The sequence below is a fragment of the Podarcis vaucheri genome (genome assembly GCF_965113315.1).
Source record: "Podarcis vaucheri genome assembly, chromosome: 6".
NCBI classification, from domain to species: Eukaryota; Metazoa; Chordata; class Lepidosauria; order Squamata; family Lacertidae; genus Podarcis; species Podarcis vaucheri.
Window position 1 is genome coordinate 6,173,327 of NC_138764.1, and position 144,179 is coordinate 6,317,505.

Here is a 144,179-nt window from a genome sequence, read left to right on the forward strand (position 1 = left end):
CAGCAAAACAACTACATGTTTCCTTTTAAATGGGCCTCCCTGCTGAGTGTAAAGCATAGATCCTCATTTTTTAAGGGAAAAGGGAGAGAAGGCTTCTCCCAAAGTGTTAGAAGGCCACAAATAATGTAACAATAGAACAAAACAAATGTGCCGTTTCATGTGATACAGAATCCTATGTGCAAATCTGTTAGATTGAGAAATTTGTACTAAATAAGAAAAAATAAATAAAGGTGTGTGCTTGCAGGTAAACAGATTGGAGATTTTCTGCAAGATCTTGTGAGATCTCATTGAAGTCTTGCAAGATGTCTAGGAGAGCAAAATATGTATTGAGATTTGGGAGAGATCTTGCATGCTCTTTCAGGGACCAAAGCCATCACTGCTGCAGCGCCAAAGGCAGGTGGCTAAGGGGTGGTGAGTGTCCCACGGGGCGAAATGGGATGTACCCCCCCTCAAGCTCAGGATTCCAGAACTAACAACTGTCAGTTGGGAGGGACGGAAGGCAAGGACCCACAGCCCAGGTGGGGCTCGCTAGCTTGGGGAGGAGGTGTGTGATTCCTCAGCTGGAGTAGATGCAGGACAGTTGAGGCTCACATGCCTCATCACCGCAAAAGCTATAACTGGAAAGCTGTCCTGGCCAGGCCTGTGTCCTTTGGCTCCAGTTGGGAGTGAGACGGATGACGTCTGATTTTTGGCGAAATATTTTTTTTTAAAAAATTATGATTTTCAAGTTTACACATTTCAATAATTTTGCAGTCATTTTAGCATTTCAAAACTTGACTTCCTTCCCCCTCTTTCTGCAGTTCTTTAAATTGATTCTCCATATCTTATGCATATCCAAATTACCTCAATTTCTTCATTTATGCATCTGCTTTAAATAGATAATCTTATTAAACTGCAGGTTATTCCAATAATCCTGCCAATGTTCTTATCTGTTTACAGTTTGTAACTATTCATTCAACCATTTCCATTCTTTAATAAAACGTTTGTTCTCTTGCTCCTAGAAACGGTCAGCATGTGACAGAGGCCACATCCTGGGAACGGTTTGACTGGCCACCTAAACCAGGTGAGAGCAGCCAAAGAGTCTCAAATGCACAGGAACTTCCCCTGTGTGCCAAGACAGGCTCCAGAAGATTGAGCGGACAAGACCAAGCGTGGGCCCAGTGGTCAAGAAGGTGGTTTCTGCAATGCTGTGGAGGGAAGTGAGGGGCAGATGGGGCTCATCCACCTATAAAGATAGCCCATCGAGGAGAAGGAAAACTCTGATCCTAATTTGCCTTGTGGGATATCTTTGGGAGCTGAAAAGGCTAAGGAGTAAAGCCTACACAAATCTGGAGTGGAGTCCCTCAGGCGGTTGGATGGCGCCGTTTACAACCCCTTCTGACAACTCCTGCAGCCCAACTGGTGCCTAACTCTGCTTTCCTTGGAGACACATCTGCAAAGCCAAGAGAGGGAGTCTTGTCATCTGGGAAGCCCAGGACCTCCAGACACACTGCCCAGTTTTGCTCCCTGGAGAGGTCACTTTGGGACTGCTGACACTGTTGCTTGACTTTTGACCTCACCCCTGGAGGCGCACTCCATTGCTTCTCAAGACAGACAAATGCCAACATTAAAAAACTATTTGAAAGAATTTTATTTCATTCACAAAAGACAATCTGGCATGTGATTAGGACAGTGGTTTTCAGACAACGGGTGACACGTTTATTGATCCAGTTTGGAAGGCTCTGTCTTGTCTTCGCACATGCGCAGTTCCATCTAGGAGCAACAACAAGGGAAGGAGCCAAACTGTCGACTCCTGCAGCGAGACTCAGGATTTCCACTCATGCTCACAAACGTAGGAAAAAGCACCGCCTAGGATAAAAGGATGATCACAGAATAGCATGTTTGTAAAGGAACTTGATTAGAATAATAATGATGATGATGATTTTTTATTTTTTATTTTCTATTTGGGTTTGTGGGGATGGGGGGGACTGGGTCTTGGTGGGGAGGGAGATCTGTGCTGGAGTTGCTGGCCTCACTGCTGTCGCTGCCGGGAAGAGAGAAGAAGAGAAAATATTTTTAATCTTTCCATTTCTTATTATGTTGACAACCCATCTTTCCTTCAAGGATCTCCAGGTGGCTTACGCTATTCTCCCTTTCTTTAATTACATTTACTTCCTCATTCCATTTCTCTTCCAATATCTCTTCCTCCTCCTCCTTGCAGACCAGGGGGTGGATTTTAGGGGCACGACAGCAGGAGGCCAGCAGCTCGCACAGCCTGCCACACTGGCCATTCTCTCTTTCAACAGCCTTGGAGAACAACTGAGTAGGCATCTAGAGCGTCAACTGAACAGGCATGTGGATCAGCTAGTCACTGGACACAGTCTATTCTTTTGGAGGGGGCTTTCCCCAGTTTCCATTTATAAGAAGTTTGAAAGGTTGCCTCTTTATAAAGTCTGTTTCCTTGTGACGAGAGACCACACTGGAGACTCTGTGTTTTTGAAATATATCAAGGTAAAGGGACTCCTGACCATTAGGTCCAGTCGTGGCCGACTCTGGGGTTGCAGCGCTCATCTCGCTTTATTGGCAGACCGGTCATGAACAGCTTCCGGGTCATGTGGCCAGCATGACTAAGCTGCTTCTGAACCAGAGCAGCGCACGGAAACGCCCTTTACCTTCCCGCCGTAGCGGTACCTATTTATCTACTTGCACTTTGACGTGCTTTTGAACTGCTAGGTTGGCAGGAGCAGGGACCGAGCAACGGGAGTTCAGTCCATCATGGGGATTCGAACCGCCAGCCTTCTGATAGGCAAGTCCTAGGCTCTGTGGTTTAACCCACAGCGCCACCCGCATCCCTATTATTTATTTATTTAGATACTTGGGTTTGGAGCGAAGGGAGAACTGGGTCTTGGAGTGGGGTGGAGCTGTACTGGAGCTGCTGGCCTCAGTGCAATTGCTGCCTGGAAGAGAAATGAAGGGAAAAAATTCTTAATTTTTTCATTGATTACTACTACATTGATGACCCATCTTTCCTACAAGGATCTCCAGGTGGCTTGCGTTATTCTCCCTTCCTCCCTTCCTCATCCCATCCCTGAACTCTTCTTGAATCAGGGAGCTGCCTACCCCCATCCCAGTGATCCAGATTCTCTCTGGCCTCCCTGTTCCTCAAGAACAAAGATCAACACTCCCCATCTATATATCGGTGGCATCCATCCCCTGGTCGCTTGGTCTTACATAAATTGTTTTCACCTTCACTAAAGATTCCTTCTGATCTTCATAACCATCACTTCATCCTCCCATTTCTCTTCCAATATCTCTTCCTCCTCCTCCTCACAGACCAGGGGATGGATCTTTGGCACATGACAGCAGGAGACCAGCAGCTCACGCAGCCAATCTTTATAAACTAATCTAACCATGACTTGGTTCCCTATGTTTCTGAATCTTGAGGGATAGTAAAAGAAACAGAATGCAGAAGGAATTAGGAATTAGGAATCCTACTTATACTTTATATGAAGAAAGTCTCTTCATTACACCAGAAAACATATTTCCTTTCTCACAAACTACCTCCTCAAACTAAAGAGGCTCATCTTTAATTTTATAGTCCCTTTCCTCTTTTGTGCAGTTCTGCCCCTCCTTTCGCCACTTTTCTTCTCTTCCCGATTCTCCAATTAGTCCAGCCGTTTCTCCTAGACAACGCTATGCCATCTTTGCCATCTTTATAGGTTAGTGTTTAATATAAGTTCAATATTACAAGTGTTGCCTTCTTTTTTACCTTTGTTTTCCAGTAACTTCCACTCTTTTACCCCAAACAGCGCTGACAATCCAAGTCTTTTAACTCAGTCTCTTTCGCTGGGCTCACGCCACTTCAAAGTAAAAAACAAGTTAAGTCCTTGAATTCAGCTTCTTTTAATGGGCTACTGCTGCTGCTGCAGAGTGAAATTTGAATCTGTCTTCCTTTTCTTACTGGTACTTGTTAGAGAAATCTTTGCTTATGGTTACGTATAATGAGAAAGATTTCCAATATGTTTAAGATAAAATCTCCCGTTCTTTACTCTTTATGTGCTAGTCTTTTGGGTCTGTTTCTGAGCAGTTCAGTTTGTATAAATAAGTCTCACAGACCCTCTTCTCCTCAAGCTCTCCTAGTTAGCTGCCGTTCTTACCCTTTGGGATTTTGAGGCTTGCTGCTGAGGATTGCTCGTGTCCTTGCGTCTAGGTACTCTCTGTCGACTCACCTCCTGGTTAGGACGTGGGCTTCGAAGGGTTCCTTTTTTGACGCTGCCGGACAATGTCAGCCCTGGGCCACGCCCAGAGCCTTTTTGGGGATCGTGTAGCCTCCGCGTTGCCCCCCAAAGTTCCCTCTAACAGCTGCTAGGCGCGGAGAACCCGCGAAGCACATCCACAACGGAGGGCGGAAAACCCGGAAGCCCTTACATACCAGGTTTGGGAGGGGGATTTGGTCTGCGATAGGCTTTTTCCGTAGGGACACGGGTGGCCACAGAGCCTAGGGCTTGCTGATCAGAAGGTCGGCAGTTCGAATCCCCGCGACGGGGTGAGCTCCCGCTGCTCGGTCCCAGCACCTGCCAACCTAGCAGTTCGAAAGCACAAAGTGGAAGTAGATAAATACCGTATTTTTCGCTCTATAAGACGCAATTTCCCCCCTCCAAAAATTAAGGGGAAATGATCAAAGCAGCAGAAATAAGAGATGATTGGATCCCTTTAAGAGCTCAAAGCATGGGTACCCCCAACAAAAATTTAAAATTCGGTTTCGTAATTTGGAACTAATGTGATTTGATTGGTTTGCTAATAAAAAATATATTTTAAAAAAACAAAAATTAAGGGAAAATTTGTGTGCGCCCTATGGAGTGAATGCAGGCTGCGCAGCTAAGCCCAAAGCCAGAGCAGGCAGAAGGAGCGCTGCACAGCGCTCCGTCTCGCTGTTCTAGCTTGGGGTTAGCTGCGCAAAGCCTCCGCAGGGCAGCAGAGTGAAGGCACCCTGCTGCCCTGCAAAGGCTTCAAAGGCCGTCCCCGAAGCCAGAACAGTGAGGCGGAGCGCTGCACAGCGCTCCGTCTCACTGTTCTAGCTTGGGGATGGCTGCGCAAAGCCTCCGCAGGACAGCGGGGTGCCTTCACCCCGCTGCTCTGCAGAGGCTTCAAAGGCTGCACTCCGTTGGCTTCAGGCAGCTATCCGCAAGCTTTCGGAGTGCAGCAGGAGTTCCCGCTGTACTTCGAAAGCTTGCGGATAGCCACCTGAAGTCACGTAGCAGTTCGAAAGTGGAAGTAGATAAATACCGTATTTTTCACTCTATAGGACACACTTTTCCCCCTCCAAAAATTAAGGGAAAATGATCAAAGCAGCAGAAATAACAGATGATTGGATCCCTTTCTGAGCTCGAAGCATGGGTACCCCCAACCAAAATTTAAAATTCGGTTTTGTAATTTGGAACTATTGTGATTTGATTGGTTTGCTAATAAAAAATATATTATAAAAAAAAACAAAAATTAAGGGAAAATTTGTGTGCGCCCTATGGAGTGAATGCAGGCTGCGCAGCTAAGCCCAAAGCCAGAGCAGGCAGAAGGAGCGCTGCGCGGTGCTCCGGCTCACTGTTCTAGCTTGGGGATGGCTGCACAAAGCCTCCGCAGGGCAGCGGGGTGCCTTCACCCCGCTGCTCTGTGGAGGCTTCAAAGGCTGCACTCTGGGGGCTTCAGGCAGCTATCCGCAAGCCTTCCAAGCGCAGCAGGAGTTCCCGCTGCACTCAGAAGGCTTGCGGATAGCCGTCTGAAGCCTGGAGAGCGAGAGGGGTCGGTGCACAGTTTTCCCTCTCTGCGCAGCGCCCCTTCAGCGAAGCGGGAGGAGAAATGGAAGGGGCTCCACTGAGCAGAGAGGGAGAGAATTCCCCCCCGTTCTCCCCCTCCTATTATCCTGTGCGTCTTATGGTCCGGTGCATCCTATAGAGCCAAAAATACGGTAGGTGCCGTTCTGTCGGGAAGGTAAACAGCCTTTCCGTGCACTGCTCTGCTTTTGCCAGAAGCGGCTTCGTCATCCTGGCCACATGACCCGGAAGCTGTACGCCGGCTCCCTCAGCCTATAGAGCGAGATGACCGCGCAACCCTAGAGTCGTCCGCGACTGGACCTAACGGTCAGGGGTCCCTGTACCTTTACCTAGGCTTTTTCCAGATCTGCCTTACTGCCCTATGTTTCTAAATCTTGAGGGAGAGCAAAAGAAGCAGAATGCAGAAAGAATTAGACATCCTACTTACGCTCAAGAAGAAGAAATCTTTATTTTGCCGGAAAACATCATTACTTCTCACAAACCACCTCCTTTCTCCTGAACTATCCTCAAGTAGTTGCTCTTCCCAAAGTCCTCAGCCAAGTCACTCAGCAGGGGGACGTGTCACAATGGAGGCCCTGACCCTGTTGCTTTAGCTACCTTGCTTAACAATGTGAATTGTTCCCCTTAACATTAATTTTTCAAATATATCTTCCCGTGGGTTTTTATTTTATTTATTTAGGAAGGATCTAGAGCTGGCTTCATCCAGCACAGTGCATTTCTGGACAGGACAGGAAACACCTTGCAAACACACACTTTTCAACATGGCGGTGTCACCAAGGAAAAACACTCCTGGCCTAGACTATGGCTGCTGTTTCTCAATTCATAGTAAAAAATGACCCTTCTCAACATTCTGTAATAATCTGTCCAGTATTAGGATGGACAGGAGCAGGACTTCACCCTTAGACCCCCTCATCCCCCTGTTTCTTTCTGTTTCTGCCCAGTGTCTTCTGCCAATCAACAGCTTTCCTTAGCTTGCAAGGAAGTGAAATGTTATGAGTTACTTGGTGCCAGACTCCCATTTGCCATGAGTTTCTGGGTGCCAGGCACTGAACCATTGGACCCTGAACATCAGGGGAATTGATCTAAGCTGTACCCCAAGCACTACATTTGATTGTTTCATTCACAATAGAAATTTTGACATGTGATTATGATAACAGTTTATATAATAAAGGTGACACGTTTATTGATCCTTTTTGTAAGTTATTATTTGTCTACTTTAATGTATAATATATATATATATATAAAATTATATATATTAATCAGTAAGGGGGTGGGGTGGGAAGCAGTTTTGCATATGAAACTGGTGGATGGCTGTCATTAATCCAGATCAATTTCATAGAATCATAGAAACTTATAGCTGGAAGGGACACCAAGGGTCATCTAGTCCAACCCCCTGTGATGAAGCAATCTCAGCAAAAGCATCCATGGCAGACGGCCAGCCAACCTCTGCTTAGTAACCTCCAAGGAAGGAGAGTCCACCACCTCTCCTGGGAATCTGTTCCAATGCCAAACAGCCCTTACTGCCAGAAAGTTTTTATGAATGTTTAGTTGGAATCTCCTTTCTTATAACTTGAATCCATGGGTTCGAGTCCTACCATCTAGAGCAGGAGAAAACAAGCTTGTTCCCTCTTCCATGTGACAGCCCTTAAGATATTGGAAGATGGCTGTCAGATCTCCTCTCAGTTTCCCCTTTTCCAGGCCAAACCTCCCCAGCTCCTTCCAGTGTTTCTCTTCAAGCTTAGTTTCCAGACCCTTGGTTGTCTTGGTTGCCCTCCTCTGCACACATTCCAGCTTGTCAACATCCTTCTTAAATGATGGTGCCCAGAACTGGACACAGGACTCCAGGTGTGGCCTGACCAAGGTAGGAGAGTGTAGGACTTGGACTTCCTTTCATCAGGACCCTGGACTTCCATAGATGCAATCTAGAACAGCGTTACCATTTTCTGCTGCTGCACATTCCTTGTGGCTGAGGCTCAGGGTAACGCCCCCGGGACCTTTCAGTTCATGGTGTCCATGGAGGCGCAGGTCAATTCTGTGTCCAGGGCAGCTGTTGACCAGCTTCATCTAGTACGCAGGCTGAGACCCTATCTGCCTGCGGATTGCCTCGCCAGAGTGGTGCATGCTCTGGTTATCTCCCGCTTGGACTACTGCAATGCGCTCTACGTGGGGCTACCTTTGAAGGTGACCCGGAAACTACAACTAATCCAGAATGCGGCAGCTAGACTGGTGACTGGGAGTGGCCCCCAAGACCTACATTGTCTCTCAGTATGTTTCCGGGCACAATTCAAAGTGTTGGTGCTGACCTTTAAAGCCCTAAACAGCCTCAAAGGCCCAGTATACCTGAAGGAGCGCCTCCACCCCCATCATTCTGCCTGGACACTGAGGTCCAGCGCTGAGGGCCTTTTGGCGGTTCCCTCCCTACGAGAAGCCAAGTTACAGGGTAGTGGTGCCTGCCCTGTGGAACCCCCTCCCACCAGATGTCAAAGAGATCAACAGCTACCTGACATTTAGAAGACATCTGAAGGCAGCCCTGTTCTGGGAAGCTTTGAATGTTTGACAGACTATTTTATTTTAATATTTTGTTGGAAGCCGCCCAGAGTGGCTGGGTAGAAATATTAAATTATTATTATTATTATTATTATTATTATTATTATTATTATTATTATTATTATTATTATTATTTTATGATGATGACTGTAAGGTGTTACAAGTCATTAACTTCAAGCCACACTGCCATGCCTTTGAAGACACAAACCATCCCAGCTTTTCAGAGCTGGCTATCATGGCTTCTTTAATCTTTGTGTATTGCTCCACCATGTGGCTGAATCATATAAAGCACTGACTCTTACATATCTCTTGACCTCTAATTGCAAGAAGATCTCGTTAACTTGGATTATAATCTTTATAAATTGGAGTTGTGGAGCAGGTCCTCGAGAGTGGGGGGGGGGGCTCCCACCATTCCTCCTCAGTGCAGCCCCTGACAACCATGTGGGTTACGGCGTCGAGGGCTCATTTTGTGGGGCGATGTGAAACGTAGTGTTTTCACCCCCAAACCTTGCAGGGGGCATTCTCTGGGTGTTTGGCGCCACTTTGGAGTGAATTGGACAACGTCTGACTTTTGGAGAAATTGGGATCCCGTGAGTTAGGGCGCCAAAGGCTCATTTTTTGGGGTGCCATGAAATGTGGGGTTTTCACCGCCAAACATTTCAGGGGGTCTTTAGCAGGTGTTTGCCGTTGCTTTGTTGTGAATCCTAAGACATCGGGTTTTCAGCGAAATCGTGGCCACCATATCTATCCTGACAGATGATTTGGCCTGTCACCCTTGTGTGGAAGTAAAGGATGAGATTCCCCTACTACTCCGCCTGGGGTCTCCAATGTGGTGCACCCAGCCTCCACTCACACTATTCCTATGCTGGGGAATTTGGGGGTGGTTTGTGGGGATGTTATGTACTGAGTTGAATAGGATCCAAAATGCTACAGTCTGATTGGTCCTAGAACAATAGGATCCAACATGCAGCAGTCTGATTGGTCCTAGAACAATGCAGCAGTCTGATTGGTCCGCAGGAGCCACCCAATCCAGCTCCAGGTGGAAGTGAATCCACAACCTGATTGGCCTACAGGAGAATCCCAGAATTAGCCGATCACGTGCAGCCCATTGTGTAAATAATGTATATAAAGCAGATATTGTGGGGGAACTTTCATTCCTCGCTACTATGAGCTGAATATAGAGCCTGAAATCCACTCTCGACTCCGAGTATATTTCAGGGGAAGAGCTGTTTGGGATATTTCCTGCTTGTGAATTATTGTATCTCTCTCTCTGTGTGTGTGTGTGTGTGTGTGTGTGTGTGTAAAACACATGCCTAAAGCTTTAAATCTGGGATGGGCATGGAGGTTCCGAGGTGGGCCACCAGGTGGCACTGCAGGCCATGCTCCAGCTGCTGCTGCTGCTGCTCCAGGTGCCAGTAAGTCTCCCATTTTCAACCTCTTCCTCCTCCATTGCACTGGCTAAATGATTCCTTGCTGGACTCCCATCGCTGAGGCCAAATGTACCTTTACCGAGCAAAATATCCTTTCGAATTATACACCCAGCACATGGAACCTCACAAAGGGGCAATACAAGTGGACTCTCTGTGCCCTTACCACAGTAAAAAGACTGATACTGGTGAGCTGGAAAAATAAAAATGTGTCTCCCTTCTATGATTGGATTGAAGACTTCTACAAACTCACCACATATGAATAGATTTTTTTTATTAGGAATTTTTATAACAACAAAGACAAAACAAAACAATACCATAAACACAACAAACATATAACAAGTACAATTTCAAAATCTTATTTTCTTATACCTTACTTCCCCGACTTCCTCATACCTCCCCTTTCTGTATTCCAATTTCTAATCAGCTATTCAGCAAGTCCTTCCCTTATTTTGACTTAAATTTTGATTTTACTCTCTTTAACTTATCCAATACCGCTGATAACCACTTATTTTCAAATCCAACGTCATTTTAACATTCATTAATTTTACAAAATCTCTTTAAATAGTCCTTAAATTTCTTCCAATCTTCTTCCGCCGTTTCTCTTCCCTGGTTTCGGATTCTGCTCGTCATCTCTGCCAGACCCATGTAGTCAATCGCCTTCATCTGCCATTCTTCCAAGGTGGGTAGATCTTGTGTCTTCCAGTACTTTGCGATGAGTATTCTTGCTGCTGTTGTAGCATACATAAAGAAAGTCATATCCTTCTTTAACACCCCCTGGCTGACAATACCCAAGAGAAAGGCCTCTGGTTTCTTCGGGAAGGTATATTTAAACACCTTTTTCAACTCATTATATATCATTTCCCAGAAAGCCTTAATCTTAGGGCATGTCCACCAAAGGTGAAAGAATGCACCTTCATTTTCTTTACATTTCCAACACTTGTTATCAGGCAAATGGTAGATTTTTGCAAGCTTCATAACATTTTCTCTTAAGGCATTACATGCCGTAAATTTCATCCTGGTGGTCCACAACTTTTCCCAGTCAGCAAACATAATGTTATGACCAATGTCCTGAGCCCACTTAATCATTGCCGATTTAACCGTTTCATCCTGAGTATTCCATTTCAGCAGCAAGTTATACATTTTTGATAAATTTTTAGTACTGGATTCTAACAACTCAAACTCCAATTTTGATTTTTTCACCTGAAAGCCAATTTTCCTGTCCATCTTAAAGACCTCTATTATTTGGTAATAGTGAAGCCAATCTCTCACTTTCCCTTTTAGTTTCTCAAAACTCTGCAATTTTGATCTGTCCCCTTCATGTTCTAAAATTTCACAGTATCTCGGCCATCTAGATTCCATATTAAGCTTCTTAACAGCCTTAGCTTCCATTGGTGACAACCATCTTGGGGTTCTATTTTCCAACAAATCTTTGTATCTAGTCCAAACATTAAATAGTGCTTTCCTGACAATATGATTTTTAAAACCTTTATGAGCTTTAACCTTGTCATACCACAGATATGCATGCCACCCAAAAATGTTATTAAAACCTTCCAAATCCAAAATGTCTGTATTCTCAAGAAGTAGCCAGTCCTTCAGCCAGCAGAATGCTGCCGCTTCATAGTAAAGTTTGAAGTCTGGCAGGGCAAACCCCCCCCCCCTTTCCTTAGCATCAGTTAAAATCTTAAACTTAATTCTGGGCTTCTTGCCCTGCCAGACAAACCTAGATATATCTTTCTGCCACTTCTTGAAACAGTCCATCTTGTCAATAATCTGCAATGTTTGAAAAAAAACAACAACATTCTTGGCAATACATTCATCTTTATAACCGCAATTCGACCCAACAAGGAAAGCTTCAAGTTCGACCAGATTTCTAGATCTTTTTTCACTTCTGTCCAAACTTTCTCATAGTTATCTTTAAATAAATTCACATTCTTAGCTGTCATGTTTATGCCCAAATACTTCACTTTCTTAACCACATTTAACCCTGTCTCATTCTGAAACCTTTCTTTTTCAAAAGGTGTTAAATTTTTCTCCAATACCTTAGTTTTTAATTTGTTCAATTTAAATCCTGCGACATGGCCAAATTCTTGTATTAATTCCAATACCCTTTTCGTACTAGCGTCCGGTTCTTGTAATGTAAGTACCAGGTCATCTGCAAACGCTCTCAATTTGTATTGTTTAGCTCCGACCTGAATCCCTTTTACCAACTGGTCCCTTCTAATCCTGTTAAGCAAAACCTCCAGGACTGATATAAAAAGTAATGGAGAGATTGGGCACCCCTGACGTGTTCCTTTTTCTATCTTGAACTCTTCTGTAAGCACATTATTTACAATTAATTTTGCTTTCTGTTCAGAGTATATTGCACCTATACCATTTTCAAACCCTTGGCCTACCCCCATCCCCCGGAGATTCTTCATCATAAAATTCCAAGAAATGTTGTCAAAGGCTTTCTCGGCATCCACAAATATCAAAACCGCCTTAGTGTTAATGTCCACTTCCAACTTTTCCAAAATGTCAATTATATTCCTTACATTGCCCGACAAGTGTCTTTTCGGGAGAAAGCTTGATCTCCATGAATCTCCTCCATCAAAACTCTTTTCAATCTCTTTGCTAAAATGTCAGCAAAAATTTTATAATCCACATTTAATAACGAGATGGGTCGGTATAAACTCACCACATATGAACAACCTGCAGATAAACGCAGACTTGCCATGGACAAATTCAATGATACAGTGGTACCTCGGGTTAACATACACTTCAGGTTACAGACTCTGCTTGTAGCCTTTTTAGCCTCGGGTGAGAAGAGCTTTGCGCCCGGGACGGGGAAATGGGAGTCAACAGACACTCAAGGAATAGTTTCAGAGAAAAGCTTTATTCTGCCATCCGGGGTGGCAGAAGGAGCAAGTGTGATAGATTCACAAGACAAGCATGAGTTCACAGCCATTTGCGCAGAGCATATATTCCCCTTCCAGTTCCCTCCCCTTTCTCCTCCTCCTCAAGAGCCCTGCCCCATTGTGATGAAATTCCAGTGCCTGTCTTCGGAGAACTTCCAGACATTAGTGACGAAGATGCCTCCAGTGCTGAAGGACACGAAGAAGAAGTGGTTCTTGAAGATGATGCTCCACATCCATTTTCCCAAAAGGAGTTGAATGATCTAGTTCGCGACCTCAGCTTGTCAAAGGACTCTGCCGAACTGTTGGCATCCAGATTGAAGGGGAAAAAAACTCCTCTCTGACATCAGCTTCTTCCGCAACAGGCATCAAGAGTACCTCCATTTTTTCTCAGAAGACAAGGACTTGGTGTACTGTGCAGATATTGCGCAGCTTCTGCTCAAGCTTGGAGTGCCACAGTAAACCCAAAGATTGGAGACTGTTCATTGACAGCAGCAAGCGATCACTGAAATGTGTTCTGCTACACAACGGCAACCAGTTTGCCTCTATACCCCTGGCTCACTCGACTACAGTGAAGGAGAACTATGAAGCAGTGAAGTATGTGCTGGAGAAAATTGGTTATGGTCAGCATAAGTGGTTTATTTGTGTTGACCTGAAGATGGTGAACTTTTTGTTGGGACAACAGTCTGGCTTCAACAAGTACCCATGTTTTCTGTGCATGTGGGATAGTAGGGACCGTGCTCAGCATTACACGAAGAAGGACTGGCCTCTGCGGGAGGAATTGGTGCCTTGCAAAGAAAGGAACATCATCAACGACCCTCTGGTGGACAGAGACAGAATACTCTTCCCACCGCTGCACATCAAGCTCGGCTTAATCAAGCAGTTCACCAAAGGCTCTGGACAAGGATGGTGACTGCTTCACTTGTGGCAGGATTGACCATGGAGAAGTTGAAAGCTGGCATCTTTGACGGTCCTCAGATCCGTCAGCTCATCAGAGATCCAGAGTTCCGAAACTCAATGAACGAAATGGAACTGGAAGCGTGGAAGGCATTTGTTCTGGTAGTGAAGAACTTTCTAAGCAACAATAAGGTCAGAAACTATGCAGAACTTGTCAACAACATGCTGACTGCTTTCAGAAACCTGGGCTGCAACATGAGCGTCAAGATGCACTGCCTATTTTCACATATGGACCGGTTTCCTGAGAACCTGGGTTCAATGAGTGACGAGCAGGGGGAGAGATTCCATCAGGACATGAAAGAGATGGAGACCAGGTATCAGGGTCGCTGGGACGCAGTCATGATGGCTGACTACTGTTGGACTCTGAAGAGAGACCTCCCTGCCGCTGAGCATTCCAGGAGTTCCAAGAAACAGAAGTTCAAGCCCTGAAGTTTGAAAAATGGTGAAGCAACGTGCAATTTATGTGTTCTTACCTTTATCAATGCCCACCATTCAGTTTAAAGTAATCGATGTTTCTATCAGGTAATCAATAGATGTTGTTGGAAAAACATTATTTTCTCTTAAAAACATATTTAGGATGATATGTGTTGACAAAAATCAGCTGATAATGCCACAAAATGTAATCGGTTTTGTCACAAGATCTGATTTTTTACAAATCAACATAGCACAACAACCTGACCTGATGGAGAGAAACGGATGCCATTTCCTGATTCAGCAGTGCAAAAAGACCCTAAATCAATTGTAGAAATCTAGACAACATTCAAAAGGTAAAAAATTGTTGCCCAGTGTATAATTTAACATCTTTTGGGGGCAATTCCAAACCTGTTATTCCAAGAAGAAAGGCCTCTGGTTTCTTTATAAATGTATATTTCAACATTTTTTTCAATTCATTATAAATCTTTTCCCAGAAGTCTTTCACCTTGGGGCAGGTCCACCACATATGATAGAAGGTACCTTCTTTTTCTTTACCTTTCCAGCAATGGTTATCACAGTTATGATAAATCTTTGATAATTTCACAGGGGTCAGATACCATCTATACATCATTTTCATTGTGTTTTCCTTTAGTACAGTACATGCAGTGAACTTGACCCCTTTCTTCCACAATCTTTCCCAATCCTCAAACATTATGTTATGTCCTACATGTCTTGCCCAATCTATCACCACTGATTTAACTTGTTCATCCTTCGTATGCCACTCTAACAATGGGAAATGTAGTGTTTTCAAAGCCCCCCCCCCCAATGTTTCAGGGGGCATTCTCTGGGTGTTTGGTGCTGCTTTGGAGTGAATCAGATGACATTGGACCTTTGGAGAAATCGTGACCCTGTGGGTTAGGGCACTGAAGCCTCATTTTTGGGGGGGCGCCATAAAACGTGGGGTTTTCACTGCCATGGATCACAAAACGGCTGCTGTTTTGTGCAAAGCTGGTAGATTGAGAAACTTGTATTTTATTTTTATTTTTAAAAAGATAAACTAAAGGTGTGTGCTTACAGGTAAACAGATACCAGTGTGCATGCCCATTATGACCTCAGGCAAGAATCAAGAAAATACAGTTGGTCCCTCTTAACTGACATTCTGAACTGAACAGAACTGAAGGGAGGGGCTGGTTCTGGAGCCAAGCTGTTTAGATTGGGTTTGGGTGGATGCGAAGAGGATGCCTCCAACTTCTTGGGCTTTGCTTCTCAACTTATTCTGCCTTCTGGGACCCCCCAGCCAACCACCTCTTGGATAGGTGAGCATGCAGATATTTTGGAATGTGAGTGTGGGGCAGGATGACCGCGTATGAAAGCTCCTTTGAGCACAAGTGCTGGCCCCTCTTTTCTCTCCCATGGAGGCCCTGAACTGGCCAGCTCCTTGTTCAGGGCCTCCAAGGGAGAGAAAAGGGAACCTCAGTTACTCTTTGCCTTCTGAGGACACTGTCTCACTCCCAGAGCCCCAAGGCTTACGGCTGCTGCTCTAACAGCCTCAGGACATCCAAGGGATCATGAGCAAAGCACACAAGCCCTGCCCGCCAGATGTGAAGCACTGTACAGAGAGAATTTGGGTTTTTTAACTGGCTGAACAGAGTTTCAGCCCTTGGGGAATTTGATTTCTTAAACATACACCTTCCCCTTCCTTGTGTCCCTGGGGAGAAAAGCCAATCCTGCTTTCTTCCTTTGGTAATTTAATCAGAGGAAATAACTCTTTCAATGGGGCATTTCTCTCCACCTGGCTCCACCGGATATTGCTGATGGCCAATGAAAGCCCAAGTAGGGATTCCTAGTGGGGGATGTTGCTGTGGTATAGTGGAGGAGCAGGGCCAGGAGGCTAACTTGGACACCTGAGAACACAAAAAAGCAGCAGCAAAACAACTACATGTTTCCTTTTAAATGGGCCTTCCTGCTGAGTGTAAAGCATAGATCCTCATTTTTTAAGGGAAAGGGGAGAGAAGGCTTCTCCCAAAGTGTTAGAAGGCCACAAATAATGTAACAATAGAACAAAACAAATGTGCCGTTTCATGTGATACAGAATCCTATGTGCAAATCTGTTAGATTGAGAAATTTGTACTAAATAAGAAAAAAAAATTAAAGGTGTGTGCTTGCAGGTAAACAGATTGGAGATTTTCTGCAAGATCTTGTGAGATCTCATTGAAGTCTTGCAAGATGTCTAGGAGAGCAAAATATGTATTGAGATTTGGGAGAGATCTTGCATGCTCTTTCAGGGACCAAAGCCATCACTGCTGCAGCGCCAAAGGCAGGTGGCTAAGGGGTGGTGAGTGTCCCACGGGGCGAAATGGGATGTACCCCCCCTCAAGCTCAGGATTCCAGAACTAACAACTGTCAGTTGGGAGGGACGGAAGGCAAGGACCCACAGCCCAGGTGGGGCTCGCTAGCTTGGGGAGGAGGTGTGTGATTCCTCAGCTGGAGTAGATGCAGGACAGTTGAGGCTCACATGCCTCATCACCGCAAAAGCTATAACTGGAAAGCTGAATTATGATTTTCAAGTTTATACATTTCAATAATTTTGCAGTCATTTTAGCATTTCAAAACTTGACTTCCTTCCCCCTCTTTCTGCAGTTCTTTAAATTGATTCTCCATATCTTATGCATATCCAAATTACCTCAATTTCTTCATTTATGCATCTGCTATAAATAGATAATCTTATTCAACTGCAGGTTATTCCAATAATCCTGCCAATGTTCTTATCTGTTTACAGTTTGTTACAGTTTGTAACTATTCATTCAACCATTTCCATTCTTTAATAAAAAGTTTGTTCTCTTGCTCCTAGAAACGGTCAGCATGTGACAGAGGCCACATCCTGGGAACGGTTTGACTGGCCACCTAAACCAGGTGAGAGCAGCCAAAGAGTCTCAAATGCTCAGGAATTTCCCCTGTGTGCCAAGACAGGCTCCAGAAGATTGAGCGGACAAGACCAAGCGTGGGCCCAGTGGTCAAGAAGGTGGTTTCTGCAATGCTGTGGAGGGAAGTGAGGGGCAGATGGGGCTCATCCACCTATAAAGATAGCCCATCGAAGAGAAGGAAAACTCTGATCCTAATTTGCCTTGTGGGATATCTTTGGGAGCTGAAAAGGCTAAGGAGTAAAGCCTACACAAATCTGGAGTGGAGTCCCTCAGGCGGTTGGATGGCGCCGTTTACAACCCCTTCTGACAACTCCTGCAGCCCAACTGGTGCCTAACTCTGCTTTCCTTGGAGACACATCTGCAAAGCCAAGAGAGGGAGTCTTGTCATCTGGGAAGCCCAGGACCTGCAGACACACTGCCCAGTCTTGCTCCCTGGAGAGGTCACTTTGGGACTGCTGACACCGTTGCTTGACTTTTGACCTCACCCCCAGAGGCACACTCCATTGCTTCTCAAGACAGACAAAAGACAGCATTAAAAAACTATTTGAAAGAATTTTATTTCATTCAAAAAAGACAATCTGGCATGTGATTAGGACAGTGGTTTTCAGACAACGGGTGACACGTTTATTGATCCAGTTTGGAAGTCTCTGTCTTGTCTTCGCACATGCGCAGTTCCATCTAGGAGCAACAACAAGGGAAGGAGCCAAACTGTCAACTCCTGCAGCGAGACTCAGGATTTCCACTCATGCTCACAAACGTAGGAAAAAGCACCGCCTAGGATAAAAGGATGATCACAGAATAGCATGTTTGTAAAGGAACTTGATTAGAATAATAATGATGATGATGATTTTTATTTTATTTTTCTATTTGGGTTTGTGGGGAAGGGGGGAACTGGGTCTTGGTGGGGAGGGAGATCTGTGCTGGAGTTGCTGGCCTCATTGCTGTCGCTGCCCGGAAGAGAGAAGAAGAGAAAATATTTTTAATCTTTCCATTTCTTATTCTGTTGACAACCCATCTTTCCTTCAAGGATCTCCAGGTGGCTTACGCTATTCTCCCTTTCTTTAATTACATTTACTTCCTCATTCCATTTCTCTTCCAATATCTCTTCCTCCTCCTCCTCGCAGACCAGGGGGTGGATTTTAGGGGCACGACAGCAGGAGGCCAGCAGCTCGCACAGCCTGCCACACTGGCCATTCTCTCTTTCAACAGCCTTGGAGAACAACTGAGTAGGCATCTAGAGCGTCAACTGAACAGGCATGTGGATCAGCTAGTCACTGGGCACAGTCTATTCTTTTGGAGGGGGCTTTCCCCAGTTTCCATTTATAAGAAGTTTGAAAGGTTGCCTCTTTATAAAGTCTGTTTCCTTGTGACGAGAGACCACACTGGAGACTCAGTGTTTTTGAAATATATCAAGGTAAAGGGACTCCTGACCATTAGGTCCAGTCGTGGCCGACTCTGGGGTTGCAGCGCTCATCTCGCTTTATTGGTGGACCGGTCATGAACAGCTTCCGGGTCATGTGGCCAGCATGACTAAGCTGCTTCTGAACCAGAGCAGCGCACGGAAACGCCCTTTACCTTCCCGCCGTAGTGGTACCTATTTATCTACTTGCACTTTGATGTGCTTTTGAACTGCTAGGTTGGCAGGAGCAGGGACCGAGCAACGGGAGTTCACTCTGTCGTGGGGATTCGAACCGCCAGCCTTCTGATAGGCAAGTCCTAGGCTCTGTGGTTTAACCCACAGCGCCACCCGCATCCCTATTATTTATTTATTTAGATACTTGGGTTTGGAGCGAAGGGAGAACTGGGTCTTGGAGAGGCGTAGAGCTGTACTGGAGCTGCTGGCCTCACTGATATCGCTGCCTGGAAGAGAAATGAAGAGAAATGAAGAGAAATGAAGAGAAATGAAGAGAAAAAATTCTTAATTTTTTCATTGATTACTACATTGATGGCCCATCTTTCCTGCAAGGATCACCAGGTGGCTTGCGTTATTCTCCCTTCCTCCCTTCCTCATCCCATCCCTGAACTCTTCTTAAATCAGGGAGCTGCCTCCCCCCATCCCAGTGATCCAGATTCTCTCTGGCCTCCCTGTTCCTCAAGAACAAAGATCAACACTCCCCATCTATAGATCGGTGGCATCCATCCCCTGGTCGCTTGGTCTTACATAAATTGTTTTCACCTTCACTAAAGATTCCTTCTGATCTTCATAACCATCACTTCATCCTCCCATTTCTCTTCCAATATCTCTTCCTCCTCCTCCTCACAGACCAGGGGATGGATCTTTGGCACGTGACAGCAGGAGACCAGCAGCTCACGCAGCCAATCTTTATAAACTAATCTAACCATGACTAGGTTCCCTATGTTTCTGAATCTTGAGGGATAGTAAAAGAAACAGAATGCAGAAGGAATTAGGAATCCTACTTATACTTTATATGAAGAAAGTCTCTTCATTACACCAGAAAACGTATTTCCTTTCTCACAAACTACCTCCTCAAGCTAAAGATGCTCATCTTTAATTTTATAGTCCCTTTCCTCTTTTGTGCAGTTCTGCCCCTCCTTTCGCCACTTTTCTTCTCTTCCCGATTCTCCAATTAGTCCAGCCATTTCTCCTAGACCACGCTATTCCATCTTTGCCATCTTTATACGTTAGTGTTTAATATAAGTTCAATATTAAAAGTGTTGCCTTCTCTTTTACCTTTGTTTTCCAGTAACTTCCACTCTTTTACCGCAAACAGCGCTGACAATCCAAGTCTTTTAACTCAGTCTCTTTTGCTGGGCTCATGCCACTTCAAAGTAAAAAACAAGTTAAGTCCTTGAATTCCGCTTCTTTTAATGGGCTAGTACTGCTGCTGCAGAGTGAAATTTGAATCTGTCTTCCTTTTCTTACTGGTACTTGTTAGAGAAATCTTTGCTTATGCTTACTTATAATGAGAAAGATTTCCAATATGTTTGAGATAAAATCTCCCGTTCTTTACTCTTTATGTGCTAGTCTTTTGGGTCTGTTTCTGAGCAGTTCAGTTTGTATAAATAAGTCTCACAGACCCTCTTCTCCTCAAGCTCTCCTTGTTAGCTGCCGTTCTTACCGTTTGGGACTTTGAGGCTTGCTGCTGAGGATTGCTCGTGTCCTTGCGTCTAGGTACTCTCTGTCGACTCACCTCCTGGTTAGGACGTGGGCTTTGAAGGGTTCCTTTTTTGACGCTGCCGGACAATGTCAGCCCTGGGCCACGCCCAGAGCCTTTTTGGGGGTCGTGTAGCCTCCGCGTTGCCCCCCAAAGTTCCCTCTAACAGCTGCTAGGCGCGGAGAACCCGCGAAGCACATCCACAACGGAGGGCGGAAAAACCGGAAGCCCTTCCATACCAGGTTTGGGAGGGGGATTTGGTCTGCGATAGGCTTTTTCCGTAGGGACACGGGTGGCCACAGAGCCTAGGGCTTGCTGATCAGAAGGTCGGCAGTTCGAATCCCCGCGACGGGGTGAGCTCCCTCTGCTCGGTCCCAGCACCTGCCAACCTAGCAGTTCGAAAGCACAAAGTGGAAGTAGATAAATACCGTATTTTTCGCTCTATAAGACGCAATTTCCCCCCTCCAAAAATTAAGGGGAAATGATCAAAGCAGCAGAAATAAGAGATGATTGCATCCCTTTAAGAGCTCAAAGCATGGGTACCCCCAACAAAAATTTAAAATTCGGTTTTGTAATTTGGAACTAATGTGATTTGATTGGTTTGCTAATAAAAAATATATTATAAAAAAAACAAAAATTAAGGGAAAATTTGTGTGCACCCTATGGAGTGAATGCAGGCTGCGCAGCTAAGCCCAAAGCCAGAGCAGGCAGAAGGAGCGCGGCACAGCGCTCCGTCTCGCTGTTCTAGCTTGGGGTTAGCTGCGCAAAGCCTCCGCAGGGCAGCAGAGTGAAGTTCCCCTGCTGCCCTGCGAAGGCTTCAAAGGCCGTCCCTGAAGCCAGAACAGTGAGGCGGAGCGCTGCACAGCGCTCGGTCTCACTGTTCTAGCTTGGGGATGGCTGCGCAAAGCCTCCGCAGGACAGCGGGGTGCCTTCACCCCACTCCTCTGCAGAGGCTTCAAAGGCTGCACTCCGTTGGCTTCAGGCAGCTATCCGCAAGCTTTCGGAGCGCAGCAGGAGTTCCCGCTGTACTTCGAAGGCTTGCGGATAGCCACCTGAAGTCACCTAGCAGTTCGAAAGTGGAAGTAGATAAATACCGTATTTTTCACTCTATAGGACACACTTTTCCCCCTCCAAAAATTAAGGGAAAATGATCAAAGCAGCAGAAATAAGAGATGATTGGATCTCTTTCTGAGCTCGAAGCATGCGTACCCCCAACCAAAATTTAAAATTCGGTTTTGTAATTTGGAACTATTGTGATTTGATTGGTTTGCTAATAAAAAATATATTATAAAAAAAACAAAAATTAAGGGAAAATTTGTGTGCGCCCTATGGAGTGAATGCAGGCTGCGCAGCTAAGCCCAAAGCCAGAGCAGGCAGAAGGAGCGCTGCGCGGTGCTCCGGCTCACTGTTCTAGCTTGGGGATGGCTGCACAAAGCCTCCGCAGGGCAGCGGGGTGCCTTCACCCCGCTGCTCTGTGGAGGCTTCAAAGGCTGCACTCTGGGGGCTTCAGGCAGCTATCCGCAAGCCTTCCAAGCGCAGCAGGAGTTCCCGCTGCACTCAGAAGGCTTGCGGATAGCCGTCTGAAGCCTGGAGAGCGAGAGGGGTCGGTGCACAGTTTTCCCTCTCTGCGCAGCGCCCCTTCAGCGAAGCGGGAGGAGAAATGGAAGGGGCTCCATTTCTCCTGCCACTTCGCTGAAGGGACACTGAGCAGAGAGGGAGAGAATCCCCCCCCTGTTCTCCCCCTCCTATAATCCGGTACGTCTTATGGTCCGGTGCGTCCTATAGAGCCAAAAATACTGTAGGTGCCGTTCTGTCGGGAAGGTAAACAGCCTTTCCGTGCACTGCTCTGCTTTTGCCAGAAGCGGCTTCGTCATCCTGGCCACATGACCCGGAAGCTGTACGCCGGCTCCCTCAGCCTATAGGGCGAGATGAGCGCGCAACCCTAGAGTCGTCCGCGACTGGACCTAACGGTCAGGGGTCCCTGTACCTTTACCTAGGCTTTTTCCAGATCTGCCTTACTGCCCTATGTTTCTAAATCTTGAGGGAGAGCAAAAGAAGCAGAACGCAGAAAGAATTAGACATCCTACTTACACTCAAGAAGAAGAAATCTTTATTTTGCCGGAAAACATCATTACTTCTCACAAACCACCTCCTTTCTCCTGAACTATCCTCAAGTAGTTGCTCTTCCCAAAGTCCTCAGCCAAGTCACTCAGCAGGGGGACGTGTCACAATGGAGGCCCTGACCCTGTTGCTTTAGCTACCTTGCTTAACAATGTGAATTGTTCCCCTTAACATTAATTTTTCAAATATATCTTCCCGTGGGTTTTTATTTTATTTATTTAGGAAGGATCTAGAGCTGGCTTCATCCAGTACGGTGCATTTCTGGACAGGACAGGAAACACCTTGCAAACACACACTTTTCAACATGGCGGTGTCACCAAGGAAAAACACTCCTGGCCTAGACTATGGCTGCTGTTTCTCAATTCATAGTAAAAAATGACCCTTCTCAACATCCTGTAATAATCTGTCCAGTATTAGGATGGACAGGAGCAGGACTTCACCCTTAGACCCCCTCATCCCCCTGTTTCTTTCTGTTTTTGCCCAGTGTCTTCTGCCAATCAAAAGCTTTCCTTAGCTTGCAAGGAAGTGAAATGTTATGAGTTACTTGGTGCCAGACTCCCCTTTGCCATGAGTTTCTGGGTGCCAGGCACTGAACCCCTGGACACTGAACATCGGGGGAATTTATCTAAGCTGTACCCCAAGCACTACATTTGATTGTTGGTTATTAGAAACTGATTGAAGCCATTTTATTTCATTCACAAAAGAAATTTTGACATGTGATTATGATAACAGATTATATAATAAAGGTGACACGTTTATTGATCCTTTTTGTAAGTTATTATTTGTCTACTTTAATGTATTTTTTATATATATTAATCAGTAAGGGGGTGGGGTGGGAAGCAGTTTTGCATATGAAACTGGTGGATGGCTGTCATTAATCCAGATCAATTTCATAGAATCATAGAAACTTATAACTGGAAGGGACACCAAGGGTCATCTAGTCCAAGCCCCTGGGATGCAGCAATCTCAGCAAAAGCATCCATGGCAGACGGCCAGCCAACCTCTGCTTAGTAACCTCCAAGGAAGGAGAGTCCACCACCTCTCGTGGGAATCTGTTCCAATGCCAAACAGCCCTTACTGTCAGAAAGTTTTTATGAATGTTTAGTTGGAATCTCCTTTCTTATAACTTGAATCCATGGGTTCGAGTCCTACCATCTAGAGCAGGAGAAAAGAAGCTTGTTCCCTCTTCCATGTGACAGCCCTTAAGATATTGGAAGATGGCTGTCAGATCTCCTCTCAGTTTCCTCTTTTCCAGGCCCAACCTCCCCAGCTCCTTCAAGTGTTTCTCTTCCATCTTAGTTTCCAGACCCTTGGTTGTCTTGGTTGCCCTCCTCTGCACACATTCCAGCTTGTCAACATCCTTCTTGTATGATGATGCCCAGAATTGGACACAGGACTCCAGGTGTGGCCTGACCAAGGTAGGAGAGAGTAGGACTTGGACTTCGTTTCATCAGGACCCTGGACAGCCCTGTTCTGGGAAGTTTTGAATGTTTGAGAGACTTTTTTATTTTAATATTTTGTTGGAAGCCGCCCAGAGTGGCTGGGTATAAATAATAAATTATTATTATTATATTATGATGATGACTGTGAGGTGTTACAAGTCATTAACTTCAAGCCACACTGCCATGCCTTTGAAGACACAAACCACCCCAGCTTTTCAGAGCTGGCTATCATGGCTTCTTTAATCTTTGTGTATTGCTCCACCATGTGGCTGAATCATATAAAGCACTGACTTTTACATATCTTTTGACCTCTAATTGCAAGAAGATCTCGTTAACTTGGATTATAATCTTTATAAATTGGAGTTGTGGAGCAGGTCCTCGAGAGGGGGGGGGGCTCCCACCATTCCTCCTCAGTCCAGCCCCTGACAACCATGTGGGTTACGGCGTCGAGGGCTCATTTTGTGGGGCGATGTGAAACGTAGTGTTTTCACCCCCAAACCTTGCAGGGGGCATTCTCTGGGTGTTTGGCGCCACGTTGGAGTGAATCGGACAACGTCTGACTTTTGGAGAAATTGGGATCCCGTGAGTTAGGGCGCCAAAGGCTCATTTTTGGGGGTACCATGAAATGTGGGGTTTTCACCGCCAAACATTTCAGGGGGTCTTTAGTAGGTGTTTGCCGTTGCTTTGTTGTGAATCCTAAGACATCGGTTTTTCAGCGAAATCGTGGCCGCCATATCTATCCTGATAGATGATTTGGCCTGTCACCCTTGTGTGGAAGTAAAGGATGAGATTCCCCTACTACTTTGCCTGGGGTCTCCAATGTGGTGCACCCAGCCTCCTCTCACATTATTCCTATGCTGGGGGATTTGGGGGTGGTTTGTGGGGATGTTATGTACTGAGTTGAATAGGATCCAAAATGCTACAGTCTGATTGGTCCTAGAACAATAGGATCCAACATGCAGCAGTCTGATTGTTCCGCAGGAGCCACTCAATCCAGCTCCAGGTGGAAGTGAATCCACAACCTGATTGGGCTACAGGAGAATCCCAGAATTAGCCAATCACGTGCAGCCCATTGTGTAAATAATGTATATAAAGCAGATATTGTGGGGGAACTTTCATTCCTCGCTACTATGAGCTGAATATAGAGCATGAAATCCACTCTCGACTCCGAGTATATTTCAGGGGAAGAGCTGTTTGGGATATTTCCTGCTTGTGAATTATTATTTGTGTGTGTGTGTGTGTGTGTGTGTGTGTGTGTGTGTGTGTAAAACACATGCCTAAAGCTTTAAATCTGGGATGGGCATGGAAGTTCCGAGGTGGGCCACCAGGTGGCACTGCCGGCCATGCTCCAGCTGCTGCTGCTGCTGCTACAGGTGCCAGTAAGTCTCGCATTTTCAACCTCTTCCTCCTCCATTGCACTAGCTAAATGATTCCTTGCTGGACTCCCATCGCTGAGGCCAAATGTACCTTTACCGAGCAAAATATCCTTTCAAATTATACACCCAGCACATGGAACCTGACAAAGGGGCAATACAAGTGGACTCTCTGTGCCCTTACCACAGTAAAAAGACTGATACTGGTGAGCTGGAAAAATAAAAATGCGTCTCCCTTCTATGATTGGATTGAGGACTTCTACAAACTCACCACATATGAACAACCTGCAGATAAACGCAGACTTGCCATGGACAAATTCAATGATACAGTGGTACCTCGGGTTAACATACACTTCAGGTTACAGACTCTGCTGGTAGCCTTTTTAGCCTCGGGTGAGAAGAGCTTTGCGCCCGGGACGGGGAAATGGGAGTCAACAGACACTCAAGGAATAGTTTCAGAGAAAAGCTTTATTCTGCCATCCGGGGTGGCAGAAGGAGCAAGTGTGATAGATTCACAAAAGAAGCATGAGTTCACAGCCATTTGCGCAGAGCATATATTCCCCTCCCAGTTCCCTCCCCTTTCTCCTCCTCCTCAAGAGCCCTGCCCCATTGTGATGAAATTCCAGTGCCTGTCTTCGGAGAACTTCCTGACATTAGTGACGAAGATGCCTCCAGTGCTGAAGGACACGAAGAAGAAGTGGTTCTTGAAGATGATGCTCCACATCCATTTTCCCAAAAGGAGTTGAATGATCTAGTTCGCGACCTCAGCTTGTCAAAGGACTCTGCCGAACTGTTGGCATCCAGATTGGTTTTTTTTAATATTTTTATTGAATTTTTAAGAGAAGAAGATAGCAAAACATATATCAGACACAAAACACATAGCTATCAACAATATATAAAGAAGAAAAGAAAAAACTCACAGTTTTCCATACATATTTTCCATAACCAACTGGACTTCCTCACATTTCCCTTTCCTGCGTTCTCCATAGAAAAGTTATGTTTAGCAAATTATTACCTTCTTTCCAATTTTATGTTCTAATTCTAATGTATTATGCCTCTAGTAAGTATTTCCATCAAATATTTAAGTGCTTAGTTTTGGCATAACTTTACTTCAAATCTCATCTTTGTATTTCAACTTATTCTCATCCATATCTCATTTAAACTTCTGATGCCATAGTCTTTCCTTTCATGCACCTTCTTAACATTCATGCAATTTATATAATTTTTGTAAATAGTCTTTAAACTTCTTCCAGTCCTCTTCCACCTCCTCTTTTCCCAGGTCTCGAATTCTGCCAGTCATCTCAGCCAGCTCCATGTAGTCTATCAGCTGCGTTTGCCATTCTTCCAGTGTGGGTAAATCTTGTAACTTCCAGTATTTTGCAATGAGTATTCTTGCTGTTGTTGCATACATTAAAAAAACTCTGTCTTTTTTTAACACCTTCTGGTCGACAATACCCAAAAGGAAGGCCTCTGGCTTCTTAGGGAAGGTATACTTAAATACCTTTTTTAACTCATTGTAAATCACTTCCCAGAAGGCCTTCACTTTCGGGCAGGTCCACCACAGGTGAAAAAACGTTCCTTCAGTCTCCTTACATTTCCAACATTTGTTATCATGCAGGTGATATATTTTTGCAAGCTTGACTGGGGTCATGTACCACCTGTATATCATTTTCATAATATTTTCTTTCAAAGCATTACATGCCGTAAACTTCACACCGGTGGTCCATAACCTTTCCCAGTCAGCAAACATGATGTTATATCCAATATCCTGTGCCCATTTTATCATAGCTGATTTAACTGTTTCATCTTGTGTGTTCCATTTCAACAGCAGATTATACATTCTTGAAATTACCTTGGTCTTAGGTTCTAACAATTCTGTTTCTAATTTCGATTTTTCCACCTGGAATCCTATCTTTTTATCCATATTGAAAACCTCCTTAACCTGGGCATAATGTAACCAATCTCGCACTTTACCCTCCAGTTTCTCCAAGCTCCGCAACCTCCAGGTTTCTCCGACCTTTTCAATTATTTCCCAATATTTCGGCCATTCAGCCTCCATATTGAGTCTTTTCCGAGCCTTAGCCTCCATAGGTGACAACCACCTTGGAGTCTTGTTTTCTAACAAATCCTTGTATTTTGACCAGACATTAAATATTGCTTTCCTGACAATATGGTTCTTGAAAGTTTTATGAATCTTTACCTTGTCGTACCACAAATAAGCATGCCAACCAAAAGCATTATTAACCCCCTCCAGATCCAGGACATCAGTGTTCTCAAGGAGTAACCAATCTTTCATCCAGCAGAAAGCTGCAGCTTCATAATACAACCTTAAATCCGGCAGGGCAAACCCCCCTCTTTCCTTTGCATCGGTCAAAATTTTAAATTTTATTCTGGGCTTTTTGCGCTGCCAGATAAACTTAGAAATATCTTTCTGCCACTTTCCAAAACATTCCACTCTGTCCACGATCTGTAGGGCCTGAAACAAGAACAACATTTTTGGCAACACATTCATCTTTATAGCGGCTATTCGGCCCAACAAGGAAAGTTTCAATCTTGTCCAAATTTCTAAGTCTTTTTTAATTTCTGACCAACATTTTTCATAGTTATCTTTAAACAAATTCAAATTTTTCGCAGACAAGTTGACCCCTAGGTATTTCACTTTTTTAACCACATTTAAATCAGTCTCCTTCTGAAACCTCTCTGTTTCCATGGATGTCAATTTTTTTCCCAACACCTTAGTTTTCTGCTTGTTTAATTTAAATCCCGCCAACCGACCAAATTCATGAATCAATTCTAAAGCTCTTTTCGTACTAGATTCTGGCTCCTGTAATGTTAAAACCAAGTCATCTGCAAACGCCTTTAATTTGCACTGTTTGGCTCCGACCTGTATCCCTTCCACCAACCGGTCCCCTCTAATCATGTTCAAAAGAACCTCCAGAACCGAGATAAATAACAGAGGGGAGATAGGGCAACCTTGTCGTGTTCCTTTTTCAATCATAAACTCTTCTGTCACCACATTGTTAACTATCAGTTTAGCTTTTTGCTCTGAATAAATTGCCTCTATTCCATTTTCGAACCCCCGTCCCACTCCCATCCCTTCCAAATTTTTCTTCATAAACTTCCATGAAGTATTATCAAATGCTTTCTCCGCATCTATAAAAATTAACACTGCTTTAGTATTGATATTCGTCTGTAAAAGTTCCAAAATGTCAATAATGTTCCTCGTGTTATCAAACAAATGTCTACCTGGGAGAAAGCCTGCCTGATCTTTATGAATTACTTCGTTTAGCACTTTTTTAAATCTACTTGCCAAAATGCCAGCAAAAATTTTGTAATCCACATTCAGGAGCGGAATGGGACGGTAGTTCTTAAGTTGGGTCTTTTCAGCTTCCGATTTAGGTATCAATGTGATGAAAGCTTCTTTCCACGATTCCGGTGCCTTCTTCCCCTCCAAGATCTCATTACAAACCTCCAAAAGTGGTTGTGTCAGATAGTCTTTCAATGTCTTATAATATTTTGAGGTAAGTCCATCTGGCCCTGGAGACTTGCCAAGTTGCATATTCTGAATGGCACCTTCAATTTCTTGTTGTGTTATTTTGCAATTTAGGATTGACCTCTTTTCCTGAGTTAATTTTGGTAGTCCATTCTTCTTTAGAAATTGATCAATCTCTGTTTCTTTTTGTGGCCCTTGCGTATAGAGTTGTTTAAAGTATCTCTGGAAACACTTTCTAATCTCTTCGGGGTTTTGTATATTTCTCCCTTCATTTTCTAAATTTGTCACCGTGTTCAGTTTTTGTCTCTTCTTCAGCTGCCATGCTAGCAGCTTCCCACATTTATTTGCTGACTCAAATGTCTTTTGTTTCATTAATTTGATTTTCCACTCCACTTCTTGATTTACCAATTTGGTATATTGAGCTTGATGAAATTTAATTTCTCTCAAAATCTCCTGCGACTTTGGTTTCAGTCTCAACTTTTTTTCTCCTTCTCTTATTTTCTCCAAAATCTTATCTTTTCTCTCATTCTGTGCTTTTTTCTTAATGGAGTTCTGTTGTATCAAAAACCCCCTCATAACAGCTTTGCTTGCGTCCCAGATTACTCTTTTTTCCACTGTAGTGTTCAGATTTATTTCAAAATAGTCTCTTAATGTCTTTTGGGCCTTCTTAATAACTTCCTGATCTCTAAACAAGGTGTCATTCATTCTCCATCTGAAGGAGCCGGTTGGAGTTAGTCTCATTTCCATTTTCATAGCGTTATGGTCGGAGCAAGTTTTTGGGCAGATTTCCACTTTTCTAGTCTTCGGTGCCAGTCCTCGAGTTATCCATATTTGGTCGATTCTTGTCCAGGACAGATGAGCTTCAGAGAAGAATGTTCCTTCTCTTCCTAGGGGGTTCTTTGTCCTCCAAATGTCAATCAAGTCCAGATTGTCAGTTAGCTCAAAAAAAGTTTTAGGTAGTCTGCTGTCTTTTGTCAAGTTTTGGTTTTGTGATTTGTCCATGTTGGTAGATACCACCCCATTCATATCTCCCATCATGATGATGTTATTGTAATCCAAAAAATCCAGCAATGTCTCATGCAGCTTCTTATAAAATTCTGACTTCCCCTCATTTGGAGCATAAATTCCCAATATCAAAACCTTTTCGCCTTGTGCTTGTATCTCAATTGCCAAGATTCTTCCTTGCTCATCTTTAAATAAAAATTTTGGTGCTAGGCTCTCCTTTGCGTAAATCACCACTCCTCTTTTCTTGACTCTGTCCGATGATATAAACTCTTGGCCTCATCTCTGGTTGACTAACACTTTCCTGTGGAGCCTAGTCACATGCATTTCCTGCAAGCAGATAATGTCCCGTTGCTCTTTCCTTCATATGGGAAATATTCTTCTCCTTTTTTCCGGGGAGTTACCACCGTTGATGTTCCAACTAAGAACCCAAAGATTGGAGACTGTTCATTGACAGCAGCAAGCGATCACTGAAATGTGTTCTGCTACACAACGGCAACCAGTTTGCCTCTATACCCCTGGCTCACTCGACTACACTGAAGGAGAACTATGAAGCAGTGGAGTATGTGCTGGAGAAAATTGGTTATGGTCAGCATAAGTGGTTTATTTGTGTTGACCTGAAGATGGTGAACTTTTTGTTGGGACAACAGTCTGGCTTCAACAAGTACCCATGTTTTCTGTGCATGTGGGATAGTAGGGACCGTGCTCAGCATTACACGAAGAAGGACTGGCCTGTGCGGGAGGAATTGGTGCCTTGCAAAGAAAGGAACGTCATCAACGACCCTCTGGTGGACAGAGACAGAATACTCTTCCCACCGCTGCACATCAAGCTCGGCTTAATCAAGCAGTTCACCAAAGGCTCTGGACAAGGATGGTGACTGCTTCACTTGTGGCAGGATTGACCATGGAGAAGTTGAAAGCTGGCATCTTTGACGGTCCTCAGATCCGTCAGCTCATCAGAGATCCAGAGTTCCGAAACTCAATGAACGAAATGGAACTGGAAGCGTGGAAGGCATTTGTTCTGGTAGTGAAGAACTTTCTAAGCAACAATAAGGTCAGAAACTATGCAGAACTTGTCAACAACATGCTGACTGCTTTCAGAAACCTGGGCTGCAACATGAGCGTCAAGATGCACTACCTATTTTCACATATGGACCAGTTTCCTGAGAACCTGGGTTCAATGAGTGACGAGCAGGGGGAGAGATTCCATCAGGACATGAAAGAGATGGAGACCAGGTATCAGGGTCGCTGGGACGCAGTCATGATGGCTGACTACTGTTGGACTCTGAAGAGAGACCTCCCTGCCGCTGAGCATTCCAGGAGTCCCAAGAAACGGAAGTTCAAGCCCTGAAGTTTGAAAAATGGTGAAGCAACATGCAATTTATGTGTACTTACCTTTATCAATGCCCACCATTCAGTTTACAGTAATCGATGTTTCTATCAGGTAATCAATAGATGTTGTTGGAAAAACATTATTTTCTCTTAAAAACATATTTAGGATGATATGTGTTGACAAAAATCAGCTGATAATGCCACAAAATGTAATCGATTTTGTCACAAGATCTGATTTTTTACAAATCAACAAAGCACAACAACCTGACCTGATGGAGAGAAACGGGTGCCATTTCCTGATTCAGCAGTGCAAAAAGACCCTAAATCAATTGTAGAAATCTAGACAACATTCAAAAGGTAAAAAATTGTTGCCCAGTGTATAATTTAACATCTTTTGGGGGCAATTCCAAACCTGTTATTCCAAGAAGAAAGGCCTCTGGTTTCTTTATAAATGTATATTTCAACATTTTTTTCAATTCATTATAAATCTTTTCCCAGAAGTCTTTCACCTTGGGGCAGGTCCACCACATATGATAGAAAGTACCTTCGTTTTCTTTACCTTTCCAGCAATGGTTATCACAGTTATGATAAATCTTTGATAATTTAACAGGGGTCAGATACCATCTATACATCATTTTCATTATGTTTTCCTTTAGTACAGTACATGCAGTGAACTTGACCCCTTTCTTCCACAATCTTTCCCATTCCTCAAACATTATGTTATGTACTACATGTCTTGCCCAATCTATCACCACTGATTTAACTTGTTCATCCTTCGCATGCCACTCTAACAATGGGAAATGTAGTGTTTTCAAAGCCCCCCCCCCCCAATGTTTCAGGGGGCATTCTCTGCGTGTTTGGTGCTGCTTTGGAGTGAATCAGATGACATTGGACCTTTCAGAAATCGTGACCCTGTGGGTTAGGGCACTGACGCCTCATTTGGGGGGGGCGCCATAAAACGTGGGGTTTTCACTGCCGTGGATCACAAAACAGCTGCTGTTTTGTGCAAAGCTGGTAGACTGAGAAACTAGTATTTTATTCTTATTTTTAAAAAGATAAACTAAAGGTGTGTGCTTACAGGTAAACAGATACCAGTGTGCATGCCCATTATGACCTCAGGCAAGAATCAAGAAAATACAGGTGGTCCCTCTTAACTGACATTCTGAACTGAACAGAACTGAAGGGAGGGGCTGGTTCTGGAGCAAAGCTGTTTAGATTGGGTTTGGGTGGATGCGAAGAGGATGCCTCCAACTTCTTGGGCTTTGCTTCTCAACTTATTCTGCCTTCTGGGACCCCCCAGCCCAAGACCAACCACCTCTTGGATAGGTGAGCATGCAGATATTTTGGAATGTGAGTGTGGGGCAGGATGACCGCGTATGAAAGCTCATTTGAGCACAAGTGCTGGCCCCCCTTTTCTCTCCCATGGAGGCCCTGAACTGGCCAGCTCCTGGTTCAGGGCCTCCAAGGGAGAGAAAAGGGAACCTCAGTTACTCTTTGCCTTCTGAGGAAAATGTCTCCCTCCCAGAGCCCCAAGACTTACGGCTGCTGCTCTAACAGCCTCAGGACATCCAAGGGATCATGAGCAAAGCACACAAGCCCTGCCCGCCAGATGTGAAGCACTGTACAGAGAGAATTTGGGTTTTTTAACTGGCTGAACAGAGTTTCAGCCCTTGGGGAATTTGATTTCTTAAACATACACCTTCCCCTTCCTTGTGTCCCTGGGGAGAAAAGCCAATCCTGCTTTCTTCCTTTGGTAATTTAATCAGAGGAAAGAACTCTTTCCATGGTCTAATAGATTTGCTGAATCATGAATTCTGTACATGCACAGAGGCTATACCTCTTGAAACCCCAAAGATGGGCAAGATGGGGCATTTCTCTCCACCTGGCTCCACCGGATATTGCTGATGGCCAATGAAAGCCCAAGTAGGGATTCCTAGTGGGGGATGTTGCTGTGGTATAGTGGAGGAGCAGGGCCAGGAGGCTAACTTGGACACCTGAGAACACAAAAAAGCAGCAGCAAAACAACTACATGTTTCCTTTTAAATGGGCCTCCCTGCTGAGTGTAAAGCATAGATCCTTATTTTTTAAGGGAAAAGGGAGAGAAGGCTTCTCCCAAAGTGTTAGAAGGCCACAAATAATGTAACAATAGAACAAAACAAAGGTGCCGTTTCATGTGATACAGAATCCTATGTGCAAATCTGTTAGATTGAGAAATTTGTACTAAATAAGAAAAAATAAATAAAGGTGTGTGCTTGCAGGTAAACAGATTGGAGATTTTCTGTAAGATCTTGTGAGATCTCATTGAAGTCTTGCAAGATGTCTAGGAGAGCAAAATATGTATTGAGATTTGGGAGAGATCTTGCATGCTCTTTCAGGGACCAAAGCCATCACTGCTGCAGCGCCAAAGGCAGGTGGCTAAGGGGTGGTGAGTGTCCCACGGGGCGAAATGGGATGTACCCCCCCCCTCAAGCTCAGGATTCCAGAACTAACAACTGTCAGTTGGGAGGGACGGAAGGCAAGGACCCACAGCCCAGGTGGGGCTCGCTAGCTTGGGGAGGAGGTGTGTTATTCCTCAGCTGGAGTAGATGCAGGACAGTTGAGGCTTACATACCTCATCACTGCAAAAGCTATAACTGGAAAGCTGTCCTGGCCAGGCCTGTGTCCTTTGGCTCCAGTTGGGAGTGAGACGGATGACGTCTGATTTTTGGCGAAATATTTTTTTTTAAAAAAATTATGATTTTCAAGTTTATACATTTCAATAATTTTGCAGTCATTTTAACATTTCAAAACTTGACTTCCTTCCCCCTCTTTCTGCAGTTCTTTAAATTGATTCTTCATATCTTATGCATATCCAAATTACCTCAATTTCTTCATTTATGCATCTGCTTTAATAGATAATCTTATTAAACTGCAGGTTATTCCAATAATCCTGCCAATGTTCTTATCTGTTTACAGTTTGTAACTATTCATTCAACCATTTCCATTCTTTAATAAAAAGTTTGTTCTCTTGCTCCTAGAAATGGTCAGCATGTGACAGAGGCCACATCCTGGGAACGGTTTGACTGGCCACCTAAACCAGGTGAGAGCAGCCAAAGAGTCTCAAATGCTCAGGAACTTCCCCTGTGTGCCAAGACAGGCTCCAGAAGATTGAGCGGACAAGACCAAGCGTGGGCCCAGTGGTCAAGAAGGTGGTTTCTGCAATGCTGTGGAGGGAAGTGAGGGGCAGATGGGGCTCATCCACCTATAAAGATAGCCCATCGAGGAGAAGGAAAACTCTGATCCTAATTTGCCTTGTGGGATATCTTTGGGAGCTGAAAAGGCTAAGGAGTAAAGCCTACACAAATCTGGAGTGGAGTCCCTCAGGCGGGTGGATGGCGCCGTTTACAACCCCTTCTGACATCTCCTGCAGCCCAACTGGTGCCTAACTCTGCTTTCCTTGGAGACACTTCTGCAAGGCCAAGAGAGGGAGTCTTGTCATCTGGGAAGCCCAGGACCTCCAGACACACTGCCCAGTCTTGCTCCCTGGAGAGGTCACTTTGGGACTGCTGACACCGTTGCTTGACTTTTGACCTCACCCCTGGAGGCGCACTCCATTGCTTCTCAAGACAGACAAATGCCAACATTAAAAAACTATTTGAAAGAATTTTATTTCATTCACAAAAGACAATCTGGCATGTGATTAGGACAGTGGTTTTCAGACAACGGGTGACACGTTTATTGATCCAGTTTGGAAGTCTGTCTTGTCTTCGCACATGCGCAGTTCCATCTAGGAGCAACAACAAGGGAAGGAGCCAAACTGTCGACTCCTGCAGCGAGACTCAGGATTTCCACTCATGCTCACAAACGTAGGAAAAAGCACCACCTAGGATAAAAGGATGATCACAGAATAGCATGTTTGTAAAGGAACTTGATTAGAATAATGATGATGATGATGATGATTTTTATTTTATTTTTCTATTTGGGTTTGTGGGGAAGGGGGGGACTGGGTCTTGGTGGGGAGGGAGATCTGTCCTGGAGTTGCTGGCCTCACTGCTGTCGCTGCCCGGAAGAGAGAAGAAGAGAAAATATTTTTAATCTTTCCATTTATTATTATGTTGACAACCCATCTTTCCTTCAAGGATCTCCAGGTGGCTTACGCTATTCTCCCTTTCTTTAATTACATTTACTTCCTCATTCCATTTCTCTTCCAATATCTCTTCCTCCTCCTCCTCGCAGACCAGGGGGTGGATTTTAGGGGCACAACAGCAGGAGGCCAGCAGCTCGCACAGCCTGCCACACTGGCCATTCTCTCTTTCAACAGCCTTGGAGAACAACTGAGTAGGCATCTAGAGCGTCAACTGAACAGGCATGTGGATCAGCTAGTCACTGGGCACAGTCTATTCTTTTGGAGGGGGCTTTCCCCAGTTTCCATTTATAAGAAGTTTGAAAGGTTGCCTCTTTATAAAGTGTGGTCTCCTTGTGACGAGAGACCACACTGAAATATATAAAGGTAAAGGGACCCCTGACCATTAGGTCCAGTCGTGGCCGACTCTGGGGTTGCAGCGCTTTATTGGCGGACCGGTCATGAACAGCTTCCGGGTCATGTGGCCAGCATGACTAAGCTGCTTCTGAATCAGAGCAGCGCACGGAAACGCCCTTTACCTTCCCGCCAGAGCATTACCTTTTTATGTACTTGCCCTTTGACGTGCTTTCGAACTGCTAGGTTGGCAGGAGCAGGGACCGAGCAACGGGAGTTCACTCCGTCGTGGGGATTCGAACCGCCGACCTTCTGATAGGCAAGTCCCAGGCTCTGTGGTTTAACCCACAGCGCCACCCGCACCCCTATTATTTATTTATTTAGATACTTGGATTTTGGGCGAAGGGAGAACTGAGTCTTGGAGCGGGGTAGAGCTGTACTGGAGCTGCTGGCCTCACTGCTATCACTGCCTGAAGAGAAATGAAGAGAAAAGATTCTTAATTTTTTCATTAATTATTACATTGATGACCCATCTTTCCTGCAAGGATCTCCAGGTGGCTTGCGTTATTCTCCCTTCCTCCCTTCCTCATCCCATCCCTGAACTCTTCTTGAATGAGGGAGCTGCCTCCCCCCACCCTCAGTGATCCAGATTCTCTCTGGCCTCCCTGTTCCTCCTGAACAAAGATCAACACTCACCATTGGTAGTAGCATCTGTGGTATCCATCCTCTGGTCCCTTGGCCTTACGTAGATCGTTCTCACCTTTACCCTTCTTTCCTTTCCATCCTTCATTACACTCACTGTGTCCTCCTCCTCACAGACCAGGGGATGGATTTTTGTGGCACGACAGCAGGAGACCAGCAGCTCACCCAGCCTTCTCAGACTGCAGAATCTAGGGAAGAAGAGGGAAAATAGTCAGGAAATGGGTTCTAGATGCTTCCTTGATCCTCTTTATCTGGCAGATAAACCTACTTTCCGAAACCTCTCATGGCGATTGCAGCAAGCAGCTGAAACCAGAGAGGAGGGCATCTTGTCAAGAGACCCTCCAGAACTGGGAGATCCCTTTCTTGTGGTGATGCCCGCAAGGGAGAAGGCAAGCCATTTCCCTCAAAGGATCTAAGAGGGTCCTGAGGTCAATCTTTAAAAATTAATCTAACCATGATATGGTTCCTTATATATCTGAATCTTGAGGGATAGCAAATGAAGCAAAATGCAGGAAGAATAAGAGATCCTACGTATACACGAGATGAATAAATTTTCATTTTTCAGAAAACACAATTCACACCAACAACCTATTTTATTTGAACTATCCTCAAATAGTTGCTCTTCCCAAAGTTGTCAGCCAAGTCATTCAGCCGGAGAACGTGTCACAATGGAGGACATGACACCGTCACTTTAGCTACCTGGCTTTACAAGGGACATGGCTCCCTTTAATGTTCATTTTTAAAAATATATATTTTAGTGGGTTAAGCAGTTTTGCTTTGTTTATTTTAAAAAGTTCGATACCTCTTCCTTTTCATGTAGCACAGTGATTTGGGCATTCTACTTACGCTTTAGATGAAGAAAGTCAATTCGTTGCGCTAAAAAACATGTTTGCTTCCTCAAAATCTTCCTCCTCTCGTCTGAACTATCCTCAAATAGTTTCTCATCCCAAAGTCCTCATCCCATCCCTGAATTCTTCTTGAATGAGGGAGCTGCCTCCCCGCTCCCCAGCGAGCGGGATTTTCTCTGGCCTCCCTGTTCCTGATGAACAAAGATCAACACTCACCATCTAAATTGGTATCAGTGGCATCCATCCCCTGGTCGCTTGGTCTTACATAAATTATTTTCACCTTCACTAAAGATTCCTTCTGATCTTCATAACCATCACTTCATCCTCCCATTTCTCTTCCAATATCTCTTCCTCCTCCTCCTCACAGACCAGGGGATGGATCTTTGGCACATGACAGCAGGAGACCAGCAGCTCACGCAGCCAATCTTTATAAACTAATCTAACCATGACATGGTTCCCTATGTTTCTGAATCTTGAGGGATAGTAAAAGAAACAGAATGCAGAAGGAATTAGGAATCCTACTTATACTTTAGATGAAGAAAGTCTCTTCATTACACCAGAAAACGTATTTCCTTTCTCACAAACCACCTCCTCCTTCTCCTAGACCACGCTACGCCATCTTTGCCATCTTTATAGGTTAGTGTTTAATATAAGTTCAATATTAAAAGTGTTGCCTTCTCTTTTACCTTTGTTTTCCAGTAACTTCCACTCTTTTACCCCAAACAGCGCTGACAATCCAAGTCTTTTAACTCAGTCTCTTTCGCTGGGCTCACGCCACTTCAAAGTAAAAAACAAGTTAAGTCCTTGAATTCCGCTTCTTTTAATGGGCTAGTACTGCAGCTGCAGAGTGAAATTTGAATCTGTCTTCCTTTTCTTACTGGTACTTGTTAGAGAAATCTTTGCTTATGGTTACGTATAATGAGAAAGATTTCCAATATGTTTAAGATAAAATCTCCCGTTCTTTACTCTTTATGTGCTAGTCTTTTGGGTCTGTTTCTGAGCAGTTCAGTTTGTATAAATAAGTCTCACAGACCCTCTTCTCCTCAAGCTCTCCTTGTTAGCTGCCGTTCTTACCCTTTGGGACTTGGAGGCTTGCTGCTGAGGATTGCTCGTGTCCTTGCGTCTAGGTACTCTCTGTCGACTCACCTCCTGGTTAGGACGTGGGCTTCGAAGGGTTCCTTTTTTGACGCTGCCGGACAATGTCAGCCCTGGGCCACGCCCAGAGCCTTTTTGGGGGTCGTGTAGCCTCCGCGTTGCCCTCCAAAGTTCCCTCTAACAGCTGCTAGGCACGGAGAACCCGCGAAGCACATCCACAACGGAGGACGGAAAAACCGGAAGCCCTTACATACCAGGTTTGGAAGGGGGATTTGGTCTGCAATCGGCTTTTTCCGTAGGGACACGGGTGGCCACAGAGCCTAGGGCTTGCTGATCAGAAGGTCGGCAGTTCGAATCCCCATGACGGGGTGAGCTCCTGCTGCTCGGTCCCAGCACCTGCCAACCTAGAAGTTCGAAAGCACAAAGTGGAAGTAGATAAATACCGTATTTTTCACTCTATAGGAAGCAATTTCCCCCCTCCAAAAATTAAGGGGAAATGATCAAAGAGGCAGAAATAGGAGATGATTGGATCCCTTTAAGAGCTCAAAGCATGGGTACCCCCAACAAAAATTTAAAATTCGGTTTTGTAATTTGGAACTAATGTGATTTGATTGGTTTGCTAATAAAAAATACATTATAAAAAAAACAAAAATTAAGGGAAAATTTGTGTGCGCCCTATGGAGTGAATGCAGGCTGCGCAGCTAAGCCCAAAGCCAGAGCAGGCAGAAGGAGCGCTGCGCAGCGCTCCGTCTCGCTGTTCTAGCTTGGGGTTAGCTGCGCAAAGCCTCCGCAGGGCAGCAGGGTGAAGGCCCCCTGCTGCCCTGCGAAGGCTTCAAAGGCCGTCCCCGAAGCCAGTACAGTGAGGCGGAGCGCTACGCAGCGCTCCGTCTCACTGTTCTAGCTTGGGGATGGCTGCGCAAAGCCTCTGCAGGACAGCGGGGTGCCTTCACCCCGCTGCTCTGCAGAGGCTTCAAAGGCTGCACCCGTTGGCTTCAGGCAGCTATCCGCAAGCTTTCGGAGCGCAGCAGGAGTTCCCGCTGTACTTCGAAGGCTTGCGGATAGCCACCTGAAGTCACCTAGCAGTTCAAAAGTGGAAGTAGATAAATACCGTATTTTTCACTCTATAGGACGCACTTTTCCCCCTCCAAAAATTAAGGGGAAATGATCAAAGCAGCAGAAATAAGAGATGATTGGATCCCTTTAAGAGCTCGAAGCATGGGTACCCCCAACCAAAATTTAAAATTCGGTTTTGTAATTTGGAACTATTTTGATTTGATTGGTTTGCTAATAAAAAATATATTATAAAAAAAACAAAAATTAAGGGAAAAATTGTTTTGCGCCCTATGGAGTGAATGCAGGCTGCGCAGCTAAGCCCAAAGCCAGAGCAGGCAGAAGAAGCGCTGCACAGTGCTCCGTCTCGCTGTTCTAGCTTGGGGTTAGCTGCGCAAAGCCTCCGCAGGGCAGCCGGGTGAAGGCCCCCTGCTGCCCTGCGAAGGCTTCAAAGGCCGTCCCCGAAGCCAGAACAGTGAGGCGGAGCTCACTGCACGGTGCTCCGTCTCACTGTTCTAGCTTGGGGATGGCTGCACAAAGCCTCCGCAGGGCAGCAGGGTGGAGAGCGATGCTCCGTCTCACTGCGCGGTGCTCCGTCTCACTGTTCTAGCTTGGGGATGGCTGCACAAAGCCTCCGCAGGGCAGCGGGGTGGAGAGCCTGGAGAGCGAGAGAGGTCGGTGCACAGTTTTCCCTCTCTGCGCAGCGCCCCTTCAGTGAAGCGGGAGGAGAAATCGAAGGGGCTCCGTTTCTCCTGCCGCTTCGCTGAAGGGACACTGAGCAGAGAGGGAGAGAATTCCCCCCCCCCCCGTTCTCCCCCTCCTATGATCCGGTGCGTCTTATGGTCCGGTGCGTCCTATAGAGCGAAAAATACGGTAGGTGCCGTTCTGTCGGGAAGGTAAACAGCCTTTCCGTGCACTGCTCTGCTTTTGCCAGAAGCGGCTTCGTCATCCTGGCCACATGACCCGGAAGCTGTACGCCGGCTCCCTCAGCCTATAGAGCGAGATGAGCGCGCAACCCTAGAGTCGTCCGTGACTGGACCTAACGGTCAGGGGTCCCTGTACCTTTACCTAGGCTTTTTCCAGATCTGCCTTACTGCCCTATGTTTCTAAATCTTGAGGGAGAGCAAAAGAAGCAGAACGCAGAAAGAATTAGACATCCTACTTACACTCAAGAAGAAGAAATCTTTATTTTGCCGGAAAACATCATTACTTCTCACAAACCACCTCCTTTCTCCTGAACTATCCTCAAGTAGTTGCTCTTCCCAAAGTCCTCAGCCAAGTCACTCAGCAGGGGGACGTGTCACAATGGAGGACATGACCCTGTTGCTTTAGCTACCTTGCTTAACAATGTGAATTGTTCCCCTTAACATTAATTTTTCAAATATATCATCCAGTGGGTTTTTATTTTATTTATTTAGGAAGGATCTAGAGCTGGCTTCATCCAGCACGGTGCATTTCTGGACAGGACAGGAAACACCTTGCAAACACACACTTTTCAACATGGCGGTGTCACCAAGGAAAAACACTCCTGGCCGAGACTATGGCTGCTGTTTCTCAATTCATAGTAAAAAATGACCCTTCTCAACATCCTGTAATAATCTGTCCAGTATTAGGATGGACAGGAGCAGGACTTCACCCTTAGACCCCCTCATCCCCCTGTTTCTTTCTGTTTCTGCCCAGTGTCTTCTGCCAATCAACAGCTTTCCTTAGCTTGCAAGGAAGTGAAATGTTATGAGTTACTTGGTGCCAGACTCCCCTTTGCCATGAGTTTCTGGGTGCCAGGCACTGAACCCCTGGACACTGAACATCGGGGGAATTGATCTAAGCTGTACCCCAAGCACTACATTTGATTGTTGGTTATTAAAAACTGATTGAAACCATTTTATTTCATTCACAAAAGAAATTTTGACATGTGGTTATGATAACAGTTTATATAATAAAGGTGACACGTTTATTGATCCTTTTTGTAAGTTATTATTTGTCTACTTTAATGTATTTTATATATATATATTAATCAGTAAGGGGGTGGGGTGGGAAGCAGTTTTGCATATGAAACTGGTGGATGGCTGTCATTAATCCAGATCAATTTCATAGAATCATAGAAACTTATAGCTGGAAGGGACACCAAGGGTCATCTAGTCCAACCCCCTGTGATGCAGCAATCTCAGCAAAAGCATCCATGGCAGACGGCCATCCAACCTCTGCTTAGTAACCTCCAAGGAAGGAGAGTCCACCACCTCTCGTGGGAATCTGTTCCAATGCCAAACAGCCCTTACTGTCAGAAAGTTTTTATGAATGTTTAGTTGGAATCTCCTTTCTTATAACTTGAATCCATGGGTTCGAGTCCTACCATCTAGAGCAGGAGAAAAGAAGCTTGTTCCCTCTTCCATGTGACAGCCCTTAAGATATTTGAAGATGGCTGTCAGATCTCCTCTCAGTTTCCTCTTTTCCAGGCCAAACCTCCCCAGCTCCTTCCAGTGTTTCTCTTCAATCTTAGTTTCCAGACCCTTGGTTGTCTTGGTTGCCCTCCTCTGCACACATTCCAGCTTGTCAACATCCTTCTTGTATGATGATGCCCAGAACTGGACACAGGACTCCAGGTGTGGCCTGACCAAGGTAGGAGAGAGTAGGACTTGGACTTCCTTTCATCGGGACCCTGGACTTCCATAGATGCAATCTAGAACAGCGTTACCATTTTCTGCTGCTGCACATTCCTTGTGGCTGAGGCTCAGGGTAACGCCCCCGGGACCTTTCAGTTCATGGTGTCCATGGAGGCGCAGGTCAATTCTGTGTCCAGGGCAGCTGTTGAGCAGCTTCATCTAGTACGCAGGCTGAGACCCTATCTGCCTGCGGATTGCCTCGCCAGAGTGGTGCATGCTCTGGTTATCTCCCGCTTGGACTACTGCAATGCGCTCTACGTGGGGCTACCTTTGAAGGTGACCCGGAAACTACAACTAATCCAGAATGCGGCAGCTAGACTGGTGACTGGGAGTGGCCCCCGAGACCTACATTGGCTCCCAGTATGTTTCCGGGCACAATTCAAAGTGTTGGTGCTGACCTTTAAAGCCCTAAACGGCCTCAAAGGCCCAGTATACCTGAAGGAGCGCCTCCACCCCCATCATTCTGCCTGGACACTGAGGTCCAGCGCTGAGGGCCTTTTGGCGGTTCCCTCCCTACGAGAAGCCAAGTTACAGGGTAGTGGTGCCTGCCCTGTGGAACCCCCTCCCACCAGATGTCAAAGAGATAAACAGCTACCTGACATTTAGAAGACATCTGAAGGCAGCCCTGTTCTGGGAAGCTTTGAATGTTTGACAGACTTTTTTATTTTAATATTTTGTTGGAAGCCGCCCAGAGTGGCTGGGTATAAATAATAAATTATTATTATTATATTATGATGATGACTGTGAGCTGTTACAAGTCATTAACTTCAAGCCACACTGCCATGCCTTTGAAGACACAAACCATCCCAGCTTTTCAGAGCTGGCTATCATGGCTTCCTTAATCTTTGTGTATTGCTCTACCATGTGGCTGAATCATATAAAGCACTGACTTTTACATATCTCTTGACCTCTAATTGCAAGAAGATCTCGTTAACTTGGATTATAATCTTTATAAATTGGAGTTGTGGAGCAGGTCCTCGAGGGGGGGGGGTTCCCACCATTCCTCCTCAGTCCAGCCCCTGACAACCATGTGGGTTACGGCGTCGAGGGCTCGTTTTGTTTTTGCTGCTGCTGCTACAGGTGCCAGTAAGTCTCGCATTTTCAACCTCTTCCTCCTCCTTTGCACTAGCTAAATGATTCCTTGCTGGACTCCCATCGCTGAGGCCAAATGTACCTTTACCGAGCAAAATATCCTTTCGAATTATACACCCAGCACATGGAACCTGACAAAGGGGCAATACAAGTGGACTCTCTGTGCCCTTACCACAGTAAAAAGACTGATACTGGTGAGCTGGAAAAATAAAAATGTGTCTCCCTTCTATGATTGGATTGAAGACTTCTACAAACTCACCACATATGAACAACCTGCAGATAAACGCAGACTTGCCATGGACAAATTCAATGATACAGTGTTACCTCGGGTTAACATACACTTCAGGTTACAGACTCTGCTGGTAGCCTTTTTAGCCTCGGGTGAGAAGAGCTTTGCGCCCGGGACGGGGAAATGGGAGTCAACAGACACTCAAGGAATAGTTTCAGAGAAAAGCTTTATTCTGCCATCCAGGGTGGCAGAAGGAGCAACTGTGATAGATTCACAAAAGAAGCATGAGTTCACAGCCATTTGCGCAGAGCATATATTCCCCTCCCAGTTCCCTCCCCTTTCTCCTCCTCCTCAAGAGCCCTGCCCCATTGTGATGAAATTCCAGTGCCTGTCTTCGGAGAACTTCCTGACATTAGTGACAAAGATGCCTCCAGTGCTGAAGGACACGAAGAAGAAGTGGTTCTTGAAGATGATGCTCCACATCCATTTTCCCAAAAGGAGTTGAATGATCTAGTTCGCGACCTCAGCTTGTCAAAGGACTCTGCCGAACTGTTGGCATCCAGATTGTTTTTTTTTAAAAAATATTTTTATTGAATTTTTAAGAGAAGAAGATAGCAAAACATATATCAGACACAAAACACATAGCTATCAACAATATATAAAGAAGAAAAGAAAAAACTCACAGTTTTCCATACATATTTTCCATAACCAACTAGACTTCCTCACATTTCCCTTTCCTGCGTTCTCCATAGAAAAGTTATGTTTAGCAAATTATTACCTTCTTTCCAATTTTATGTTCTAATTCTAATGTATTATGCCTCTAGTAAGTATTTCCATCAAATATTTAAGTGCTTAGTTTTGGCATAACTTTACTTCAAATCTCATCTTTGTATTTCAACTTATTCTCATTCATATCTCATTTAAACTTCTGATGCCATAGTCTTTCCTTTCATGCACCTTCTTAACATTCATGCAATTTATATAATTTTTGTAAATAGTCTTTAAACTTCTTCCAGTCCTCTTCCACCTCCTCTTTTCCCAGGTCTCGAATTCTGCCAGTCATCTCAGCCAGCTCCATGTAGTCTCTCAGTTGCGTTTGCCATTCTTCCAGTGTGGGTAAATCTTGTAACTTCCAGTATTTTGCAATGAGTATTCTTGCTGCTGTTGTTGCATACATTAAAAAAACTCTGTCTTTTTTTAACACCTTCTGGTCGACAATACCCAAAAGGAAGGCCTCTGGCTTCTTAGGGAAGGTATACTTAAATACCTTTTTTAACTCATTGTAAATCACTTCCCAGAAGGCCTTCACTTTCGGGCAGGTCCACCACAGGTGAAAAAACGTTCCTTCAGTCTCCTTACATTTCCAACATTTGTTATCATGCAGGTGATATATTTTTGCAAGCTTGACTGGGGTCATGTACCACCTGTATATCATTTTCATAATATTTTCTTTCAAAGCATTACATGCCGTAAACTTCACACCGGTGGTCCATAACCTTTCCCAGTCAGCAAACATGATGTTATATCCAATATCCTGTGCCCATTTTATCATAGCTGATTTAACTGTTTCATCTTGTGTGTTCCATTTCAACAGCAGATTATACATTCTTGAAATTACCTTGGTCTTAGGTTCTAACAATTCTGTTTCTAATTTCGATTTTTCCACCTGGAATCCTATCTTTTTATCCATATTGAAAACCTCCTTAACCTGGGCATAATGTAACCAATCTCGCACTTTACCCTCCAGTTTCTCCAAGCTCCGCAACCTCTAGGTTTCTCCGACCTTTTCAATTATTTCCCAATATTTCGGCCATTCAGCCTCCATATTGAGTCTTTTCCGAGCCTTAGCCTCCATAGGTGACAACCACCTTGGAGTCTTGTTTTCTAACAAATCCTTGTATTTTGACCAGACATTAAATATTGCTTTCCTGACAATATGGTTCTTGAAAGTTTTATGAATCTTTACCTTGTCGTACCACAAATAAGCATGCCAACCAAAAGCATTATTAACCCCCTCCAGATCCAGGACATCAGTGTTCTCAAGGAGTAACCAATCTTTCATCCAGCAGAAAGCTGCAGCTTCATAATACAACCTTAAATCCGGCAGGGCAAACCCCCCTCTTTCCTTTGCATCGGTCAAAATTTTAAATTTTATTCTGGGCTTTTTGCCCTGCCAGATAAACTTAGAAATATCTTTCTGCCACTTTCCAAAACATTCCACTCTGTCCATGATCTGTAGGGCCTGAAACAAGAACAACATTTTTGGCAACACATTCATCTTTATAGCGGCTATTCGGCCCAACAAGGAAAGTTTCAATCTTGTCCAAATTTCTAAGTCTTTTTTAATTTCTGACCAACATTTTTCGCAGACAAGTTGACCCCTAGGTATTTCACTTTTTTAACCACATTTAAATCAGTCTCCTTCTGAAACCTCTCTGTTTCCATGGATGTCAAATTTTTTTCCAACACTTTAGTTTTCTGCTTGTTTAATTTAAATCCCGCCAACCGACCAAATTCATGAATCAATTCTAAAGCTCTTTTCGTACTAGATTCTGGCTCCTGTAATGTTAAAACCAAGTCATCTGCAAACGCCTTTAATTTGTACTGTTTGGCTCCGACCTGTATCCCTTCCACCAACCGGTCCCCTCTAATCATGTTCAAAAGAACCTCCAGAACGGAGATAAATAACAGAGGGGAGATAGGGCAACCTTGTCGTGTTCCTTTTTCAATCATAAACTCTTCTGTCACCACATTGTTAACTATCAGTTTAGCTTTTTGCTCTGAATAAATTGCCTCTATTCCATTTTCGAACCCCCGTCCCACTCCCATCCCTTCCAAATTTTTCTTCATAAACTTCCATGAAATATTATCAAATGCTTTCTCCGCATCTATAAAAATTAACACTGCTTTAGTATTGATATTCGTCTGTAAAAGTTCCAAAATGTCAATAATGTTCCTCGTGTTATCAAACAAATGTCTACCTGGGAGAAAGCCTGCCTGATCTTTATGAATTACTTCGTTTAGCACTTTTTTAAATCTACTTGCCAAAATGCCAGCAAAAATTTTGTAATCCACATTCAGGAGCGAAATGGTACGGTAGTTCTTAAGTTGGGTCTTTTCAGCTTCCAATTTAGGTATCAATGTGATGAAAGCTTCTTTCCACGATTCCGGTGCCTTCTTCCCCTCCAAGATCTCATTACAAACCTCCAAAAGTGGTTGTGTCAGATAGTCTTTCAATGTCTTATAATATTTTGAGGTAAGTCCATCTGGCCCTGGAGACTTGCCAAGTTGCATATTCTGAATGGCACCTTCAATTTCTTGTTGTGTTATTTTGCAATTTAGGATTGACCTCTTTTCCTGAGTTAATTTTGGTAGTCCATTCTTCTTTAGAAATTGATCAATCTCTGTTTCTTTTTGTGGCCCTTGCGTATAGAGTTGTTTAAAGTATCTCTGGAAACACTTTCTAATCTCTTCGGGGTTTTGTATATTTCTCCCTTCATTTTCTAAATTTGTCACCGTGTTCAGTTTTTGTCTCTTCTTCAGCTGCCATGCTAGCAGCTTCCCACATTTATCTGCTGACTCAAATGTCTTTTGTTTCATTAATTTGATTTTCCACTCCACTTCTTGATTTACCAATTTGGTATATTGAGCTTGATGAAATTTAATTTCTCTCAAAATCTCCTGCGACTTTGGTTTCAGTCTCAACTTTTTTTCTCCTTCTCTTATTTTCTCCAAAATCTTATCTTTTCTCTCATTCTGTGCTTTTTTCTTAATGGAGTTCTGTTGTATCAAAAACCCCCTCATAACAGCTTTGCTTGCGTCCCAGATTACTCTTTTTTCCACTGTAGTGTTCAGATTTATTTCAAAATAGTCTCTTAATGTCTTTTGGGCCTTCTTAATAACTTCCTGATCTCTAAACAAGGTGTCATTCATTCTCCATCTGAAGGAGCCGGTTGGAGTTAGTCTCATTTCCATTTTCATAGCGTTATGGTCGGAGCAAGTTTTTGGGCAGATTTCCACTTTTCTAGTCTTCGGTGCCAGTCCTCGAGTTATCCATATTTGGTCGATTCTTGTCCAGGACAGATGAGCTTCAGAGAAGAATGTTCCTTCTCTTCCTAGGGGGTTCTTTGTCCTCCAAATGTCAATCAAGTCCAGATTGTCAGTTAGCTCAAAAAAAGTTTTAGGTAGTCTGCTGTCTTTTGTCAAGTTTTGGTTTTGTGATTTGTCCATGTTGGTAGATACCACCCCATTCATATCTCCCATCATGATGATGTTATTGTAATCCAAAAAATCCAGCAATGTCTCATGCAGCTTCTTATAAAATTCTGACTTCCCCTCATTTGGAGCATAAATTCCCAATATCAAAACCTTTTCGCCTTGTGCTTGTATCTCAATTGCCAAGATTCTTCCTTGCTCATCTTTAAATAAAAATTTTGGTGCTAGGCTCTCCTTTGCGTAAATCACCACTCCTCTTTTCTTGACTCTGTCCGATGATATAAACTCTTGGCCTCATCTCTTGTTGACGAACACTTTCCTGTGGAGCCTAGTCACATGCGTTTTCTGCAAGCAGATAATGTCCCGTTGCTCTTTCCTTCATATGTGAAATATTCTTCTCCTTTTTTCCGGGGAGTTACCACCGTTGATGTTCCAACTAAGAACCCAAAGATTGCAGACTGTTCATTGACAGCAGCAAGCGATCACTGAAATGTGTTCTGCTACACAACGGCAACCAGTTTGCCTCTATACCCCTGGCTCACTCGACTACACTGAAGGAGAACTATGAAGCAGTGGAGTATGTGCTGGAGAAAATTGGTTATGGTCAGCATAAGTGGTTTATTTGTGTTGACCTGAAGATGCTGAACTTTTTGTTGGGACAACAGTCTGGCTTCAACAAGTACCCATGTTTTCTGTGCATGTGGGATAGTAGGGACAGTGCTCAGCATTACACGAAGAAGGACTGGCCTCTGCGGGAGGAATTGGTGCCTTGCAAAGAAAGGAACATCATCAACGACCCTCTGGTGGACAGAGACAGAATACTCTTCCCACCGCTGCACATCAAGCTCGGCTTAATCAAGCAGTTCACCAAAGGCTCTGGACAAGGATGGTGACTGCTTCACTTGTGCCAGGATTGACCTTGGAGAAGTTGAAAGCTGGCATCTTTGACAGTCCTCAGATCCGTCAGCTCATCAGAGATCCAGAGTTCCGAAACTCAATGAACGAAATGGAACTGGAAGCGTGGAAGGCATTTGTTCTGGTAGTGAAGAACTTTCTAAGCAACAATAAGGTCAGAAACTATGCAGAACTTGTCAACAACATGCTGACTGCTTTCAGAAACCTGGGCTGCAACATGAGCGTCGAAATGCACTACCTATTTTCACATATGGACCGGTTTCCTGAGAACCTGGGTTCAATGAGTGACGAGCAGGGGGAGAGATTCCATCAGGACATGAAAGAGATGGAGACCAGGTATCAGGGTCGCTGGGACGCAGTCATGATGGCTGACTACTGTTGGACTCTGAAGAGAGACCTCCCTGCCGCTGAGCATTCCAGGAGTTCCAAGAAACGGAAGTTCAAGCCCTGAAGTTTGAAAAATGGTGAAGCAACGTGCAATTTATGTGTTCTTACCTTTATCAATGCCCACCATTCAGTTTACAGTAATCGATGTTTCTATCAGGTAATCAATAGATGTTGTTGGAAAAACATTATTTTCTCTTAAAAACATATTTAGGATGATATGTGTTGACAAAAATCAGCTGATAATGCCACAAAATGTAATCGGTTTTGTCACAAGATCTGATTTTTTACAAATCAACAAAGCACAACAACCTGACCTGATGGAGAGAAACGGATGCCATTTCCTGATTCAGCAGTGCAAAAAGACCCTAAATCAATTGTAGAAATCTAGACAACATTCAAAAGGTAAAAAATTGTTGCCCAGTGTATAATTGAACATCTTTTGGGGGCAATTCCAAACCTGTTATTCCAAGAAGAAAGGCCTCTGGTTTCTTTATAAATGTATATTTCAACATTTTTTTTCAATTCATTATAAATCTTTTCCCAGAAGTCTTTCACCTTGGGGCAGGTCCACCACATATGATAGAAAGTACCTTCGTTTTCTTTACATTTCCAGCAATGGTTATCACAGTTATGATAAATCTTTGCTAATTTAACTGGGGTCGGATACCATCTATACATCATTTTCATTATGTTTTCCTTTAGTACAGTACATGCAGTGAACTTGACCCCTTTCTTCCACAATCTTTCCCAATCCTCAAACATTATATTATGTCCTACATGTCTTGCCCAATCTATCATCACTGATTTAACTTGTTCATCCTTCGTATGCCACTCTAACAATGGGAAATGTAGTGTTTTCAAAGCCCCCCCCCAATGTTTCAGGGGGCATTCTCTGGGTGTTTGGTGCTGAATCAGATGACATTGGACCTTTGGAAAATAGTGACCTGTGGGTTAGGGCACTGACGCCTCATTTGGGGGGGGGGCGCCATAAAACGTGGGGTTTTCACTGCCGTGGATCACAAAACGGCTGCTGTTTTGTGCAAAGCTGGTAGACTGAGAAACTAGTATTTTATTCTTATTTTTTAAAAGATAAACTAAAGGTGTGTGCTTACAGGTAAACAGATACCAGTGTGCATGCCCATTATGACCTCAGGCAAGAATCAAGAAAATACAGGTGGTCCCTCTTAACTGACATTCTGAACTGAACAGAACTGAAGGGAGGGGCTGGTTCTGGAGCAAAGCTGTTTAGATTGGGTTTGGGTGGATGCGAAGAGGATGCCTCCAACTTCTTGGGCTTTGCTTCTCAACCTATTCTGCCTTCTGGGACCCCCCAGCCCAAGACCAACCACCTCTTGGATAGGTGAGCATGCAGATATTTTGGAATGTGAGTGTGGGGCAGGATGACCGTGTATGAAAGCTCATTTGAGCACAAGTGCTGGCCCCCCTTTTCTCTCCCATGGAGGCCCTGAACTGGCCAGCTCCTGGTTCAGGGCCTCCAAGGGAGAGAAAAGGGAACCTCAGTTACTCTTTGCCTTCTGAGGACAATTTCTCACTCCCAGAGCCCCAATACTTATGGCTGCTGCTCTAACAGCCTCAGGACATCCAAGGGATCATGAGCAAAGCACACAAGCCCTGCCCGCCAGATGTGAAGCACTGTACAGAGAGAATTTGGGTTTTTTAACTGGCTGAACAGAGTTTCAGCCCTTGGGGAATTTGATTTCTTCCCCTTCCTTGTGTCCCTGGGGAGAAAAGCCAATCCTGCTTTCTTCCTTTGGTAATTTAATCAGAGGAAATAACTCTTTCAATGGTCTAATAGATTTGCTGAATCATGAATTCTGTACATGCACAGAGGCTATACCTCTTGAAACCCCAAAGATGGGCAAGATGGGGCATTTCTCTCCACCTGGCTCCACCGGATATTGCTGATGGCCAATGAAAGCCCAAGTAGGGATTCCTAGTGGGGGATGTTGCTGTGGTATAGTGGAGGAGCAGGGCCAGGAGGCTAACTTGGACACCTGAGAACACAAAAAAGCAGCAGCAAAACAACTACATGTTTCCTTTTAAATGGGCCTCCCTGCTGAGTGTAAAGCATAGATCCTCCTTTTTTAAGGGAAAAGGGAGAGAAGGCTTCTCCCAAAGTGTTAGAAGGCCACAAATAATGTAACAATAGAACAAAACAAATGTGCCGTTTCATGTGATACAGAATCCTATGTGCAAATCTGTTAGATTGAGAAATTTGTACTAAATAAGAAAAAAAAAATTAAAGGTGTGTGCTTGCAGGTAAACAGATTGGAGATTTTCTGCAAGATCTTGTGAGATCTCATTGAAGTCTTGCAAGATGTCCAGGAGAGCAAAATATGTATTGAGATTTGGGAGAGATCTTGCATGCTCTTTCAGGGACCAAAGCCATCACTGCTGCAGCGCCAAAGGCAGGTGGCTAAGGGGTGGTGAGTGTCCCACGGGGCGAAATGGGATGTACCCCCCCTCAAGCTCAGGATTCCAGAACTAACAACTGTCAGTTGGGAGGGACGGAAGGCAAGGACCCACAGCCCAGGTGGGGCTCGCTAGCTTGGGGAGGAGGTGTGTGATTCCTCAGCTGGAGTAGATGCAGGACAGTTGAGGCTCACATGCCTCATCACCGCAAAAGCTATAACTGGAAAGCTGTCCTGGCCAGGCCTGTGTCCTTTGGCTCCAGTTGGGAGCGAGACGGATGACGTCTGATTTTTGGCGAAATATTTTTTTTTTTAAAAAAAGGAGGAGGCCAAGGCTCGAAAAAGACCCAATATGGAGGCCTACTGGCCGAAATATTGGGAAATAATTGAAAGAATTGGAGACAAATGGAAATTGCAGAGCCAAGATAAATTAAAAAATAAGGTGCGAGATTGGTTACATTATGCTCAAATTCAAGAGGTTTTTAAAATGGATAAAAAAGTTGGTTTCCAGGTGGAAAAATCGAAATTGGAGACAGAATTGTTAGAACCAAAGACTAAGATACTATCGAGAATGTATAACTTGCTGCTTAAGTGGAATACACAGGATGAGACAGTTAAATCTGCCATGATAAAATGGGCACAGGATGTTGGACATAACATTATGTTTGAAGACTGGGAAAGGTTATGGAACACCGGAATGAAATTCACGGCATGTAGTGCCTTGAAGGAAAATATTATGAAAATGATATACCGGTGGTACATGACCCCAGTCAAGTTAGCTAAGATATATCATCTGTCTGACAACAAATGTTGGAAATGTAAGGAGGCAGAAGGGACTTTTTTTCACCTCTGGTGGACCTGTCCAAAAGTGAAGGCCTTCTGGGAAATGATATATAATGAATTGAAAAAGGTATTTAGGTATACCTTCCCCAAGAAACCAGAGGCCTTCCTGCTGGGCATGGTGGACCAGAAGGTGTTAAAGAAGGACAGAACTTTGTTTATGTATGCTAGTACAGCAGCAAGAATACTCATCGCAAAGCATTTGAAGACACAAGATTTACCCACGCTGGAGGAATGGCAGACGCAGTTGATGGACTATATGGAATTAGCCGAAATGACTGGCAGAATCCGAGATTTGGACGAAGAAACAATTGAGGTGGATTGGAAAAAATTTAAAGATTATTTGCAAAAATACTATAAGTTGTATGAATCTTGAGATAGTGCACGATTAGAAAATGTTATGCTATAGCAATATGATTAAGTAAACGGTAAAATAAGTTATAAAAGAGAAAAAGAGACAATGTGAATCAAACATACTATGTTTATTTTAAAGGTATTAAAACTGAGTTACAACATAATGAATTTGGAAACATAATAATTGAAAGTTACAATAAGGTATGAAACAAGGTAACAAATTGCTGACATTGTTTAATATAAAGAACGCAGATCTGGAAGGTGTGGGGAAGTCCAACAGGGATTTATGGACAGTTGAATTATTACATATTCATAATCTTTTTTGTATCTTTTTGTTAAAAAAAAAATTGTTTCTTGCTTTGTTTTTTTTTTGTATTTTCTGGAATGTATAAAAAACATTATAAAAAAAAATAAAAAATATGATTTTCAAGTTTATACATTTCAATAATTTTGCAGTCATTTTAACATTTCAAAACTTGACTTCCTTCCCCCTCTTTCTGCAGTTCTTTAAATTGATTCTTCATATCTTATGCATATCCAAATTACCTCAATTTCTTCATTTATGCATCTGCTTTAAATAGATAATCTTATTAAACTGCAGGTTATTCCAATAATCCTGCCAATGTTCTTATCTGTTTACAGTTTGTAACTATTCATTCAACCATTTCCATTCTTTAATAAAAAGTTTGTTCTCTTGCTCCTAGAAACGGTCAGCATGTGACAGAGGCCACATCCTGGGAACGGTTTGACTGGCCACCTAAACCAGGTGAGAGCAGCCAAAGAGTCTCAAATGCACAGGAACTTCCCCTGTGTGCAAAGACAGGCTCCAGAAGATTGAGCGGACAAGACCAAGCGTGGGCCCAGTGGTCAAGAAGGTGGTTTCTGCAATGCTGTGGAGGGAAGTGAGGGGCAGATGGGGCTCATCCACCTATAAAGATAGCCCATCGAGGAGAAGGAAAACTCTGATCCTAATTTGCCTTGTGGGATATCTTTGGGAGCTGAAAAGGCTAAGGAGTAAAGCCTACACAAATCTGGAGTGGAGTCCCTCAGGCGGTTGGATGGCGCCGTTTACAACCCCTTCTGACAACTCCTGCAGCCCAACTGGTGCCTAACTCTGCTTTCCTTGGAGACACATCTGCAAAGCCAAGAGAGGGAGTCTTGTCATCTGGGAAGCCCAGGACCTCCAGACACACTGCCCAGTCTTGCTCCCTGGAGAGGTCACTTTGGGACTGCTGACACCGTTGCTTGACTTTTGACCTCACCCCTGGAGGCTCACTCCATTGCTTCTCAAGACAGACAAATGCCAACATTAAAAAACTATTTGAAAGAATTTTATTTCATTCACAAAAGACAATCTGGCATGTGATTAGGACAGTGGTTTTCAGACAACGGGTGACACGTTTATTGATCCAGTTTGGAAGTCTCTGTCTTGTCTTCGCACATGCGCAGTTCCATCTAGGAGCAACAACAAGGGAAGGAGCCAAACTGTCAACTCCTGCAGCGAGACTCAGGATTTCCACTCATGCTCACAAACGTAGGAAAAAGCACCACCTAGGATAAAAGGATGATCACAGAATAGCATGTTTGTAAAGGAACTTGATTAGAATAATAATGATGATGATGATTTTTATTTTATTTTTCTATTTGGGTTTGTGGGGAAGGGGGGAACTGGGTCTTGGTGGGGAGGGAGATCTGTGCTGGAGTTGCTGGCCTCACTGCTGTCGCTGCCCGGAAGAGAGAAGAAGAGAAAATACTTTTAATCTTTCCATTTATTATTATGTTGACAACCCATCTTTCCTTCAAGGATCTCCAGGTGGCTTACGCTATTCTCCCTTTCTTTAATTACATTTACTTCCTCATTCCATTTCTCTTCCAATATCTCTTTCTCCTCCTCCTCGCAGACCAGGGGGTGGATTTTAGGGGCACGACAGCAGGAGGCCAGCAGCTCGCACAGCCTGCCACACTGGCCATTCTCTCTTTCAACAGCCTTGGAGAACAACTGAGTAGGCATCTAGAGTGTCAACTGAACAGGCATGTGGATCAGCTAGTCACTGGGCACAGTCTATTCTTTTGGAGGGGGCTTTCCCCAGTTTCCATTTATAAGAAGTTTGAAAGGTTGCCTCTTTATCAAGTCTGTTTCCTTGTGACGAGAGACCACACTGGAGACTCAGTGTTTTTGAAATATATCAAGGTAAAGGGACTCCTGACCATTAGGTCCAGTCGTGGCCGACTCTGGGGTTGCAGCGCTCATCTCGCTTTATTGGCGGACCGGTCATGAACAGCTTCCGGGTCATGTGGCCAGCATGACTAAGCTGCTTCTGAACCGGAGCAGCGCATGGAAACGCCCTTTACCTTCCCGCCGTAGCGGTACCTATTTATCTACTTGCACATTGACATGCTTTCGAACTGCTAGGTTGGCAGGAGCAGGTACCGAGCAACGGGAGTTCACTCCGTCATGGGGATTCGAACTGCCAGCCTTCTGATAGGCAAGTCCTAGGCTCTGTGGTTTAACCCACAGCGCCACCCGCATCCCTATTATTTATTTATTTAGATACTTGGGTTTTGGGCGAAGGGAGAACTGGGTCTTGGAGTGGGGTAGAGCTGTACTGGAGCTGCTGGTCTCACTGCTATCGCTGCCTGAAGAGAAATGAAGAGAAATGAAGAGAAAGAATTCTTAATTTTTTCATTGATTACTACATTGATGACCCATCTTTCCTGCAAGGATCTCCAGGTGGCTTGCGTTATTCTCCCTTCCTCCCTTCCTCATCCCATCCCTGAACTCTTCTTGAATCAGGGAGCTGCCTCCCCCCATCCCAGTGATCCAGATTCTCTCTGGCCTCCCTGTTCCTCAAGAACAAAGATCAACACTCCCCATCTATATATCGGTGGCATCCATCCCCTGGTCGCTTGGTCTTACATAAATTGTTTTCACCTTCACTAAAGATTCCTTCTGATCTTCATAACCATCACTTCATCCTCCCATTTCTCTTCCAATATCGCTTCCTCCTCCTCCTCACAGACCAGGGGATGGATCTTTGGCACGTGACAGCAGGAGACCAGCAGCTCACGCAGCCAATCTTTATAAACTAATCTAACCATGACTTGGTTCCCTATGTTTCTGAATCTTGAGGGATAGTAAAAGAAACAGAATGCAGAAGGAATTAGGAATCCTACTTATACTTTATATGAAGAAAGTCTCTTCATTACACCAGAAAACGTATTTCCTTTCTCACAAACTACCTCCTCAAGCTAAAGATGCTCATCTTTAATTTTATAGTCCCTTTCCTCTTTTGTGCAGTTCTGCCACTCCTTTCGCCACTTTTCTTCTCTTCCCGATTCTCCAATTAGTCCAGCCGTTTCTCCTAGACCACGCTATGCCATCTTTGCCATCTTTATAGGTTAGTGTTTAATATAAGTTCAATATTAAAAGTGTTGCCTTCTCTTTTACCTTTGTTTTCCAGTAACTTCCACTCTTTTACCACAAATAGCGCTGACAATCCAAGTCTTTTAACTCAGTCTCTTTTGCTGGGCTCATGCCACTTCAAAGTAAAAAACAAGTTAAGTCCTTGAATTCCGCTTCTTTTAATAGGCTAGTACTGCTGCTGCAGAGTGAAATTTGAATCTGTCTTCCTTTTCTTACTGATACTTGTTAGAGAAATCTTTGCTTATGCTTACGTATAATGAGAAAGATTTCCAATATGTTTAAGATAAAATCTCCCGTTCTTTACTCTTTATGTGCTAGTCTTTTGGGTCTGTTTCTGAGCAGTTCAGTTTGTATAAATAAGTCTCACAGACCCTCTTCTCCTCAAGCTCTCCTTGTTAGCTGCCGTTCTTACCCTTTGGGACTTGGAGGCTTGCTGCTGAGGATTGCTCGTGTCCTTGCGTCTAGGTACTCTCTGTTGACTCACCTCCTGGTTAGGATGTGGGCTTCGAAGGGTTCCTTTTTTGACACTGCCGGACAATGTCAGCCCTGGGCCACGCCCAGAGCCTTTTTGGGGGTCGTGTAGCCTCCGCGTTGCCCCCCAAAGTTCCCTCTAACAGCTGCTAGGCGCGGAGAACCCGCGAAGCACATCCACAACGGAGGGCGGAAAAACTGGAAGCCCTTACATACCAGGTTTGGGAGGTGGATTTGGTCTGCGATAGGCTTTTTCCGTAGGGACACGGGTGGCCACAGAGCCTAGGGCTTGCTGATCAGAAGGTCGGCAGTTCGAATCCCCGCGACGGGGTGAGCTCTCGCTGCTCGGTCCCAGCACCTGCCAACCTAGCAGTTCGAAAGCACAAAGTGGAAGTAGATAAATACCGTATTTTTCGCTCTATAAGACGCAATTTCCCCCCTCCAAAAATTAAGGGGAAATGATCAAAGCAGCAGAAATAAGAGATGATTGGATCCCTTTAAGAGCTCAAAGCATGGGTACCCCCAACAAAAATTTAAAATTCGGTTTTGTAATTTGGAACTAATGTGATTTGATTGGTTTGCTAATAAAAAATATATTATAAAAAAACAAAAATTAAGGGAAAATTTGTGTGCGCCCTATGGAGTGAATGCAGGCTGCGCAGCTAAGCCCAAAGCCAGAGCAGGCAGAAGGAGCGCTGCACAGCTCTCCGTCTCGTTGTTCTAGCTTGGGGTTAGCTGCGCAAAGCCACCGCAGGGCAGCAGGGTGAAGGCCCCCTGCTGCCCTGCGAAGGCTTCAAAGGCCGTCCCCGAAGCCAGAACAGTGAGGCGGAGCGCTGCACAGCGCTCCGTCTAACTGTTCTAGCTTGGGGATGGCTGCGCAAAGCCTCCGCAGGACACCGGGGTGCCTGCAGAGGCTTCAAAGGCTGCACCCGTTGGCTTCAGGCAGCTATCCGCAAGCTTTCGGAGCGCAGCAGGAGTTCCCGCTGTACTTCAAAGGCTTGCGGATATCCACCTGAAGTCACCTAGCAGTTCAAAAGTGGAAGTAGATAAATACCGTATTTTTCACTCTATAGGACGCACTTTTCCCCCTCCAAAAATTAAGGGGAAATGATCAAAGCAGCAGAAATAAGAGATGATTGGATCCCTTTCTGACCTCGAAGCATGGGTACCCCCAACCAAAATTTAAAATTCGGTTTTGTAATTTGGAACTATTGTGATTTGATTGGTTTGCTAATAAAAAATATATTATAAAAAAAACAAAAATTAAGGGAAAAATTGTTTTGCGCCCTATGGAGTGAATGCAGGCTGCGCAGCTAAGCCCAAAGCCAGAGCAGGCAGAAGGAGCGCTGCGCGGTGCTCCGGCTCACTGTTCTAGCTTGGGGTTAGCTGCGCAAAGCCTCCGCAGGGAAGCAGGGTGAAGGCCCCCTGCTGCCCTGCGAAGGCTTCAGAGGCCGTCCCCGAAGCCAGAACAGTGAGGCGGAGCTCACTGCGCGGTGCTCCGTCTCACTGTTCTAGCTTGGGGATGGCTGCACAAAGCCTCCGCAGGGCAGCGGGGTGCCTTCAGCCCGCTGCTCTGCGGAGGCTTCAAAGGCTGCGCTCTGGGGGCTTCAGGCAGCTATCCGCAAGCCATCCAAGCGCAGCAGGAGTTCCCGCTGTACTTCAAAGGCTTGCGGATAGCCGCCTGAAGCCTGGAGAGCGAGAGGGGTCGGTGCACAGTTTTCCCTCTCTGCGCAGCGCCCCTTCAGCGAAGCGGGAGGAGAAATGGAAGGGGCTCCATTTCTCCTGCCGCTTCGCTGAAGGGACACTGAGCAGAGAGGGAGAGAATCCCCCCCCCCGTTCTCCCCCTCCTATAATCCGGTGCGTCTTATGGTCCGGTGCGTCCTATAGAGCCAAAAATACGGTAGGTGCCGTTCTGTCGGGAAGGTAAACAGCCTTTCCGTGCACTGCTCTGCTTTTGCCAGAAGCGGCTTCGTCATCCTGGCCACATGACCCGGAAGCTGTACGCCGGCTCCCTCAGCCTATAGAGCGAGATGAGCGCGCAACCCTAGAGTCGTCCGCGACTGGACCTAACGGTCAGGGGTCCCTGTACCTTTACCTAGGCTTTTTCCAGATCTGCCTTACTGCCCTATGTTTCTAAATCTTGAGGGAGAGCAAAAGAAGCAGAATGCAGAAAGAATTAAGACATCCTACTTACACTCAAGAAGAAGAAATCTTTATTTTGCCGGAAAACATCATTACTTCTCACAAACCACCTCCTTTCTCCTGAACTATCCTCAAGTAGTTGCTCTTCCCAAAGTCCTCAGCCAAGTCACTCAGCAGGGGGACGTGTCACAATGGAGGCCCTGACCCTGTTGCTTTAGCTACCTTGCTTAACAATGTGAATTGTTCCCCTTAACATTAATTTTTCAAATATATCTTCCAGTGGGTTTTTATTTTTTTTATTTAGGAAGGATCTAGAGCTGGCTTCATCCAGCACGGTGCATTTCTGGACAGGACAGGAAACACCTTGCAAACACACACTTTTCAACATGGCGGTGTCACCAAGGAAAAACACTCCTGGCCTAGACTATGGCTGCTGTTTCTCAATTCATAGTAAAAAATGACCCTTCTCAACATCCTGTAATAATCTGCCCAGTATTAGGATGGACAGGAGCAGGACTTCACCCTTAGACCCCCTCATCCCCCTGTTTCTTTCTGTTTCTGCCCAGTGTCTTCTGCCAATCAACAGCTTTCCTTAGCTTGCAAGGAAGTGAAATGTTATGAGTTACTTGGTGCCAGACTCCCCTTTGCCATGAGTTTCTGGGTGCCAGGCACTGAACCCCTGGACACTGAACATCGGGGGAATTGATCTAAGCTGTACCCCAAGCACTACATTTGATTGTTGGTTATTAAAAACTGATTGAAACCATTTTATTTCATTCACAAAAGAAATTTTGACATGTGATTATGATAACAGTTTATATAATAAAGGTGACACGTTTATTGATCCTTTTTGTAAGTTATTATTTGTCTACTTTAATGTATTTTTTATATATATTAATCAGTAAGGGGGTGGGGTGGGAAGCAGTTTTGCATATGAAACTGGTGGATGGCTGTCATTAATCCAGATCAATTTCATAGAATCATAGAAACTTATAGCTGGAAGGGACACAAAGGGTCATCTAGTCCAACCCCCTGTGATGCAGCAATCTCAGCAAAAGCACCCATGGCAGACGGCCATCCAACCTCTGCTTAGTAACCTCCAAGGAAGGAGAGTCCACCACCTCTCCTGGGAATCTGTTCCAATGCCAAACAGCCCTTACTGTCAGAAAGGTTTTATCAATGTTTAGTTGGAATCTCCTTCCTTATAACTTGAATCCATGGGTTCGAGTCCTACCATCTAGAGCAGGAGAAAACAAGCTTGTTCCCTCTTCCATGTGACAGCCCTTAAGATATTGGAAGATGGCTGTCAGATCTCCTCTCAGTTTCCTCTTTTCCAGGCCAAACCTCCCCAGCTCCTTCAAGTGTTTCTCTTCAATCTTAGTTTCCAGACCCTTGGTTGTCTTGGTTGCCCTCCTCTGCACACATTCCAGCTTGTCAACATCCTTCTTAAAGGATGGTGCCCAGAACTGGACACAGGACTCCAGGTGTGGCCTGACCAAGGTAGGAGAGAGTAGGACTTGGACTTCCTTTCATCAGGACCCTGGACAGCCCTGTTCTGGGAAGTTTTGAATGTTTGACAGACTTTTTTATTTTAATATTTTGTTGGAAGCCGCCCAGAGTGGCTGGGTATAAATAATAAATTATTATTATTATATTATGATGATGACTGTGAGGTGTTACAAGTCATTAACTTCAAGCCACACTGCCATGCCTTTGAAGACACAAACCACCCCAGCTTTTCAGAGCTGGCTATCATGGCTTCTTTAATCTTTGTGTATTGCTCCACCATGTGGCTGAATCATATAAAGCACTCACTTTTACATATCTCTTGACCTCTAATTGCAAGAAGATCTCGTTAACTTGGATTATAATCTTTATAAATTGAAGTTGTGGAGCAGGTCCTTGGGGTGGGGGCTCCCACCATTCCTCCTCAGTCCAGCCCCTGACAACCATATGGGTTACGGCGTCGAGGGCTCATTTTGTGGGGCGATGTGAAACGTAGTGCTTTCACCCCCAAACCTTGCAGGGGGCATTCTCTGGGTGTTTGGTGCCACTTTGGAGTGAATCGGACAACGTCTGACTTTTGGAGAAATTGGGATTCCGTGAGTTAGGGCGCCAAAGGCTCATTTTTGGGGGTGCCATGAAATGTGGGGTTTTCACTGCCAAATATTTCAGGGGGTCTTTAGCAGGTGTTTGCTGTTGCTTTGTTGTGAATCCTAAGACATCGGGTTTTCAGCGAAATCGTGGCCGCCATATCTATCCTGACAGATGATTTGGCCTGTCACCCTTGTGTGGAAGTAAAGGATGAGATTCCCCTACTATTCCGCCTGGGGTCTCCAATGTGGTGCACCCAGCCTCCACTCACACTATTCCTATGCTGGGGGATTTGGGGGTGGTTTGTGGGGATGTTATGTACTGAGTTGAATAGGATCCAAAATGCTACAGTCTGATTGGTCCTAGAACAATAGGATCCAACAAGCAGCAGTCTGATTGGTCCGCAGGAGCCACTCAATCCAGTTCCAGGTGGAAGTGAATCCACAACCTGATTGGGCTACAGGAGAATCCCAGAATTAGCCAATCACGTGCAGCCCATTGTGTAAATAATGTATATAAAGCAGATATTGTGGGGGAACTTTCATTCCTCGCTACTATGAGCTGAATATAGAGCATGAAATCCACTCTCGACTCCGAGTATATTTCAGGGGAAGAGCTGTTTGGGATATTTCCTGCTTGTGAATTATTATTTGTGTCTGTGTGTGTGTGTGTGTGTGTGTGTGTGTGTGTGTGTAAAACACATGCCTAAAGCTTTAAATCTGGGATGGGCATGGAAGTTCCGAGGTGGGCCACCAGGTGGCACTGCAGGCCATGCTCCAGCTGCTGCTGCTGCTGCTCCAGGTGCCAGTAAGTCTCCCATTTTCAACCTCTTCCTCCTCCATTGCACTGGCTAAATGATTCCTTGCTGGACTCCCATCGCTGAGGCCAAATGTACCTTTTCCGAGCAAAATATCCTTTCGAATTATACACCCAGCACATGGAACCTGACAAAGGGGCAATACAAGTGGACTCTCTGTGCCCTTACCACAGTAAAAAGACTGATACTGGTGAGCTGGAAAAATAAAAATGCGTCTCCCTTCTATGATTGGATTGAGGACTTCTACAAACTCACCACATCTGAACAACCTGCAGATAAATGCAGACTTGCCATGGACAAATTCAATGATACAGTGGTACCTCGGGTTAACATACACTTCAGGTTACAGACTCTGCTGGTAGCCTTTTTAGCCTCGGGTGAGAAGAGCTTTGCGCCCGGGACGGGGAAATGGGAGTCAACAGACACTCAAGGAATAGTTTCAGAGAAAAGCTTTATTCTGCCATCCGGGGTGGCAGAAGGAGCAAGTGTGATAGATTCACAAGACAAGCATGAGTTCACAGCCATTTGCGCAGAGCATATATTCCCCACCCAGTTCCCTCCCCTTTCTCCTCCTCCTCAAGAGCCCTGCCCCATTGTGATGAAATTCCAGTGCCTGTCTTCGGAGAACTTCCTGACATTAGTGACGAAGATGCCTCCAGTGCTGAAGGACACGAAGAAGAAGTGGTTCTTGAAGATGATGCTCCACATCCATTTTCCCAAAAGGAGTTGAATGATCTAGTTCGCGACCTCAGCTTGTCAAAGGACTCTGCCAAACTGTTGGCATTCAGATTGAAGGGGAAAAAACTCCTCTCTGACATCAGCTTCTTCCGCAACAGGCATCAAGAGTACCTCCGTTTTTTCTCAGAAGAGAAGGACTTGGTGTACTGTGCAGATATTGCGCAGCTTCTGCTCAAGCTTGGAGTGCCACAGTACGAACCCAAAGATTGGAGACTGTTCATTGACAGCAGCAAGCGATCACTGAAATGTGTTCTGCTACACAACGGCAACCAGTTTGCCTCTATACCCCTGGCTCACTCGACTACACTGAAGGAGAACTATGAAGCAGTGAAGTATGTGCTGGAGAAAATTGGTTATGGTCAGCATAAGTGGTTTATTTGTGTTGACCTGAAGATGGTGAACTTTTTGTTGGGACAACAGTCTGGCTTCAACAAGTACCCATGTTTTCTGTGCATGTGGGATAGTAGGGACCGTGCTCAGCATTACACGAAGAAGGACTGGCCTGTGCGGGAGGAATTGGTGCCTTGCAAAGAAAGTAACATCATCAACGACCCTCTGGTGGACAGAGACAGAATACTCTTCCCACCGCTGCACATCAAGCTCGGCTTAATCAAGCAGTTCACCAAAGGCTCTGGACAAGGATGGTGACTGCTTCACTTGTGGCAGGATTGACCATGGAGAAGTTGAAAGCTGGCATCTTTGACGGTCCTCAGATCCGTCAGCTCATCAGAGATCCAGAGTTCCGAAACTCAATGAACGAAATGGAACTGGAAGCGTGGAAGGCATTTGTTCTGGTAGTGAAGAACTTTCTAAGCAACAATAAGGTCAGAAACTATGCAGAACTTGTCAACAACATGCTGGCTGCTTTCAGAAACCTGGGCTGCAACATGAGCATCGAGATGCACTACCTATTTTCACATATGGACCGGTTTCCTGAGAACCTGGGTTCAATGAGTGACGAGCAGGGGGAGAGATTCCATCAGGACATGAAAGAGATGGAGACCAGGTATCAGGGTCGCTGGGACGCAGTCATGATGGCTGACTACTGTTGGACTCTGAAGAGAGACCTCCCTGCCGCTGAGCATTCCAGGAGTTCCAAAAAAACGGAAGTTCAAGCCCTGAAGTTTGAAAAATGGTGAAGCAACATGCAACTTATGTGTACTTACCTTTATCAATGCCCACCATTCAGTTTACGGTAATCGATGTTTCTATCAGGTAATCAATAGATGTTGTTGGAAAAACATTATTTTCTCTTAAAAACATATTTAGGATGATATGTGTTGACAAAAATCAGCTGACAATGCCACAAAATGTAATCGATTTTGTCACAAGATCTGATTTTTTACAAATCAACAAAGCACAACAACCTGACCTGATGGAGAGAAACGGATGCCATTTCCTGATTCAGCAGTGCTAAAAGACCCTAAATCAATTGTAGAAATCTAGGCAACATTCAAAAGGTAAAAAATTGTTGCCCAGTGTATAATTTAACATCTTTTGGGGGCAATTCCAAACCTGTTATTCCAAGAAGAAAGGCCTCTGGTTTCTTTATAAATGTATATTTCAACATTTTTTTCAATTCATTATAAATCTTTTCCCAGAAGTCTTTCACCTTGGGGCAGGTCCACCACATATGATAGAAAGTACCTTCGTTTTCTTTACCTTTCCAGCAATGGTTATCACAGTTATGATAAATCTTTGCTAATTTAACTGGGGTCGGATACCATCTATACATCATTTTCATTATGTTTTCCTTTAGTACAGTACATGCAGTGAACTTGACCCCTTTCTTCCACAATCTTTCCCAATCCTCAAACATTATGTTATGTCCTACATGTCTTGCCCAATCTATCACCACTGATTTAACTTGTTCATCCTTCGTATGCCACTCTAACAATGGGAAATGTAGTGTTTTCAAAGCCCCCCCCCCAATGTTTCAGGGGGCATTCTCTGGGTGTTTGGTGCTGCTTTGGAGTGAATCAGATGACATTGGACCTTTGGAGAAATCGTGACCCTGTGGGTTAGGGCACTGAAGCCTCATTTTGGGGGGGGCGCCATAAAACGTGGGGTTTTCACTGCCATGGATCACAAAACGGCTGCTGTTTTGTGCAAAGCTGGTAGATTGAGAAACTTGTATTTTATTTTTATTTTTAAAAAGATAAACTAAAGGTGTGTGCTTACAGGTAAACAGATACCAGTGTGCATGCCCATTATGACCTCAGGCAAGAATCAAGAAAATACAGTTGGTCCCTCTTAACTGACATTCTGAACTGAACAGAACTGAAGGGAGGGGCTGGTTCTGGAGCCAAGCTGTTTAGATTGGGTTTGGGTGGATGCGAAGAGGATGCCTCCAACTTCTTGGGCTTTGCTTCTCAACTTATTCTGCCTTCTGGGACCCCCCAGCCCAAGACCAACCACCTCTTGGATAGGTGAGCATGCAGATATTTTGGAATGTGAGTGTGGGGCAGGATGACCGCGTATGAAAGCTCCTTTGAGCACAAGTGCTGGCCCCCCTTTTCTCTCCCATGGAGGCCCTGAACTGGCCAGCTCCTTGTTCAGGGCCTCCAAGGGAGAGAAAAGGGAACCTCAGTTACTCTTTGCCTTCTGAGGACACTGTCTCACTCCCAGAGCCCCAAGGCTTACGGCTGCTGCTCTAACAGCCTCAGGACATCCAAGGGATCATGAGCAAAGCACACAAGCCCTGCCCGCCAGATGTGAAGCACTGTACAGAGAGAATTTGGGTTTTTTAACTGGCTGAACAGAGTTTCAGCCCTTGGGGAATTTGATTTCTTAAACATACACCTTCCCCTTCCTTGTGTCCCTGGGGAGAAAAGCCAATCCTGCTTTCTTCCTTTGGTAATTTAATCAGAGGAAATAACTCTTTCAATGGGGCATTTCTCTCCACCTGGCTCCACCGGATATTGCTGATGGCCAATGAAAGCCCAAGTAGGGATTCCTAGTGGGGGATGTTGCTGTGGTATAGTGGAGGAGCAGGGCCAGGAGGCTAACTTGGACACCTGAGAACACAAAAAAGCAGCAGCAAAACAACTACATGTTTCCTTTTAAATGGGCCTTCCTGCTGAGTGTAAAGCATAGATCCTCATTTTTTAAGGGAAAGGGGAGAGAAGGCTTCTCCCAAAGTGTTAGAAGGCCACAAATAATGTAACAATAGAACAAAACAAATGTGCCGTTTCATGTGATACAGAATCCTATGTGCAAATCTGTTAGATTGAGAAATTTGTACTAAATAAGAAAAAAAAATTAAAGGTGTGTGCTTGCAGGTAAACAGATTGGAGATTTTCTGCAAGATCTTGTGAGATCTCATTGAAGTCTTGCAAGATGTCTAGGAGAGCAAAATATGTATTGAGATTTGGGAGAGATCTTGCATGCTCTTTCAGGGACCAAAGCCATCACTGCTGCAGCGCCAAAGGCAGGTGGCTAAGGGGTGGTGAGTGTCCCACGGGGCGAAATGGGATGTACCCCCCCCCCTCAAGCTCAGGATTCCAGAACTAACAACTGTCAGTTGGGAGGGACGGAAGGCAAGGACCCACAGCCCAGGTGGGGCTCGCTAGCTTGGGGAGGAGGTGTGTGATTCCTCAGCTGGAGTAGATGCAGGACAGTTGAGGCTCACATGCCTCATCACCGCAAAAGCTATAACTGGAAAGCTGAATTATGATTTTCAAGTTTATACATTTCAATAATTTTGCAGTCATTTTAGCATTTCAAAACTTGACTTCCTTCCCCCTCTTTCTGCAGTTCTTTAAATTGATTCTCCATATCTTATGCATATCCAAATTACCTCAATTTCTTCAATTATGCATCTGCTTTAAATAGATAATCTTATTCAACTGCAGGTTATTCCAATAATCCTGCCAATGTTCTTATCTGTTTACAGTTTGTAACTATTCATTCAACCATTTCCATTCTTTAATAAAAAGTTTGTTCTCTTGCTCCTAGAAACGGTCAGCATGTGAGAGAGGCCACATCCTGGGAACGGTTTGACTGGCCACCTAAACCAGGTGAGAGCAGCCAAAGAGTCTCAAATGCTCAGGAATTTCCCCTGTGTGCCAAGACAGGCTCCAGAAGATTGAGCGGACAAGACCAAGCGTGGGCCCAGTGGTCAAGAAGGTGGTTTCTGCAATGCTGTGGAGGGAAGTGAGGGGCAGATGGGGCTCATCCACCTATAAAGATAGCCCATCGAAGAGAAGGAAAACTCTGATCCTAATTTGCCTTGTGGGATATCTTTGGGAGCTGAAAAGGCTAAGGAGTAAAGCCTACACAAATCTGGAGTGGAGTCCCTCAGGCGGTTGGATGGCGCCGTTTACAACCCCTTCTGACAACTCCTGCAGCCCAACTGGTGCCTAACTCTGCTTTCCTTGGAGACACATCTTCAAAGCCAAGAGAGGGAGTCTTGTCATCTGGGAAGCCCAGGACCTGCAGACACACTGCCCAGTCTTGCTCCCTGGAGAGGTCACTTTGGGACTGCTGACACCGTTGCTTGACTTTTGACCTCACCCCCAGAGGCGCACTCCATTGCTTCTCAAGACAGACAAAAGACAGCATTAAAAAACTATTTGAAAGAATTTTATTTCATTCAAAAAAGACAATCTGGCATGTGATTAGGACAGTGGTTTTCAGACAACGGGTGACACGTTTATTGATCCAGTTTGGAAGTCTCTGTCTTGTCTTCGCACATGCGCAGTTCCATCTAGGAGCAACAACAAGGGAAGGAGCCAAACTGTCAACTCCTGCAGCGAGACTCAGGATTTCCACTCATGCTCACAAACGTAGGAAAAAGCACCGCCTAGGATAAAAGGATGATCACAGAATAGCATGTTTGTAAAGGAACTTGATTAGAATAATAATAATGCTGATGATGATTTTTATTTTATTTTTCTATTTGGGTTTGTGGGGAAGGGGGGAACTGGGTCTTGGTGGGGAGGGAGATCTGTGCTGGAGTTGCTGGCCTCATTGCTGTCGCTGCCCGGAAGAGAGAAGAAGAGAAAATATTTTTAATCTTTCCATTTCTTATTCTGTTGACAACCCATCTTTCCTTCAAGGATCTCCAGGTGGCTTACGCTATTCTCCCTTTCTTTAATTACATTTACTTCCTCATTCCATTTCTCTTCCAATATCTCTTCCTCCTCCTCCTCGCAGACCAGGGGGTGGATTTTAGGGGCACGACAGCAGGAGGCCAGCAGCTCGCACAGCCTGCCACACTGGCCATTCTCTCTTTCAACAGCCTTGGAGAACAACTGAGTAGGCATCTAGAGCGTCAACTGAACAGGCATGTGGATCAGCTAGTCACTGGGCACAGTCTATTCTTTTGGAGGGGGCTTTCCCCAGTTTCCATTTATAAGAGGTTTGAAAGGTTGCCTCTTTATAAAGTCTGTTTCCTTGTGACGAGAGACCACACTGGAGACTCAGTGTTTTTGAAATATATCAAGGTAAAGGGACTCCTGACCATTAGGTCCAGTCGTGGCCGACTCTGGGGTTGCAGCGCTCATCTCGCTTTATTGGTGGACCGGTCATGAACAGCTTCCGGGTCATGTGGCCAGCATGACTAAGCTGCTTCTGAACCAGAGCAGCGCACGGAAACGCCCTTTACCTTCCCGCCGTAGTGGTACCTATTTATCTACTTGCACTTTGATGTGCTTTTGAACTGCTAGGTTGGCAGGAGCAGGGACCGAGCAACGGGAGTTCACTCTGTCGTGGGGATTCGAACCGCCATCCTTCTGATAGGCAAGTCCTAGGCTCTGTGGTTTAACCCACAGCGCCACCCGCATCCCTATTATTTATTTATTTAGATACTTGGGTTTGGAGCGAAGGGAGAACTGGGTCTTGGAGAGGCGTAGAGCTGTACTGGAGCTGCTGGCCTCACTGCTATCGCTGCCTGGAAGAGAAATGAAGAGAAATGAAGAGAAATGAAGAGAAAAAATTCTTAATTTTTTCATTGATTACTACATTGATGGCCCATCTTTCCTGCAAGGATCTCCAGGTGGCTTGCGTTATTCTCCCTTCCTCCCTTCCTCATCCCATCCCTGAACTCTTCTTGAATCAGGGAGCTGCCTCCCCCCATCCCAGTGATCCAGATTCTCTCTGGCCTCCCTGTTCCTCAAGAACAAAGATCAACACTCCCCATCTATAGATCGGTGGCATCCATCCCCTGGTCGCTTGGTCTTACATAAATTGTTTTCACCTTCACTAAAGATTCCTTCTGATCTTCATAACCATCACTTCATCCTCCCATTTCTCTTCCAATATCTCTTCCTCCTCCTCCTCACAGACCAGGGGATGGATCTTTGGCACGTGACAGCAGGAGACCAGCAGCTCACGCAGCCAATCTTTATAAACTAATCTAACCATGACTTGGTTCCCTATGTTTCTGAATCTTGAGGGATAGTAAAAGAAACAGAATGCAGAAGGAATTAGGAATCCTACTTATACTTTATATGAAGAAAGTCTCTTCATTACACCAGAAAACGTATTTCCTTTCTCACAAACTACCTCCTCAAACTAAAGATGTTGTTGTTTAGTTGTTTAGTCGTGTCCGACTCTTCGTGACCCCATGGACCAGAGCATGCCAGGCACCTCTGTCCTCCACTACCTCCCGCAGTTTGGTCAAACTCATGCTGGTAACCTCGAAAACACTATCCAACCATCTCGTCCTCTGTCGCCCCCTTCTCCTTGTGCCCTCCATCTTTCCCAACATCAGTGTCTTCTCCAGGGAGTCTTCTCTTCTCATGAGGTGGCCAAAGTACGGGAGCCTCAGCTTCACGATCTGTCCTTCCAGTGAGCACTCAGGGCTGATTTCCTTAAGAATGGATGCGTTTGATCTTCTTGCAGTCCATGGGACTCTCAAGAGTCTTCTCCAGCACCATAATTCAAAAGCATCAATTCTTCGGCGATCAGCCTTCTTTATGGTCCAGCTCTCACTTCCATACATCACTACTGGGAAAACCATGGCTTTAACTATACGGACCTTTGTTGGCAAGGTGACGTCACTACTTCTCAAGATGCTGTCTAGGCCTGTCATTGCCCTTCTCCCAAGAAGCAGGCGTCTTTTAATTTCGTGGCTGCTGTCACCATCTGCAGTGATCATGGAGCCCAAGAAAGTAAAATCTCTCACTGCCTCCATTTCTTCCCCTTCTATTTGCCAGGAGGTGATGGGACCAGTGGCCATGATCTTCGTTTTTTTGATGTTGAGCTTCAGACCATATTTTGCGCTCTCCTCTTTCACCCTCATTAAAAGGTTCTTTAATTCCTCCTCACTTTCTGCCATCAAGGTTGTGTCATCTGCATATCTGAGGTTGTTGATATTTCTTCCGGCAATCTTAATTCCAGTTTGGGATTCATCCAGCCCAGCCTTTCGCATGATGTATTCTGCATATAAATTAAATAAGCAGGGAGACAAAATACAGCCTTGTCGTACTCCTTTCCCAATTTTGAACCAATCAGTTGTTCCATATCCAGTTCTAACTGTAGCTTCTTGTCCCACATAGAGATTTCTCAGGAGACAGATGAGGTGATCAGAAACTCCCATTTCTTTAAGAACTTGCCATAGTTTGCTGTGGTCGACACAGTCAAAGGCTTTTGCATAGTCAATGAAGCAGAAGTAGATGTCTTTCTGGAACTCTCTAGCTTTCTCCATAATCCAGCGCATGTTTGCAATTTGGTCTCTGGTTCCTCTGCCTCTTCTAAATCCAGCTTGCACTTCTGGGAGTTCTCGATCCACATACTGCTTGAGCCTTCCTTGTAGAATTTTAAGCATAACCTTGCTAGCGTGTGAAATGAGTGCAATTGTGCGGTAGTTGGAGCATTCTTTGGCACTGCCCTTCTTTGGGATTGGGATGTAGACTGATCTTCTCCAATCTTCTGGCCACTGCTGAGTTTTCCAAATTTGCTGGCATATTGAGTGTAGCACGTTAACAGCATCATCTTTTAAAATTTTAAATAGTTCAACTGGAATACCATCACTTCCACTGGCCTTGTTATTTGCAGTGCTTTCTAAGGCCCATTTGACTTCACTTTCCAGGATGTCTGGCTCAAGGTCAACCACACTACCTGGGGTGTACGAGACATCCATATCTTTCTGGTATAATTCCTCTGTGTATTCTTGCCACCTCTTCTTGATGTCTTCTGCTTCTGTTAGGTCCTTACCACTTTGGTCCTTTATTATGGTAATCTTTGTACGAAACCAACTAAAGATGCTCATCTTTAATTTTATAGTCCCTTTCCTCTTTTGTGCAGTTCTGCCCCTCCTTTCGCCACTTTTCTTCTCTTCCCGATTCTCCAATTAGTCCAGCCGTTTCTCCTAGACCACGCTATGCCATCTTTGCCATCTTTATAGGTTAGTGTTTAATATAAGTTCAATATTAAAAGTGTTGCCTTCTCTTTTACCTTTGTTTTCCAGTAACTTCCACACTTTTACCACAAACAGCGCTGACAATCCAAGTCTTTTAACTCAATCTCTTTCGCTGGGCTCACGCCACTTCAAAGTAAAAAACAAGTTAAGTCCTTGAATTCCGCTTCTTTTTTTTTATAATAATTTTTATTACATTTTTCCAAATTACAAAAAGAACAGAAAGAAAAAGCAGAATAGAAGAAAAAAAGAAAAAAGAACAGAAAATCACATCCATTTCAACAGCTTATTTCAAATTTCCATTGGACTTCCCCACATCTCCCGCATAATGCATTCTTGATAATAAAGTCATCAGCAAATTATACCCTTATTTCGTGTGTTTCTTTATATTTTCAGTTGCAATTTAAGTTTAGATCTCTTATTCTCCATTTACTCTAAAAATATCATTTTTACCCATTTAAACTTTGATTCTTTCACAAATGTTAGCAATTTCATAGATAATTAAATTTCATTGCTGGGGCTAACGTTCCAAATCATACGACGTCTTATGTTTCATACAGCTTATAATACTTTTGCAAATAGTCTTTAAATTTTTTCCAGTCCTCCTCCATTGCCTCTTCTCCCAGGTCTCGGATTCTTGCAGTCATCTCGGCCAGTTCCATGTAGTTCATCAATTGCGTCTGCCACTCCTCCAGTGTGGGCAAATCTTGGGTCTTCCAATGCTTGGCGATTAAGAATTCTTGCTGCAGTTGTAGCATACATAAAAAAAGTTCTATCCTTTTTTAACACCTTCTGGCCGACAATGCCCAGAAGGAAGGCCTCTGGTTTCTTGGGAAAGGTGTACTTAAACACCTTTTTTAACTCGTTATAGATCATTTCCCAAAAGGCCTTCAATCTTGGACAAGTCCACCAGAGGTGAAAGAATGTCCCTTCAGCCTCCTTGCATTTCCAACATTTATTATCAGACAAATGGTATATCTTAGCAAGCTTGACTGGGGTCATGTACCACCTGTATACCATTTTCATAATGTTTTCTTTCAAGGCATTACATGCCGTAAACTTCATACCGGTGGTCCATAACCTTTCCCAGTCCTCAGACATAATATTGTAACCAATGTCTTGAGCCCATTTTATCATGGCTGATTTAACTGTCTCATCCTGAGTGTTCCATTTAAGCAGCAAGTTGTACATTCTCGATATTACCTTGGTCTTTGGTTCTAACAACTCTGTCTCAAGTTTCGATTTTTCCACCTGGAATCCTATTTTTTTATCTAGCTTAAAAACCTCATTAATTTGGGCATAATGTAGCCAATTTTGCACCTTATCCTTTAATTTTTCAAAGCTCTGCAACCTCCAATTACCTCCAATGTTTTCTATTATTTCCCAATATTTCGGCCAATATGCCTCCATATTGGATGTTTTCCGAGCTTTGGCCTCTATTGGTGAAATCCACCTCGGGGTTTTACTTTCCAATAAGTCTTTGTATTTTTTCCAGACCATAAATATTGCTTTTCTGACAATATGGTTTTTAAACATTCCATGTGTTTTCCCCTTGTCATACCACAAATACGCATGCCAACCTAACGAATTATTAAAGCCTTCCAGATCTAGGACATCAGTATTTTCCAATAAAATCCAATCTTTCATCCAGCAGAAGGCCGCAGCTTCATAGTATAACCTTAAGTCCGGCAGGGCAAACCCCCCTCTCTCCTTTGCATCAGTTAGTATTTTAAACTTTATTCGGGGCTTTTTGCCCTGCCAGACAAATTTAGAAATGTCCTTCTGCCACTTTCCGAAACAATCCACTCTGTCCACAATCTGCAAGGCCTGGAACAAAAACAACATTTTTGGCAAAACGTTCATTTTTATAGCTGCAATTCGGCCTAACAAGGATAGTTTCAATCTTGACCAAATTTCTAAATCTTTTTTGACTTCTGACCAACATTTTTCATAGTTATCTTTAAATAGATTCAAATTCTTAGAAGACAGATTGACCCCCAGGTATTTCACTTTTTTAACAATGTTTAGTTCTGTTTCCTTCTGAAACCCCTCTGTTTCAGTAACCGTCAAGTTTTTCCCTAACACCTTAGTTTTTTGTTTGTTCAGCTTAAAACCCGCCACCCGACCAAATTTCTGAATCAATTCCAAAACTCTTTTTGTACTAGGTTCTGGCTCCTGTAATGTTAAAAACAAGTCTTCTGCAAATGCTTTCAGTTTATATTGTTTCGCTCCGACCCGTATTCCTTGTACCTGCCGATCCTCCCTTATCATATTCAGCAAAACCTCCAGGACTGAAATAAACAACAGAGGGGATAAGGGGCACCCCTGGCGTGTTCCTTTTTCAATATGAAGTTCTTCTGTCACCACACTGTTCACTATCAACTTAGCTTTTTGTTCTGAATAGATAGCCTCTATTCCATTCTCAAACCCCCTTCCCACTCCCATCCCTTCCAAGTTTTTCTTCATAAATTTCCAAGAAATGTTGTCAAAGGCCTTCTCCGCATCAATAAAAATTAACACTGCTTTGGTGTTAATATTTGTTTGTAAAAGTTCCAGAATATCGATAATGTTCCTGGTATTATCATACAAATGTCTACCTGGGAGAAAGCCTGCTTGGTCCTTATGGATTACTTCATTTAGTACTTTTTTAAATCTGTTAGCCAAAACATCCGCAAATATTTTGTAATCCACGTTTAGGAGTGAGATGGGGCGGTAGTTCTTGAGTTGAGTCTTTTCAGTTTCCACTTTAGGTATCAGTGTGATGAATGCTTCTTTCCACGTATCTGGTGCCCTCCCTCCCCCCATAATCTGGTTGCAAACCTCCATTAATGGTTGTATCAAATAGTCTTTTAAAATCCTGTAATACTTGGAGGTGAGTCCATCAGGGCCCGGAGATTTGCCTAGTTGCATATTCTGAATGGCATCCTCGATTTCCTGTTGTGTTATTTTACAATTCAAGATTGATCTCTTCTCTTGAGATAATTTTGGTAGGCCGTTATCTTTCAAGAATTGTTCTATCTCAGTTGCTTCCTCGGATTCTTGTGTGTACAGTTTTTTAAAGTATTTCTGGAAACACCTTCTAATTTCTCCCGGTTTCTGAATGTTTTTCCCTTCAACTTCTAAGTTGGTGACATAATTTAATTTTTGTCTCTTTTTCAACTGCCAAGCGAGCAGTTTCCCACATTTGTTCGCAGATTCAAAAGATCTTTGTTTCATTTGTTTGATTTTCCATTCCACTTCTTGGTTAATCAATTTCGCATATTGTGACTGGTGAAATTTGATTTCTCTTAAAGTCTCTTTTGATTTTGGATTCACTCTTAATTTTTTCTCTCCATCACTTATCTTCTCCAATATCTTGTCTTTTTTACTATTCCAAAGTTTTTTCTTGATTGTATTCTGTTGTATCAGAAACCCTCTCATAACAGCTTTGCTTGCGTCCCAGATAATTCTTTTTTCCACCGAGGTATTCAAGTTAATTTCAAAGTAATCCTTTAAAGTTTTTTGGGCCTTCTTTACGATCTCTTGATCTCTTAACAGGTTGTCATTCATTTTCCATCTGAAGGAGTCGGCAGTAGTAAATCTCATTTCCATTTTCAAAGCGTTATGGTCGGAGCAAGTCTTTGGGCAGATTTCTATTTTTGTAGTCTTAGGTGCCAGCCCTCTAGTTGCCCAGATTTGGTCGATTCTTGTCCATGACAGGTGGGCCTCAGAAAAGAAAGTTCCTTCTTTACCTAGGGGGTTTCTCGTCCTCCATAAATCAATTAGGTCCATATTGTCAGTTAGTTCAAAGAAAGTTTTTGGTAGTCTTCCATCTTTAGTCAGATTCTGATTCTGTGACTTATCCATCAAAGTAGAGACGACCCCATTCATATCTCCCATCATAATGATGTTGGAATAGTCCAGATAGTCCAGTAGTGTCTCATGCAGCTTCTTATAAAATTCTGATTTCCCCTCATTTGGTGCATAGATTCCTAATATCAAAACTTTTTCTCCTTGGGTCGAAATTTCAATAGCCAGGATTCTTCCTTGTTTATCTTTAAACAAAAATTTTGGTGATAAATTCTCTTTGACGTAAATCACCACGCCTCTCTTCTTGACTCTATCTGATGAAATAAATTCTTGGCCTAATCTTTTATTTGTTAACACCTTCCTGTGTGACCTGGTCACATGAGTTTCTTGCAAGCAAATTATATCCAAATTCTCTTTCTTTAGAATATGGAAGATCCTTTTGCGTTTTTCTGGGGAATTCGCGCCGTTAATGTTCCAACTATACAGCTGCAGAGACATCCTGTGTCAATCTGTTGTTACTCTTGTTGGGTGTCTTCTTTTTTGTCCAAATCCGAGGGTGGTAACTCTTTTCCTGACTCTGGTGGTGGCCAAATAGCTGCCGCTCCTTTCTGCAAGTCTTCTCCGTGGTCGTGTAGGAACTTCTGGCTATCCTCTTTCGTTTTGATTTTTATCTTCTTTCCTTTATATTTGAATGAGAGGCCTTGTGGGAACTCCCACCTGTAAGGTATTCCGTTACCTCTCAAAAGTCCAGCTAGGTCAGTGTAGTTAGATCTTAGATCCAGTAATTGTTTAGGAATATCCTTGTAGATTTGTGCTCTTCTGTCCTGGATCACAAGTGCTTTATTAAAATGTAGGTCAAGTATCTTGTCTCTCTCCTGCTTAGTCCTTAAAATAATCAAACAGTCTCTAGGTCTGTCCTTCCCGGCAACCCTTCCCAATCTGAATGCAGTTGTTATTTTAAAGTCTGTATCTTCGTTTATACCCCAGAATTTAGAAAATTCTGCTGTTAAAAAGCCAATCAAGTCCTCTTTTTCAATCTCTGGGATAGAGCGTAATCTCAAATTATTTTCCCTGTTTCGCAGTTCCACCAAAGACAGATAGGCCTGCTGGTCAGTAATATGTTTATGGAGCGGCCTTACCTCTCCTTTCAATTCCTCCACTTCTTTAGTTACTGCTTCTACTTTTTCATTCGCAGCCTCGGCCAATTTTCGATTTTCGGATACCACGTCCTTTAGGTTTCCAATGTCTTGTGAATGCTTAGCCACCTGTTCAGAAAGTTTGGTAATTGAGGATGTGGCTAAGTCAATTTTTGCAGTTTGGTCATCCACTTTTTTGTTCAAAATTGCAAATTGTTGTAGCATTTCCTCTAGGAGAATGTTGGATCCCCCAGCTGCCATATCTTCACTTGTTGATTGTTCTGATTCTTCAGCTGGGGTTGTTGGTAATGGTACAGCCTGTAGTACCGCAGGGACTGAAGATCTGCGGGCCTGGGAAACCAAAGTTGTTTGTACCAATTTGCCTTTCCCTGCTTTCGACGCAGCTCTTGTTTTTGGTTTACCACTCATTCCACACTCATTCCACACCTGTCTTTGGATTCAAGGTCAAGCCGTCAAAAGTTCCATGGGAAAGACAGGCCTCAGAGTGAGTAACCAGACCACAGAGAGACAAAACAAAGTCAGTTCTCAGGAAATTGCAAATCCCAAACTCCACTAGGGGGAGTGTTGTTCAGTTCATGAAAGAAGAAACAAAGTTTCAGTCGCCATTAAAGTTCCTACAGTTAGTTAAATTAATCAGTGTCCTTAGAGAAGATCTTTTCCCTCTGGCAGAGCCCTCTCAATTTTGCCACAATAGTTTCTTAAAAGGTGCAAAATACAGTTACTTAATTGTATCCACCGGTAATGCCTCTAAGTATCTGTTTCAGCTTTGTAAGTGTATCCGCAACACAACTTTTTGCCCGCTGCAAGTCCGGGACTAGGGATTTTCAAGTCTTTAAAGTTTTTAAAAGTTTTAGCGGAGAAGAAACCCCAAGCAGAATAGACACGATCACAGAAAAATAAAGATAACTTGCCTTTCCCTTCAATTTCCAAACTTCTCCAGGCGTATGCTGTCTCTCATTTAAAAACCCTTTTGTACTGCTTCCAGCTTGTCAGTTCCTTTGCCTTTGATCATTAAGCACCTCCGGGAGACGGACTTCCTTTTTCTCGTCTCCCGCTTTCAGCCGAATTCACAATTTGTAATCCAATCTCAAATAAATCCTACTCACGAGTAGTTGATTTGTAATCCAATGTGAAGGAAGAAAGGTCGGCGCTCATCGGTAACAGCCGCGCGGCTTCACTCCCGCAGAAAGAGCGATGAATCCACAGCACCGCTTCCCCTCCGCGCTTCCGGAGCCCCTTACGGGGTCCCTTCTTCGTTTTGGGGGTCGCTCTCGGTGCCCGCCGGATCCCACGGCCACGAGCTCACTCTGCTCGTGGTTTAACTTAATGGGTCGTCGCTTCGCCGTAGCGAACAACCCTTTCCTGCGGAGCCCCTCTTTGCTGCGCAAAGAGGACCGCCATTACTCGTTTCGCGCCGCTCTCCCGTTCTTTACTCTTTATGTGCTAGTCTTTTGGGTCTGTTTCTGAGCAGTTCAGTTTGTATAAATAAGTCTCACAGACCCTCTTCTCCTCAAACTCTCCTTGTTAGCTGCCGTTCTTACCCTTTGGGACTTTGAGGCTTGCTGCTGAGGATTGCTCGTGTCCTTGCGTCTAGGTACTCTCTGTCGACTCACCTCCTGGTTAGGACGTGGGCTTCGAAGGGTTCCTTTTTTGACACTGCCGGACAATGTCAGCCCTGGGCCACGCCCAGAGCCTTTTTGGGGGTCGTGTAGCCTCCGCGTTGCCCCCCAAAGTTCCCTCTAACAGCTGCTAGGCGCGGAGAACCCGCGAAGCACATCCACAATGGAGGGCGGAAAAACCGGAAGCCCTTACATACCAGGTTTGGAAGGGGGATTTGGTCTGCGATAGGCTTTTTCCGTAGGGACACGGGTGGCCACAGAGCCTAGGGCTTGCTGATCAGAAGGTCGGCAGTTTGAATCCCCGCGACGGGGTGAGCTCCCGCTGCTCGGTCCCAGCACCTGCCAACCTAGCAGTTCGAAAGCACAAAGTGGAAGTAGATAAATACCGTATTTTTCGCTCTATAAGACGCAATTTTCCCCCTCCAAAAATTAAGGGGAAATGATCAAAGCAGCAGAAATAAGAGGTGATTGGATCCCTTTAAGAGCTCAAAGCATGGGTACCCCCAACAAAAATTTAAAATTCGGTTTTGTAATTTGGAACTAATGTGATTTGATTGGTTTGCTAATAAAAAATATATTATAAAAAAAACAAAAATTAAGGGAAAATTTGTGTGCGCCCTATGGAGTTAATGCAGGCTGCGCAGCTAAGCCCAAAGCCAGAGCAGGCAGAAGGAGCGCTGCGCAGCGCTCCGTCTCGCTGTTCTAGCTTGGGGTTAGCTGCGCAAAGCCTCCGCAGGGCAGCAGAGTGAAGGCCCCCTGCTGCCCTGCGAAGGCTTCAAAGGCCGTCCCCGAAGCCAGAACAGTGAGGCGGAGCGCTGCACAGCGCTCCGTCTCACTGTTCTAGCTTGGGGATGGCTGCGCAAAGCCTCCGCAGGACAGCGGGGTGCCTTCACCCCGCTGCTCTGCAGAGGCTTCAAAGGCTGCACTCCGTTGGCTTCAGGCAGCTATCCGCAAGCTTTCGGAGCGCAGCAGGAGTTCCCGCTGTACTTCGAAGGCTTGCGGATAGCCACCTGAAGTCACCTAGCAGTTCGAAAGTGGAAGTAGATAAATACCGTATTTTTCACTCTATAGGACACACTTTTCCCCCTCCAAAAATTAAGGGAAAATGATCAAAGCAGCAGAAATAAGAGATGATTGGATCTCTTTCTGAGCTCGAAGCATGGGTACCCCCAACCAAAATTTAAAATTCGGTTTTGTAATTTGGAACTATTGTGATTTGATTGGTTTGCTAATAAAAAATATATTATAAAAAAAACAAAAATTAAGGGAAAATTTGTGTGCGCCCTATGGAGTGAATGCAGGCTGCGCAGCTAAGCCCAAAGCCAGAGCAGGCAGAAGGAGCGCTGCGCGGTGCTCCGGCTCACTGTTCTAGCTTGGGGGTGGCTGCACAAAGCCTCCGCAGGGCAGCGGGGTGTCTTCAGCCCGCTGCTCAGCGGAGGCTTCAAAGGCTGCACTCTGGGGGCTTCAGGCAGCTATCCGTAAGCCATCCAAGCGCAGCAGGAGTTCCCGCTGCACTCAGAAGGCTTGCGGATAGCCGTCTGAAGCCTGGAGAGCGAGAGGGGTCGGTGCACAGTTTTCCCTCTCTGCGCAGCGCCCCTTCAGCGAAGCAGGAGGAGAAATGGAAGGGGCTCCATTTCTCCTGCCGCTTCGCTGAAGGGACACTGAGCAGAGAGGGAGAGAATCCCCCCCCTGTTCTCCCCCTCCTATAATCCGGTGCGTCTTATGGTCCGGTGCGTCCTATAGAGCAGAAAATACGGTAGGTATTTGCCGTTCTGTCGGGAAGGTAAACAGCCTTTCCGTGCACTGCTCTGCTTTTGCCAGAAGCGGCTTCGTCATCCTGGCCACATGACACGGAAGCTGTATGCTGGCTCCCTCAGCCTATAGGGCGAGATGAGCGCGCAACCCTAGAGTCGTCCGCGACTGGACCTAACGGTCAGGGGTCCCTGTACCTTTACCTAGGCTTTTTCCAGATCTGCCTTACTGCCCTATGTTTCTAAATCTTGAGGGAGAGCAAAGGAAGCAGAATGCAGAAAGAATTAGACATCCTACTTACACTCAAGAAGAAGAAATCTTTATTTTGCCGGAAAACATCATTACTTCTCACAAACCACCTCCTTTCTCCTGAACTATCCTCAAGTAGTTGCTCTTCCCAAAGTCCTCAGCCAAGTCACTCAGCAGGGGGACGTGTCACAATGGAGGCCCTGACCCTGTTGCTTTAGCTACCTTGCTTAACAATGTGAATTGCTCCCCTTAACATTAATTTTTCAAATATATCTTCCCGTGGGTTTTTATTTTATTTATTTAGGAAGGCTCTAGAGCTGGCTTCATCCAGTACGGTGCATTTCTGGACAGGACAGGAAACACCTTGCAAACACACACTTTTCAACATGGCGGTGTCACTAAGGAAAAACACTCCTGGCCTAGACTATGGCTGCTGTTTCTCAATTAATAGTAAAAAATGACCCTTCTCAACATCCTGTAATAAACTGTCCAGTATTAGGATGGACAGGAGCAGGACTTCACCCTTAAACCCCCTCATCCCCCTGTTTCTTTCTGTTTCTGCCCAGTGTCTTCTGCCAATCAACAGCTTTCCTTAGCTTGCAAGGAAGTGAAATGTTATGAGTTACTTGGTGCCAGACTCCCCTTTGCCATGAGTTTCTGGGTGCCAGGCACTGAACCCCTGGACACTGAACATCGGGGGAATTTATCTAAGCTGTACCCCAAGCACTACATTTGATTGTTGGTTTTTAGAAACTGATTGAAGCCATTTTATTTCATTCACAAAAGAAATTTTGACATGTGATTATGATAACAGTTTATATAATAAAGGTGACACGTTTATTGATCCTTTTTGTAAGTTATTATTTGTCTACTTTAATGTATTTTTTATATATATTAATCAGTAAGGGGGTGGGGTGGGAAGCAGTTTTGCATATGAAACTGGTGGATGGCTGTCATTAATCCAGATCAATTTCATAGAATCATAGAAACTTATAGCTGGAAGGGACACCAAGGGTCATCTAGTCCAAGCCCCTGGGATGCAGCAATCTCAGCAAAAGCATCCATGGCAGACGGCCAGCCAACCTCTGCTTAGTAACCTCCAAGGAAGGAGAGTCCACCACCTCTCGTGGGAATCTGTTCCAATGCCAAACAGCCCTTACTGTCAGAAAGTTTTTATGAATGTTTAGTTGGAATCTCCTTTCTTATAACTTGAATCCATGGGTTCGAGTCCTACCATCTAGAGCAGGAGAAAAGAAGCTTGTTCCCTCTTCCATGTGACAGCCCTTAAGATATTGGAAGATGGCTGTCAGATCTCCTCTCAGTTTCCTCTTTTCCAGGCCCAACCTCCCCAGCTCCTTCAAGTGTTTCTCTTCAAGCTTAGTTTCCAGACCCTTGGTTGTCTTGGTTGCCCTCCTCTGCACACATTCCAGCTTGTCAACACCCTTCTTAAATGATGGTGCCCAGAACTGGACACAGGACTCCAGGTGTGGCCTGACCAAGGTAGGAGAGAGTAGGACTTGGACTTCCTTTCATCAGGACCCTGGACAGCCCTGTTCTGGGAAGTTTTGAATGTTTGACAGACTTTTTTATTTTAATATTTTGTTGGAAGCCGCCCAGAGTGGCTGGGTATAAATAATAAATTATTATTATTATATTATGATGATGACTGTGAGGTGTTACAAGTCATTAACTTCAAGCCACACTGCCATGCCTTTGAAGACACAAACCACCCCAGCTTTTCAGAGCCGGCTATCATGGCTTCCTTAATCTTTGTGTATTGCTCCACCATGTGGCTGAATCATATAAAGCACTGACTTTTACATATCTTTTGACCTCTAATTGCAAGAAGATCTCGTTAACTTGGATTATAATCTTTATAAATTGAAGTTGTAGAGCAGGTCCTTGGGGGGGGGGGGCTCCCACCATTCCTCCTCAGTCCAGCCCCTGACAACCAAGTGGGTTACGGCGTAGAGGGCTCATTTTGTGGGGCGATGTGAAACGTAGTGTTTTCACCCCCAAACCTTGCAGGGGGCATTCTCTGGGTGTTTGGCGCCACTTTGGAGTGAATCGGACAACGTCTGACTTTTGGAGAAATTGGGATCCCGTGAGTTAGGGCGCCAAAGGCTCATTTTTGGGGGTACCATGAAATGTGGGGTTTTCACCGCCAAACATTTCAGGGGGTCTTTAGTAGGTGTTTGCCGTTGCTTTGTTGTGAATCCTAAGACATCGGTTTTTCAGCGAAATCGTGGCCGCCATATCTATCCTGATAGATGATTTGGCCTGTCACCCTTGTGTGGAAGTAAAGGATGAGATTCCCCTACTACTCTGCCTGGGGTCTCCAATGTGGTGCACCCAGCCTCCTCTCACACTATTCCTATGCTGGGGGATTTGGGGGTGGTTTGTGGGGATGTTATGCACTGAGTTGAATAGGATCCAAAATGCTACAGTCTGATTGGTCCTAGAACAATAGGATCCAACATGCAGCAGTCTGATTGGTCCGCAGGAGCCACTCAATCCAGCTCCAGGTGGAAGTGAATCCACAACCTGATTGGGCTACAGGAGAATCCCAGAATTAGCCAATCACGTGCAGCCCATTGTGTAAATAATGTATATAAAGCAGATATTGTGGGGGAACTTTCATTCCTCGCTACTATGAGCTGAATATAGAGCATGAAATCCACTCTCGACTCCGAGTATATTTCAGGGGAAGAGCTGTTTGGGATATTTCCTGCTTGTGAATTATTATTTGTGTCTGTGTGTGTGTGTGTGTGTGTGTGTGTGTGTGTATGTGTAAAACACATGCCTAAAGCTTTAAATCTGGGATGGGCATGGAAGTTCCGAGGTGGGCCACCAGGTGGCACTGCAGGCCACGCTCCAGCTGCTGCTGCTGCTGCTGCTGCTACAGGTGCCAGTAAGTCTCGCATTTTCAACCTCTTCCTCCTCCTTTGCACTAGCTAAATGATTCCTTGCTGGACTCCCATCGCTGAGGCCAAATTTACCTTTACTGGGCAAAATTTCCGTTCGAATTATACACCCAGCACATGCAACCTGACAAAGGGGCAATACAAGTGGACTCTCTGTGCCCTTACCACAGTAAAAAGACTGATACTGGTGAGCTGGAAAAATAAAAATGCGTCTCCCTTCTATGATTGGATTGAGGGCTTCTACAAACTCACCACATATGAACAACCTGCAGATAAACGCAGACTTGCCATGGACAAATTCAATGATACAGTGGTACCTCGGGTTAACATACACTTCAGGTTACAGACTCTGCTGGTAGCCTTTTTAGCCTCGGGTGAGAAGAGCTTTGCGCCCGGGACGGGGAAATGGGAGTCAACAGACACTCAAGGAATAGTTTCAGAGAAAAGCTTTATTCTGCCATCCGGGGTGGCAGAAGGAGCAAGTGTGATAGATTCACAAAAGAAGCATGAGTTCACAGCCATTTGCGCAGAGCATATATTCCCCTCCCAGTTCCCTCCCCTTTCTCCTCCTCCTCAAGAGCCCTGCCCCATTGTGATGAAATTCCAGTGCCTGTCTTCGGAGAACTTCCAGACATTAGTGACGAAGATGCCTCCAGTGCTGAAGGACACGAAGAAGAAGTGGTTCTTGAAGATGATGCTCCACATCCATTTTCCCAAAAGGAGTTGAATGATCTAGTTCGCGACCTCAGCTTGTCAAAGGACTCTGCCGAACTGTTGGCATCCAGATTGGTTTTTTTTTATTTAATATTTTTATTGAATTTTTAAGAGAAGAAGATAGCAAAACATATATCAGACACAAAACACATAGCTATCAACAATATATAAAGAAGAAAAGAAAAAACTCACAGTTTTCCATACATATTTTCCATAACCAACTGGACTTCCTCACATTTCCCTTTCCTGCATAATCCATAGAAAAGTTATGTTTAGCAAATTATTACCTTCTTTCCAATTTTATGTTCTAATTCTAATGTATTATGCCTCTAGTAAGTATTTCCATCAAATATTTAAGTGCTTAGTTTTGGCATAACTTTACTTCAAATCTCATCTTTGTATTTCAACTTATTCTCATCCATATCTCATTTAAACTTCTGATGCCATAGTCTTTCCTTTCATGCACCTTCTTAACATTCATGCAATTTATATAATTTTTGTAAATAGTCTTTAAACTTCTTCCAGTCCTCTTCCACCTCCTCTTTTCCCAGGTCTCGAATTCTGCCAGTCATCTCAGCCAGCTCCATGTAGTCTATCAGTTGCGTTTGCCATTCTTCCAGTGTGGGTAAATCTTGTAACTTCCAGTATTTTGCAATGAGTATTCTTGCTGCTGTTGTTGCATACATAAGAAAACTCTGTCTTTTTTTAACACCTTCTGGTCGACAATACCCAAAAGGAAGGCCTCTGGCTTCTTAGGGAAGGTATACTTAAATACCTTTTTAAACTCATTGTAAATCACTTCCCGTAGGGACGCGGGTGGCGCTGTGGGTAAAAGCCTCAGCTCCTAGGGCTTGCCGATCGAAAGGTCGGCGGTTCGAATCCCCGCGGCGGGGTGCGCTCCCGTTGCTCGGTCCCAGCGCCTGCCAACCTAGCAGTTCGAAAGCACCCCCGGGCGCAAGTAGATTAATAGGGACCGCTTTCTAGCGGGAAGGTAAACGGCGTTTCCGTGTGCGGCCACGTGACCCGGAAGTGTCTCCGGAAAGCGCTGGCCCCCGGCCTATAGAGTGAGATGGGCGCACCAACCCCAGAGTCTGTCAAGACCCGTACGGGCAGGGGTACCTTTACCTTTACCTAAATCACTTCCCAGAAGGCCTTCACTTTCGGGCAGGTCCACCACAGGTGAAAAAACGTTCCTTCAGTATCCTTACATTTCCAACATTTGTTATCATGCAGGTGATATATTTTTGCAAGCTTGACTGGGGTCATGTACCACCTGTATGTCATTTTCATAATATTTTCTTTCAAAGCATTACATGCCGTAAACTTCACACCGGTGGTCCATAACCTTTCCCAGTCAGCAAACATGATGTTATATCCAATATCCTGTGCCCATTTTATCATAGCTGATTTAACTGTTTCATCTTGTGTGTTCCATTTCAACAGCAGATTATACATTCTTGAAATTACCTTGGTCTTAGGTTCTAACAATTCTGTTTCTAATTTCGATTTTTCCACCTGGAATCCTATCTTTTAATCCATATTGAAAACCTCCTTAACCTGGGCATAATGTAACCAATCTCGCACTTTACCCTCCAGTTTCTCCAAGCTCCGCAACCTCCAGGTTTCTCCAACCTTTTCAATTATTTCCCAATATTTCGGCCATTCAGCCTCCATATTGAGTCTTTTCCGAGCCTTAGCCTCCATAGGTGACAACCACCTTGGAGTCTTGTTTTCTAACAAATCCTTGTATTTTGACCAGACATTAAATATTGCTTTCCTGACAATATGGTTCTTGAAAGTTTTATGAATCTTTACCTTGTCGTACCACAAATAAGCATGCCAACCAAAAGCATTATTAACCCCCTCCAGATCCAGGACATCAGTGTTCTCAAGGAGTAACCAATCTTTCATCCAGCAGAAAGCTGCAGCTTCATAATACAACCTTAAATCCGGCAGGGCAAACCCCCCTCTTTCCTTTGCATCGGTCAAAATTTTAAATTTTATTCTGGGCTTTTTGCCCTGCCAAATAAACTTAGAAATATCTTTCTGCCACTTTCCAAAACATTCCACTCTGTCCACGATCTGTAGGGCCTGAAACAAGAACAACATTTTTGGCAACACATTCATCTTTATAGCGGCTATTCGGCCCAACAAGGAAAGTTTCAATCTTGTCCAAATTTCTGAGTCTTTTTTAATTTCTGACCAACATTTTTCATAGTTATCTTTAAACAAATTCAAATTTTTCGCAGACAAGTTGACCCCTAGGTATTTCACTTTTTTAACCACATTTAAATCAGTCTCCTTCTGAAACCTCTCTGTTTCCATGGATGTCAAATTTTTTTCCAACACCTTAGTTTTCTGCTTGTTTAATTTAAATCCCGCCAACCGACCAAATTCATGAATCAATTCTAAAGCTCTTTTCGTACTAGATTCTGGCTCCTGTAATGTTAAAACCAAGTCATCTGCAAACGCCTTTAATTTGTACTGTTTGGCTCCGACCTGTATCCCTTCCACCAACCGGTCCCCTCTAATCATGTTCAAAAGAACCTCCAGAACCGAGATAAATAACAGAGGGGAGATAGGGCAACCTTGTCGTGTTCCTTTTTCAATCATAAACTCTTCTGTCACCACATTGTTAACTATCAGTTTAGCTTTTTGCTCTGAATAAATTGCCTCTATTCCATTTTCGAACCCCCGTCCCACTCCCATCCCTTCCAAATTTTTCTTCATAAACTTCCATGAAATATTATCAAATGCTTTCTCCGCATCTATAAAAATTAACACTGCTTTAGTATTGATATTCGTCTGTAAAAGTTCCAAAATGTCAATAATGTTCCTCGTGTTATCAAACAAATGTCTACCTGGGAGAAAGCCTGCCTGATCTTTATGAATTACTTCGTTTAGCACTTTTTTAAATCTACTTGCCAAAATGCCAGCAAAAATTTTGTAATCCACATTCAGGAGCGAAATGGGACGGTAGTTCTTAAGTTGGGTCTTTTCAGCTTCCGATTTAGGTATCAATGTGATGAAAGCTTCTTTCCACGATTCCGGTGCCTTCTTCCCCTCCAAGATCTCATTACAAACCTCCAAAAGTGGTTGTGTCAGATAGTCTTTCAATGTCTTATAATATTTTGAGGTAAGTCCATCTGGCCCTGGAGACTTGCCAAGTTGCATATTCTGAATGGCACCTTCAATTTCTTGTTGTGTTATTTTGCAATTTAGGATTGACCTCTTTTCCTGAGTTAATTTTGGTAGTCCATTCTTCTTTAGAAATTGATCAATCTCTGTTTCTTTTTGTGGCCCTTGCGTATAGAGTTGTTTAAAGTATCTCTGGAAACACTTTCTAATCTCTTCGGGGTTTTGTATATTTCTCCCTTCATTTTCTAAATTTGTCACCGTGTTCAGTTTTTGTCTCTTCTTCAGCTGCCATGCTAGCAGCTTCCCACATTTATTTGCTGACTCAAATGTCTTTTGTTTCATTAATTTGATTTTCCACTCCACTTCTTGATTTACCAATTTGGTATATTGAGCTTGATGAAATTTAATTTCTCTCAAAATCTCCTGCGACTTTGGTTTCAGTCTCAACTTTTTTTCTCCTTCTCTTATTTTCTCCAAAATCTTATCTTTTCTCTCATTCTGTGCTTTTTTCTTAATGGAGTTCTGTTGTATCAAAAAACCCCTCATAACAGCTTTGCTTGCGTCCCAGATTACTCTTTTTTCCACTGTAGTGTTCAGATTTATTTCAAAATAGTCTCTTAATGTCTTTTGGGCCTTCTTAATAACTTCCTGATCTCTAAACAAGGTGTCATTCATTCTCCATCTGAAGGAGCCGGTTGGAGTTAGTCTCATTTCCATTTTCATAGCGTTATGGTCGGAGCAAGTTTTTGGGCAGATTTCCACTTTTCTAGTCTTCGGTGCCAGTCCTCGAGTTATCCATATTTGGTCGATTCTTGTCCATGACAGATGAGCTTCAGAGAAGAATGTTCCTTCTCTTCCTAGGGGGTTCTTTGTCCTCCAAATGTCAATCAAGTCCAGATTGTCAGTTAGCTCAAAAAAAGTTTTAGGTAGTCTGCTGTCTTTTGTCAAGTTTTGGTTTTGTGATTTGTCCATGTTGGTAGATACCACCCCATTCATATCTCCCATCATGATGATGTTATTGTAATCCAAAAAATCCAGCAATGTCTCATGCAGCTTCTTATAAAATTCTGACTTCCCCTCATTTGGAGCATAAATTCCCAATATCAAAACCTTTTCGCCTTGTGCTTGTATCTCAATTGCCAAGATTCTTCCTTGCTCATCTTTAAATAAAAATTTTGGTGCTAGGCTCTCCTTTGCGTAAATCACCACTCCTCTTTTCTTGACTCTGTCCGATGATATAAACTCTTGGCCTCATCTCTGGTTGACTAACACTTTCCTGTGGAGCCTAGTCACATGCGTTTCCTGCAAGCAGATAATGTCCCGTTGCTCTTTCCTGAATATGGGAAATATTCTTCTCCTTTTTTCCGGGGAGTTACCACCGTTGATGTTCCAACTAAGAACCCAAAGATTGGAGACTGTTCATTGACAGCAGCAAGCGATCACTGAAATGTGTTCTGCTACACAACGGCAACCAGTTTGCCTCTATACCCCTGGCTCACTCGACTACACTGAAGGAGAACTATGAAGCAGTGGAGTATGTGCTGGAGAAAATTGGTTATGGTCAGCATAAGTGGTTTATTTGTGTTGACCTGAAGATGGTGAACTTTTTCTTGGGACAACAGTCTGGCTTCAACAAGTACCCAGGTTTTCTGTGCATGTGGGATAGTAGGGACAGTGCTCAGCATTACACGAAGAAGGACTGGCCTCTGCGGGAGGAATTGGTGCCTTGCAAAGAAAGGAACATCATCAACGACCCTCTGGTGGACAGAGACAGAATACTCTTCCCACCGCTGCACATCAAGCTCGGCTTAATCAAGCAGTTCACCAAAGCCTCTGGACAAGGATGGTGACTGCTTCACTTGTGCCAGGATTGACCATGGAGAAGTTGAAAGCTGGCATCTTTGACAGTCCTCAGATCCGTCAGCTCATCAGAGATCCAGAGTTCCGAAACTCAATGAACGAAATGGAACTGGAAGCGTGGAAGGCATTTGTTCTGGTAGTGAAGAACTTTCTAAGCAACAATAAGGTCAGAAACTATGCAGAACTTGTCAACAACATGCTGACTGCTTTCAGAAACCTGGGCTGCAACATGAGCGTCGAAATGCACTACCTATTTTCACATATGGACCGGTTTCCTGAGAACCTGGGTTCAATGAGTGACGAGCAGGGGGAGAGATTCCATCAGGACATGAAAGAGATGGAGACCAGGTATCAGGGTCGCTGGGACGCAGTCATGATGGCTGAGTACTGTTGGACTCTGAAGAGAGACCTCCCTGCCGCTGAGCATTCCAGGAGTTCCAAAAAACGGAAGTTCAAGCCCTGAAGTTTGAAAAATGGTGAAGCAACATGCAACTTATGTGTACTTACCTTTCTCAATGCCCAGCATTCAGTTTACAGTAATCGATGTTTCTATCAGGTAATCAATATATGTTGTTGGAAAAACATTATTTTCTCTTAAAAACATATTTAGGATGATATGTGTTGACAAAAATCAGCTGATAATGCCACAAAATGTAATCGATTTTGTCACAAGATCTGATTTTTTACAAATCAACAAAGCACAACAACCTGACCTGATGGAGAGAAACGGATGCCATTTCCTGATTCAGCAGTGCAAAAAGACCCTAAATCAATTGTAGAAATCTAGACAACATTCAAAAGGTAAAAAATTGTTGCCCAGTGTATAATTTAACATCTTTTGGGGGCAATTCCAAACCTGTTATTCCAAGAAGAAAGGCCTCTGGTTTCTTTATAAATGTATATTTCAACATTTTTTTCAATTCATTATAAATCTTTTCCCAGAAGTCTTTCACCTTGGGGCAGGTCCACCACATATGATAGAAAGTACCTTCGTTTTCTTTACATTTCCAGCAATGGTTATCACAGTTATGATAAATCTTTGATAATTTAACTGGGGTCGGATACCATCTATACATCATTTTCATTATGTTTTCCTTTAGTACAGTACATGCAGTGAACTTGACCCCTTTCTTCCACAATCTTTCCCAATCCTCAAACATTATGTTATGTCCTACATGTCTTGCCCAATCTATCATCACTGATTTAACTTGTTCATCCTTCGTTTGCCACTCTAACAATGGGAAATGTAGTGTTTTCAAAGCCCCCCCCAATGTTGCAGGGGGCATTCTCTGGGTGTTTGGTGCTGCTTTGGAGTGAATCAGATGACATTGGACCTTTGGAGAAATCGTGACCCTGTGGGTTAGGGCACTGAAGCCTCATTTGGGGGGGGCATAAAACGTGGGGTTTTCACTGCCATGGATCACAAAACGGCTGCTGTTTTGTGCAAAGCTGGTAGATTGAGAAACTTGTATTTTATTTTTATTTTTAAAAAGATAAACTAAAGGTGTGTGCTTACAGGTAAACAGATACCAGTGTGCATGCCCATTATGACCTCAGGCAAGAATCAAGAAAATACAGGTGGTCCCTCTTAACTGACATTCTGAACTGAACAGAACTGAAGGGAGGGGCTGGTTCTGGAGCAAAGCTGTTTAGATTGGGTTTGGGTGGATGCGAAGAAGATGCCTCCAACTTCTTGGGCTTTGCTTCTCAACTTATTCTGCCTTCTGGGACCCCCCAGCCCAAGACCAACCACCTCTTGGATAGGTGAGCATGCAGATATTTTGGAATGTGAGTGTGGGGCAGGATGACCGCGTGTGAAAGCTCATTTGAGCACAAGTGCTGGCCCCCCTTTTCTCTCCCATGGAGGCCCTGAACTGGCCAGCTCCTGGTTCAGGGCCTCCAAGGGAGAGAAAAGGGAACCTCAGTTACTCTGCCTTCTGAGGACAATGTCTCACTCCCAGAGCCCCAAGACTTACGGCTGCTGCTCTAACAGCCTCAGGACATCCAAGGGATCATGAGCAAAGCACACAAGCCCTGCCCGCCAGATGTGAAGCACTGTACGGAGAGAATTTGGGTTTTTTAACTGGCTGAACAGAGTTTCAGCCCTTGGGGAATTTGATTTCTTAAACATACACCTTCCCCTTCCTTGTGTCCCTGGGGAGAAAAGCCAATCCTGCTTTCTTCCTTTGGTAATTCAATCAGAGGAAATAAACTCTTTCAGTGGTCTAATAGATTTGCTGAATCATGAATTCTGTACATGCACAGAAGCTATACCTCTTGAAACCCCAAAGATGGGCAAGATGGGGCATTTCTCTCCACCTGGCTCCACCGGATATTGCTGATGGCCAATGAAAGCCCAAGTAGGGATTCCTAGTGGGGGATGTTGCTGTGGTATAGTGGAGGAGCAGGGCCAGGAGGCTAACTTGGACACCTGAGAACACAAAAAGCAGCAGCAAAACAACTACATGTTTCCTTTTAAATGGGCCTTCCTGCTGAGTGTAAAGCATAGATCCTCATTTTTTAAGGGAAAAGGGAGAGAAGGCTTCTCCCAAAGTGTTAGAAGGCCACAAATAATGTAACAATAGAACAAAACAAATGTGCTGTTTCATGTGATACAGAATCCTATGTGCAAATCTGTTAGATTGAGAAATTTGTACTAAATAAGAAAAAAAAATTAAAGGTGTGTGCTTGCAGGTAAACAGATTGGAGCTTTTCTGCAAGATCTTGTGAGATCTCATTGAAGTCTTGCAAGATGTCTAGGAGAGCAAAATATTTATTGAGATTTGGGAGAGATCTTGCATGCTCTTTCAGGGACCAAAGCCATCACTGCTGCAGCGCCAAAGGCAGGTGGCTAAGGGGTGGTGAGTGTCCCACGGGGCGAAATGGGATGTACCCCCCCCTCAACCTCAGGATTCCAGAACTAACAACTGTCAGTTGGGAGGGACGGAAGGCAAAGACCCACAGCCCAGGTGGGGCTCGCTAGCTTGGGGAGGAGGTGTGTGATTCCTCAGCTGCAGTAGATGCAGGACAGTTGAGGCTCACATGCCTCATCACCGCAAAAGCTATAACTGGAAAGCTGTCCTGGCCAGGCCTGTGTCCTTTGGCTCCAGTTGGGAGTGAGACGGATGACGTCTGATTTTTGGCGAAATATTTTTTTTAAAAAAATTATGATTTTCAAGTTTATACATTTCAATAATTTTGCAGTCATTTTAACATTTCAAAACTTGACTTCCTTCCCCCTCTTTCTGCAGTTCTTTAAATTGATTCTTCATATCTTATGCATATCCAAATTACCTCAATTTCTTCATTTATGCATCTGCTTTAAATAGATAATCTTATTAAACTGCAGGTTATTCCAATAATCCTGCCAATGTTCTTATCTGTTTACAGTTTGTAACTATTCATTCAACCATTTCCATTCTTTAATAAAAAGTTTGTTCTCTTGCTCCTAGAAACGGTCAGCATGTGACAGAGGCCACATCCTGGGAACGGTTTGACTGGCCACCTAAACCAGGTGAGGGCAGCCAAGGAGTCTCAAATGCACAGGAACTTCCCCTGTGTGCAAAGACAGGCTCCAGAAGATTGAGCGGACAAGACCAAGCGTGGGCCCAGTGGTCAAGAAGGTGGTTTCTGCAATGCTGTGGAGGGAAGTTAGGGGCAGATGGGGCTCATCCACCTAGAAAGAAAGCCCATCGAGGAGAAGGAAAACTCTGATCCTAATTTGCCTTGTGGGATATCTTTGGGAGCTGAAAAGGCTAAGGAGTAAAGCCTACACAAATCTGGAGTGGAGTCCCTCAGGCGGTTGGATGGCGCCGTTTACAACCCCTTCTGACATCTCCTGCAGCCCAACTGGTGCCTAACTCTGCTTTCCTTGGAGACACATCTGCAAAGCCAAGAGAGGGAGTCTTGTCACCTGGGAAGCCCTGGACCTCCAGACACACTGCCCAGTCTTGCTCCCTGGAGAGATCACTTTGGGACTGCTGACACCGTTGCTTGACTTTTGACCTCACCCCTGGAGGCGCACTCCATTGCTTCTCAAGACAGACAAATGCCAACATTAAAAAACTATTTGAAAGAATTTTATTTCATTCACAAAAGACAATCTGGCATGTGATTAGGACAATGGTTTTCAGACAACGGGTGACACGTTTATTGATCCAGTTTGGAAGTCTCTGTCTTGTCTTCGCACATGCGCAGTTCCATCTAGGAGCAACAACAAGGGAAGGAGCCAAACTGTCAACTCCTGCAGCGAGACTCAGGATTTCCACTCATGCTCACAAACGTAGGAAAAAGCACCGCCTAGGATAAAAGGATGATCACAGAATAGCATGTTTGTAAAGGAACTTGATTAGAATAATGATGATGATGATGATTTTTATTTTATTTTTCTATTTGGGTTTGTGGGGAAGGGGGGGACTGGGTCTTGGTGGGGAGGGAGATCTGTGCTGGAGTTGCTGGCCTCACTGCTGTCGCTGCCCGGAAGAGAGAAGAAGAGAAAATATTTTTAATCTTTCCATTTCTTATTATGTTGACAACCCATCTTTCCTTCAAGGATCTCCAGGTGGCTTACACTATTCTCCCTTTCTTTAATTACATTTACTTCCTCATTCCATTTCTCTTCCAATATCTCTTCCTCCTCCTCCTCGCAGACCAGGGGGTGGATTTTAGGGGCACGACAGCAGGAGGCGAGCAGCTCGCACAGCCTGCCACACTGGCCATTCTCTCTTTCAACAGCCTTGGAGAACAACTGAGTAGGCATCTAGAGCGTCAACTGAACAGGCATGTGGATCAGCTAGTCACTGGGCACAGTCTATTCTTTTGGAGGGGGCTTTCCCCAGTTTCCATTTATAAGAAGTTTGAAAGGTTGCCTCTTTATAAAGTCTGTTTCCTTGTGACGAGAGACCACACTGGAGACTCATAGTGTTTTTGAAATATATAAAGGTAAAAGGACCCCTGACCCTTAGGTCCAGTTGTGGCCGACTCTGGGGTTGCGGCGCTCATCTCGCTTTATTGGTGGACCGGTCATGTACAGCTTCCGGGTCATGTGGCCAGCATGACTAAGCTGCTTCTGAACCAGAGCAGCGCACGGAAATGCCCTTTACCTTCCCGCCGTAGCGGTACCTATTGATCTACTTGCACTTTGACGTGCTTTCGAACTGCTAGGTTGGCAGGAGCAGGGACCGAGCAACGGGAGTTCACTCCGTTGTGGGGATTCGAACCGCCAGCCTTCTGATAGGCAAGTCCTAGGCTCTGTGGTTTAACCCACAGCGCCACCCGCATCCCTATTATTTATTTATTTAGATACTTGGGTTTGGAGCGAAGGGAGAACTGGGTCTTGGAGAGGCGTAGAGCTGTACTGGAGTTGCTGGCCTCACTGCTATCGCTGCCTGGAAGAGAAATGAAGAGAAATGAAGAGAAATGAAGAGAAATGAAGAGAAATGAAGAGAAATGAAGAGAAAGAATTCTTAATTTTTTCATTGATTACTACATTGATGGCCCATCTTTCCTGCAAGGATCTCCAGGTGGCTTGCGTTATTCTCCCTTCCTCTCTTCCTCATCCCATCCCTGAACTCTTCTTGAATCAGGGAGCTGCCTCCCCCCATCCCAGTGATCCAGATTCTCTCTGGCCTCCCTGTTCCTCAAGAACAAAGATCAACACTCCCCATCTATATATCGGTGGCATCCATCCCCTGGTCGCTTGGTCTTACATAAATTGTTTTCACCTTCACTAAAGATTCCTTCTGATCTTCATAACCATCACTTCATCCTCCCATTTCTCTTCCAATATCTCTTCCTCCTCCTCCTCACAGACCAGGGGATGGATCTTTGGCACGTGACAGCAGGAGACCAGCAGCTCACGCAGCCAATCTTTATAAACTAATCTAACCATGACTTGGTTCCCTATGTTTCTGAATCTTGAGGGATAGTAAAAGAAACAGAATGCAGAAGGAATTAGGAATCCTACTTATACTTTATATGAAGAAAGTCTCTTCATTACACCAGAAAACGTATTTCCTTTCTCACAAACTACCTCCTCAAACTAAAGATGTTGTTGTTTAGTTGTTTAGTCGTGTCCGACTCTTCGTGACCCCATGGACCAGAGCATGCCAGGCACCTCTGTCCTCCACTACCTCCCGCAGTTTGGTCAAACTCATGCTGGTAACCTCGAAAACACTATCCAACCATCTCGTCCTCTGTCGCCCCCTTCTCCTTGTGCCCTCCATCTTTCCCAACATCAGTGTCTTCTCCAGGGAGTCTTCTCTTCTCATGAGGTGGCCAAAGTACGGGAGCCTCAGCTTCACGATCTGTCCTTCCAGTGAGCACTCAGGGCTGATTTCCTTAAGAATGGATGCGTTTGATCTTCTTGCAGTCCATGGGACTCTCAAGAGTCTTCTCCAGCACCATAATTCAAAAGCATCAATTCTTCGGCGATCAGCCTTCTTTATGGTCCAGCTCTCACTTCCATACATCACTACTGGGAAAACCATGGCTTTAACTATACGGACCTTTGTTGGCAAGGTGACGTCGCTACTTCTCAAGATGCTGTCTAGGCCTGTCATTGCCCTTCTCCCAAGAAGCAGGCGTCTTTTAATTTCGTGGCTGCTGTCACCATCTGCAGTGATCATGGAGCCCAAGAAAGTAAAATCTCTCACTGCCTCCATTTCTTCCCCTTCTATTTGCCAGGAGGTGATGGGACCAGTGGCCATGATCTTCGTTTTTTTGATGTTGAGCTTCAGACCATATTTTGCGCTCTCCTCTTTCACCCTCATTAAAAGGTTCTTTAATTCATTAAGAGGTTCTTTAAAGGTCCTCACTTTCTGCCATCAAGGTTGTGTCATCTGCATATCTGAGGTTGTTGATATTTCTTCCGGCAATCTTAATTCCAGTTTGGGATTCATCCAGCCCAGCCTTTCGCATGATGTATTCTGCATATAAATTAAATAAGCAGGGAGACAAAATACAGCCTTGTCGTACTCCTTTCCCAATTTTGAACCAATCAGTTGTTCCATATCCAGTTCTAACTGTAGCTTCTTGTCCCACATAGAGATTTCTCAGGAGACAGATGAGGTGATCAGGCACTCCCATTTCTTTAAGAACTTGCCATAGTTTGCTGTGGTCGACACAGTCAAAGGCTTTTGCATAGTCAATGAAGCAGAAGTAGATGTCTTTCTGGAACTCTCTAGCTTTCTCCATAATCCAGCGCATGTTTGCAATTTGGTCTCTGGTTCCTCTGCCTCTTCTAAATCCAGCTTGCACTTCTGGGAGTTCTCGATCCACATACTGCTTGAGCCTTCCTTGTAGAATTTTAAGCATAACCTTGCTAGCGTGTGAAATGAGTGCAATTGTGCGGTAGTTGGAGCATTCTTTGGCACTGCCCTTCTTTGGGATTGGGATGTAGACTGATCTTCTCCAATCTTCTGGCCACTGCTGAGTTTTCCAAATTTGCTGGCATATTGAGTGTAGCACGTTAACAGCATCATCTTTTAAAATTTTAAATAGTTCAACTGGAATACCATCACTTCCACTGGCCTTGTTATTTGCAGTGCTTTCTAAGGCCCATTTGACTTCACTTTCCAGGATGTCTGGCTCAAGGTCAACCACACTACCTGGGGTGTACGAGACATCCATATCTTTCTGGTATAATTCCTCTGTGTATTCTTGCCACCTCTTCTTGATGTCTTCTGCTTCTGTTAGGTCCTTACCACTTTGGTCCTTTATTATGGTAATCTTTGTACGAAACCAACTAAAGATGCTCATCTTTAATTTTATAGTCCCTTTCCTCTTTTGTGCAGTTCTGCCCCTCCTTTCGCCACTTTTCTTCTCTTCCCGATTCTCCAATTAGTCCAGCCGTTTCTCCTAGACCATGCTATGCCATCTTTGCCATCTTTATAGGTTAGTGTTTAATATAAGTTCAATATTAAAAGTGTTGCCTTCTCTTTTACCTTTGTTTTCCATTAACTTCCACTCTTTTACCACAAACAGCGCTGACAATCCAAGTCTTTTAACTCAGTCTCTTTTGCTGGGCTCACGCCACTTCAAAGTAAAAAACAAGTTAAGTCCTTGAATTCCGCTTCTTTTAATGGGCTACTACTGCTGCTGCAGAGTGAAATTTGAATCTGTCTTCCTTTTCTTACTGGTACTTGTTAGAGAAATCTTTGCTTATGCTTACGTATAATGAGAAAGATTTCCAATATGTTTAAGATAAAATCTCCCGTTCTTTACTCTTTATGTGCTAGTCTTTCGGGTCTGTTTCTGAGCAGTTCAGTTTGTATAAATAAGTCTCACAGACCCTCTTCTCCTCAAGCTCTCCTTGTTAGCTGCCGTTCTTACCCTTTGGGACTTTGAGGCTTGCTGCTGAGGATTGCTCGTGTCCTTGCGTCTAGGTACTCTCTGTCGACTCACCTCCTGGTTAGGACGTGGGCTTCGAAGGGTTCCTTTTTTGACGCTGCCGGACAATGTCAGCCCTGGGCCATGCCCAGAGCCTTTTTGGGGGTCGTGTAGCCTCCGCGTTGCCCCCCAAAGTTCCCTCTAACAGCTGCTAGGCGTGGAGAACCCGCGAAGCACATCCACAACGGAGGGCGGAAAAACTGGAAGCCCTTACATACCAGGTTTGGGAGGGGGATTTGGTCTGCGATAGGCTTTTTCCGTAGGGACACGGGTGGCCACAGAGCCTAGGGCTTGCTGATCAGAAGGTCGGCAGTTCAAATCCCCACAACGGGGTGAGCTCCCGCTGCTCGGTCCCAGCACCTGCCAACCTAGCAGTTCGAAAGCACAAAGTGGAAGTAGATAAATACCGTATTTTTCGCTCTATAGGACGCAATTTCCCCCCTCCAAAAATTAAGGGGAAATGATCAAAGCAGCAGAAATAAGAGATGATTGGATCCCTTTAAGAGCTCAAAGCATGGGTACCCCCAACAAAAATTTAAAATTCGGTTTTGTAATTTAGAACTAATGTGATTTGATTGGTTTGCTAATAAAAAATATATTATAAAAAAACAAAAATTAAGGGAAAATTTGTGTGCGCCCTATGGAGTGAATGCAGGCTGCGCAGCTAAGCCCAAAGCCAGAGCAGGCAGAAGGAGCGCTGCGCGGTGCTCCGGCTCACTGTTCTAGCTTGGGGATGGCTGCACAAAGCCTCCGCAGGGCAGCGGGGTGCCTTCACCCCGCTGCTCTGCAGAGGCTTCAAAGGCTGCACCCGTTGGCTTCAGGCAGCTATCCGCAAGCTTTCAGAGCGCAGCAGGAGTTCCCGCTGTACTTCGATGGCTTGCGGATAGCCATCTGAAGTCACCTAGCAGTTCGAAAGTGGAAGTAGATAAATACCATATTTTTCACTCTATAGGACGCACTTTTTCCCCTCCAAAAATTAAGGGGAAATGATCAAAGCAGCAGAAATAAGAGATGATTGGATCCCTTTCTGAGCTCGAAGCATGGGTATCCCCAACCAAAATTTAAAATTCGGTTTTGTAATTTGGAACTAATGTGATTTGATTGGTTTGCTAATAAAAAATATAGTATAAAAAAAACAAAAATTAAGGGAAAATTTGTGTGCGCCCTATGGAGTGAATGCAGGCTGCGCAGCTAAGCCCAAAGTCAGAGCAGGCAGAAGGAGCGCTGCACAGCGCCCCATCTCGCTGTTCTAGCTTGGGGATGGCTGCACAAAGCCTCCGCAGGGCAGCGGGGTGAAGGCACCCTGCCGCCCTGCGGAGGCTTCAAAGGCCATCCCCGAAGCCAGAACAGTGAGGCGGAGCTCACTGCGCGGTGCTCCGTCTCACTGTTCTAGCTTGGGGATGGCTGCACAAAGCCTCCGCAGGGCAGCGGGGTGCCTTCACCCCGCTGCTCTGCGGAGGCTTCAAAGGCTGTGCTCTGGGGGCTTCAGGCAGCTATCCGCAAGCCTTCCAAGCGCAGCAGGAGTTCCCGCTGCACTCAGAAGGCTTGCTGATAGCCGCCTGAAGCCTGGAGAGCGAGAGGGGTCGGTGCACACTTTTCCCTCTCTGAGCAGCGCCCCTTCAGTGAAGCGGGAGGAGAAATCGAAGGGGCTCCGTTTCTCCTGCCGCTTCACTGAAGGGACACTGAGCAGAGAGGGAGAGAATCCCCCCCCCGTTCTCCCCCTCCTATGATCCGGTGCGTCTTATGGTCCGGTGCGTCCTATAGAGCGGAAAATACGGTAGGTGCCGTTCTGTCGGGAAGGTAAACAGCCTTTCCGTGCACTGCTCTGCTTTTGCCAGAAGCGGCTTCGTCATCCTGGCCACATGACCCGGAAGCTGTACGCCGGCTCCCTCAGCCTATAGAGCGAGATGAGCGCGCAACCCTAGAGTCGTCCGCGACTGGACCTAACGGTCAGGGGTACCTGTACCTTTACCTAGGCTTTTTCCAGATCTGCCTTACTGCCCTATGTTTCTAAATCTTGAGGGAGAGCAAAAGAAGCAGAATGCAGAAAGAATTAGACATCCTACTTACACTCAAGAAGAAGAAATCTTTATTTTGCCGGAAAACATCATTACTTCTCACAAACCACCTCCTTTCTCCTGAACTATCCTCAAGTAGTTGCTCTTCCCAAAGTCCTCAGCCAAGTCACTCAGCAGGGGGACGTGTCACAATGGAGGCCCTGACCCTGTTGCTTTAGCTACCTTGCTTAACAATGTGAATTGTTCCCCTTAACATTAATTTTTCAAATATATCTTCCCGTGGGTTTTTATTTTATTTATTTAGGAAGGCTCTAGAGCTGGCTTCATCCAGTACGGTGCATTTCTGGACAGGACAGGAAACACCTTACAAACACACACTTTTCAACATGGCGGTGTCACCAAGGAAAAACACTCCTGGCCTAGACTATGGCTGCTGTTTCTCAATTTATAGTAAAAAATGACCCTTCTCAACATCCTGTAATAAACTGTCCAGTATTAGGATGGACAGGAGCAGGGCTTCACCCTTAGACCCCCGCATCCCCCTGTTTCTTTCTGTTTCTGCCCAGTGTCTTCTGCCAATCAAAAGCTTTCCTTAGCTTGCAAGGAAGTGAAATGTTATGAGTTACTTGGTGCCAGACTCCCCTTTGCCATGAGTTTCTGGGTGCCAGGCACTGAACCCCTGGACACTGAACATCGGGGGAATTGATCTAAGCTGTACCCCAAGCACTACATTTGATTGTTGGTTATTAAAAACTGATTGAAACCATTTTATTTCATTCACAAAAGAAATTTTGACATGTGATTATGATAACAGTTTATATAATAAAGGTGACACGTTTATTGATCCTTTTTGTAAGTTATTATTTGTCTACTTTAATGTATTTTTTATATATATTAATCAGTAAGGGGGTGGGGTGGGAAGCAGTTTTGCATATGAAACTGGTGGATGGCTGTCATTAATCCAGATCAATTTCATAGAATCATAGAAACTTATAGCTGGAAGGGACACCAAGGGTCATCTAGTCCAACCCCCTGTGATGCAGCAATCTCAGCAAAAGCATCCATGGCAGACGGCCATCCAACCTCTGCTTAGTAACCTCCAAGGAAGGAGAGTCCACCACCTCTCATGTGAATCTGTTCCAATGCCAAACAGCCCTTACTGTCAGAAAGTTTTTATGAATGTTTAGTTGGAATCTCCTTTCTTATAACTTGAATCCATGGGTTCGAGTCCTACCATCTAGAGCAGGAGAAAACAAGCTTGTTCCCTCTTCCATGTGACAGCCCTTAAGATATTTGAAGATGGCTGTCAGATCTCCTCTCAGTTTCCTCTTTTCCAGGCCAAACCTCCCCAGCTCCTTCAAGTGTTTCTCTTCCATCTTAGTTTCCAGACCCTTGGTTGTCTTGGTTGCCCTCCTCTGCACACATTCCAGCTTGTCAACATCCTTCTTAAATGATGGTGCCCAGAACTGGACACAGGACTCCAGGTGTGGCCTGACCAAGGTAGGAGAGAGTAGGACTTGGACTTCGTTTCATCAGGACCCTGGACTTCCATAGATGCAACCTAGAACAGCGTTACCATTTTCTGCTGCTGCACATTCCTTGTGGCTGAGGCTCAGGGTAACGCCCCCGGGACCTTTCAGTTCATGGTGTCCATGGAGGCGCAGGTCAATTCTGTGTCCAGGGCAGCTGTTGACCAGCTTCATCTAGTACGCAGGCTGAGACCCTATCTGCCTGCGGATTGCCTCGCCAGAGTGGTGCATGCTCTGGTTATCTCCCGCTTGGACTACTGCAATGCGCTCTACGTGGGGCTACCTTTGAAGGTGACCCGGAAACTACAACTAATCCAGAATGCGGCAGCTAGACTGGTGACTGGGAGTGGCCCCCAAGACCTACATTGTCTCTCAGTATGTTTCCGGGCACAATTCAAAGTGTTGGTGCTGACCTTTAAAGCCCTAAACGGCCTCAAAGGCCCAGTATACCTGAAGGAGCGCCTCCACCCCATCATTCTGACTGGACACTGAGGTCCAGCGCTGCGGGCCTTTTGGCGGTTCCCTCCCTACGAGAAGCCAAGTTACAGGGTAGTGGTGCCTGCCCTGTGGAACCCCCTCCCACCAGATGTTAAAGAGATCAACAGCTACCTGACATTTAGAAGACATCTGAAGGCAGCCCTGTTCTGGGAAGCTTTTAATGTTTGACAGACTATTTTATTTTAATATTTTGTTGGAAGCCGCCCAGAGTGGCTGGGTATAAATATTAAATAATAATTATTATTATTATTATTATTATTATTATTATTATTATTATTATTATTATTATTATTATGATTATTATTATTATTATTATTATTGTTGTTGTTATTATTTTATGATGATGACTGTGAGGTGTTACAAGTCATTAACTTCAAGCCACACTGCCATGCCTTTGAAGACACAAACAATCCCAGCTTTTCAGAGCTGGCTATCATGGCTTCTTTAATCTTTGTGTATTGCTCCACCATGTGGCTGAATCATATAAAGCACTGACTCTTACATATCTCTTGACCTCTAATTGCAAGAAGATCTCGTTAACTTGGATTATAATCTTTATAAATTGGAGTTGTGGAGCAGGTCCTCGAGAGGGGGGGGCTCCCACCATTCCTCCTCAGTCCAGCCCCTGACAACCATGTGGGTTACGGCATCGATGGCTCATTTTGTGGGGCGATGTGAAACGTAGTGTTTTCACCCCCAAACCTTGCAGGGGGCATTCTCTGGGTGTTTGGCGCCACTTTGGAGTGAATTGGACAACGTCTGACTTTTGGAGAAATTGGGATCCCGTGAGTAAGGGCGCCAAAGGCTCGTTTTTTTGGGGTGCCATGAAATGTGGGGTTTTCACCGCCAAACATTTCAGGGGGTCTTTAGCACGTGTTTGCCGTTGCTTTGTTGTGAATCCTAAGACATCGGGTTTTCAGCGAAATCGTGGCCACCATATCTATCCTGACAGATGATTTGGCCTGTCACCCTTGTGTGGAAGTAAAGGATGAGATTCCCCTACTACTCCGCCTGGGGTCTCCAATGTGGTGCACCCAGCCTCCACTCACACTATTCCTATGCTGGGGAATTTGGGGGTGGTTTGTGGGGATGTTATGTACTGAGTTGAATAGGATCCAAAATGCTACAGTCTGATTGGTCCTAGAACAATAGATCCAACATGCAGCAGTCTGATTGGTCCGCAGGAGCCACCCAATCCAGCTCCAGGTGGAAGTGAATCCACAACCTGATTGGGCTACAGGAGAATCCCAGAATTAGCCAATCACGTGCAGCCCATTGTGTAAATAATGTATATAAAGCAGATATTGTGGGGGAACTTTCATTCCTCGCTACTATGAGCTGAATATAGAGCATGAAATCCACTCTCGACTCCGAGTATATTTCAGGGGAAGAGCTGTTTGGGATATTTCCTGCTTGTGAATTATTGTGTGTGTGTGTGTGTGTGTGTGTGTGTGTAAAACACATGCCTAAAGCTTTAAATCTGGGATGGGCATGGAAGTTCCGAGGTGGGCCACCAGGTGGCACTGCAGGCCATGCTCCAGCTGCTGCTGCTGCTGCTACAGGTGCCAGTAAGTCTCGCATTTTCAACCTCTTCCTCCTCCTTTGCACTGGCTAAATGATTCCTTGCTGGACTCCCATCGCTGAGGCCAAATGTACCTTTACCGAGCAAAATATCCTTTCGAATTATACACCCAGCACATGGAACCTGACCAAGGGGCAATACAAGTGGACTCTCTGTGCCCTTACCACAGTAAAAAGACTGATACTGGTGAGCTGGAAAAATAAAAATGCGTCTCCCTTCTATGATTGGATTGAGGACTTCTACAAACTCACCACATCTGAACAACCTGCAGATAAACGCAGACTTGCCATGGACAAATTCAATGATAAAGTGGTACCTCGGGTTAACATACACTTCAGGTTACAGACTCTGCTTGTAGCCTTCTTAGCCTCGGGTGAGAAGAGCTTTGCGCCCGGGCCGGGGAAATGGGAGTCAACAGACACTCAAGGAATAGTTTCAGAGAAAAGCTTTATTCTGCCATCCGGGGTGGCAGAAGGAGCAAGTGTGATAGATTCACAAAAGAAGCATGAGTTCACAGCCATTTGCGCAGAGCATATATTCCCCTCCCAGTTCCCTCCCCTTTCTCCTCCTCCTCAAGAGCCCTGCCCCATTGTGATGAAATTCCAGTGCCTGTCTTCGGAGAACTTCCTGACATTAGTGACAAAGATGCCTCCAGTGCTGAAGGACATGAAGAAGAAGTGGTTCTTGAAGATGATGCTCCACATCCATTTTCCCAAAAGGAGTTGAATGATCTAGTTCGCGACCTCAGCTTGTCAAAGGACTCTGCCGAACTGTTGGCATCCAGATTGAAGGGGAAGAAACTCCTCTCTGACATCAGCTTCTTCCGCAACAGGCATCAAGAGTACCTCCGTTTTTTCTCAGAAGAGAAGGACTTGATGTACTGTGCAGATATTGCGCAGCTTCTGCTCAAGCTTGGAGTGCCACAGTACGAACCCAAAGATTGGAGACTGTTCATTGACAGCAGCAAGCGATCACTGAAATGTGTTCTGCTACACAACGGCAACCAGTTTGCCTCTATACCCCTGGCTCACTCGACTACACTGAAGGAGAACTATGAAGCAGTGAAGTATGTGCTGGAGAAAATTGGTTATGGTCAGCATAAGTGGTTTATTTGTGTTGACCTGAAGATGGTGAACTTTTTGTTGGGACAACAGTCTGGCTTCAACAAGTACCCATGTTTTCTGTGCATGTGGGATAGTAGGGACCGTGCTCAGCATTACACGAAGAAGGACTGGCCTGTGCGGGAGGAATTGGTGCCTTGCAAAGAAAGGAACGTCATCAACGACCCTCTGGTGGACAGAGACAGAATACTCTTCCCACCGCTGCACATCAAGCTCGGCTTAATCAAGCAGTTCACCAAAGGCTCTGGACAAGGATGGTGACTGCTTCACTTGTGGCAGGATTGACCATGGAGAAATTGAAAGCTGGCATCTTTGACGGTCCTCAGATCTGTCAGCTCATCAGAGATCCAGAGTTCAGAAACTCAATGAACGAAATGGAACTGGAAGCGTGGAAGGCATTTGTTCTGGTAGTGAAGAACTTTCTAAGCAACAATAAGGTCAGAAACTATGCAGAACTTGCCAACAACATGCTGACTGCTTTCAGAAACCTGGGCTGCAACATGAGCGTCAAGATGCACTACCTATTTTCACATATGGACCGGTTTCCTGAGAACCTGGGTTCAATGAGTGACGAGCAGGGGGAGAGATTCCATCAGGACATGAAAGAGATGGAGACCAGGTATCAGGGTCGCTGGGACGCAGTCATGATGGCTGACTACTGTTGGACTCTGAAGAGAGACCTCCCTGCCGCTGAGCATTCCAGGAGTTCCAAGAAACGGAAGTTCAAGCCCTGAAGTTTGAAAAATGGTGAAGCAACGTGCAATTTATGTGTTCTTACCTTTCTCAATGCCCACCATTCAGTTTACAGTAATCGATGTTTCTATCAGGTAATCAATATATGTTCTTGGAAAAACATTATTTTCTCTTAAAAACATATTTAGGATGTTACAGATATCTGAAGTATCTGAAGAAATGTGCATGCACACGAAAGCTCATACCAAGAACTAACTTAGTTGGTCTTTAAGGTGCTACTGGAAGGAAAAATATTTTTGTTTTTTTCAAATTTAGGATCATATGTGTTGACAAAAATCAGCTGATAATGCCACAAAATGTAATCGATTTTGTCACAAGATCTGATTTTTTACAAATCAACATAGCACAACAACCTGACCTGATGGAGAGAAACGGATGCCATTTCCTGATTCAGCAGTGCAAAAAGACCCTAAATCAATTGGAGAAATCTAGACAACATTCAAAAGGTAAAAAATTGTTGCCCAGTGTATAATTTAACATCTTTTGGGGGCAATTCCAAACCTGTTATTCCAAGAAGAAAGGCCTCTGGTTTCTTTATAAATGTATATTTCAACATTTTTTTCAATTCATTATAAATCTTTTCCCAGAAGTCTTTCACCTTGGGGCAGGTCCACCACATATGATAGAAAGTACCTTCGTTTTCTTTACATTTCCAGCAATGGTTATCACAGTTATGATAAATCTTTGCTAATTTAACAGGGGTCAGATACCATCTATACATCATTTTCATTATGTTTTCCTTTAGTACAGTACATGCAGTGAACTTGACCCCTTTCTTCCACAATCTTTCCCAATCCTCAAACATTATGTTATGTCCTACATGTCTTGCCCAATCTATCATCACTGATTTAACTTGTTCATCCTTCGTATGCCACTCTAACAATGGGAAATGTAGTGTTTTCAAAGCCCCCCCCCCAATGTTTCAGGGGGCATTCTCTGGGTGTTTGGTGCTGCTTTGGAGTGAATCAGATGACATTGGACCTTTGGAGAAATCGTGACCCTGTGGGTTAGGGCACTGAGGCCTCATTTGGGGGGGGGGCGCCATAAAACGTGGGGTTTTCACTGCCATGGATCACAAAACGGCTGCTGTTTTGTGCAAAGCTGGTAGATTGAGAAACTTGTATTTTATTTTTATTTTTAAAAAGATAAACTAAAGGTGTGTGCTTACAGGTAAACAGATACCAGTGTGCATGCCCATTATGACCTCAGGCAAGAATCAAGAAAATACAGGTGGTCCCTCTTAACTGACATTCTGAACTGAACAGAACTGAAGGGAGGGGCTGGTTCTGGAGCCAAGCTGTTTAGATTGGGTTTGGGTGGATGCGAAGAGGATGCCTCCAACTTCTTGGGCTTTGCTTCTCAACTTATTCTGCCTTCTGGGACCCCCCAGCCCAAGACCAACCACCTCTTGGATAGGTGAGCATGCAGATATTTTGGAATGTGAGTGTGGGGCAGGATGACCGCGTATGAAAGCTCCTTTGAGCACAAGTGCTGGCCCCCCTTTTCTCTCCCATGGAGGCCCTGAACTGGCCAGCTCCTGGTTCAGGGCCTCCAAGGGAGAGAAAAGGGAACCTCAGTTACTCTTTGCCTTCTGAGGACACTGTCTCACTCCCAGAGCCCCAAGGCTTACGGCTGCTGCTCTAACAGCCTCAGGACATCCAAGGGATCATGAGCAAAGCACACAAGCCCTGCCCGCCAGATGTGAAGCACTGTACAGAGAGAATTTGGGTTTTTTAACTGGCTGAACAGAGTTTCAGCCCTTGGGGAATTTGATTTCTTAAACATACACCTTCCCCTTCCTTGTGTCCCTGGGGAGAAAAGCCAATCCTGCTTTCTTCCTTTGGTAATTTAATCAGAGGAAGTAAACTCTTTCAGTGGTCTAATAGATTTGCTGAATCATGAATTCTGTACATGCACAGAGGCTATACCTCTTGAAACCCCAAAGATGGGCAAGATGGGGCATTTCTCTCCACCTGGCTCCACCGGATATTGCTGATGGCCAATGAAAGCCCAAGTAGGGATTCCTAGTGGGGGATGTTGCTGTGGTATAGTGGAGGAGCAGGGCCAGGATGCTAACTTGGACACCTGAGAACACAAAAAAGCAGCAGCAAAACAACTACATGTTTCCTTTTAAATGGGCCTCCCTGCTGATTGTAAAGCATAGATCCTCATTTTTTAAGGAAAAAGGGAGAGAAGGCTTCTCCCAAAGTGTTAGAAGGCCACAAATAATGTAACAATAGAACAAAACAAATGTGCCGTTTCATGTGATACAGAATCCTATGTGCAAATCTGTTAGATTGAGAAATTTGTACTAAATAAGAAAAAATAAATAAAGGTGTGTGCTTGCAGGTAAACAGATTGGAGATTTTCTGCAAGATCTTGTGAGATCTCATTGAAGTCTTGCAAGATGTCTAGGAGACCAAAATATGTATTGATATTTGGGAGAGATCTTGCATGCTCTTTCAGGGACCAAAGCCATCACTGCTGCAGCGCCAAAGGCAGGTGGCTAAGGGGTGGTGAGTGTCCCACGGGGCGAAATGGGATGTACCCCCCCCTCAAGCTCAGGATTACAGAACTAACAACTGTCAGTTGGGAGGGACGGAAGGCAAGGACCCACAGCCCAGGTGGGGCTCGCTAGCTTGGGGAGGAGGTGTGTGATTCCTCAGCTGGAGTAGATGCAGGACAGTTGAGGCTCACATGCCTCATCACGGCAGAAGCTATCACTGGAAAGCTGTCCTGGCCAGGCCTGTGTCCTTTGGCTCCAGTTGGGAGTGAGACGGATGATGTCTGATTTTTGTCGAAATATTTTTTTTTAAAAAAATTATGATTTTCAAGTTTATACATTTCAATAATTTTGCAGTCATTTTAACATTTCAAAACTTGACTTCCTTCCCCCTCTTTCTGCAGTTCCTTAAATTGATTCTTCATTTCTTATGCATATCCAAATTACCTCAATTTCTTCATTTATGCATCTGCTTTAAATATATAATCTTATTAAACTGCAGGTTATTCCAATAATCCTGCCAATGTTCTTATCTGTTTACAGTTTGTAACTATTCATTAAACCATTTCCATTCTTTAATAAAACGTTTGTTCTCTTGCTCCTAGAAACGGTCAGCATGTGACAGAGGCCACATCCTGGGAACGGTTTGACTGGCCACCTAAACCAGGTGAGGGCAGCCAAGGAGTCTCAAATGCTCAGGAACTTCCCCCGTGTGCAAAGACAGGCTCCAGAAGATTGAGCGGACAAGACCAAGCGTGGGCCCAGTGGTCAAGAAGGTGGTTTCTGCAATGCTGTGGAGGGAAGTGAGGGGCAGATGGGGCTCATCCACCTAGAAAGAAAGCCCATCGAGGAGAAGGAAAACTCCTATCCTAATTTGCCTTGTGGGATATCTTTGGGAGCTGAAAAGGCTAAGGAGTAAACCCTACACAAATCTGGAGTGGAGTCCCTCAGGCGGTTGGATGGCGCCGTTTACAACCCCTTCTGACATCTCCTGCAGCCCAACTGGTGCCTAACTCTGCTTTCCTTGGAGACACATCTGCAAATCTGGGAAGCTCAGGACCTCCAGACACACTGCCCAGTCTTGCTCCCTGGAGAGGTCACTTTGGGACTGCTGACACCGTTGCTTGACTTTTGACCTCACCCCCGGAGGCGCACTCCATTGCTTCTCAAGACAGACAAATGACAACATTAAAAAACTATTTGAAAGAATTTTATTTCATTCAAAAAAGACAATCTGGCATGTGATTAGGACAGTGGTTTTCAGACAACGGGTGACACGTTTATTGATCCAGTTTGGAAGGCTCTGTCTTGTCTTCGCACATGCGCTGTTCCATCTAGGAGCAACAACAAGGGAAGGAGCCAAACTGTTGACTCCTGCAGCGAGACTCAGGATTTCCACTCATGCTCACAAATGTAGGAAAAAGCACCGCCTAGGATAAAAGGATGATCACAGAATAGCATGTTTGTAAAGGAACTTGATTAGAATAATAATGATGATGATGATTTTTATTTTATTTTTCTATTTGGGTTTGTGGGGAAGGGGGGGACTGGGTCTTGGTGGGGAGGGAGATCTGTGCTGGAGTTGCTGGCCTCACTGCTGTCGCTGCCCGGAAGAGAGAAGAAGAGAAAATATTTTTAATCTTTCCATTTCTTATTATGTTGACAACCCATCTTTCCTTCAAGGATCTCCAGGTGGCTTACGCTATTCTCCCTTTCTTTCATTATATTTACTTCCTCATTCCATTTCTCTTCCAATATCTCTTCCTCCTCCTCCTCGCAGACCAGGGGGTGGAGTTTAGGGGCACGACAGCAGGAGGCCAGCAGCTCGCACAGCCTGCCACACTGGCCATTCTCTCTTTCAACAGCCTTGGAGAACAACTGAGTAGGCATCTAGAGCGTCAACTGAACAGGCATGTGGATCAGCTAGTCACTGGGCACAGTCTATTCTTTTGGAGGGGGCTTTCCCCAGTTTCCATTTATAAGAAGTTTGAAAGGTTGCCTCTTTATAAAGTCTGTTTCCTTGTGACGAGAGACCACACTGGAGACTCATAGTGTTTTTGAAATATATAAAGGTAAAAGGACCCCTGACCCTTAGGTCCAGTCGTGGCCGACTCTGGTGTTGCAGCGCTCATCTCGTTTTATTGGTGGACCTGTCATGTACAGCTTCCGGGTCATGTGGCCAGCATGACTAAGCTGCTTCTGAACCAGAGCAGCGCACGGAAACGCCCTTTACCTTCCCGCCGTAGCGGTACCTATTTATCTACTTGCCCTTTGACGTGCTTTCGAAGTGCTAGGTTGGCAGGAGCAGGGACCGAGCAACGGGAGTTCACTCCGTCGTGGGGATTCGAACCGCCAGTCCTAGGCTCTGTGGTTTAACCCACAGCGCCACCCGCATCCCTATTATTTATTTATTTAGATACTTGGGTTTTGGGCGAAGGGAGAACTGGGCCTTGGAGTGGGGTAGAGCTGTACTGGAGCTGCTGGCCTCACTGCTATCGCTGCCTGGAAGAGAAATGAAGCGGAAAAATTGATTACTACATCTTTCCTGCAAGGATCTCCAGGTGGCTTGCGTTATTCTCCCTTCCTCCCTTCCTCATCCCATCCCTGAACTCTTCTTGAATCAGGGAGCTGCCTCCCCCCATCCCAGTGATCCAGATTCTCTCTGGCCTCCCTGTTCCTCAAGAAGAAAGATCAACACTCCCCATCTATAGATCGGTGGCATCCATCCCCTGGTCGCTTGGTCTTACATAAATTGTTTTCACCTTCACTAAAGATTCCTTCTGATCTTCATAACCATCACTTCATCCTCCCATTTCTCTTCCAATATCGCTTCCTCCTCCTCCTCACAGACCAGGGGATGGATCTTTGGCACATGACAGCAGGAGACCAGCAGCTCACGCAGCCAATCTTTATAAACTAATCTAACCATGACTTGGTTCCCTATGTTTCTGAATCTTGAGGGATAGTAAAAGAAACAGAATGCAGAAGGAATTAGGAATTAGGAATCCTACTTATACTTTATATGAAGAAAGTCTCTTCATTACACCAGAAAACGTATTTCCTTTCTCACAAACTACCTCCTCAAACTAAAGATGCTCATCTTTAATTTTATAGTCCCTTTCCTCTTTTGTGCAGTTCTGCCCCTCCTTTCGCCACTTTTCTTCTCTTCCCGATTCTCCAATTAGTCCAGCCATTTCTCCTAGACCACGCTATGCCATCTTTGCCATCTTTATAGGTTAGTGTTTAATATAAGTTCAATATTAAAAGTGTTGCTTTCTCTTTTACCTTTGTTTTCCAGTAACTTCCACACTTTTACCACAAACAGCGCTGACAATCCAAGTCTTTTAACTCAGTCTCTTTTGCTGGGCTCACGCCACTTCAAAGTAAAAAACAAGTTAAGTCCTTGAATTCCGCTTCTTTTAATGGGCTAGTACTGCTGCTGCAGAGTGAAATTTGAATCTGTCTTCCTTTTCTTACTGGTACTTGTTAGAGAAATCTTTGCTTATGCTTACGTATAATGAGAAAGATTTCCAATATGTTTAAGATAAAATCTCCCGTTCTTTACTCTTTATGTGCTAGTCTTTTGGGTCTGTTTCTGAGCAGTTCAGTTTGTATTAATAAGTCTCACAGACCCTCTTCTCCTCAAGCTCTCCTTGTTAGCTGCCGTTCTTACCCTTTGGGACTTTGAGGCTTGCTGCTGAGGATTGCTCGTGTCCTTGCGTCTAGGTACTCTCTGTCGACTCACCTCCTGGTTAGGACGTGGGCTTCGAAGGGTTCCTTTTTTGACGCTGCCGGACAATGTCAGCCCTGGGCCATGCCCAGAGCCTTTTTGGGGGTCGTGTAGCCTCCGCGTTGCCCCCCAAAGTTCCCTCTAACAGCTGCTAGGCGCGGAGAACCCGCGAAGCACATCCACAACGGAGGGCGGAAAAACCGGAAGCCCTTACATACCAGGTTTGGGAGGGGGATTTGGTCTGCGATAGGCTTTTTCCGTAGGGACACGGGTGGCCACAGAGCCTAGGGCTTGCTGATCAGAAGGTCGGCAGTTCGAATCCCCGCGACGGGGTGAGCTCCCGCTGCTCGGTCCCAGCACCTGCCAACCTAGCAGTTCGAAAGCACAAAGTGGAAGTAGATAAATACCGTATTTTTCGCTCTATAAGACGCAATTTCCCCCCTCCAAAAATTAAGGGGAAATGATCAAAGCAGCAGAAATAAGAGATGATTGGATCCCTTTAAGAGCTCAAAGCATGTTTACCCCCAACAAAAATTTAAAATTCGGTTTCGTAATTTGGAACTAATGTGATTTGATTGGTTTGCTAATAAAAAATATATTTAAAAAAAACAAAAATTAAGGGAAAATTTGTGTGCGCCCTATGGAGTGAATGCAGGCTGCGCAGCTAAGCCCAAAGCCAGAGCAGGCAGAAGGAGCGCGGCACAGCGCTCCGTCTCGCTGTTCTAGCTTGGGGTTAGCTGCGCAAAGCCTCCGCAGGGCAGCAGAGTGAAGGTCCCCTGCTGCCCTGCGAAGGCTTCAAAGGCCGTCCCCGAAGCCAGAACAGTGAGGCGGAGCGCTGCACAGCGCTCCGTCTCACTGTTCTAGCTTGGGGATGGCTGCGCAAAGCCTCCGCAGGACAGCGGGGTGCCTTCACCCCACTGCTCTGCAGAGGCTTCAAAGGCTGCACTCCGTTGGCTTCAGGCAGCTATCCGCAAGCTTTCGGAGTGCAGCAGGAGTTCCCGCTGTACTTCGAAGGCTTGCGGATACCCACCTGAAGTCACCTAGCAGTTCGAAAGTGGAAGTAGATAAATACCGTATTTTTCACTCTATAGGACACACTTTTCCCCCTCCAAAAATTAAGGGAAAATGATCAAAGCAGCAGAAATAAGAGATGATTGGATCCCTTTCTGAGCTCGAAGCATGGGTACCCCCAACCAAAATTTAAAATTCGGTTTTGTAATTTGGAACTATTGTGATTTGATTGGTTTGCTAATTTAAAATATATTATAAAAAAAAACAAAAATTAAGGGAAAATTTGTGTGCGCCCTATGGAGTGAATGCAGGCTGCGCAGCTAAGCCCAAAGCCAGAGCAGGCAGAAGGAGCGCTGCGCGGTGCTCCGGCTCACTGTTCTAGCTTGGGGATGGCTGCACAAAGCCTCCGCAGGGCAGCGGGGTGCCTTCACCCCGCTGCTCTGTGGAGGCTTCAAAGGCTGCACTCTGGGGGCTTCAGGCAGCTATCCGCAAGCCTTCCAAGCGCAGCAGGAGTTCCCGCTGCACTCAGAAGGCTTGCGGATAGCCGTCTGAAGCCTGGAGAGCGAGAGGGGTCGGTGCACAGTTTTCCCTCTCTGCGCAGCGCCCCTTCAGCAAAGCGGGAGGAGAAATGGAAGGGGCTCCATTTCTCCTGCCGCTTCGCTGAAGGGACACTGAGCAGAGAGGGAGAGAATCCCCCCCCCTGTTCTCCCCCTCCTATAATCCGGTGCGTCTTATGGTCCGGTGCGTCCTATAGGGCCAAAAATACGGTAGGTGCCGTTCTGTCGGGAAGGTAAACAGCCTTTCCGTGCACTGCTCTGCTTTTGCCAGAAGCGGCTTCGTCATCCTGGCCACATGACCCGGAAGCTGTACGCCGGCTCCCTCAGCCTATAGGGCGAGATGAGCGCGCAACCCTAGAGTCGTCCGCGACTGGACCTAACGGTCAGGGGTCCCTGTACCTTTACCTAGGCTTTTTCCAGATCTGCCTTACTGCCCTATGTTTCTAAATCTTGAGGGAGAGCAAAAGAAGCAGAATGCAGAAAGAATTAAGACATCCTACTTACACTCAAGAAGAAGAAATCTTTATTTTGTCGGAAAACATCATTACTTCTCACAAACCACCTCCTTTCTCCTGAACTATCCTCAAATAGTTGCTCTTCCCAAAGTCCTCAGCCAAGTCACTCAGCAGGGGGACGTGTCACAATGGAGGCCCTGACCCTGTTGCTTTAGCTACCTTGCTTAACAATGTGAATTGTTCCCCTTAACATTAATTTTTCAAATATATCTTCCCGTGGGTTTTTATTTTATTTATTTAGGAAGGCTCTAGAGCTGGCTTCATCCAGTACGGTGCATTTCTGGACAGGACAGGAAACACCTTGCAAACACACACTTTTCAACATGGCGGTGTCACCAAGGAAAAACACTCCTGGCCTAGACTATGGCTGCTGTTTCTCAATTAATAGTAAAAAATGACCCTTCTCAACATCCTGTAATAAACTGTCCAGTATTAGGATGGACAGGAGCAGGACTTCACCCTTAGACCCCCTCATCCCCCTGTTTCTTTCTGTTTCTGCCCAGTGTCTTCTGCCAATCAACAGCTTTCCTTAGCTTGCAAGGAAGTGAAATGTTATGAGTTACTTGGTGCCAGACTCCCCTTTGCCATGAGTTTCTGGGTGCCAGGCACTGAACCCCTGGACACTGAACATCTGGGGAATTGATCTAAGCTGTACCCCAAGCTCTACATTTGATTGTTGGTTATTAAAAACTGATTGAAACCATTTTATTTCATTCACAAAAGAAATTTTGACATGTGATTATGATAATAGTTTATATAATAAAGGTGGCACGTTTATTGATCCTTTTTGTAAGTTATTATTTGTCTACTTTAATGTATTTTTTATATATATTAATCAGTAAGGGGGTGGGGTGGGAAGCAGTGTTGCATATGAAACTGGTGGATGGCTGTCATTAATCCAGATCCATTTCATAGAATCATAGAAACTTATAGCTGGAAGGGACACCAAGGGTCATCTAGTCCAACCCCCTGGGATGCAGGAATCTCAGCAAAAGCATCCATGGCAGACGGCCACCCAACCTCTGCTTAGTAACCTCCAAGGAAGGAGAGTCCACCACCTCTCGTGGGAATCTGTTCCAACGCCAAACAGCCCTTACTGTCAGAAAGTTTTTATCAATGTTTAGTTGGAATCTCCTTTCTTATAACTTGAATCCATGGGTTCGAGTCCTACCGTCTAGAGCAGGAGAAAACAAGCTTGTTCCCTCTTCCATGTGACAGCCCTTCAGATATTTGAAGATGGCTGTCAGATCTCCTCTCAGTTTCCTCTTTTCCAGGCCAATCCTACCCAGCTCCTTCAAGGGTTTCTCTTCAATCTTAGTTTCCAGGCCCTTGGTTGTCTTGGTTGCACTCCTCTGCACACATTCCAGTTTGTCAACACCCTTCTTAAATGATGGTGCCCAGAACTGGACACAGGAGTCCAGGTGTGGCCTGACCAAGGTAGGAGAGAGTAGGACTTGGACTTCGTTTCATCAGGACCCTGGACTTCCATAGATGCAACCTAGAACAGCGTTACCATTTTCTGCTGCTGCACATTCCTTGTGGCTGAGGCTCAGGGTAACGCCCCCGGGACCTTTCTGTTCATGGTGTCCATGGAGGCGCAGGTCAATTCTGTGTCCAGGGCAGCTGTTGACCAGCTTCATCTAGTACGCAGGCTGAGACCCTACCTGCCCACAGACTGTCTCACCAGAGTGGTGCATGCTCTAGTTATCTCTTGCTTGGACTACTGTAATGCGCTCTATGTGGGGCTACCTTTGAAGGTGACCCAGAAACTACAAATAATCCAGAATGCAGCAGCTAGACTGGTGACTGGGAGTGGCCCCCGAGACCTACATTGGCTCCCAGTATGTTTCCGGGCACAATTCAAAGTGTTGGTGCTGACCTTTAAAGCCCTAAACGGCCTCAGTCCAGTATACCTGAAGGAGCGCCTCCACCCCCATCGTTCTGCCTGGACATTGAGGGCCAGCGCTGAGGGCCTTCTGGCGGTTCCCTCCCTGCGAGAAGCCAAGTTACAGGGTAGTGGTGCCTGCCCTGTGGAACCCCCTCCCACCAGATGTCAAAGAGATCAACAGCTACCTGACATTTAGAAGACATCTGAAGGCAGCCCTGTTCTGGGAAGCTTTGAATGTTTGACAGACTATTTTATTTTAATATTTTGTTGGAAGCCGCCCAGAGTGGCTGGGTATAAATCATAAATTATTATTATTATTATATTATGATGATGACTGTGAGGTGTTACAAGTCATTAACTTCAAGCCACACTGCCATGCCTTTGAAGACACAAACCATCCCGGCTTTTCAGAGCCGGCTATCATGGCTTCTTTAATCTTTGTTTATTGCTCCACCATGTGGCTGAATCATATAAAGCACTGACTTTTACATATCTCTTGACCTCTAATTGCAAGAAGATCTCGTTAACTTGGATTATAATCTTTATAAATTGGAGTTGTGGAGCAGGTCCTCGAGAGGGGGGGAGGACTCCCACCATTCCTCCTCAGTCCAGCCCCTGACAACCATGTGGGTTACGGCGTCGAGGGCTCATTTTGTGGGGCGATGTGAAACGTAGTGCTTTCACCCCCAAACCTTGCAGGGGGCATTCTCTGGGTGTTTGGCACCGCTTTGGAGTGAATCGGACAACGTCTGACTTTTGGAGAAATTGGGATCGTGTGAGTTAGGGCGCCAAAGGCTCATTTTTGGGGGTGCCATGAAATGTGGGGTTTTCACTGCCAAACATTTCAGGGGGCCTTTAGCAGGTGTTTGCCGTTGCTTTGTTGTGAATCCTAAGACATCGGGTTTTCAGCAAAATCGTGGCCACCATAGCTATTCTGACAGATGATTTGGCCTGTCACCCTTGTGTGGAAGTAAAGGATGAGATTCCCCTACTACTCCGCCTGGGGTCTCCAATGTGGTGCACCCAGCCTCCACTCACACTATTCCTATGTTGGGAAATTGTGTGGGGCAAGTTAAGATTTATCTGTGAAAGAGGACTTAGTATTTTTTCTTGCTTTTTAGTGTAATGTACTATGAAAAGGTCTTAATGGAATTTTCTTTTTTAAATGGAATTTTAATGGAATTTTCTTTTTTGTTATTACCCTGTTTGCCAGTGTTTGTCCCTGGTAATTAACTGTCCTGATGTCTTTGTAAAACAGAAAAACAACTAAAAACCCACGATGATTTCACTGTGCGCACAAGGTGTGTATGAAAGTGAATGTGAGTTACAAGAGATGCCAGCCCACTTGTTCTAAAGTGAAAGCCTTCTGGGACATAATATACAACGAGTTAAAAAAGGTTTTGAAATATAATTTTAATAAAAAACCAGAGGCATTTTAATTAGGCTTAATTGGTGAGGAAATACATAAAAGTGATGTAAACATGTTTATGCATGCCACAACTGCTGCCAGGACACTTCTGGCTCAGAAATGGAAGCAGCAGGAACTTCCAACACTGGAAGATTGGCAGGTCAAGATGATGGAGTACGGAGAGATGGCCAAGTTGACGGGGAAGATCCGGAATCAACGTGACGAACAGTTTCATAAGGACTGGAACAAATTTATATACTTCCTGACAGTAAGAGCTGTTCGACAGTGGAATTTGCTGCCAAGGAGTGTGGTGGCGTCTCCTCCTTTGGAGGTCTTTAAGCAGAGGCTTGACAACCATATGTCAGGAGTGCTCTGATGGCGTTTCCTGCTTGGCAGGGGGTTGGACTCGATGGCCCTTGTGGTCTCTTCCAACTCTATGATTCTATATGAAAAAAATTGTAAACATTTGAAAATGTTTGCAGGCTTGAATTGAAATGTTCTGTAATGTAAATATAAGGAACTCATTTACCGATAATAAGGTGAAATATTATAATTTGACAAAGGGTAAATAAGTGCTTATAGAAATGCGAAGAATATGGAAAGTTATGTGGAAGTCAGAAAGAGGGAGGGAAGGAGGTTGATGCACTTACAGAGTAATATAGAATTATGTAACAAAATGTGAATATGATTTAAGTGGAAAACTCAATAAAAAGTATTTTTTTAAAAAAATACAAGAGATGCTGGCCCTCTCTCCCTGCCTCTAGCAGAGGAGCCCACTCCTAGGGACCAAGGTACTTTCAACCCCCCCAATAAAATATTTGAGGGGGCCCGCCTTCCCCCAAAGTTGATGGGCATTGCCATTCAAATGGTGTGCGCACCATGTCATGTGATAGATTACACAGGATGGGGTTTACCTGGTCCCCCCACCTAATATTTTATTCAAGTTGGCACCCCTGGTCTCTAGGCCTTCACAAATTCAGCCAATTTGTGGTACAGCAGAAAAAGGGAAGATCTACTGCAAAATCAGAACTGCTTGCAAAATCTTCCAACCTCCCCACACTTCTTTGAGGGTGGGTAAGTAAGTTTGCTGTTTTGGATACTGCCTTCAGATATGCATTGGCAAAGGGGAGCTCAATTTATTAGCAGCCCAGGCCAAGTTCTCACAAACAGCAGACGAGGAGGCAAACATGTTTCTGGGCTGCTTCACTTTAGATTGTAGGTGGGATTCCCGAGGTTGAGTGCTGCTACAGACAAAATATATAGACAGATGTGAATTCTGTACATAGAAAACATTTATCAGGGGAAACTGAGGCTGCATTCAGACCTGCGGTTTATAAAGCTAGTGCTTCTGCCCCAATTTCTCATGCTCTTTTTACACTCTAGTATCTTGTTGCGTTATGGAACTGTGGCTTTTTGATCAATATACGTTTCTGTGCGCTGCTCTGGTTCCCCAGAAGCGGCTTAGTCATGCTGGCCACATGACCCGGAAGCTGTATGCTGGCTCCCTCAGCCAGTAAAGTGAGATAAGGGCCACAACCCCAGAGTCGTCCGCGACTGGACCGAACGGTCAGGGGTCCCTTGACCTTACCAGAATTGTATGCCAGTATGTTGTTGTTGTTTAGCCGTTTAGTCGTGTCCGGCTCTTCGTGACCCCATGGGCCAGAGCACGCCAGGCACCTCTGTCCTCCACTGCCTCCCGCAGTTTGGTCAGACTCATGTTTGTAGCTTCGAGAACACTGTCCAACCATCTCGTCCTCTGTCGTCCCCTTCTCCTTGTGCCAGTATACTATCCCTAATTTCATCAGTGCAAAACTCCCACAATATCTGAGCCAATGGGAATGCAATATGGTTTTTTTATGGAAACAACACAGAAACCAGATTCCACTAGATTTTCAGAAATGGCTTTTCCATCATGTGAAAGATCATAATGAATGCAAAAAGGAGCAGGTAAAGAAGCGTCGTGAAGATGGAGCAAAGTGCTGCCCTTGTATGGAAGCCTAGTATGGAAGCTTAGTATGGAACTTTTCCACTAGCAACCAAGGGTTGCTCCCAGATCACCTGTTCATTGAGTATTCAGAGTATTCAGCCTGTAGCATTTGCACAAAGTCTGCAGGGCGGTTAGCTGACACCCGCCATTTAATGAGCCTTCATTCTGATCTGTTTGCAGGGAGTTTTTAGATGACACCATGTTAAGCAATTTTCATCCCACTGTTGGAGAAAATAATAATTTCATAAGACTATCATTTTGATTATTACACTTTCTTTAGTTTATGGCCTAGCTAAACTGCAATGTCCTGTGCTTGTCTAGCTTTTACAGTAACAAAACTAGCTGCTTTTAGGTACTGTACATAAGGTCCTTTCCGGAACATTGAAAAGAATAAGCTGTTAGAATCTAGGGTGGCCATTGTATGTCAGGGTTGTGATATATCCAGGATTTGGCTGTTGGAAACAGTGTCTGGGTGGAAATCACTGAAATGTCCAAAAAAAAATTATTGTTTTTTTCCACAAAAATTTAAACACAGAGACAAATAGACAAACAAACATAAATCATAACCTTATTAAGACTAATCTAATTAACATTGTTAAGTGACTTCCTCGTATCCCCCTGGTTGGATTTCAGTGCATATCATTTTAATGGTTTTCCAAATCAATATTCTTATAAAATTAACTTAATCACTTAACATCTTTCTTACTTCCCAGTTCAGTATTAAACATATTAATTCATCACATATTACATATTTAAATCCTAAGCCTATCCGCTATATGCAAGCTTTTTCCAATTAATTTAACTTAACATATTTAACTAAATAGTCATTAAATTTTGTCCATTCTTCCTGATACTCCTCCTCCTTCTGGTCAGGGACTCTTCCAGTCAGATTGGCTAGCTCCGAAAAATCCATCATCTTTATCTGCCATTCTTCCACTGTTGGTACTTCTTGCGTTTTCCAGTTCTTAGCTAACAAAATTCTTGCCAGTGTGGTGTAGTGGTTAAGAGCGGTAGTCACGTAATCTGGGAAACCGGGTTCGCGTCTCCGCTCCTCCACATGCAGCTGCTGGGTGACCTTGGGCCAGTCACACTTCTGTGAAGTCTCTCAGCCCCACTCACCTCACAGAGTGTTTGTTGTGGGGGAGGAAGGGAAAGGAGAATGTTAGCCGCTTTGAGACTCCTGAAGGGGAGTGAAAGGCGGGATATCAAATCCAAACTCTTCTTCTTGCTGCAGTTGTGGCATACAGAAATAATTTAACATCATTTGGGGGCAATTCTAAACCTGTTATTCCAAGAAGAAAGGCCTCTGGTTTCTTTATAAATGTATATTTCAACATTTTTTTTCAATTCATTATAAATCTTTTCCCAGAAGTCTTTCACCTTGGGGCAGGTCCACCACATATGAGAGAAGGTACCTTCTTTTTCTTTACATTTCCAGCAATGGTTATCACAGTTATGATAAATCTTTGCTAATTTAACAGGGGTCAGATACCATCTATACATCATTTTCATTATGTTTTCCTTTAGTACAGTACATGCAGTGAACTTGACCCCTTTCTTCCACAATCTTTCCCAATCCTCAAACATTATGTTATGTCCTACATGTCTTGCCCAATCTATCATCACTGATTTAACTTGTTCATCCTTTGTATGCCACTCTAACAATGGGAAATGTAGTGTTTTCACCCCCACCCCACCCCAATGTTGCAGGGGGCATTCTCTGGGTGTTTGGTGCTGCTTTGGAGTGAATCAGATGACATTGGACCTTTGGAGAAATTGTGACCCTTTGGGTTAGGGCACTGAAGCCTCATTTGGGGGGGGCGCCATAAAACGTGGGGTTTTCGCTGCCATGGATCACAAAACGGCTGCTGTTTTGTGCAAAGCTGGTAGATTGAGAAATTTGTATTTTATTTTTATTTTTAAAAAGATAAATTAAAGGTGTGTGCTTACAGGTAAACAGATACCAGTGTGCATGCCCATTTTTAATTTTTTTTTTTTTGAGTTTGACCCTTTTCTCTTTATTATTATTTTTTGTTTTTTATAAAAAATATTTTATTAAGGGTTTTCTTGTTTTACAGTGTAAGTGTATTGCCTCGTATTTTTTTCCCCATGTAACATTTTTACAAATCCGTTTCATTTGTTGAGGCATTAGGAGGAGAATAAAAAAAGGGGAAAGAATAAAGGGGGTGGAGGGAGGGGAGATGGATGGGGGTGGGGTCGGGTAGCGGTGTTTCTATTATGCTTAATGTATGTAGAGTTTGGTGTCAGCATGCTTGTGTTGTTCCTTTGGTGGTGAGAGAGGTTGGGGTTGGCCTAGGGTGTGATTGTTTGTTTGTGACTGGCTGTGGTGATCTTGGTTTTCGTGTGTGAGTGAGGTGGGTGGGTGTTTTGGATCAGGTTAGCCATATTGATTTGTATGCTGTTGGTGGATTATTGTCATTGTCCTGTTGGGCTGTGTATGTGATAAAGGGGAGGCATACCGGGGTGAAGGTGTCTTCTTCTGTTTGTCCCCGTGTCAGTTTCAGTTTATTAGTTAATTTTTCTAGTAGGGCTGTTTCCCATACTATTTGGTACCATTGGTCCATGCTTACTCCTGACAGGTCTCTCCAGTGTCTGGCTATGGTGTTTCTGGCTGCTGAAAGCAGGTGGGTTATGAATTCTTTGTGGTGTAACTGGGCATTGTTGTCTTGGAAGATGCTTAGTAGGGCCAATTCTGGGGTGAAGTCTAATACTTGCTTAGTTATTTTACATATTTCTTGTATGGCTGTTGTCCAGAATAGTTGGATTTTGGGGCATTCCCACCACATGTGGAGGTATGTGCCTGTGGAGGTGCACCCTCTCCAGCATTTTGGTGAGGTTCCTGGGCGTATTAGCGCTAATTTCCTTGGTGTTAGGTACCACCTGTAGGTGAGTTTCAGTGTGAGTTCTTTTCTTTTCGTTGATATGGATTTAAAGGGGGGTTTAGACCACATTCTGGTCCATTGAGTGGGGTTAATCTCATAGCCTATGTCATTCTCCCATTGTTTTTTGATTGCGTCTAGGGGATTTGCGGGATTTTGGAGTAGTATTTTGTATATTGCAGATACCGTCCCTTTACCGTTTCCCTTTGTTGTTAGGAGGAGGTTTTTGAAGGTTGTCAGGGGCCTAGTTGCTGCTGATTTTACTGTTGGGTTGTTTAAGAGGGCATATAGTTGGTGTTGTGTTAACCAGGGCATTTGGGTGTCTTCTAGTTTGTCTTGTATTTCTTGTGTTGACAAGGGTTTGTTATTTTTATAAAAGTCTATTAGGCGATATAAGCCTTTGGTTCGCCAGGTTTTTATCTGGAGGTTTTGTGCTGCATGGTGGAATAATGGGTGGTACGCCAGGGGGATTAGTGGGGATGGGGTTGGGGATAGTTTGCCTATTTGTGTTTTCCATGCTTTGAGCATGGTCTGTGTGTACCTGTTAAGTGTTGAGGGAATTTTCTTTAGTTTGTTTGGGAGGAGTGGGTATGTTGTGGTGCAGGTATTTTCTAGGTGTACCCATTGTTTTGTCTCATCTTCTAGTATATATGGGATTATATGGCGTATTTGGTTGGCAATGTAATATGCTTCTATGTTGGGGATTCCCCATCCTCCTTCTGAGTTGGGGAGGTGCAGGTATTTGGGGCTTATTCTTGGTTTTTTATGTGAGAAGATGAAAGAGTGTAGTTTTCTCTGCCAACTGCGGAGTTGGGTTGAGGGGATCCAGATTGGGGGGGGGGGGTTTGGAATAGGTAGGTTAGTTTTGGGAGTGTGATCATTTTGATCATGGCTATTTTGTCTGAGAGAGTGAAATTCATGTTATTCCATCTCTTTAGGTCTTTGTTAGTTTGTTGCCACAGGGGCTTGTAGTTGTGGAGGTACAATTTATTGAGGTTTCTGGTTATTTGTACCCCTAGGTATCTGAACTTGGTGTGGCAAAGTTTTATTTTGGTGACCTTTGTGAGTTCTTTTTGGGTGTGAGGAGGGGTGTTGAAGCACATAGCTTCTGACTTTGTAAAATTTACCTGTAGGCCCGACACCATTGCAAATGTGTTGAGTTCTCTGATTAGGGAGGTTGCTGTGCTTATGGGGTCTGGTGTTGTGACATTAGGTCATCTGCAAAGAGCCCTAATTGATAGGTTCTGCCTTTTATTTCCACTCCCTTGATGTCTGTGGCTGCTCGGATGCGGATTGCTAGGGGTTCCAGAGCCAGGATAAATAAGAAGGGAGACAGTGGGCATCCTTGTTTCATGCCTCTTTGGATAGCTATAGTATTAGAATCCATATTGTTAGTTCTGCATTTTGCTGAGGCTTGGGAGTATATTTGTTTGAGGATTTGTAGGAAGTTGGGGCCAAATTTCATGTTAGTTAGTACTGCTAATATGTATTTCCACTCTAAGCAATCAAAGGCTTTGAGGATGTCTAGGGACATAATTGTCAATGGGAGTTTAGTTGCCTTGCTGTGTTCGATCAGGTTCAGTAGTTTCCTGATGGGGTCTGTTATATTGCGGCCAGGGACAAAGCCAGTCTGGTCTGGGGCTATTAACTTGTGTAGGAAGATTTTTAGGCGGTTGGCCAAGATTGATGTGAATATCTTGTAGTCTTGGTTTATTAATGAGATTGGGCGGTATGATTCTACTTTGAGGCTGTCTTTTAGTGGTTTGGGGGATGGGGCCCCCTTTTATGATGTCGTTGAATAGGCAGGTCATGTAGGGCATCAAGGGTGCTTTGAATTTCCTATAGAATTCTGCTGTGAAACCGTCTGGGCCTGGGGCTTTGTGTGGTTTCAGGTTTTTGAGGACCGCATCTATTTCCTCTGGGGTGATAGGGCTGTCGATGAATTCCTGTTCCTCATCAGTTAGGGTAGGCATGGTCAGTCCTGCTAGAAATGTTCTGATTTCCTTCTCTGGTGGGTTATGGGAGGTGTATAGGTTGGAGTAGAATTCTGCAAATTCTGAGGTTATTTCTTCAGGGGAGAATGTTATGTTGCCGTCTTTTTTGGTGATGCAGTGTATTCTTGTTTTGAGTGCTTTTTCCCTACATCTATTTGCTAGTAATCTGGAGTTTTCCCCTCCATATTCATAGAAACGTTGTTTAGAGTATAGAATGTTGATCATTGTTTTGTTAATTTCTAGGGAGTCTAGTTCTCTCCTTTTTTGTTCTATAAGTTTGAGGAGTTTTTTAGATCCTGTTTGTTTGTAGCGTGTTGAGAGGGCTGTGGTGTCTTGTTCTATTTTGCTAATTTTTGAGGAGGTTTGTTTTTTAAGGAATGTTTTCTCTTTTATGCAAGCTCCTCTGGTGACCGCTTTCATTGTGTCCCATAGGAGGGGGTTTGTTATATTGTCTACATCGTTTTCCTTGAAGTAGTTTTGGGGGTTTTTTGTGAGACTCTCTCTAATTTGTTTGTTTGTAGTTAGGATGGGACTGAAGGACCATGATGGGGTGGTTTGTGTTCCTTCTCCTATTTTAACGATGACTTCTACTGGGGCGTGATCTGTGATTTTAATGTTACCTATGTTTGTTGATTCCACTGAGGGGATCAGACCCTGTGTGAATAGAATGCTGTCCAGTCTGGACACTGTATCATGACGTCCCGATTGGAATGTATGGCTGATGTCTCCCGGGTTTTGCTCACCCCAAATGCCGTAGAGACCCCTGTTTTTTAGCATTTTTAGTAACTTGTAAGAGTTCCTAGTTGTTGGGGGTTTCCTTCGGAGGAAGGTTGCCCATGGGGTTCTAGGGTGGATATCTTTCAGGGATGTACCTTTCATATTTAGGTTGAGGTCCCCTCCTAGGATTGCTTCCCCTTCAGAGAAGGAGAGGAATTTGTTTAGTGTCTTCTGGAAGAATTCTAATTGTTTCGTGTTTGGGGCATATATGGAGCCGATTGTCAGTTTGATTTTGCCATGTAGTGTCCCTTTAGCGAAAATGAATCTGCCTTTTTTGTCCTTGAGGACTGTTGTGGCAGTGAAGTTCAGGTCTCTACTGAGTATTATATGGCTACACCGCGAGCTTTGCCTGAGCCTTGTGCGACCCACTGTTGACTGAAGCGGGGGTCGCTCAGGAGTTTGCTGCCTTTGGTTGGGTTGTGCATTTCTTGTAGGAAGGTGATGTGTGGTTTCATGGTATTTATGAATGAGGTGATGTGTTTTCTTTTGATGGGGTTTCCCAGCCCCCTCACGTTTAATGTAATTGCTTTTAGGTTAACCATCTTGCTTATCTATTATGTGGGGTGATTCCCTGCCAACCCATTCAGGTTGTCTTGTGTTGTGTCTCTCTCTTCGTGTTGTTTAAAGAACCAGTGGGGTTGCGCTGACCTAGGGTGTGGTGGGTGGGGGGCTAATGGGATTAGAGTAAGAATTGGGTTAAAGAGTAGAGGGTAAGTTGTAGAGAGTTTCCTATATGTAGTCATATAGGTGTTTGTTTGGGGTATTTTAGGCCATCTGGCATTTAGCCGGTTGGTCCTAGGTCTCAGCTGGTGTGGAAGGCCGTGTTCAAGGACAGGCCATCCCCCCTGTTTGCGATAGGGGGAGATCAGTGAGACAGTGTGAAGTGACTTTGTAACGTCGCTGTCAGGTATAAGGTTCGTAAGCAATGTTGCCAATGTTATGAGCAACATTGTTGGGGTGTTGGGGTGGGGATGTGGGTGCTGGTACGCTCTGGTGCCACCATAGTGCTGGTTGGGTATCAGATTTTAGCCTGATTGTGGGTTGTGTTATTAAGGTTGGAGGAGTTGTTTTTCCTTAGTATGGAGTATGGGGATGTTGAAGGTGTGTGCATACAGGTAAACAGATACCAGTATGCAGGCAAGAATCAAGAAAATACAGGTGGTCCCTCTTAACTGACATTCTGAACTGAACAGAACTGAAGGGAGGGGCTGGTTCTGGAGCAAAGCTGTTTAGATTGGGTTTGGGTGGATGCGAAGAGGATGCCTCCAACTTCTTGGGCTTTGCTTCTCAACTTATTCTGCCTTCTGGGACCCCCCAGCCCAAGACCAACCACCTCTTGGATAGGTGAGCATGCAGATATTTTGGAATGTGAGTGTGGGGCAGGATGACCGCGTATGAAAGCTCATTTGAGCACAAGTGCTGGCCCCCCTTTTCTCTCCCATGGAGGCCCTGAACTGGCCAGCTCCTTGTTCAGGGCCTCCAAGGGAGAGAAAAGGGAACCTCAGTTACTCTTTGCCTTCGGAGGACAATGTCTCACTCCCAGAGCCCCAAGACTTACGGCTGCTGCTCTAACAGCCTCAGGACATCCAAGGGATCATGAGCAAAGCACACACGCCCTGCCCGCCAGATATGAAGCACTCTCCTGAGAGAATTGGGGTTTTTTAATTGGCTAAACAGAGTTTCAGCCCTTGGGGAATTTGATTTCTTAAGCATACACCTTCCCCTTCCTTGTGTCCCTGGTGAGAAAAGCCAATCCTGCTTTCTTCCTTTGGTTACTTAATCAGAGGAAATAACTCTTTCCATGGTCTAATAGATTTGCTGAATCATGAATTCTGTTCATGCACAGAGGCTATACCTCTTGAAACCCCAAAGATGGGCAAGATGGGGCATTTCTCTCCACCTGGCTCCACCGGATATTGCTGATGGCCAATGAAAGCCCAAGCAGGGATTTCTAGTGGGGAGTGTTGCTGTGGTATATTGGAGGAGCAGGGCCAGGAGGCTAACTTGGACACCTGAGAACACAAAAAAGCAGCAGCAAAACAACTACATGTTTCCTTTTAAATGGACCTTCCTGCTGAGTGTAAAGCACAGATCCTCATTTTTAAAGGGAAAAGGGAGAGAAGGCTTCTCCCAAAGTGTTAAAAGGCCACAAATAATGTAACAATAGAACAAAACAAATGTGCCATTTCATGTGATACAGAATCCTATGTGCAAATCTGTTAGATTGAGAAATGTGTATTAAATAAGGGGGGGGAATTAAAAGTGTGTGCTTGCAGGTAAACAGATTGGAGATTTTCTTCAAGATCTTGTGAGATCTCATTGAAGTCTTGCAAGATGTCTAGGAGAGCAAAATATGTATTGAGATTTGGGAGAGATCTTGCATGCTCTTTCAGGGACCAAAGCCATCACTGCTGCGGTGCCAAAGGCAGGTGGCTAAGGGGTGGTGAGTGTCCCACGGGGCGAAATGGGATGTACCCCCCCCCTCAAGCTCAGGATTCCAGAACTAACAACTGTCAGTTGGGAGGGACGGAAGGCAAGGACCCACAGCCCAGGTGGGGCTCGCTAGCTTGGGGAGGAGGTGTGTGATTCCTCAGCTAGAGGAGATGCAGTACAGTTGAGGCTCACATGCCTCATCACGGATGACCTCTGATTTTGGGCGAAATTTTTTTTTTAAAAAAATTATGATTTTCAAGCTTATACATTTCAATAATTTTGCAGTCATTTTAACATTTCAAAACTTGACTTCCTTTCCCCTCTTACTGCAGTTCCTTAAATTGATTCTTCATATCTTATGCATATCCAAATTACCTTAATTTCTTCATTTATGCATCTGCTTTAAATATATAATCTTATTAAACTGCAGGTTATTCCAATAATCCTGCCAATGTTCTTATCTGTTTACAGTTTGTAACTATTCATTAAACCATTTCCATTCTTTAATAGAAAGTTTGTTCTCTTGCTCCTAGAAACGGTCAGCATGCGACAGAGGCCACATCCTGGGAACGGCTTTGACTGGCCACCTAAACCAGGTGAGGGCAGCCAAGGAGTCTCAAATGCTCAGGAACTTCCCCTGTGTGCAAAGACAGGCTCCAGCAGATTGAGCGGACAAGACCAAGCGTGGGCCCAGTGGTCAAGAAGGTGGTTTCTGCAATGCTGTGGAGGGAAGTGAGGGGCAGATGGGGCTCATCCACCTAGAAGGACAGCCCATCGAGGAGAAGGAAAACTCTGATCCTAATTTGCCTTGTGGGATATCTTTGGGAGCTGAAAAGGCTAAGGAGTAAACCCTACCCAAATCTGGAGTGGAGTCCCTCAGGCGGTTGGATGGCGTCGTTTACAACCCCTTCTGACAACCCCTGCAGCCCAAGTGGTGCCTAACTCTGCTTTCCTTGGAGACACATCTTCTTGTCATCTGGGAAGCCCAGGACCTCCTGACACACTGCCCAGGCTTGCTCCCTGGAGAGGTCCCTTTGGGACTGCTGACACCCTTGCTTGACTTTTGACCTCACCCCCGGAGGCGCACTCCATTGCTTCTCAAGACAGACAAATGCCAACATTAAAAAACTGTTTGAAAGAATTTTATTTCATTCACAAAAGACAATCTGGCATGTGATTAGGACAGTGGTTTTCAGACAACGGGTGACACGTTTATTGATCTAGTTTGGAAGTCTCTGTCTTGTCTTCGCACATGCGCAGTTCCATCTAGGAGCAACAACAATGGAAGGAGCCAAACTGTTGACTCCTGCAGCGAGACTCAGGATTTCCACTCATGCTCACAAACGTAGGAAAAGGCACCGCCTAGGATAAAAAGATCACAGAATAGCATGTTTGTAAAGGAACTTGATTAGAATAATAATAATGATTTTTATTTTATTTTTCTATTTGGGTTTGTGGGGAAGGGGGGGACTGGGTCTTGGTTGGGAGGGAGATCTGTGCTGGAGCTGCTGGCCTCACTGCTGTCACTGCCTGGAAGAGAAAATAAGGAAAAATATTTTTAATCTTTCCATTTATTATTATGTTGACAACCCATCTTTCCTTCAAGGATCTTCAGGTGGCTTACGCTATTCTCCCTTTCTTTAATTATACTTATTTCCTCATTCCATTTCTCTTCCAATATCTCTTCCTCCTCCTCCTCCTCGCAGACCAGGGGGTGGAGTTTAGGGGCACGACAGCAGGAGGCCAGCAGCTCGCACAGCCTGCCACACTGGCCATTCTCTCTTTCAACAGCATTTGAGAACAACTGAGTAGGCATCTAGAGCGTCAACTGAACAGGCATGTGGATCACCTAGTCACTGGGAACAGTCTAATCTTTTGGAGGGGGCTTTCCCCAGTTTCCATTTATAAGAAGTTTGAAAGGTTGCCTCTTTACAAAGTCTGTTTCCTTGTGACGAGAGACCACATTGGAAACTCATAGTGTTTTTGAAATATATAAAGGTAAAGGGACCCCTGACCATTAGTTCCAGTCGTGGCTGACTCTGGGGTTGCGGCGCTCATCTCGCTTTATTGGCAGACCGGTCACGTACAGCTTCCGGGTCATGTGGCCAGCATGACTAAGCTGCTTCTGAACCAGAGCAGCGCACGGAAACGCCCTTTACCTTCCCGCCGGAGCGGTACCTATTTATCTACTTGCACTTTGACGTGCTTTCGAACTGCTAGGTTGGCAGGAGCAGGGACCGAGCAACGGGAGTTCACTCCGTCGCGGGGATTCGAACCGCCGACCTTCTGATAGGCAAGTCCTAGGCTCTGTGGTTTAACCCACAGCGCCACCCGCATCCCTATTATTTATTTATTTAGATACTTGGGTTTTGGGCGAAGGGAGAACTGGGTCCTGGAGCGGGGTAGAGCTGTACTGGAGCTGCTGCCCTCACTGCTATCGCTGCCTGGAAGAGAAATGAACAGAAAAAATTCTTAATTGATGACCCATCTTTCCTGCAAGGATCTCCAGGTGGCTTGCGTTATTCGCCCTTCCTCTCTTCCTCATCCCATCCCTGAACTCTTCTTGAATCAGGGACCTGCCTCCCCCCATCCCAGTGATCCAGATTCTCTCTGGCCTCCCTGTTCCTCAAGAACAAAGATCACCATCTCTCACCATCTATATTGGCATCGGTGGCATCCATCCCCTGGTCGCTTGGTCTTACATCAATTGTTTTCACCTTCACTAAAGATTCCTTCTGATCTTCATAACCATCACTTCATCCTCCCATTTATCTTCCATTATCTCTTCCTCCTCCTCCTTGTAGACCAGGGGATGGATCTTTGGCACGTGACAGCAGGAGACCAGCAGCTCACGCAGCCAATCTTTATAAATTAATCTAACCATGACATGGTTCCCTACATTTCTGAATCTTGAGGGATAGTAAAAGAAACAGAATGCAGAAGGAATTAGGAATCCTACTTATAGTTTATATGAAGAAAGTCTCTTCATTACACCAGAAAACATATTTCCTTTCTCACAAACTACCTCCTCAAACTAAATATGCTCATCTTTAATTTTATAGTCCCTCTCCTCTTTTGTCCAGTTCTGCCCCTCCTTTCGGCGCTTTTCTTTTCTTGATTCTCCAATTAGTCCGGCCGTTTCTCCCAGACCACGCTACGCCATCTTTGCCATCTTTATAGGTTAGTGTATAATATAAGTTCAATATTACAAGTGTTGCCTTCTCTTTTACCTTTGTTTTCCAGTAACTTCCACTCTTTTACCACAAACAGCGCTGACAATCCAAGTCTTTTAACTCAGTCTCTTTTGCTGGGCTCACGCCACTTCAAAGTAAAAAACAAGTTAAGTCCTTGAATTCCGCTTCTTTTAATGGGCTAGTACTGCTGCTGCAGAGTGAAATTTGAATCTGTCTTCCTTTTCTTACTGGAACTTGTTAGAGAAATCTTTGCTTATGGTTACGTATAATGAGAAAGATTTCCAATATGTTTAAGATAAAATCTCCCGTTCTTTACTCTTTATGTGCTAGTCTTTTCGGTCTGTTTCTGAGCAGTTCAGTTTGTATAAATAAGTCTCACAGACCCTCTTCTCCTCAAGCTCTCCTTGTTAGCTGCCGTTCTTACCGTTTGGGACTTGGAGGCTTGCTGCTGAGGATTGCTCGTGTCCTTGCGTCTAGGTACTCTCTGTCGACTCACCTCCTGGTTAGGACGTGGGCTTCGAAGGGTTCCTTTTTTGACACTGCCGGACAATGTCAGCCCTGGGCCACGCCCAGAGCCTTTTTGGGGGTCGTGTAGCCTCCGCGTTGCCCCCCAAAGTTCCCTCTAACAGCTGCTAGGCGCGGAGAACCCGCGAAGCACATCCACAACGGAGGGCGGAAAAACCGGAAGCCCTTACATACCAGGTTTGGAAGGGGGATTTGGTCTGTGATAGGCTTTTTCCGTAGGGACACGGGTGGCCACAGAGCCTAGGGCTTGCTGATCAGAATGTCGGCAGCTCGAATCCCCGCGACGGGGTGAGCTCCCGCTGCTCGGTCCCAGCTCCTGCCAACCTAGCAGTTCGAAAGCACATTATTATTAAAAAAAACAAAAATTAAGGGAAAATTTGTGTGCGCCCTATGGAGTGAATGCAGGCTGCGCAGCTAAGCCCATAGCCAGAGCAGGCAGAAGGAGCACTGCGCAGCGCTCCGTCTCGCTGTTCTAGCTTGGGGTTAGCTGCGCAAAGCCTCCGCAGGGCAGCAGGGTGAAGGCCCCCTGCTGCCCTGCGAAGGCTTCAAAGGCTGTCCCCGAAGCCAGAACAGTGAGGCGGAGCGCTGCGCAGCGCTCCGTCTCACTGTTCTGGCTTGGGGATGGCTGCGCAAAGCCTCCGCAGGACAGCGGGGTGCCTTCACCCCACTCCTCTGCAGAGGCTTCTAAGGCTGCACTCCGTTGGCTTCAGGCAGCTATCCGCAAGCTTTCGGAGCGCAGCAGGAGTTCCCGCTGTACTTCGAAGGCTTGCGGATAGCCACCTGAAGTCACCTAGCAGTTCGAAAGTGGAAGTAGATAAATACCGTATTTTTCACTCTATAGGACGCACTTTTCCCCCTCCAAAAATTAAGGGGAAATGATCAAAGCAGCAGAAATAAGAGATGATTGGATCCCTTTCTGAGCTCGAAGCATGGGTACCCCCAACCAAAATTTAAAATTCGGTTTTGTAATTTGGAACTAATGTGATTTGATTGGTTTGCTAATAAAAAATATATTACAAAAAAAACAAAAATTAAGGGAAAATTTGTGTGCACCCTTTGGAGTGAATGCAGGCTGCGCAGCTAAGCCCAAAGCCAGAGCAGGCAGAAGGAGCGCTGCGCAGCGCTCCGTCTCGCTGTTCTAGCTTGGGGTTAGCTGCGCAAAGCCTCCACAGGGCAGCCGGATGAAGGCACCCTGCCGCCCTGCGGAGTCTTCAAAGGCCGTCCCCGAAGCCAGAACAGTGAGGCGGAGCTCACTGCGCGGTGCTCGGTCTCACTGTTCTAGCTTGGGGATGGCTGCACAAAGCCTCCGCAGGGCAGCGGGGTGCCTTCAGCCCACTGCTCTGCGGAGGCTTCAAAGGCTGTGCTCTGGGGGCTTCAGGCAGCTATCCGCAAGCCTTCCAAGCACAGCAGGAGTTCCTGCTGCACTCAGAAGGCTTGCGGATAGCCGCCTGAAGCCTGGAGAGCGAGAGGGGTCGGTGCACAGTTTTCCCTCTCTGCGCAGCGCCCCTTCAGTGAAGCTGGAGGAGAAATGGAAGGGGCTCCGTTTCTCCTGCCACTTCGCTGAAGGGACACTGAGCAGAGAGGGAGAGAATCCCCCCCCCGTTCTCCCCCTCCTATGATCCGGCTTGGATCCTTGGATTCCTGTTCCTCATCAGTTAGGGTAGGCATGGTCAGTCCTTCTAGAAATGTTCTGATTTCCTTCTCTGGTGGGTTATGGGAGGTGTATAGGTTGGAGTAGAATTCTGCAAATTCTGAGGTTATTTCTTCAGGGGAGAATGTTATGTTGCCGTCTTTTTTGGTGATGCAGTGTATTCTTGTTTTGAGTGCTTTTTCCCTACATCTATTTGCTAGTAATCTGGAGTTTTCCCCTCCATATTCATAGAAACGTTGTTTAGAGTATAGAATGTTGATCATTGTTTTGTTAATTTCTAGGGAGTCTAGTTCTCTCCTTTTTTGTTCTATAAGTTTGAGGAGTTTTTTAGATCCTGTTTGTTTGTAGCGTGTTGAGAGGGCTGTGGTGTCTTGTTCTATTTTGCTAATTTTTGAGGAGGTTTGTTTTTTAAGGAATGTTTTCTCTTTTATGCAAGCTCCTCTGGTGACCGCTTTCATTGTGTCCCATAGGAGGGGGTTTGTTATATTGTCTACATCGTTTTCCTTGAAGTAGTTTTGGGGGTTTTTTGTGAGACTCTCTCTAATTTGTTTGTTTGTAGTTAGGATGGGACTGAAGGACCATGATGGGGTGGTTTGTGTTCCTTCTCCTATTTTAACGATGACTTCTACTGGGGCGTGATCTGTGATTTTAATGTTACCTATGTTTGTTGATTCCACTGAGGGGATCAGACCCTGTGTGAATAGAATGCTGTCCAGTCTGGACACTGTATCATGACGTCCCGATTGGAATGTATGGCTGATGTCTCCCGGGTTTTGCTCACCCCAAATGCCGTAGAGACCCCTGTTTTTTAGCATTTTTAGTAACTTGTAAGAGTTCCTAGTTGTTGGGGGTTTCCTTCGGAGGAAGGTTGCCCATGGGGTTCTAGGGTGGATATCTTTCAGGGATGTACCTTTCATATTTAGGTTGAGGTCCCCTCCTAGGATTGCTTCCCCTTCAGAGAAGGAGAGGAATTTGTTTAGTGTCTTCTGGAAGAATTCTAATTGTTTCGTGTTTGGGGCATATATGGAGCCGATTGTCAGTTTGATTTTGCCATGTAGTGTCCCTTTAGCGAAAATGAATCTGCCTTTTTTGTCCTTGAGGACTGTTGTGGCAGTGAAGTTCAGGTCTCTACTGAGTATTATATGGCTACACCGCGAGCTTTGCCTGAGCCTTGTGCGACCCACTGTTGACTGAAGCGGGGGTCGCTCAGGAGTTTGCTGCCTTTGGTTGGGTTGTGCATTTCTTGTAGGAAGGTGATGTGTGGTTTCATGGTATTTATGAATGAGGTGATGTGTTTTCTTTTGATGGGGTTTCCCAGCCCCCTCACGTTTAATGTAATTGCTTTTAGGTTAACCATCTTGCTTATCTATTATGTGGGGTGATTCCCTGCCAACCCATTCAGGTTGTCTTGTGTTGTGTCTCTCTCTTCGTGTTGTTTAAAGAACCAGTGGGGTTGCGCTGACCTAGGGTGTGGTGGGTGGGGGGCTAATGGGATTAGAGTAAGAATTGGGTTAAAGAGTAGAGGGTAAGTTGTAGAGAGTTTCCTATATGTAGTCATATAGGTGTTTGTTTGGGGTATTTTAGGCCATCTGGCATTTAGCCGGTTGGTCCTAGGTCTCAGCTGGTGTGGAAGGCCGTGTTCAAGGACAGGCCATCCCCCCTGTTTGCGATAGGGGGAGATCAGTGAGACAGTGTGAAGTGACTTTGTAACGTCGCTGTCAGGTATAAGGTTCGTAAGCAATGTTGCCAATGTTATGAGCAACATTGTTGGGGTGTTGGGGTGGGGATGTGGGTGCTGGTACGCTCTGGTGCCACCATAGTGCTGGTTGGGTATCAGATTTTAGCCTGATTGTGGGTTGTGTTATTAAGGTTGGAGGAGTTGTTTTTCCTTAGTATGGAGTATGGGGATGTTGAAGGTGTGTGCATACAGGTAAACAGATACCAGTATGCAGGCAAGAATCAAGAAAATACAGGTGGTCCCTCTTAACTGACATTCTGAACTGAACAGAACTGAAGGGAGGGGCTGGTTCTGGAGCAAAGCTGTTTAGATTGGGTTTGGGTGGATGCGAAGAGGATGCCTCCAACTTCTTGGGCTTTGCTTCTCAACTTATTCTGCCTTCTGGGACCCCCCAGCCCAAGACCAACCACCTCTTGGATAGGTGAGCATGCAGATATTTTGGAATGTGAGTGTGGGGCAGGATGACCGCGTATGAAAGCTCATTTGAGCACAAGTGCTGGCCCCCCTTTTCTCTCCCATGGAGGCCCTGAACTGGCCAGCTCCTTGTTCAGGGCCTCCAAGGGAGAGAAAAGGGAACCTCAGTTACTCTTTGCCTTCGGAGGACAATGTCTCACTCCCAGAGCCCCAAGACTTACGGCTGCTGCTCTAACAGCCTCAGGACATCCAAGGGATCATGAGCAAAGCACACACGCCCTGCCCGCCAGATATGAAGCACTCTCCTGAGAGAATTGGGGTTTTTTAATTGGCTAAACAGAGTTTCAGCCCTTGGGGAATTTGATTTCTTAAGCATACACCTTCCCCTTCCTTGTGTCCCTGGTGAGAAAAGCCAATCCTGCTTTCTTCCTTTGGTTACTTAATCAGAGGAAATAACTCTTTCCATGGTCTAATAGATTTGCTGAATCATGAATTCTGTTCATGCACAGAGGCTATACCTCTTGAAACCCCAAAGATGGGCAAGATGGGGCATTTCTCTCCACCTGGCTCCACCGGATATTGCTGATGGCCAATGAAAGCCCAAGCAGGGATTTCTAGTGGGGAGTGTTGCTGTGGTATAGTGGAGGAGCAGGGCCAGGAGGCTAACTTGGACACCTGAGAACACAAAAAAGCAGCAGCAAAACAACTACATGTTTCCTTTTAAATGGACCTTCCTGCTGAGTGTAAAGCACAGATCCTCATTTTTAAAGGGAAAAGGGAGAGAAGGCTTCTCCCAAAGTGTTAAAAGGCCACAAATAATGTAACAATAGAACAAAACAAATGTGCCATTTCATGTGATACAGAATCCTATGTGCAAATCTGTTAGATTGAGAAATGTGTATTAAATAAGGGGGGGGAATTAAAAGTGTGTGCTTGCAGGTAAACAGATTGGAGATTTTCTTCAAGATCTTGTGAGATCTCATTGAAGTCTTGCAAGATGTCTAGGAGAGCAAAATATGTATTGAGATTTGGGAGAGATCTTGCATGCTCTTTCAGGGACCAAAGCCATCACTGCTGCGGTGCCAAAGGCAGGTGGCTAAGGGGTGGTGAGTGTCCCACGGGGCGAAATGGGATGTACCCCCCCCCCTCAAGCTCAGGATTCCAGAACTAACAACTGTCAGTTGGGAGGGACGGAAGGCAAGGACCCACAGCCCAGGTGGGGCTCGCTAGCTTGGGGAGGAGGTGTGTGATTCCTCAGCTAGAGGAGATGCAGTACAGTTGAGGCTCACATGCCTCATCACGGATGACCTCTGATTTTGGGCGAAATTTTTTTTTTAAAAAAATTATGATTTTCAAGCTTATACATTTCAATAATTTTGCAGTCATTTTAACATTTCAAAACTTGACTTCCTTTCCCCTCTTACTGCAGTTCCTTAAATTGATTCTTCATATCTTATGCATATCCAAATTACCTTAATTTCTTCATTTATGCATCTGCTTTAAATATATAATCTTATTAAACTGCAGGTTATTCCAATAATCCTGCCAATGTTCTTATCTGTTTACAGTTTGTAACTATTCATTAAACCATTTCCATTCTTTAATAGAAAGTTTGTTCTCTTGCTCCTAGAAACGGTCAGCATGCGACAGAGGCCACATCCTGGGAACGGCTTTGACTGGCCACCTAAACCAGGTGAGGGCAGCCAAGGAGTCTCAAATGCTCAGGAACTTCCCCTGTGTGCAAAGACAGGCTCCAGCAGATTGAGCGGACAAGACCAAGCGTGGGCCCAGTGGTCAAGAAGGTGGTTTCTGCAATGCTGTGGAGGGAAGTGAGGGGCAGATGGGGCTCATCCACCTAGAAGGACAGCCCATCGAGGAGAAGGAAAACTCTGATCCTAATTTGCCTTGTGGGATATCTTTGGGAGCTGAAAAGGCTAAGGAGTAAACCCTACCCAAATCTGGAGTGGAGTCCCTCAGGCGGTTGGATGGCGTCGTTTACAACCCCTTCTGACAACCCCTGCAGCCCAAGTGGTGCCTAACTCTGCTTTCCTTGGAGACACATCTTCTTGTCATCTGGGAAGCCCAGGACCTCCTGACACACTGCCCAGGCTTGCTCCCTGGAGAGGTCCCTTTGGGACTGCTGACACCCTTGCTTGACTTTTGACCTCACCCCCGGAGGCGCACTCCATTGCTTCTCAAGACAGACAAATGCCAACATTAAAAAACTGTTTGAAAGAATTTTATTTCATTCACAAAAGACAATCTGGCATGTGATTAGGACAGTGGTTTTCAGACAACGGGTGACACGTTTATTGATCTAGTTTGGAAGTCTCTGTCTTGTCTTCGCACATGCGCAGTTCCATCTAGGAGCAACAACAATGGAAGGAGCCAAACTGTTGACTCCTGCAGCGAGACTCAGGATTTCCACTCATGCTCACAAACGTAGGAAAAGGCACCGCCTAGGATAAAAAGATCACAGAATAGCATGTTTGTAAAGGAACTTGATTAGAATAATAATAATGATTTTTATTTTATTTTTCTATTTGGGTTTGTGGGGAAGGGGGGGACTGGGTCTTGGTTGGGAGGGAGATCTGTGCTGGAGCTGCTGGCCTCACTGCTGTCACTGCCTGGAAGAGAAAATAAGAAAAAATATTTTTAATCTTTCCATTTATTATTATGTTGACAACCCATCTTTCCTTCAAGGATCTTCAGGTGGCTTACGCTATTCTCCCTTTCTTTAATTATACTTATTTCCTCATTCCATTTCTCTTCCAATATCTCTTCCTCCTCCTCCTCGCAGACCAGGGGGTGGAGTTTAGGGGCACGACAGCAGGAGGCCAGCAGCTCGCACAGCCTGCCACACTGGCCATTCTCTCTTTCAACAGCATTTGAGAACAACTGAGTAGGCATCTAGAGCGTCAACTGAACAGACATGTGGATCACCTAGTCACTGGGAACAGTCTATTCTTTTGGAGGGGGCTTTCCCCAGTTTCCATTTATAAGAAGTTTGAAAGGTTGCCTCTTTACAAAGTCTGTTTCCTTGTGACGAGAGACCACATTGGAAACTCATAGTGTTTTTGAAATATATAAAGGTAAAGGGACCCCTGACCATTAGTTCCAGTCGTGGCTGACTCTGGGGTTGCGGCGCTCATCTCGCTTTATTGGCAGACCGGTCACGTACAGCTTCCGGGTCATGTGGCCAGCATGACTAAGCTGCTTCTGAACCAGAGCAGCGCACGGAAACGCCCTTTACCTTCCCGCCGGAGCGGTACCTATTTATCTACTTGCACTTTGACGTGCTTTCGAACTGCTAGGTTGGCAGGAGCAGGGACCGAGCAACGGGAGTTCACTCCGTCGCGGGGATTCGAACCGCCGACCTTCTGATAGGCAAGTCCTAGGCTCTGTGGTTTAACCCACAGCGCCACCCGCATCCCTATTATTTATTTATTTAGATACTTGGGTTTTGGGCGAAGGGAGAACTGGGTCCTGGAGCGGGGTAGAGCTGTACTGGAGCTGCTGCCCTCACTGCTATCGCTGCCTGGAAGAGAAATGAACAGAAAAAATTCTTAATTGATGACCCATCTTTCCTGCAAGGATCTCCAGGTGGCTTGCGTTATTCGCCCTTCCTCTCTTCCTCATCCCATCCCTGAACTCTTCTTGAATCAGGGACCTGCCTCCCCCCATCCCAGTGATCCAGATTCTCTCTGGCCTCCCTGTTCCTCAAGAACAAAGATCACCATCTCTCACCATCTATATTGGCATCGGTGGCATCCATCCCCTGGTCGCTTGGTCTTACATCAATTGTTTTCACCTTCACTAAAGATTCCTTCTGATCTTCATAACCATCACTTCATCCTCCCATTTATCTTCCATTATCTCTTCCTCCTCCTCCTTGTAGACCAGGGGATGGATCTTTGGCACGTGACAGCAGGAGACCAGCAGCTCACGCAGCCAATCTTTATAAATTAATCTAACCATGACATGGTTCCCTACATTTCTGAATCTTGAGGGATAGTAAAAGAAACAGAATGCAGAAGGAATTAGGAATCCTACTTATAGTTTATATGAAGAAAGTCTCTTCATTACACCAGAAAACATATTTCCTTTCTCACAAACTACCTCCTCAAACTAAATATGCTCATCTTTAATTTTATAGTCCCTCTCCTCTTTTGTCCAGTTCTGCCCCTCCTTTCGGCGCTTTTCTTTTCTTGATTCTCCAATTAGTCCGGCCGTTTCTCCCAGACCACGCTACGCCATCTTTGCCATCTTTATAGGTTAGTGTATAATATAAGTTCAATATTACAAGTGTTGCCTTCTCTTTTACCTTTGTTTTCCAGTAACTTCCACTCTTTTACCACAAACAGCGCTGACAATCCAAGTCTTTTAACTCAGTCTCTTTTGCTGGGCTCACGCCACTTCAAAGTAAAAAACAAGTTAAGTCCTTGAATTCCGCTTCTTTTAATGGGCTAGTACTGCTGCTGCAGAGTGAAATTTGAATCTGTCTTCCTTTTCTTACTGGAACTTGTTAGAGAAATCTTTGCTTATGGTTACGTATAATGAGAAAGATTTCCAATATGTTTAAGATAAAATCTCCCGTTCTTTACTCTTTATGTGCTAGTCTTTTCGGTCTGTTTCTGAGCAGTTCAGTTTGTATAAATAAGTCTCACAGACCCTCTTCTCCTCAAGCTCTCCTTGTTAGCTGCCGTTCTTACCGTTTGGGACTTGGAGGCTTGCTGCTGAGGATTGCTCGTGTCCTTGCGTCTAGGTACTCTCTGTCGACTCACCTCCTGGTTAGGACGTGGGCTTCGAAGGGTTCCTTTTTTGACACTGCCGGACAATGTCAGCCCTGGGCCACGCCCAGAGCCTTTTTGGGGGTCGTGTAGCCTCCGCGTTGCCCCCCAAAGTTCCCTCTAACAGCTGCTAGGCGCGGAGAACCCGCGAAGCACATCCACAACGGAGGGCGGAAAAACCGGAAGCCCTTACATACCAGGTTTGGAAGGGGGATTTGGTCTGTGATAGGCTTTTTCCGTAGGGACACGGGTGGCCACAGAGCCTAGGGCTTGCTGATCAGAATGTCGGCAGCTCGAATCCCCGCGACGGGGTGAGCTCCCGCTGCTCGGTCCCAGCTCCTGCCAACCTAGCAGTTCGAAAGCACATTATTATTAAAAAAACAAAAATTAAGGGAAAATTTGTGTGCGCCCTATGGAGTGAATGCAGGCTGCGCAGCTAAGCCCATAGCCAGAGCAGGCAGAAGGAGCACTGCGCAGCGCTCCGTCTCGCTGTTCTAGCTTGGGGTTAGCTGCGCAAAGCCTCCGCAGGGCAGCAGGGTGAAGGCCCCCTGCTGCCCTGCGAAGGCTTCAAAGGCTGTCCCCGAAGCCAGAACAGTGAGGCGGAGCGCTGCGCAGCGCTCCGTCTCACTGTTCTGGCTTGGGGATGGCTGCGCAAAGCCTCCGCAGGACAGCGGGGTGCCTTCACCCCACTCCTCTGCAGAGGCTTCTAAGGCTGCACTCCGTTGGCTTCAGGCAGCTATCCGCAAGCTTTCGGAGCACAGCAGGAGTTCCCGCTGTACTTCGAAGGCTTGCGGATAGCCACCTGAAGTCACCTAGCAGTTCGAAAGTGGAAGTAGATAAATACCGTATTTTTCACTCTATAGGACGCACTTTTCCCCCTCCAAAAATTAAGGGGAAATGATCAAAGCAGCAGAAATAAGAGATGATTGGATCCCTTTCTGAGCTCGAAGCATGGGTACCCCCAACCAAAATTTAAAATTCGGTTTTGTAATTTGGAACTAATGTGATTTGATTGGTTTGCTAATAAAAAATATATTACAAAAAAAACAAAAATTAAGGGAAAATTTGTGTGCACCCTTTGGAGTGAATGCAGGCTGCGCAGCTAAGCCCAAAGCCAGAGCAGGCAGAAGGAGCGCTGCGCAGCGCTCCGTCTCGCTGTTCTAGCTTGGGGTTAGCTGCGCAAAGCCTCCACAGGGCAGCCGGATGAAGGCACCCTGCCGCCCTGCGGAGTCTTCAAAGGCCGTCCCCGAAGCCAGAACAGTGAGGCGGAGCTCACTGCGCGGTGCTCGGTCTCACTGTTCTAGCTTGGGGATGGCTGCACAAAGCCTCCGCAGGGCAGCGGGGTGCCTTCAGCCCACTGCTCTGCGGAGGCTTCAAAGGCTGTGCTCTGGGGGCTTCAGGCAGCTATCCGCAAGCCTTCCAAGCACAGCAGGAGTTCCTGCTGCACTCAGAAGGCTTGCGGATAGCCGCCTGAAGCCTGGAGAGCGAGAGGGGTCGGTGCACAGTTTTCCCTCTCTGCGCAGCGCCCCTTCAGTGAAGCTGGAGGAGAAATGGAAGGGGCTCCGTTTCTCCTGCCGCTTCGCTGAAGGGACACTGAGCAGAGAGGGAGAGAATCCCCCCCCCCGTTCTCCCCCTCCTATGATCCGGTGCGTCTTATGGTCCGGTGCGTCCTATAGAGCGGAAAATACGGTAGGTGCCGTTCTGTCGGGAAGGTAAACAGCCTTTCCGTGCACTGCTCTGCTTTTGCCAGAAGCGGCTTCGTCATCCTGGCCACATGACCCGGAAGCTGTACGCCGGCTCCCTCAGCCTATAGAGCGAGATGACCGCGCAACCCTAGAGTCGTCCGCGACTGGACCTAACGGTCAGGGGTACCTGTACCTTTACCTAGGCTTTTTCCAGATCTGCCTTACTGCCCTATGTTTCTAAATCTTGAGGGAGAGCAAAAGAAGCAGAATGCAGAAAGAATTAGACATCCTACTTACACTCAAGAAGAAGAAATCTTCATTTTGCCGGAAAACATCATTACTTCTCACAAACCACCTCCTTTCTCCTGAACTATCCTCAAGTAGTTGCTCTTCCCAAAGTCCTCAGCCAAGTCACTCAGCAGGGGGACGTGTCACAATGGAGGCCCTGACCCTGTTGCTTTAGCTACCTTGCTTAACAATGTGAATTGTTCCCCTTAACATTAATTTTTCAAATATATCTTCCTGTGGGTTTTTATTTTATTTATTTAGGAACGCTCTAGAGCTGGCTTCATCCAGCACGGTGCATTTCTGGACAGGACAGGAAACACCTTGCAAACACACACTTTTCAACATGGCGGTGTCACCAAGGAAAAACACTCCTGGCCTAGACTATGGCTGCTGTTTCTCAATTCATAGTAAAAAATGACCCTTCTCAACATCCTGTAATCATCTGTCCAGTATTAGGATGGACAGGAGCAGGACTTCACCCTTAGACCCCCTCATCCCCCTGTTTCTTTCTGTTTCTGCCCAGTGTCTTCTGCCAATCAACAGCTTTCCTTAGCTTGCAAGGAAGTGAGATGTTATGAGTTACTTGGTGCCAGACTCCCCTTTGCCATGAGTTTCTGGGTGCCAGGCACTGAACCCCTGGACACTGAACATCGGGGGAATTGATCTAAGCTGTACCCCAAGCACTACATTTGATTGTTGGTTATTAAAAACTGTTTGAAACCATTTTATTTCATTCACAAAAGAAATTTTGACATGTGATTATGATAACAGTTTATATAATAAAGGTGACACGTTTATTGATCCTTTTTGTAAGTTATTATTTGTCTACTTTAATGTATTTTTTATATCTATATTAATCAGTAAGGGGGTGGGGTGGGAAGCAGTTTTGTATATGAAACTGGTGGATGGCTGTCATTAATCCAGATCAATTTCATAGAATCATAGAAACTTATAGCTGGAAGGGACCCCAATGGTCATCTAGTCCAACCCCCTGTGATGCAGCAATCTCAGCAAAAGCATCCATGGCAGACGGCCACCCAACCTCTGCTTAGTAACCTCCAAGGAAGGAGAGTCCACCACCTCTCGTGGGAATCTGTTCCAATGCCAAACAGCCCTTACTGTCAGAAAGTTTTTATGAATGTTTAGTTGGAATCTCCTTTCTTATAACTTGAATCCATGGGTTCGAGTCCTACCATCTAGAGCAGGAGAAAACAAGCTTGTTCCCTCTTCCATGTGACAGCCCTTAAGATATTGGAAGATGGCTGTCAGATCTCCTCTCAGTTTCCTCTTTTCCAGGCCAAACCTCCCCAGCTCCTTCCAGTGTTTCTCTTCAAGCTTAGTTTCCAGACCCTTGGTTGTCTTGGTTGCCCTCCTCTGCACACATTCCAGCTTGTCAACATCCTTCTTGCCCAGGATGATGGTGCCCAGAACTGGACACAGGACTCCAGGTGTTGCCTGACCAAGGTAGGAGAGAGTAGGACTTGGACTTTGTTTCATCAGGACCCTGGACTTCCATAGATGCAATCTAGAACAGCGTTACCATTTTCTGCTGCTGCACATTCCTTGTGGCTGAGGCTCAGGGTAACGCCCCCGGGACCTTTCAGTTCATGGTGTCCATGGAGGCGCAGGTCAATTCTGTGACCAGGGCAGCTGTTGACCAGCTTCATCTAGTACGCAGGCTGAGACCCTATCTACCTGCGGATTGCCTCGCCAGAGGGGTGCATGCTCTGGTTTTCTCCCGCTTGGACTACTGCAATGCGCTCTACGTGGGGCTACGTTTGAAGGTGACCCGGAAACTACAACTAATCCAGAATGCGGCAGCTAGACTGGTGACTGGGAGTGGCCCCCAAGACCTACATTGTCTCTCAGTATGTTTCCGGACACAATTCAAAGTGTTGGTGCTGACCTTTAAAGCCCTAAACGGCCTCAAAGGCCCAGTATACCTGAAGGAGCGCCTCCACCCCCATCATTCTGCCTGGACACTGAGGTCCAGCGCTGAGGGCCTTTTGGCGGTTCCCTCCCTACGAGAAGCCAAGTTACAGGGTAGTGGTGCCTGCCCTGTGGAACCCCCTCCCACCAGATGTCAAAGAGATCAACAGCTACCTGACATTTAGAAGACATCTGAAGGCAGCCCTGTTCTGGGAAGCTTTGAATGTTTGACAGACTTTTTTATTTTAATATTTTGTTGGAAGCCGCCCAGAGTGGCTGGGTATAAATAATAAATTATTATTATTATATTATGATGATGACTGTGAGGTGTTACAAGTCATTAACTTCAAGCCACACTGCCATGCCTTTGAAGACACAAACCACCCCAGCTTTTCAGAGCTGGCTATCATGGCTTCTTTAATCTTTGTGTATTGCTCCACCATGTGGCTGAATCATATAAAGCACTGACTTTTACATATCTCTTGACCTCTAATTGCAAGAAGATCTTGTTAACTTGGATTATAATCTTTATAAATTGGAGTTGTGGAGCAGGTCCTTGGGGGGGGGGCTCCCACCATTCCTCCTCAGTCCAGCCCCTGACAACCATGTGGGTTACGGCGTCGAGGGCTCATTTTGTGGGGCGATGTGAAACGTAGTGTTTTCACCCCCAAACCTTGCAGGGGGCATTCTCTGGGTGTTTGGCGCCGCTTTGGAGTGAATCGGACAACATCTGACTTTTGGAGAAATTGGGATCCCGTGATTTAGGGCGCCAAAGGCTCATTTTTGGGGGTGCCATGAAATGTGGGGTTTTCACTGCCAAACATTTCAGGGGGTCTTTAGCAGGTGTTTGCCGTTGCTTTGTTGTGAATCCTAAGACATCAGGTTTTCAGCGAAATCGTGGCCACCATATCTATCCTGACAGATGATTTGGCCTGTCACCCTTGTGTGGAAGTAAAGGATGAGATTCCCCTACTACTCCGCCTGGGGTCTCCAATGTGGTGCACCCAACCTCCACTCACACTATTCCTATGCTGGGGAATTGTGTGGGGCAACTTAAGATTTATCTGTGAAAGAGGACTTAGTATTTTTCTTGCTTTTTAGTGTAATGTACTATGAAAAGGTCTTAATGGAATTTTCTTTTTTAAATGGAATTTTAATGGAATTTTCTTTTTTCTTTTTTGTTGTTACCCTGTTTGCCAGTGTTTGTCCCTGGTAATTAACTGCCCTGATGTCTTTGTAAAACAGAAAAACAACTAAAAACCCACAATGATTTCACTGTGCACACAAGGAGTGTTTGAAAGTGAATGTGAGTTACAAGAGATGCTAACCCACTTGTTCTAAAGTGAAAGCCTTCTGGGACATAATATACAACGAGGTAAAAACGGTTTTGAAATATAATTTTAATAAAAAACCAGAGGCATTTTAATTAGGCTTAATTGGTGAGGAAATACATAAAAGTGATGTAAACATGTGTATGTATGCCAAAACGGCTGCAAGGACACTTCTGGGTCAGAAATGGAAGCAGCAGGAACTTCCAACACTGGAAGATTGGCAGGTCAAGATGATGGAGTACGGAGAGATGGCCAAGTTGACGGGGAAGATCCGGAATCAGCGTGACGAACTGTTTCGTAAGGACTGGAACAAATTTATATTTTCTATGAAAGAAAATTGTAAACATTTTAAAATGTTTGTAGGCTTGAATTGAAAGGCTCTGTAATGTAAATATAAGGAACTGATTTACCGATAATAAGGTGAAATATTATAATTTGACAAGGGTAAATAAGTGCTTATAGAAATGCGAAGAATATGGAAAGTTATGTGGAAGTCAGAAAGAGGGAGGGAAGGAGGTCGATGCTCTTACAGAGTAATATATTAAGTCATAGAATTATGTAACAAAATGTGAATATGTGGAAAACTCAATAAAAAATATTTTTTTAAAAAATACAAGAGATGCTAGCCCTTTCTCCCTGCCTCTAGTATAGGAGCCAACTCCTAGGGACCAAGGTCCCTTCAGCCCACCCCCCATAAAATATTTGAGGGGGCCCGCCTTCCCCCAAAGTTGATGGGCATTGCCATTCAAATGGTATGTGTGCACCATGTCATGTGATCGATTACACAGGACGGGGTTTACATGGTCCCCCCACCTGATATTTTATTCAACTTGCCACCCCCTGGTCTCTAGGCCTTCACAGCACAATCCTACGTCTGCTTGCTGAGTCCCGTGAGCCTTACTCCCAATGCAAAAAGGCAGAGACACCCCTGGATTACTCAGTAGAACATATACATGGGGGAAAACAGAACTTCACTAGACTCCCTTACACCCCACTGCACGTTCTTCCCCTATTTATTTTGAATTGCTTAGGGGGAGGCAACCTAATATTTTGACTGCTTTAGGGCCTCTAAAGGTCTTCATCTTCATGAAAGGAAGAAGTGAAATACTAAGGGCTGCCTATTTCAGGGAAAGGGCAAGGGAAGGGGGTGCTTCTACAAGTTTCACTGGGACCCAGAGGTGTGGATTGTAGTTCTGCGTAGGGATTCTAGCTGCAGCTAGCAGCAACTGACAAATTGGTCCATTTCAGTGTCCATCCATTTCTCATTTTCCCAGTCTTAGATTTGATCCTCCACATTTCTGCAGTACTTTCCATTTTTAAAGAGGAGTCCTCATGCAAATCCAGTGCTGCATGCAATTTTCGTAATGTTCGCATTTATGCAAGCACCTTTCCTGAATATAATGCATGCTTGTATGTTCTGTTTCTACACACACGCATTGTAGAGGTGCTTGGCTGCTTAACATGGCGGACTCAGAGACTGCCTCAGTGATGGAGGGCTTAACACCCAGCGCCTCACACACACACACCCCGCTTCCATGGAGGCAGGAATGGGCTCGGGAGATGATTGCGGGTCTCCTTTCTAATCGATACCCCTCAACAAGGTATGGAAGGCAATTCAGCCTCAGGCTACCCCCCTCCCCTCTTCCAGAGTCTCCTGCGAATGGGTGA

The 144,179-nt window shown here is 45.0% G+C and overlaps 3 long non-coding RNA genes across 3 annotated transcripts in view; 1 reads left to right on the forward strand and 2 right to left on the reverse strand.

Annotated features, from left to right (window-relative positions):
• Positions 1-17,509: 17,509 nt before the first annotated feature.
• LOC309535733 lies at positions 17,510-96,908 on the reverse strand. Its single transcript, XR_014221350.1, has 3 exons — positions 96,664-96,908; positions 35,526-38,354; positions 17,510-17,744 (listed from the first exon to the last, which is right to left on the reverse strand). It is a non-coding gene; the product is annotated as an uncharacterized lncRNA (long non-coding RNA).
• Positions 31,929-34,784, forward strand: LOC309533785. Its single transcript, XR_014220468.1, has 2 exons — positions 31,929-32,175; positions 33,867-34,784. It is a non-coding gene; the product is annotated as an uncharacterized lncRNA (long non-coding RNA).
• A 45,652-nt stretch (positions 96,909-142,560) lies between the features above and the next one.
• The window catches only part of LOC309535755, a 3,558-nt gene continuing 1,939 nt past the window's right edge, over positions 142,561-144,179 (reverse strand). Inside the window, exon 2 of the long non-coding RNA XR_014221387.1 lies at positions 142,561-142,835. This is a non-coding gene — a long non-coding RNA (uncharacterized lncRNA). The remainder of the gene's footprint in view (positions 142,836-144,179) is intronic.